The 144,179-nt window shown below is 42.3% G+C and overlaps 2 protein-coding genes across 2 annotated transcripts; one reads left to right on the forward strand and one right to left on the reverse strand.

The window, feature by feature from the left end:
- Window positions 1-34,234: 34,234 nt before the first annotated feature.
- commd5 (COMM domain containing 5) lies at window positions 34,235-65,213 on the forward strand. Its single transcript, XM_056272714.1, has 7 exons — window positions 34,235-34,343; window positions 59,335-59,489; window positions 59,759-59,787; window positions 59,923-59,973; window positions 60,047-60,136; window positions 64,469-64,544; window positions 65,031-65,213. Exons 1-7 carry the CDS (start codon window positions 34,235-34,237, stop codon window positions 65,130-65,132), a joined length of 612 nt encoding a protein of 203 aa, XP_056128689.1. The 3' UTR covers window positions 65,133-65,213.
- Window positions 65,214-80,057: 14,844 nt separating this feature from the next.
- gpr174 (G protein-coupled receptor 174) lies at window positions 80,058-81,328 on the reverse strand. The gene has a single exon (XM_056272715.1). The coding sequence runs from the start codon at window positions 81,134-81,136 to the stop codon at window positions 80,156-80,158; it is 981 nt and encodes a 326-aa protein (XP_056128690.1). The 5' UTR covers window positions 81,137-81,328; the 3' UTR covers window positions 80,058-80,155.
- Between the last annotated feature and the right edge of the window lie 62,851 nt (window positions 81,329-144,179).

Raw genomic sequence — 144,179 nt, forward strand, 5'->3', positions numbered from 1 at the left:
ATCACAATGAAAATGTGTTGGCAAGTTGTGTCTAAACAGGTGAAAAGTGCTTATGGTTTTGCCAAAAGAGTGATTGATTCAATCAGTGGGTTCAGGCAACTGAGCATTTGGTTCAGACAATAGGGTTTAGTGTTTTAGCAGTTGAGAAAAACTGTAAATAAACACTGTTCTCGCAACCGGATTCTTATTTGCCTTCTTCAATCGCGACATATACATCTAAGGCCCATCGTTGCCCTCTGGGTGTCAGAGCTCATTCCACTAGAGGCATGGCCTCTTCGTGGGCCTGGTCCAGTGGGATTTCTCTTCAAGATATCTGTATGGCGGCAGGCTGGGCCTCTCCGTCTACATTTATAAGGTTCTATAACCTGGAAGTTCCCGCTCTTCAAGCTAGATTGTTATCAGTCTAGTTTCTACAATCTGCTCAGTTCTGCCGGACTAAATTTCTAAATATAAATAGTTAAATATAACTTAATTGTTATCATATACTCTCTCTCTCTGTTGGCTGCTCACGGTCACCACTGCAGAATTCTCACAGGATGCTCTTCCTGAGACACACACACACACACACACACACTGACTGTGATTTACACTGATTTACACTGTGATTTACCCTGCTTACACTGTGATTTACACTGTGATTTACACTGTGATTTACACTGTAATTTACACTGTGATTTACACTGTGATTTACACTGTGATTTACACTGTGATTTACACTGTGATTTACACTGCTTACACTGTGATTTACTCTGTGATTTACACTGTGATTTACACTGCTTACACTGTGATTTACTCTGTGATTTACACTGTGATTTACTCTGTGATTTACACTGTGATTTACGCTGTGATTTACACTGTGATTTACACTGTGATTTACGCTGTGATTTACACTGTGATTTACACTGTGATTTACACTGTGATTTACACTGCTTACACTGTGATTTACTCTGTGATTTACACTGTGATTTACTCTGTGATTTACGCTGTGATTTACGCTGTGATTTACACTGTGATTTACTCTGTGATTTACGCTGTGATTTACACTGTGATTTACACTGCTTACACTGTGATTTACACTGTGATTTACACTGCTTACACTGTGATTTACACTGTGATTTACGCTGTGATTTACGCTGTGATTTACACTGTGATTTACACTGTGATTTACACTGCTTACACTGTGATTTACACTGTGATTTACACTGCTTACACTGTGATTTACACTGTGATTTACACTGTGATTTACACTGTGATTTACACTGCTTACACTGTGATTTACACTGATTTACACTGTGATTTACACTGATTTACACTGTGATTTACACTGTGATTTACACTGCTTACACTGTGATTTACACTGTGATTTACACTGATTTACACTGTGATTTACACTGTGATTTACACTGCTTACACTGTGATTTACACTGTGATTTACACTGTGATTTACACTGTGATTTACACTGTGATTTACACTGTGATTTACACTGCTTACACTGTGATTTACACTGTGATTTATGCTGTGATTTACACTGTGATTTACACTGATTTACACTGTGATTTACACTGTGATTTACACTGTGATTTACACTGATTTACACTGATTTACACTGTGATTTACACTGCTTACACTGTGATTTACACTGATTTACACTGTGATTTACACTGTGATTTACACTGATTTACACTGTGATTTACACTGTGATTTACACTGCTTACACTTACACTGTGATTTACACTGTGATTTGAGCCACTGTAGTCACTTGGACTATTTTAACAATGTCTTTACTAACTTTTCTGGGCTGGCAGATATAAATTACCTTGCAGCCTATGAAGGAGTGAGACAGCTCTCAGATTACATCAAAAATATCTTAATTTGTGTTCCGAAGATGAAAGTAAGTCTTACGGGGTTGGAACAACATGAGTGTGAGTAATTACTGACAGAACTTTCATTTTAGGGTGAACTAACTTGTGCTCCTCCAGGGAGAACTCAGGGATGATGAGGATCATCTGCCCCCTAGTGGAGAAACCTGTGGTTGAATTAATTGCATATCTACAAACAAACTATGTGCATATTCACAACAAATGAGAATATACTAATAAAAACTGCATTTTAATTAACAGATGGAAATTGTTACAAACTAGCGTTCAAATACTATAATATTATATGATAATTTAAGAGAACGAAGTAAATGAACCATACCATTTATGTTTGATTAGTTGGCAGACACGAGTGCCACAAATATGCACAGAGCAAATAAAAAAAAAATACAAACGGAGTTGTATATTTTTTTTGCCTGCCTAACAACATCGAAGCAAATTCATCATATGGGGAATAAACAGTATTGTAAACCTTTTTGTGTTGCAGAATCTGTGATTGTGATTCCAGATGCTGAGACAGAATTCAGTGACAGAGACAGTGCTCTCTTCCTGCGGGCCGATATCAGATCGATATCAGGACAGGAGTTAAAAGAAGGAGCAGCTGAAGTGTCAAAGATGCAGCACTTGTTATCTGGCAGTTTGTGCTTATAACGTGCTTCTCCAGAAAACCTCAAACCACATCAATATACAGAGCAGAGCAGAGGGTCTGCAGGGACATGTGGTTCCTGAGTGTGTTTTTAATGACTGATGTGAGGGAGAGGACAGAAGCTGCAGCAGAAGCCAAGGCTTTATTGGCTTTATGCCTGCTGAATCCCTGTATTTCTCAACTTCAGCCCAGAATGCCTTAGTGTTTGTTGTTTCCTCTCATTCCTGAAGTCTAGCGTCTCTCTGAACATGTCATGCGCTGCAGTGTCTCCACATTATCTGAGAGCTCAGGTCACGGTGTAGCTCACACATTCCTCCTCATCGGGAGAGCTTCAGCTGTGTGTGGGAGAAATGCTTCTATTAGCTCTTTAAGAACCAACATTTTTGCCATTGGGTTAATGGGCTTCATTATAAGCCTCATTAATCAGTCAAGCAGCTGTTTCCCATCACTAGGGCTGTCCTCGACTAAACATTCTTCTAGTCGACTAGTAGTCGTTCATTTAAGCCCCTAGTCGACTAATCGCACGCTTATATTCATAAGCCATAAATTATAATAAAAAGCCTTTAATTATCTATATAATATATAGCAATCAGCGCTTAAATGCACGCATAAAGCCCCAGCGCACCGGCAAACCTAATGATTATGAGTGTGTTGTGAAAAAAAAACAGAAGGAGACGGTTTAAACATTTTAATTTATTGATAATGTTTTCTGTGTTTTCGGCTGCAGATATTAAGTCGATGATGCTGACTCGTCATCTCCGCAGTAGTGGACACGCCTATATGCACGTTTCATAATCTGAGAATATTTGTTTTCCATTGGAATTGGTTCATTTAAAAGTAGACATTTCAAGCTTTCTATAGATATATTTCTCATGTCTGTGAGGCAAGTGTACGTTGAGTTTCGGTTCATTATTGTGACACTCAAGTTCACCGAGACCGAGACGGCAGAAAGCGCATCCTGATTGTTTTCATTATTCTACAACACCACAACGTTTTGTTGTTATTGTGAGTTAATAGAAATAAAAGTAGACCCTTTATCTTCTCCGTCAAAAATGTGTAACCGTCCCAGTTACTCTGCACTGGTCAAGCTACAAGAATTCTAAAAGACCTTTGACCTTTTGTGCAAATACTTCAATTAATATAAGTTGAAAGTAGAGAAAATGGGCGTGCCAGATGAAGCCGCGGTTCGAGGCTTGGGTTGTTAACGTGAAAATCACGTGACTAATGACAAACGAGGCCTCGGTTTGTGTGGATACGTCATCGGTTCGGTCTGAGTGTCGCTTCCGGATAAAGGGGGTTCGAAACTCGCGCCGCCTTCTGGGTGTTGCAGGAGTAGAAGCAGGTGTAGTAGTGTCAGAGAGTCAGAGAGTTAGAGAAATCTCATTGGCATTGTCGTTATTGTGTCATATATGTGTTAGGACTGTATATTATCAGGTTAGAATAGTTATAGTATATTGTTATATTAATTATAGCATTACTACAGTTTACTCAACAGTACACTCCATGATGGCGCCAGTGTGTCAGGCATGCCGTCAGCCGTTCCACCTGTTCTATGTGTTTCTGTTGTGTTTTCTGTTTTTAACACTTGTACATACCGTCAACACTCTGTCGTTGTTTGAAACGCTGCTAGACCTGAGAATAACGGCTGGAAATCTGTGCAAATTGTATTATTACGGGGGGGGGAACTGAGCCTCCTTTCCTCTCGGATATCCCGTCATACCTACGCCGCTCTCCTGCTCTTCCGTCTCGACGAAAAAGGTACCGGCGCCGGGGGAAGCGTAGCGGTTGTCTCGTGAGGCTGAGGGCGGTGCTTGTACGTCCCGATCGAGGTGGATATGGAGCCGGTCCACGCCTGTGTGTCGCTCAACGCTCTCTGGACCCTGTTGCTTCCTGTCTGGTTACGGTGGCGGGTTCCGAAGTGGCCTTCCAGCCCTGCGGCCCCTGCTCTCCTTGTCTCCGCTGGCGCGGAGTGAATCTGGAGTATCTGCGGCCTCTGTGTCGTGCTCCTTCGGCAGCTGTTTGCCCTGACCCATCGGCTCCGGCTAGGTTTGGCCTGGTTAATGCCAGGTCACTTGGAAATAAAACATTTATCCTTAAGGATTTCTTTATATCACGGGAACTGGATTTCCTCTTTATCTCCGAGACTTGGCTGAGTGCTGGTGAGTTCAGTGTTTTTACGGAACTTTTACCTGACAAGTGTTTCTATTTTAACTCTCCCCGGACATCTGGCCGAGGAGGAGGTATCGCGACTATTTTTAAGAGTGATTTTAAATGTAAGCAGATATCGCTGTCATCCCCCACCAGCTTTGAACTGAGTCTGTTTGAGCTGGGTCAGTCACACACGGTGTTGTGTGCGGTGGTTTATCGGCCTCCCAAATATAATAAGAACTTTTTAACGGACTTCTCTGTGTTTTTGGCGGATATTATGCCTAAATATGACCGGGTCCTTATTGTTGGTGATTATAATATTCATGTGTGCTGCCCTGAGAATCCATTAGCGAGAGACTTTTTAAACATTATTGACTCTTTTAATTTCGTCCAATCTGTCACTGGGCCGACACATGAACGTGGTCACACACTTGATCTTGTTTTATCCTATGGTTTCCCTGTTTTTAATCTGGAGATTTGTGATGCTTTTTTCTCTGATCACATGCCGGTCCTGTTTGAAGCTACTGTTTGTTGTCAAACAGTTAAACCTTGCGCTGCTGCTCGCACTTGCCGAGTTATTAATCCCTCCACTGCTGCTTACTTCTCGACTGCTTTCAGTCAAAACTGCATCGTGCCTGAAAGTGTGTATAATGATACTGAGGCTTTGAACTCTTGGTTTCTCGACACCTGTCAATCTGCTATTGACATAGTGGCTCCATTAAAAATCAGACGGAAAAAAACTAAGTCAGAGCCCTGGCTGAATGAATCCACCCGTGCTTCTAGACAGCAGTGTCGAAGAGCTGAGAGACAGTGGAAAAAGGATAAATTACAAGTGTCTTTTCAAATATTGAAGGATCGTTGGCACCATTACCAATCTATTGTAAAAGAGGCTAAAAGGAACTATTTTTCGGATATTGTCCTGTTAAATTCCAGCAAGCCTCGTGTTTTGTTTAAAGTTATCAACTCTGCTCTGAATCCACCACAGACTGTAGCAATTGATGCTTCACCGGCGGTGTGTGGAAAATTTCTTAATTTCTTCATTGATAAAGTATTTTCTGCCAGAGCACTTATTTCACCACCTGTTTTCGATCCTTCAGTGTTTGTCCCCTGTGTTGCTGTTCTGGACACTTTTGAGCCTGTGACTCTGCCTTTTATGCAGGAGATTGTTGGTCATTTGAAGCCCTCAGGGTCTCCAGGTGATATTATCCCTCCTCGATTTTTTAAAGAGGTTTTCCCGACTATCGGACCATTGTTCACTACAGTTATTAATAGCAGTCTGTCTACGGGAGTGGTTCCTGTTAATTTTAAACATGCCGTTGTGCAGCCCTTGTTAAAAAAACCTGGGCTGGATCCTACTGTTTTGGATAATTTTAGGCCTATTTCCAAATTGCCTTTCCTTTCTAAAAATTTGGAAAAGATTGTCTATTCCCAGCTCATGGACTTTATAAATGAACATAATATTATTGAGATTTCCCAATCCGGTTTTAAAACACTACATAGCACTGAATCAGCACTTTTAAGAGTTTTTAATGACATCTTTTTAGCTACTGACTCGGGTCATTGTGTTGTCCTTGTACTTTTAGATCTGACTGCTGCTTTTGATACGGTGGAACATGAAATCCTGATTACTCGTTTGGAGCAGTGGGTGGGTATTAGGGGCACAGCGTTAGAATGGTTCAGGTCCTATTTGTCCCAGCGAACTTTCTGTGTTGGCCTTGCTGACTCAGTTTCCTCGACTGCTCCTCTGTCACATGGGGTGCCACAGGGTTCTGTGCTTGGCCCTCTCTTATTTTCCCTCTATTTACTCCCTCTCGGTTCAGTTCTCAGGAAGCATGGTATTTATTTTCAATGCTATGCAGATGACAGTCAGATCTATGTCCCTCTCAGAAAGTCTGACTCTTATTGTGTTAAGCCATTGCTAGAGTGTTTGCATGACATTAAGGCCTGGATGTCTCTTAATTTTTTTAATTTTAATGAAAAAAAGACAGAAGTCATGGTCTTTAGTGGTAGTGGCACTTCTGAGACGCCCCTGGTTGATCTGGGTTCTTTAGCACAGTATCACAAGAAAATCATTACGAATCTGGGGGTAAAGGTGGACACTGACCTTAAGTTTGATACCCAGATTAAAGCCGTAGTAAAGTCTAGCTTTTTTCAGTTAAGGCAGCTGGCAAAAATTAAACCAGTCCTTCAAAGACAGCACTTTGAGACAGTAATTCACGCCTTTGTGACCACTCGGTTGGATTACTGCAATGCACTTTATTCAGGGGCGAGTGCGTCCTCCATTGCCCGTCTTCAACTGGTTCAAAATGCTGCGGCTCGTCTCTTAACTGGCACAAGAAAGTATGAGCACATTTCACCTATTTTAGCTTAGTTTAGTTTAGTTAGTTTAGTTTATTTGTTTAGCACGTTTAGTACAAGTACAGAACAATGCAAGGAGGGAACGAAGCCACTCTAGGCTTGTACAGAGTTCCACTCCTGCTCCTATTAATTCATGAGACATGCAAACTAAACATCAAAAAAGAATAATAAACAAAACTCACAATAAAAAACAAACAAACAAACAACAAACGATACAAAGCAATTCAATACAAACAAACAATGCCTAGAAAAGACTACATAAAGGCGTCAGGCTAGCAATAGTAGTCTCTTCAAATGCTTTTTAAAAGCTGAATAAGAGGACATTGATCGCAACGATGGACTTAAATCACTCCAGAGCTTAGGACCTCTAAAAGAAATATTAAATTGATGTCTTGTAGTTCGTGTGTATGGTAAGACTAAATTATTATTGCTATGTCTAGTTTGGAATGAGTGTATATGTGAAATAGGGATAAACAAACTCTGAAAAGAGTCTGGTAGATCTTGTTTCCTATATATAAACTTATGCATAAGTAAACATGCTTGATAAATACACTCACCGGCCACTTTATTAGGTACCTCATGCTAGTAACGGGTTGGACCCCCTTTTGCCTTCAGAACTGCCTCAATTATTTGTGGCATAGATTCAACAAGGTGCTGGAAGCATTCCTCAGGGAGTTTGGTCCATATTGACATGATGGCATCACACAGTTGCCGCAGATTTGTCGGCTGCACATCCATGATGCGAATCTCCCGTTCCACCACATCCCAAAGATGCTCTATTGGGTTGAGATCTGGTGACTGTGGAGGCCATTTTAGTACAGTGAACTCATTGTCATGTTCAAGAAACCAATTTGAAATGATTAGAGCTTTGTGACATGGTGGAAGTAGCCATCAGAGGATGGGTACATGGTGGCCATAAAGGGATGGACATGGTCAGAAACAATGCTCAGGTAGGCCGTGGCATTTAAACGATGCCCAATTGGCACTAAGGGGCCTAAAGTGTGCCAGGAAAACATCCCCCACACCATTACACCACCACCACCAGCCTGCACAGTGGTAACAAGGCATGATGGTTCCATGTTCTCATTCTGTTTACGCCAAAATCTGACTCTAACATCTGAATGTCTCAACAGAAATCGAGACTCATCAGACCAGGCAACATTTTTCCAGTCTTCAACTGTTCAATTTTGGTGAGCTCTTGCAAATTGTAGCCTCTTTTTCCTATTTGTAGTGGAGATGAGTGGTACCCGGTGGAGTCTTCTGCTGTTGTAGCCCATCCGCCTCAAGGTTGTGCGTGTTGTGGCTTCACAAATGCTTTGCTGCATACCTCGGTTGTAACGAGTGGTTATTTCAGTCACTGTTGCCCTTCTATCAGCTCGAACCAGTCTGGCCCTTCTCCTCTGACCTCTGGCATCAACAAGGCATTTCCGCCCACAGAACTGCCGCTCACTGGATGTTTTTTCTTTTTCGGACCATTCTCTGTAAACCCTAGAGATGGTTGTGTGTGAAAATCCCAGTAGATTAGCAGTTTCTGAAATACTCAGACCAGCCCTTCTGGCACCAACAATCATGCCACGTTCAAAGTCACTCAAATCACCTTTCTTCCCCATACTGATGCTCGGTTTGAACTGCAGGAGATTGTCTTGACCATGTCTACATGCCTAAATGCACTGAGTTGCCGCCATGTGATTGGCTGCTTAGAAATTAAGTGTTAACGAGCAGTTGGACAGGTGTACCTAATAAAGTGGCCGGTGAGTGTATTTACCTTATCAATAGGGAGAACTTTAAATTTATTATAAAGGGGTGCCGAGGGTGCATATCTATTAGAATGAGAAATAAATCTGAGGTATTTCTTTTGTATGACTGTTAATTTCTTCAGGTAGGTGGGATAGGTAGCTGCCCAAACAATATTGCAATAATTAATAAATGGAAACAAAAAACTATAATATAAGGTTAAAAATGCTGAAGAATGAACTAAAGGACAAACCCTCCTCAATATACCAAACATTTTAGCTGACCTCTTAGATACGAAGTTGATATGATTAGACCAATTAAGACCACTATCTATAATGATTTCCAAAAATCTGGTATGCTGAACCAATTCAATTTCAGTATTATTGATAAAGGTCTTAGATAATTCTATAGGGTAATGTTTGTTAATATTACAAAAAATCATAAAGTTGCACTTTTTTATATTAAGCGTAAGTTTGTTCCATTGGAACCATTCCACAATATATGAAAGTTCCTCATTGACCGTTTTTATTAAGATATTGAAGTTTTGGTGAGAAGCTACGAGATTTGTATCATCTGCGAATAGTACTGGGAGGAGTTTGGTACAAGTCGTAGCCATATCATTAATATAAATTAAAAATAAAAGAGGCCCCAAAATTGATCCTTGGGGGACCCCAACCATAATTTGTGACTTCATTGAGGAATACCCCTCCAGGTTAACATATTGCTCTCTATTAGCTAAGTAGCTTCTAAACCATCTCAGGGCAACATCCTCCACTCCGTATCTACTAAGTTTGGCAATTAAAATATTGTGACTGACCGTATCAAATGCCTTACTCAGGTCCAGGAAGACTCCAAGAGCAAATTTTTTATTATCAAGAGCTGAAGAAATATAGTTCACAAGTTGAATAAGGGCATGCTCAGTAGAGTGTCGCTTCCGAAAACCATATTGATGTTTGTATAAAATATTATTGGCATCCAAGTGATTAAATAATCTCGAATAGACGAGTCTTTCTAAGATTTTCGATATACACGGGAGAATTGATATTGGCCTATAATTACCAAATTCCCTGGAGTCACCGGTCTTGAAAATTGGTACCACCCTAGCAACCTTCAAATCCTGAGGGACAATTCCAGTTCTCAGAGACAATGAGAGAATATGAGTAAGAGGTTTAATAATGTAGTCAATTGTCTCTTTAATAAGAACACTTTTAATGGCACTTTTTTAAGGCAGCCAGTGGAGCTTCACTCCACTGGCTGCCTGTTCATTTTAGGATTCATTTTAAACTCCTTTTATTTGCTTTTAAAGCTTTAAATGGCCTTGCCCCACCATACCTCGCTGAGTTACTGCATCCATATATTCCCAGCCGCTCTCTCAGGTCTGCTGACCAGCTGCTCCTGACAGTGCCCAGAACTAGGCTAAAACTTAGAGGAGAACGAGCTTTTGCTGTTGCAGCTCCACAACTTTGGAATGTATTGCCACTGCACATTAGACAAGCCTCCTCACTGTCTCATTTTAAATCTCTGCTTAAAACCCATCTTTTAACTTTGGCTTTTAACAGCAGGTAATCATGATTGATGCGATTCTAATGTGCTGTGTGGCAGAACTTTTTTATTTACTTATTTGATTTGATTTATTTAATTTTATGCTGTTTTATCTTATTTTATTACTTTTATCTTATTGTGCTTATTGTATTGTATTAATTTTATCCTATTGTGTTTTATTGTTGTGGTGTACAGCACTTTGGAAACCTTGTGTTTGTTTAAATTGTGCTATATAAATAAAGTGGATTGGATTGGATTGGTTTATAGTAGCTATATTATAGTCTTGTTATATGCATTAGGTAAGATTATTTGGATTGCTTTGGATGTTTGGATCTGGACTGGACTGCTTTTTGTTTTGGATTGCCCTTTTGGATTTGTTTGCTTTTTGCGACTCTTCCTTTTTCCTGGTAATGGAGCCGCTAGAAAGAGGAGATCCTCCCCCGTCTGGGCTCACCAGAAGCATCAGTATCCTCATTTACATCAGCTGGTGCTGGCATTATTATGTTCCCCTGCATCCTCTGTTCCTCATGAAAGGATCTTTTCCAAGACTGGAGAGGTTTTGTCCAAGAAGAGGAATCGTCTATAACCCAACACACTTGAAAAAATTCTGTTTCTCAATAAAAATCTTATCTATTGTAATCCTTCCTTCACCCACCCCAAACTGCAGTGTTGCAGTTCACTCCTCTATATCCACAGTCCCTTAAGCACAACACTGCACTAAAACCAGTAACAGTTCACGGCACAAAACCCCCAGAAACAATTATTAACTTTTCCACCCCAAACTATTCTGTGCAGTTTACTTTATTACACTCCCTCCATCATAAGCACTGCACTCAGCACAGTGTCATACGGTCACTATACAAACAATTTATAAATAATTAATGAACTGTGTGTGTGCAGTTGTCTCTGCACAAGTAAATTCAGACAAAGAAAGATACATATTTTATTTTATATTCATTACTCGAAGCTTCATTCAGCATTGCTCACTAGTGCTCACTGTGTGGGGTATACGGACATCATAAGTCTGCTCAGGTCATTGGTTCAGAATTAATTAATTCTGCTATTTCTTTGCACAGTAGCTAGGGGTCACTAGTGAGCAATGCTGAATGAAGCTTCGAGTAATAACCCTTTGGGTGAAGCAATGGGCTGAGGTCTCAGTGGTTCAGGAAGCCTCATTTGGCCAGCACTACAAACACTTTCTCAAACAGGACTGGAAGGGTTGCAGACACCCATGGGGCAGTGTCAAACACACCCTAGCCCTTCTTCCTCTTCTTTTGTGTTTTTTTGGCAGTTGGCAAACCAGCTTGAAGTGCATTTCGCCACCCACTGGGATGGCGTGTGAAGCCTCGATGAACGAAAGGAATAATAAAATAAAAAAATAAAATAAAAAAACGCTATAATTTTAACCCTCTGGGGTCTGAGGTGTCTTCTGGGTCCTGAAGGTGTTCTGACATTTGTGTTTATTTCTGTTACTTGTGACATTTTCATGGCTAAAGTCTGATTACACTGTATTCAGCACAAACTCTGCAACAGTAATATGTCAGCAGCATGTATGTAAAAGTATGTAGTTTAGAGAAAATTACGTTTTTGCGTGGTTTGTGAATTTTTTTTTTTTTAAGTCACTGAAATAATTATTGTTTTTAGTTGATTTATTTATAAAGGGACCATGTACAATTTTTAACATAAATGTTTCCATTTCATGCATTGTACCGGATTTAGCCAAAGGCTTCATCTGTAGTCCCCAGGCAGGGCAACACTAACACACAATTACACACACAATACCAATGTGTTCACATACAATAAAAACATACATTAACACACATACTATCAGGGCCACAAAAATTAATAAATAAATTAAACTGATTTATTTATTTATTCAAATCGATTTAAAAAAAAAGATTTTAAATTTAATGTAAAAAGACCAAGAGCTTTACACCCTTTTATATCCTCTGGTTGGGCATTCCACTGATTATAGCTTTCACTGCGACAGACGATAGTCCAAATGCAGAGCGACGAAAGGGAACCAGACAATTACTCGTGAATGATAATCTGGTGGATCTCACAGAGTTTTCAGAGAGAAAATGAACAAAGTCACATAATATAGAAGGATTTAAGCCATTTAAGATTTTATAAATCATACACAAACTTGAAAAAAAGTCTAAAGTTGTCAAAGTTAAAAAAATTATGTTTCTCTATGATCCTACAATAATGAAAATGGTTTGGTTTTGTATCTAAAATATTTAATGTCTGTTTATATAGGGATTTTTGACAGTTTCACCAGCTTGACCCCAACACGTCAGACAGTAAGACTTGTGAGAAAGGATTGTAGCTGGGACGTGCGGTCAGGGTAGGCAGGGTAGGCAGTGCCTCGCCAAAGGAAATGCTGACATTACATTTAATAATAATAATAATTCGTTACATTTATATAGCGCTTTTTCTGGGACCTCAAAGCGCTTCACATATGGACCCGCATTTATTAATCCCAAGAGCTTTATTAATTCACCACATTATTAATTGCATTTATTTTATTCCAAATATTAATTTTTGTAACAAAAAAAAATCAGGAATACTTATATAATACTCCTTTTGCCATAGTTTGCTCCTAAAAACCATTGTTTCATGCAGGAAATTCAAGGCCATGGTCATTGAGGCAGAGGTTCGCAGTGCCTCTTTGGTCCATAGACCGTAGTTTACGGAGGTTTGCGCATGCGCAGTCAGTTCTCATGCTTTTTTGAATTATCAACATTGAGGCAGAGACCGAGACTGCTTCATATCACGTGATCCACTCGCTCTCACTCAATCCGCGATTCTGACTTTGCTCTGTATGCAGGCAGCGATGTGATGATGCCTGATATTAACTTGGGTTGCTAAATTACCTGAATGAATATACAGTGGCTTAACTTTGTTTTAAAAAGTAGGTGGGACAGGTGTATGTGTGTGCGCGTATGTGTGTATAAATGATCCGACAAATTGACGTGAGTCCTTTAATGGTCCAGTGGTAGAACTTTTGCCGAGCATGTCAGAGGTTTGGGGTTCTAATCCGCACTCGTATAGGTTTTTTTTTTTTTTTTTTTATCAAAACCGAATATGTTCATCAGTGGTTGTATTATATTAAGCAGGGACACGTTTGTGTACATTTTTGTTTTGTGATTTCACCGGAACGAACAAAAAGTCTCCGCGCGTGCATGTGAAGACTGCGTGAGCCACGAGATACACTGTAACCGCGCCACCGATCGCAGCGGCAAATTACGCCCCTGTGAATATGCCACATTGATAGGTCACAGCCTACCCATGACAAGACTTCACCGCACGTTACTGGATTGTAGTATGCATAAAGGTCTTAGCTACATCAACAGAGAGACAACATTGTCTAATTTGTATAAAATTTGCCAAGTTATTTTTTATATTCCTCACCAGTTTCTTTACATGTTTTTTACAACTGAGATTTGAGTCCAATATTATGTCAAGATAATTGAACTCATCTTTTCACCATTAATAAAGTGTATTCACCATTATCTTAATTGTAATCAACGTTTCATCAACCAATTGCCTGGATTTAATAAATATCAAGTAAATATAGCAGACAATATAATCAGGGGACAGAAGGACAGAACATCCTTAACCCCTTAAGTGTCAGCCCACTTTTTTGGGGTAGAGCTGAAAAGGGGGTGTCCAGATTCAAATCAATCAGTTTGGAATATTAACCTAATTTTGGGATTGTTTTAGAGAAACCACTTGGAAGTTTCTTGTACAAGTGAAAGCAAAAAAGTTATAGCTATTTGAGTTTGTTGTAATAAAAAAGTAATGCAATATTTATTAATATTTTATTTAAAAAAAGAAATTAAATAATGAATATGAATGTTACATTTTATTTTTAATGTCAAATTAAAAACCTTAAGTCTAAAGAAGTTGTGTTCCAAATTTGACATTGATTTCACAAAGAATGAGGTTTCTGCATGATTTGTAGTCGCTATACCAACAATGTCCACTAGGTACTAGTCATGCTCCTTGTATGATTTGTTATGGACGACTGATTAGATTTACAACTTTTTTTATTCAAAACAGCAATAAAACATTCTAGATAGGCTGTATATGATTTTTTAAAACATAAATATGAAATCTACTGAAACCACTACTACTATTATCACACGATCACTATTACTATAAATAACTATACACATGCATACTTATATTATTACTACATGACATATCTATATATAACTTTTTACAACTCTACATTTGTTGGTGTTACGGGCTGTTCTTGTCATGCCAGTTGTTAAAGCAATCCTGCTCATTAATTCCTGCTCAAGGAAACAGAGAGCACAGGCGGGGCAGAAGACTGGCACATTCTGCTCTTTCTTCTGACCACACGTTCTGATGTAGTGATGTGCTTTGGCTTGTGTCAGGCGTGAAGACTGGCACACTGCTCTTTCTTCTGACCACACGTTCTGATGTAGTGATGTGCTTTGGCTCGTGTCAGGCGTGAAGACTGGCACATTCTGCTCTTTCTTCTGACCGCACGTTCTGATGTAGTGATGTGCTTTGGCTCGTGTCAGGTGTGAAGACTGGCACATTCTGCTCTTTCTTCTGACCGCATGTTCTGATGTAGTGATGTGCTTTGGCTTGTGTCAGGCGTGCTGGGAGACAGGAGGAGCAGGAGCAAGCTGACTGACCAGAGCTTCTCCAAACTCCCTCTGGCTTTGCCTTCTTTTTTTAATTTCAGCCAGCTGCTATTAAATAATGAAGGCGTTTATGACAGCGATGTCCACAAAATGGTAAAAGAGAGACCGGTACCACTTTCTGGTTTATCTAAGGACAGTGTAATATCCAATGAGGGCATCAGACATGTCAACACCTCCCATGTTCCTGTGTGAAAGCAAACATAAACACAAGTCAATATATAAAACCTAAACACTTCTGCACATTTTCTTGCAACACACCAGAGAATGAATTCTACTCACCGGTTGTAGTCGGACACTGCAGTAGGAATGGGGACGTCTCTTCTGCCCATCGCCCATCAGGTGTCTTGACCCTCTTCTGCACCGTCCGGTTTCCGTGAGATGAATGGAAGGAGGAGCACATCATAACTTCTCTTGTGTCCTTCCATTCGAAAAAGAGAAGTTCCCACGTATAGCCAAGCCGTGAATCTGCGAGTACAAAGAGCTTATATCCCCGTCTGGTTGGCGTGTCCATGGGGACTGATCCTTGCTTTGGAAGCCACCATTCTTTCATCCACTGAGATGTTTTGGTCAGGATGAAAGAAGCTCTTGCACTGGTCACGAAGCTGCACATATAAGAGCTTCACCAGCACAGGGGGTCGTAATCAGGAGTTCCTCTTTTCTTGATGTTTTCCGCATCCACCTTTAGATCGATGATGTAGGGGCATTGGAGATTGCCTTGAATCTTCTGCAGGACATGACTGATGCCGGGAAGCTAAACTGGATCCAGGCTTTTCAATTCCAGTAGTCTGGCACTGCTGGTATCTTTACCAGACTCATGTGCAGAACAACTGTAAGGAAACTGAACAAGTCCTTTTAGCACATCTCCTGCTTTAGTCTCCGTGAGCTGTTCTGGTGCTCAGCAGGGTAGACTGATTCTGCCTCCTCTTCCACTGGATGATGTTGGTTCAGCAGTCCAGTCTTCATCATCAGTATTATCTGGACACCTAATATAAGTAAAATGGAAGTATATACAAGTAAAATGTAAGTAAATGTAAGTAGCAATTTACATTTACATGCTGCTCCCTAGCATATGTTATTTATATATAATATTATCAGCATGATGAATAAATTATATTAACTGGAATAAACTGTATACAGAAAGAATTATTTAGCCTTAAAATCTAAATGTTGTGTGACTGAGTGAATAAGGATTGTGTACGTGGTGGGGCGTGTATTTATTTTGCTCTATAAATAGGGCAAAGGTTAGCAGACGTAACTTCCTGACATTTTGACCTTTTCCATCTCCTTCCAGTGTTGTGACCCCGAAGCGCCACAGTGAGGTGTGAGTGTGGCATTTGCTGTAAAATACAGAGACATTTAGTCAGTGGTGGTAGGGGTACTAAAGAATTGTACTTAAAGGGTTAGTTCGCCCATTTAAGACATGAAGTTGTATGCAATCCTTACCAGCACTATAGGTCATACACACTGACCCACTCTGTTGTCACCTCCCTGGTCAGAGTTCTGGCCGCTGGAAGTTTTTCAATAAAGTACTCCCGGTTATTTTCCGGGGCCACAAAACTGTGCGTTTTTACGTGAAAAAATGATTTGCGTTTCAAAGCTTGATTAATTTACCACACAAAAAACACGCCGGTCAAAATTCATACCTCAGTTTTAATCGGCACTATTTTCTATCCATTTCTATCAATCCGCGCTGCTGCTGTAAACGTCAACAGTGCGCACGTTCCGATCAGCAGGATTGTGAATCGCCGACAGGTCCAGATATTTAGCATGCCAAATATCTCACGGGCGTCGGCGACTCGTCGGCGATTCTCTCAGATTGCGTCTTTGCTCATTCACACTGCGTGATTGACACTCGCGTGAACGAGCACCGATTTGCCTGTGATTTCGGGCATTTGTCGGCGATTTCTCAAAACCTGTCAGCGAGCCAAAATCGGGGCTAAAATCGTGCAGTCTGAACTCGGCATAACACTGGGCATTCCACCACGTCCGTGTCGGAGGGATGTGGAGGAACTCAACAGGGTTCGGTTAAGGGAACTCTACTGGAGCAAAATGGCGCACGTATCCAGTCCGTAGGAGGGGAATCCGTCTGTTTTTATAATAATCACAATTAAAGTTGATTGATGATTCAGAGTTCCATGACTCATTGTCAATAAAGGTATGGAGCTTGAAAGTCAAGTCTTCATTCTTCTATCAAGTACTGTCTATTTGAACTTGGGTTGCTGTTATTTCCATGGGTATACAACCCTGGTGGTGTAGTCGGGATCAAGTGTGACCTAACGCCACAGTTACATCTGGTGTAGTCGGCAGGGTTATTTTTTTTGGTTATTTGCTTGTGTAAAATAAGATGTGACTTCCAAGTGTAATAGTTTTTTTCATTATATACATAGCGGTTGGTGTTTTGTGTGTGTTTGTGTGTTTTTGTATTTTTTTGCAAAACAGCAGTGGCCTATAAACACTCAACAGGAAGGTGTTTCGCCAGGAGATTGCTTCTTGTCACGATCACACACAAGACGACAGAAAATCCAAATGCAGGGAAGTTTAATGGGGCAATCCAAAACGTAGTCAGCCAGGCAGGGTTCAAATCCAAATAATCGAAGCAGTCCAAAACAAGACACAGAAACATGAACAGACAAGAAACTAACCAGAAGTGTGAGGACATCAAACAACGACACAAGATCTAACAAGAAACAGCTGGTTACAATGAACGGGGAACAGGTGAGTGCAATAACAGTGATGGGTGCAGACTAGGATTGTGGGGAATGTAGTTCATGAGTTGACACCGTGGGTTGACACCGTGGGGAAGAGGACCTCTAGAGGATACCCGGGGAAACACACCCAGACACTGTGACATAACCCCCCCTCTACGGAGCGGCTACCAGACGCTCCACGACATAGTACAACATACCACAAAACTTCAGGAGGGAGGTGGAACGGTGGAGGATCAGGGGGAGGGATGGTGGGCCAGGTCCATGAAGGGAAACAGGAACAGGGGGTGAGGGTTTAACCGGGAACCAGGGTGAAACAGAAAGTCCATCGGGCGACCAGGGCGAAACAGAGAGTCCATCGAGCAACCAGGGCGAAACGACAGTCCATCGGGCGGCCAGGGCGAAACAGGCAGCCGAAGACCCCTCGGGCGGCCAGGGCGGTGAAGACCCCTCGGGCGGCCAGGGCGCTGAAGACCCCTCCGGCGGCCAGGGCGGTGAAGACCCCTCGGGCGGCCAGGGAGGTGAAGAGCCCTCGGGCGGCCAGGGCGGAGACGGCCCCTCGGGCGGCCAGGGCGGTGGAACAGGAGCAGACACCAGCTCAGGAACTGCAACAGGCACCGGCTCAGGAACTGCAACAGGCACCGGCTCAGGAACTGCAACAGGCACTGGCTCAGGAACTGCAACAGGCACCGGCTCAGGAACTGCAACAGGCACCGGCTCAGGAACTGCAACAGGCACCGGCTCAGGCTCAGGAGCAGCAGACACCGGCTCCGGCTCAGGAGCAGCAGACACCGGCTCCGGCTCAGGAGCAGCAGACACCGGCTCAGGAACAGCAGACAGCAGAACTGTAACAGCCACAAGAACAGACACAAACACAGAAACAAACACTGGCTCTGGCTCTGGAACAGGCACTGGCTCCGGCTCTGGAACAGGCACTGGCTCCGGCTCTGGAACAGGCACTGGCTCCGGCTCTGGAACATGCACTGGCTCCGGCTCTGGAACAGGCACTGGCTCCGGCTCGGGAACAGCAGACACAGGCTCCAGCTCTGGAACAGGCACTGGCTCCAGCTCGGGAACAGCAGACACAGGCTCCAGCTCGGGAACAGCAAACACTGGCATGCCCAGTATCCGAGCCAGACGCTCCAAATAATCCATCATAGCCCTCGCGGCCACGCTAATAGGCATCTCCTGATCTGTCTCAGACCGGGTAGATGTGTCGTGATCCGTCTCTGACTGGGCTAATGGAAAGTGAACAGTCTCTGGCTGGGCAGACGGGACGTGAACAGTCTCTGGCTGGGCAGACGGGACGTGAACAGTCTCTGGCTGGGCAGACGGGACGTGAACAGTCTCTGGCTGGGCAGACGGGACGTGAACAGTCTCTGGCTGGGCAGACGGGACGTGAACATTCTCACGATCACCTCTACCACTGCAACCTCCACGGGTCCCACGAAACTTGACCAATCGGGTCCCCTTGAAAAACTCCCTTCTCTCCCGATCGGTGGCTGGGGAAGAGATGTTATCAAACATACCGCTGGATAAAGTTCGGACGGAGTCGTTCTGTCACGATCACACACAAGACGACAGAAAATCCAAATGCAGGTAAGTTTAATGGGGCAATCCAAAACGTAGTCAGCCAGGCAGGGTTAAAATCCAAATAATCGAAGCAGTCCAAAACAAGACACAGAAACATGAACAGACAAGAAACTAACCAGAAGTTTGAGGACATCAAACAACGACTCCGTAACACATAAAGACACAGACAGGGAATAAATACACAAGATCTAACAAGAAACAGCTGGTTACAATGAACGGGGAACAGGTGAGTGCAATAACAGTGATGGGTACAGACTAGGATTGTGGGGAATGTAGTTCATGAAGGGATGACACCGTGGGGAAGAGGACCTCTAGAGGATACCCGGGGAAACACACCCAGACACTGTGACACTTCTAGTATAGACGACGGAAGGAACTGTGCCTGGTGACCATGGATATGTAGTTGCAAGAGTTGCAGGACTTGGTTCAGCAGCTAAGAACTGATAATCAACGCCTTTTAGAGGCTCAGACTGCTCCTATAAGAACTGAACCCACTAATGTTGTTCCCGATTTTCCCAGGTCTTCAGTTCAGTCTAATAATGGGTTCCATGACTGTTTGGTGTATGTGCCCAGGGAAAGGAAGTGCCCTTTTTTTAGAGGTTCTGTGGGAATCGGAATAGCCAAATGAGTATTTGAGTTCTGCGCAAGTACAAGGTTTAACATCTGTTGATCAAGAGAAAAGGACCCAAGGTCTATGGGACCAAAGAGCAGGACCGGAGCACAGAACGTTTTAATAAATGTATTAGTGCAAAAGGACCAACGTTTCGACGCCCATGCGTCTTCTTCAGAGTCAAACAGTCAATGGCAACACTATACAGAATTTAAAGAGTCAAAATTCCAGGTATTGGCCACAGGCCTAGGTGGGTGTGGTGGTGCAACAATTATCCAATCTTAGACAAGCACTCAAGTCTAACCTCCCCCCCCCCCCCCCCCCAGAAAAAAAAAAAAAAAACCAATTACACAAAAACACACAAATACATAAATTAAATATATATATATAAAAAAAAAAAAATAAAAAAAAATTTTTAAATAAAAATATTAATTATAGAAACCTGAATTATAAAAAACACGAAAGGCTCAGTTCCTCATTCAGGCCATTTGGTTCTACTGTATTAAGAGTAAAGATCCAGAACGCCTCCCGTTGTAATAAGGACTTCACTATGTCACCTCCTCGCTGGGAGGGTAGGATTTTTTCAATACCCCAAAATTTTAAAGACGCATTCGAACCATGATTAGCTTGTATATAGTGCCTCGCAATTGCATAGTCCATATTTCTGTTACGAATAGCGGCTTTGTGTTCTGCAATGCGTAGTTTGAGGGGGTGTTTAGTCTGACCAACGTACAACAATCCACATGGACATTTCAACATATAAATCACGTGAGTGGTGTTACAATTGATGAAAGAATTGATCTTATATTTTTTACCTGAATGGGGGTGGACAAATTGCTTTGTATTATTTGAGTTCGAGCAATGGATGCAGTGCCCACATCTGTAAAAACCAAAGGGAGGTGCCGGTAACCACGTAGGTTTTGGTGGAGGGCTCATGGTCGTGTGAACCAACCTATCTCTCAGTGAGCGAGGACGCTTAAAAGTTATACGTGGCGGTTCTGCGCATATAGTTTTAAGAGCTGGATCCGCCAATATGGGAGAACTCTGTGGAAAAACAGAGTCTTTGCACTGAATCGCGTTTGATTTTAACTAAAAGATGTGGATGTTGCGTCAATCTGGCTCGTTCATAGGCTGCAGAGATATCGCTTACAGCATATCCCCTGTTACGGAAGCGCTCTGTCATTTCTAATGCCCCGCGCTCAAATTCGGCTTCACTGCTACAATTCCTTCTAAGTCGTAAAAATTGGCCAATAGGAATATTCTTAATCAGTTGTTTAGGATGGTGGCTATCAGCTCTGAGAAGGGTATTCCTGCTAAGAGGTTTACGATAAATCGATGTCTCTAAACCTCCTTGAGAATTTTTGTAAATAGTTAGATCCAGAAAGTTAATATTGTTTGTGGAATGATCTACTGTAAATCTCAGAAAAGGTGTTGTAGAGTTAATATAGGCCATAAATTCATCCAATTCAACCGAAGTCCCCATCCAAATGAAAAAACATCATCAATAAACCTCTTCCAAAGCAGAATTAAGGTAAAAAATATAAGATCAATTCTTTCATCAATTGTAACACCACTCACGTGATTTATATGTTGAAATGTCCATGTGGATTGTTGTACGTTGGTCAGACTAAACGCCCCCTCAAACTACGCATTGCAGAACACAAAGCCGCTATTCGTAACAGAAATATGGACTATGCAATTGCGAGGCACTATATACAAGCTAATCATGGTTCGAATGCGTCTTTAAAATTTTGGGGTATTGAAAAAATCCTACCCTCCCAGCGAGGAGGTGACATAGTGAAGTCCTTATTACAACGGGAGGCGTTCTGGATCTTTACTCTTAATACAGTAGAACCAAATGGCCTGAATGAGGAACTGAGCCTTTCGTGTTTTTTATAATTCAGGTTTCTATAATTAATATTTTTATTTAAAATTTTTTTTTTTTTTTTTTTTTTTTTTTATTATACATTTTTTTTTTATATATATATATATATATATATATATTTAATTTATGTATTTGTGTGTTTTTGTGTAATTTTTTTTTTTTTTTTTTTTTTTTTTTTTTTTTTTCTGGGAGGGGGGGGGGGGTTAGACTTGAGTGCTTGTCTAAGATTGGATAATTGTTGCACCACCACACCCACCTAGGCCTGTGGCCAATACCTGGAATTTTGACTCTTTAAATTCTGTATAGTGTTGCCATTGACTGTTTGACTCTGAAGAAGACGCATGGGCGTCGAAAACGTTGGTCCTTTTGCACTAATAAATTTATTAAAACGTTCTGTGCTCCGGTCCTGCTCTTTGGTCCCATAGACCTTGGGTCCTTTTCTCAAGATTGTTGTGTCCTGTTCTGAGAGCACAGGCTAGGCTGAGGCGCAAGTGATTCCTTTTTATCTGTTGATCAAGCTTACTTTATTTATGATCATTTGGAGGGCCCGAGCCCATCCAAGCCATACACTTTTAGATATTTGTAAAGAGGCCATTCTATGAGAGCAGGAGGGTATGTCTGTAGAGGGGCGGGCATGGAGTTATTCTGTGCCTTCATTGTGTGCAACGCATGTATCCACTACATCAAACACTTCTAGTACAGGTAATAAAAATAGAAATAAAAAACTGTTGAAACGACAACAAGAACATTTAAATCAGCTTGGGGAACAGCTTTCCCGTTTACACAATTCTCCTTAACTGCCCCCTGTGCATTATAATCAAGTTGTGTGTAGGAGTTGTCAACAGGCTAGCAATTCTGCTAGCCACTGTGATAATGAACGTGTTGAACCTCAATCACAGCAGCTGTCGAAAAACTAACTCCCTGGCATACAGCTGGCCCCGGGGCCTACGAAGTATGCGTTGTCAGGGAAGACGAGGAGCAGGTCTTGCTCGTTGTGCCGTATTGGCCAAACCGGACCTGGTTCCCCGAACTAGTGCTCCTAGCGTCAGCCCCTCCCTGGCCCATTCCTCTAAGAGAGGACCTGCTCTCTCAGAGACGGGGCACCCTATGGCACCTGCGTCCAGACCTCTGGAAACTCCATCTCTGGTCCCTGGACGGGACCCAGAGGTTCTGGGTGACCTACCCCAGGCGACCCCCTCTACGAGGCGCCTCTATGCGTTGAAGTGGAACCTGTTTGTTTGTTGAGTGGACGTAGTCGACGTGTTGACTGATTGGTATTAAAATGCCACCTAGTGCTGCCACCTTACAGTGCCTAGACAAAGCCTCCAGATCCCCCCGAATTTAGGTGGGGAAGGACAGGGCTTAGCCCAGGGAAGTCACTGATGTTCCTACAGGACCACTGGGAAAGCGTTCCCTGAACATGGAAGGAAGGGACGCTGGGGAGGCCACATTCTGCCCGAAGGGAGGTAACGTGGAGAATACACATATGAACTGGGCGGAGACCAGGCAGTACAACATATGGAAGGTCCCTGGGGTGGCTCCAGCCTATGACACTGCCGAGGGAAGACATGGACTCACCGTAGGGAGCCGTACCGTGGAAGAATACACATATGGGATCACCGTAGGGATTGCAAAATATGGACCCAGCCTAACACAAGTTCCACACTGCTTACGAGTGGTAAGCCTAACACTGGGCATTCCACCACGTCTGTGTTGGAGGGATGTGGAGGAACTCAACAGGGTTCGGTTAAGGGAACTCTACTGGAGCAAAATGTCTCGTTACGTTACTCCGCCCCCTTGTTACCCTCGTCTTGTCATTATTGTCTAGTCAGTTTCACCTGTCCTTGTCTAGTCAGCTTCACCTGTCTTTGTCATTAGTATTCCCCTATTTCATCCCCTTGTGTTTGCTGTCCTGTGCCGGTTCATTGTGTCACACTTTGTGAGGCCCCGTTTACACGAGAACGATTTCGGGTGAAAACGTAAAAATATTTTATCGGATCTGCCTTTCGTTTACACGGCAACGGCGTTTTGGGGGCTTAAAAATGCAAAAAAGTGAAACCACCCTCCAGAGTGGAAATCTTAAAAACGCTCCACCGTCGCGGTCCCGTCTAAACGGTAAAACGCAAATCTGCTCACGGTGGCTCTCGTCGCGTACGCGTATATGTATGCGCCAGTACAGGAAAATAATAACCAACATGTCAGATTATTTCCATACGTCAGACCTTCAAGTTGCCCTAGCAGCTCTGAAAAACATACAAGAGTCTTTTCAGCAGTTGTACAAAATATTCTAAGATATTGGTGTTGTTGTGTGGCAGTGCTTCACATTGCCACCTAGCCGCCTGGAGTGCACACTACATCGAATTTCACACACTTTTGCGTCACCATATGCACGCGGATTTCCCAACCATAAGGCTCGTCTAAACGCAGAATAAAAAGTGATAACGCAACGCCACTTATGCATTTTCTCTTCAGATCGTTTCCGTGTAAACCTAGCCTGAGAGTCTACCTGTGAGTACCTTGTCTTTGTAGAACGTCTTGATCTTGTATTTGCTGTTTGTTAATAGTCTAGTGTTTGTCAAGTGTTATCTAGTTTAGTTATCCCTCGTTTGTATTGCCTCTGTTTTGCCCCCTCGTGGGGTTTTTTGTTTTCTGTTAGTGTCATAATAAACGTTAAGTGTCTGCATACCGTCTGCGCTTGGGTTCATCTGCTATCCTCATAACATCAAATGGATGAATTCCCCCCCAAAAAAGAAAAATGTAAAGAATATACCAATATAAATAAAAATTCTAAAATATAAAACTTGTCTGTGAATCTCTTTCACCATCTGATAATGTTCAATCCCATTATAGCTTTATAGTCCCAAAAGTGAATCTGAACTTTGATGTCAAGAATGTCTAACAGGTGTTTGCCAGCCAAAATAAAACTAAAGAGGCAAATGCTTATTTTTTTCTATATGGAGGGAGGTTAAATTTGCTGAAGTTGACAAGCAACATGATTTATGCAGCAGAAAATGCTCACTTCACCGTTAGAACATACTAAGTTCAGACTTTTTTTAAAAATTTTATGAAAAATAACAGGTTTATAATTTGCAACAATAGGAGAAAAAGAAAATCAGCAATCTAATAAGTGTATCCAAAACCATCTTCACCTTAAATAGTTTGAGATGACTGCATTATAATAACAAACCAGTGTACGTCGTATTTAATATATGTTTTGATCCAATTAGAAATCAGAAAACAAGTGAAGTTTAAATGCCAATTACCACATCCAACATTCTGCCTTTAGATTGCTAGATGTTTTGTCTAGCAGAAGTCCAAAATCCAAAGAACTGAGCCTCCCCAAGCAAGTCGATGACCAACTACAGTCTCGTCTGCTGTAGGTGATCTTACATGAAACAGCGGTCATTACAAACCATCATTGATCGCAGCTTTATTTTGTCTAGCAGCAGTCCAAGAATAAAGTAGCAGTCAACAGAAGTCCAATGCCAGGTCCAGTCTGGTGCAGCTGATTTTACTCATGAGGACCTGCACTTTAGTGGAGAGCTTGTTCCCATCCAATTCCATTAACACTTTCTGAAGAAATTCAAAAGTGTATCGCAGCTCCTTGGGGTAGCTCAAGTTTAAACAGTAGATCAAGCCAAACAGGACTGCAGGTCCATCTGTAACCTCTCTCAGATCTCGCAGCCTTCAATGACGACGCCAGCATCTTCAGGTGGATCTGTAGCATCTGCTCCATCAGGTCGAACAATGTAGACACAGGCCTCTCAAGTTTTAAAGACCGGTAAGAGTGACATTATAAGTTACAGACACTCATGAAAAACTGATGCTAATTATCTGGGAAACATTCTCTAACATCAGGCAAGTTGTCATTGTTTATGTCAAACAAGTTGTGAATTTTTTATAACATTAAAACAGGAGATCATGACTTATCTTGAATCTTACCCAGATACAATAGTGCTTTTTTCTGATTGGCTATTGTGTAAACCCTTTCTTTTTTTTGATTGGCTGATAAGTGGCAGGCTCGACTAAGAACTGCAGGGGAGACACGCTTGATTCCTGCCGGTCCACAGTGATAGCGGCGCGGCCAGAGACATTTTGGGGGCTGCGGCATATTACATATATTATAAATAGTTTTTCAGCGTGAGAAATACAATGTGTGGCAGGAGTGCGTGACAAAAGACCGAAATGTGTGACTTTCATGCTCAATGTGTGACACTTGAGAGCCCTGTAGACACCCACAGCCAGTCTCTCCATTTCCATCATTGCATCAACACCAATGTCCTCAATGCCCTATGACAAAGAAAGAGACCCATTATTAATTATGCATCTATGACACTAAGTAATAAACCCAAAATATGTTAAGTTTACACTTAGAGAACACAATACTCATTCCCAAGAAGTATATTTGCTTATTATTTTATCTGTTTGTTTAAATAAGGCAGATTTTTATTTCTTTAGTATATAACATTTTGTAAAGTTAAGCCAATGTAGAAATTGTTGCCCATTATGTTTTTGGTTGATTAATCCTATTAACCATCTGTTACGAATTGATTTCACCGGAGGCAAGATGTAGCAAACCCAAATGCAACTTTAATAATAAACATAATATCAAACATAAAACAAAGGCTAGAAACTGGAGATCAAACAAAACAAAGGCTAGAAACTGGAGATCAAGCATAAAACAAAGGCTAGAAACTAGAACAACGACAGGAAACATTCACTGGTAACATACAATACTAGACAAAGACACAGGGCAAACAAGAGGGCTTAAATACACTGACTAATTACAAGACAAGGAACACCTGTGAACAATGATCAGACAATTAACAAATGACAAGACACATGGCAGGACCACATGGCAAACAGGGAATCACATGACAGACAAGAACAAGGAACAAGACACAAAACCCACACCGTGACACCATCATATTAAAATGTCTTTGAAAATGTTACATATTGCCAACATTGGCAAAAATCAATATAGCATAACATGCATGTTCTTAGCCTACACAACACATATTTAAATTAAATACAGATGATGAATAATACTTTACCTGGCTCTCGGAAATCAGGGCTGGCCATCTGTTTCTGAACTCTGCTATGAAGGGCATATCTTTAACATGCTTTCCTTTCTTCCTCGAGGCTCTCCTTAGTTTCGCCTGCAGGGTAATCAGGACAATAGTTGACTTCTTTACCTGGTTAGGTCCATGACTCGTGGCACCTCACTTTTCTTTTACAGCGTTGATGCTCAACTCGGGGCAGCCAATGCTCCTTGGTCTGGTGCGGTAGTTTGCCATTTTGTACTTCAAACTAATTTTCCATCCATAAAAGCCAGTGACAGATCCTTCCTCCTTTAAAAAGGGATACTTTGTTGTCAGAGCCTGAGCCACATCACCAAGCTCTGTACTAGAAGGATAAACTTTGTATTTGACGATTTCTGATGCCAAACCATCTAGTATATCGACGTAAGTTTGTCACTTGTCAAGGCTTGATTGGCCTTTTCTAACTGAATATGTACCTCATAACTGAACTGAGGTATTTCCAAGTGTGTGGGCCATGGCTGTGATCTAAGGGAAGTGCCTGAAGATGTAGATTCAGCGGAGGAAAGTATGTCTGTGTCTGATGCTGAGGACAGCAAAAAATCATCTTCTCCTTGCAGGACAGTAGTGTGTAGTGAGTGTGACTGTCTCATCTGGCAAGTTAATCACTTTAACTGTGCTCTTGTCTTTGATTTCTGAAGTTTCCGTTAAAGGGATAGTTCACTTTGAAATAAATTTTTGATATGTTTTAGCTTACTTCAAGGGTATCCAAGATGTAGGTGTCTTTGTTTTCCGCAGTAGTTTCAATTTTGATTTTTTTAAAGGTGCCCTAGAATGTGAAATTGAATTTATTTTGGCATAGTTAAATAACAAGAGTTCAGTACATGGCCATGACATACAGTGAGTCTCAAACACCATTGTTTTCTCCTTCTTACTTAAATCTCGTTTTTGAAAAACACCCCTGAAAAACAGGCGAATCTCCACATAACACCGACTGTGACGCAATAGTCGGGATCATTAATATGTACGACTCCAAATATTTGCATAATGCCAGCCCTCAATGCCAGGCGGAACTGCGCAGCCGAAGCATGGCAGTTGCTCAGTGTGGATGTACACATGAACACAAAAGTATTTTTTATTTCCTTCATCTGAGCCTCTGAAGAAACAATGGGTTAATTTTATTTTCTTTGGAAATTTCCAAACATTTCTGGCCTCGGATCGAGCTACCAAGCAACACTTTCTGATGTGTAATTGTTCAAGTTCAGACAGGTAATCTTTCTCTCAAAATCGTTCAATACTGTTTATGCATCAGTAAGTCAAGTCAGTGACTAAAATATCAGCTTCACATCGTTTCTTTTAGTAGGATGAAAATAAACGTATTTAAATTGTGAATAAATTATATACAGAAAGCGATCAAAGAACAATCTTTCCACACAGCGCGAGTTTATCTGGACACTTGCCAAACTCGTTATGAAATCAATGACGCACGTTACAGCACAACGAAGCTCTTACTGTATTTACATCATCGTGTTTGCATTGGGGAAAGCAGAGAGAGTGCAGAAACTGCTTTGCACTGATAAGATCTTCATTCTCGCGATCAACACACTGTCATCTGCTCAATGCTCATCACGGCAACATTTTATGTGATGGGAATAGATCTAAATACTTTAAAAACATCTCACGATTCGTTAATCTCGATAGCTGTTATAGTAAAAACGTATAATAGCTGTAGTAAAATTATTCGAGAGAGAGTTTCACATGTAATACATAGCTATTTCACATGCAACCATGTCAGCCAATCACAGCAGAGGCCGGTTACACACAGCAGACACGCCCCTTCAAACAGAGCGTTCAAATCAGAGGCTAAAATCAGGCTAAGAAAAATGCCTTTTATTTCTAATTATGACTATTTTTGATCTAAAAAACATACTAACATTATAAGGGCAACCCAGGAAACATTATAAAATAATAATAAAAAAAACATTCTAGGGCACCTTTAAATCCTCACCTGAAAAGAAAGGGTTGTTTTTGTGGTACTCACCGTCCTGAAAAGACGCATACTGGTGTACATTTGCAGAAGAAACTGCATGATTATCAAGAAGCTTATCAACTATATCTTTACGTCCAAGAATTCAGCAAGGGATCGCTCTGAGAGGTTTTGTTGGGCCTTGCCTCTAGTACATACTCAACAGGTTCCTCAACCTTAGTTTTCCTTATAGCACTGTTTACGTTTGAAGGCTGAGGCTAATGGACCACCCTTAGCTATAGCTGTTACCAAAGGATTATTGGTGGAAGATGAGTTCATTAATTATTAACTGATTAACCTGAAGGTTATGCCTATTGTACATGTCCAAAGCTGTAGTGTGTGACACAGGCACTGCAGCAGAGGTAAACATGAAATGCAACTCTTCCAGGAACTCCTCAACTGCAGAGCTTGGTACACGTGACAAAGTCTCTAATTTTAGAAGGACTGATGCCCATTTTTTTAATTATTGTGTCTTGCAAGTTCTCATTTTCTGCCTCAGCTTTAATCCAGTTGTCACAATCTAAATCAGAAGCAATTTCAGCAGTTGCATGCTTTTCAGATAGTTGATGCTCACCATGTGTATCACAGTCCAACGTTCAAGTCTTTTATAGTGCAATGTGCTTCCTACTCTTATAGGCATATATATTGGTTTGAAAATAACAATTTTCAAACACACAAGTTACGGTTTCATAACTCCTCAGATGGTTGTTTACATGAGAAAAGTACTCTACTAGATGCTATTTCACTTCCTGGACACAAAAGGCATGTCAATATTACTTGTTCTGTAGTTAGGGTTGCCACCTTCAATACAAAAAAATAAGGGACGCCTGCCGGCGGCCGCAGCGGGGGCCAAAGCCCTCAGGGCCACAATGACCACAGGCCCGACGGTATGCCAATGGTATCATAACTCAAAACATATTTTTCAGGAAAGTAATAAGATCATACCAATGGACATTATAATAAGCTATCTGCTATTGAAATCATTGTGAATAAATCACTCTCTATCACAAACAACGTTAACAAAGTGTGACAATGAGATTACAAAAAAAATGGCCTTTCGTCGGAGTTGTATGTGAGATGTTAACTTATTAACTTATTAAATTAACAGATCCATAAATTATTCACTATAAATTAAACAAATGTGTTGATATTCAAACAAATACTAAATTTGATTGGAAAAAACTATGACTTTAGCAAAGGATCTTGAACATCAAAAACATCAGTAGACCAGTAGTACTGTGCAGTATTGGACTATAGGCGTTAAGTGTACTTGTCACTCCATGCAGCACCGAGTAGCTGTTTTTTTCAAACATGTAACACCATCCAAACAGTGATACCACACATAAATAACCTATAATCTACAAACATTTCTAAATTTAATTATAACACTATTTTTATTATTGGTAAGAAAATCTATTTATGTATTTATTTATTTATGTATTCAGACCTATTGACCTATTCTCTAGATTTGTTAAGCATAAGTCATTTTCTTCACACATGCACATTTTTATTATTAAATATGTAGGCCTATTAAATATCTCTCTCTCTTATTTAAAAAATGCATGTGTCTGACTACCTTAACTATAATAAACAAATCATACCATAATGTATGGATATAATTCATTTACATTGAAACATTATTTCTTAGCAAATGGGCATAGGGTATGGAGCATATGAAAACGTAATCAATCAGAACATTATTGAGCTGATTAAAAAACTGTCATTACACTATGACTATCTGCTTCGGGAGATCCTTAACGTATGAAGAACTGTGAGACGGTGCTTTGATTTCTCTAAGCTAGCATTGCTATCAACTCTCTGCCAAAAGACCCGCCCTCCTCTGACTCTGATTGGCCCTGAACCTGATGTTATTAAACAAACCAATCAAACCAACAATGGCAGCGAGTATTACCCAATCAAGGGTAGAATAGGACGAGTCTTCACAGAATGCGGGTGTTATGATTTGCATGTGATGATGCATTTAAGACAACTCGGAAATACGGGACAAACCGCGTCCCGTATTGATTCAAGACGGGACGCGCTGTTTATTTCACAAATACGGGACGATTCCGTATTTTAAGGGACGGGTGGCAACCCTATCTGTAGTCCTTAAATGTAAAACATCAACATGACATCGACTCAAATGAGTTCTAAGTGCATTCCATGTTTTGAATGAGCATGGGCATTCGTATGTGCATGGATATCTGGAGTGTCCCTGACCATAATGGCCATGGTTCGATTTATAGTGTTTTAGTAATCGGTACCTTGTAGATTCACTTTCAGAACATGACAGTGTCAATGATACAGAGTCCCTTCCAAATCGCAATTATATTTGAGCCACTGGCTCATCTCATGGGTGATTCCCATCATGAGATACTTGCTGAATACATCTGAAATCTACACAATGTATAGCTTGCCTTAAAAATCATGAAACAAGTGAAATGAGTATCTGAAAGTATACAGTATTTTAGGTTTAAATTGCTACCCTAAAAACATGTATCCAGTAAATGCTATCTTATATTTGTATGTAGTTTAATGTGCTGCACTAAAGCCGAGTTCTGCACGGGTTCTGACTGCAGCTTTCCCACACCCAGAGCACTTCACATACAGTCACAGACAGCAGCGCTAATTCAATACTCTAACGGAGATTAAAAAACACATACTAGTTTAATACTGGAGCCTACTGGAGCTAAAAAACATTCAAAAAGAACATGTGTAGGGATGGGAATTGAAAACCGGTTCCACTCGAGAACCAGTCTAAGTTTCAACCAAACAATCCAAGATCATACCAAATCACCAACAATCAAGTCCAGCTAAGTGAGTTAGCGTTAGCGACGTACGAGCACGGACCCCTGGACTCATGTTTAAGGAGATCTCTTCTGTTGTGGATTACCCGTGTGTATTGCCTCCCGAGGCGAGTTTGAGTTACCCTGTGACACACTCATCTCGAGTGTTGCTGATGTTTTGTTTTCCGTCTGAAGTAAAGAGTGATAGAACTGCGGACCCGAGCCGGGCTGGGCCACGCTCACAGCTCAGTCTACGGTTTACTGTATTATACATCCCTGCTGCCCTCTATAATAACACTAATCAAACAGCAGAAGACAAAGGGAAAGCTCACTCGTTATTTACTGAATCACTTTTGTAACTATATTTGTAATGTATATTTTATTTATTAACTACTGTGTGATTTTACATTTGATTATAGTTTCTGTACCTGAATACTTGAAAATCTTAAAACACTGTTTATTTTATTCATATCTTTGTTCAGTTTTCTCTATTTGTTGTGATTGTTACATTTTTATGTGTGTTTACTTGTCTTTAATAATGCTTGACATGTTTATAGTTATGCTAGTTGTTCTTCTATGGTGTTTATAAACCACAGGCGTTCCTTGAGTAAGAGTTCTTCAGCCTGTTGATTTCGATTATGTCTATGTAATGATGTTTCTGTTGTTTATGTTTATGTGTCGTAACTTTGATGTAAACTCATCTTGGCCAGGACACTCCTGTAAAAGAGATTTTAATCTCAGTGAGTCCTCTTTCCTGGTTAAATAAAGGTTATATTTCTGTCCATGATATTCAGCTACAATTAAATGTTTTGTAAAGACTAAGTGTGATTATACCATGGTCTGGGTGAATACTCGATTCTGATTGGCTGCAGGGTGTCCGTTAAAAAGTGATAGAGGACACCTAAAGGAGTTCTGGTGAAACTGCCTGTGTACCATTCGAAATTAATAAATAAATGCGCTGCCTACAACAGCTGTGAGTAACCATAGCAACAGGCAGTCAAAGTATCCGTTAACAATTTGCTCTATCAAAACAAACATCTGACGTTAGTTAGATATTACACAGCCTACTAATACAACAATGAGCGACTTCGTTATTTCATCTTCAGTCTCTCACGGACTGACGGAGCCCAGTAAGCCCGCAGACTGCTCTCGCACCGATGGCCTGTCACCGACATTATTTGACGGCTCTCCAGTCCAGCATCGGAGAGTCGACCTACAGCGGTGCTTCGGAGGCTGTGGTTAGTGTAGACTAGTGTAACACATAGTGTTTTATGTGTAATAAACAAATAACTATGCCTACCTTTGTGTTTCATGGGAAAAAAATGCATTTTTGAACCTGAAGGGTTCTACAAGCTGAGCGGACTATATATCTCAAGTTGCTAAATAAATTGTCAGGCAAGTTATTATTTGAAAAAACTAAATTTAGCCTAATTAAAATATAAACTAATGTTTTAAAAATGTTTTATTTGGCAAGTGACCATGGTATAAGCGGGTTAATGCCCTCCGAGGTGTCCATTGTCAGGTTTTAATGGACTTCGGCGGAGGCAACCGTCCTCCATTGGCCGGTTCACACCTCGCCGTCGTCCATTAAAACCTGACAATAGACACCTCGGAGGGCATTAACCCTTACATGATATCTAAGTTTTTTTTTTACCTCATTGGAATCGAAATTAGGAATCACTGAATATAACAATCTAAAACGGAGGTGGGAAAATGTCTTTGTTAGTACACGAGTTAAAATATATCGTTTATTGACCCTTTGAAGCTCTTACACACCCAGATGTGTGTGTGTGTGTGTGTGTGTGTGTGTGTGTCCAGCTATGAGTGAATATTGGGTGATAATGGCTTGGATCTGTGAATCTGCATGGCAGCGCTGGGGCTGAGCATTAATGTGTGCCAAGACAGAATATACACACAACACCTTCTTTACACTATATTTTACTAGAAACTAACTTAACAAGATAAATGACAGCATCTTCTAATCTGACGTGGAACAAGTTAATGAATTGTCGAACTAGATGCCAGTAGCACAGGGAGATGGTGTTATAGTTTCACACAGACATTAATAGTATAGCTGCCTAGACTAAGACTGGGACACACGGGATTAAATTCAACTCTGGCATTTATGGGTAAACATAAAAATTGAGTATGCGATGTGTGTGGTGTGTCATGTTCCTTTTATGTGTAGGAAATATATCAAATTGTGATATTATTCTTTTAGTCACTTTAAGAAAGGGAAGGACAGAATGAAGAATGAGGATATTTTAGGAAAAGGTTTGGACAGAAAGCTTTACAGAACACTAATTACATGTCTATAGATTATAATAATCTGAGTGTGGACAGAGCTGAACACGAGGCTCTATGAGGGTGTGTGTGTGTGTGTGTGTGTGTGAACTGGAGAAGGCCGAGAAGGAAACAGATGTTAAACTTCAGACACATGCGAGTTTAATTATTCCGGTACAGTAGGTGGCGATAATGCCGCTAAAGAGTGGATCGCCAGTAAACAAGAGAAGGAGAAGGAGAGCTCGTCTAGGATCCTGCCAGAGAGTGTTCCATCTCCTCATCGGCGTCTCTACAGAAGATGAGCGACTCCGGGAATAAGATGAACGACTCCGTGAGTGTATTCGGGGGCAGAGTTCCTGCTGAGGTGGAGCTGCTCTGTAAACACCTGAGGAATCTCCACAGAGACACTTTCACACAGATACTCGGAGGTGAGTTTCATTTCCAGCTCTGCATTATAAACCCCGAAAGGCGAATCTTTCGGAAACTGCCTGATTAAACCAGGATTATTAAACCCTCGTGATCTCAGTATGACGATCCGCTCACGTGACGAGCAGCGCGAGCGTTCACATATAAACACTGAAGGGTAATAACATCCGCGATCTTTTAAACCGAATGACTTGGTGAATTGAAAAACATTGTCACACACACACACACACACCGGTTATACACACTTGTGAATCCAGCACAACCGTAGGTTAGGTTTCTGTAGAGATATGGTGTTATGGCAGTATGTTTAAAGTCAGCCTGTGGTGAAAATCCATTTTCCATCATTAAAAATGTGTAACTTAGGTGTAAATTCGACAGCATTGCTGAGTATTTTCTCCTTAAAACTGCAGTGAACCAAAGACAGTCTCAAAAACACGGTTTGAAAGCGCTGGGGTTTCTGACGTCACAAACTACCTTAAGGTAACCAATCAGATTAAGACGGGGCGGGGCTTACGCATATCATTAACTGTGCTGTGAAGCAGGGGAGTCTCAAGAGATGCTAGGTTATTATCCTGGGATATTTTTCTCTTGATATAAAAACTCGGGTAGATTTACAGGGCTCTCAAAATCGCTGGTAGCACTTTTCAGATTTTAGATAGCTCTCTTCAGATTTTGGTAGCCCGTAGTGTTGTCAAAATATCGATATTTCGATAAATATCGATACTGAAATATCTGAACGGTACCAATACTAATTTCCCGAAGTATCGATACTAGCCGAGCAGCGAGCAGTCACTAGCCACGTTTCCATTACCCTTCAAATTGCGCAAATTGAAATTGCAAATTAAAAATACGCTCTATGGAAACACGTCAATTTCGCAAAAACTCCCATTTATCGCAAAAAAGTTTTTACGCTCGCATGAGGTGGTTTTTCAGGCAATTCGAAAAAGGAATATTTCGCAAAACTGCAATGGAAACAGTTTTTGCGCAATTACAGTCACCTGACTTAGAAGGCGCGTGTGTTTGGGGTCCGTGTAGGCTATTGCGTCCATTCGTTTTTCCTTTAACTCGTATGAAAAACGAAAAACATGCTTTCTTCTTTATTAGTTTTTAGACTGGTGAAACGTTTCCTTATATAGCCTATTGCTTATTTAATTGAAAATCAAATAGGCCTAATTGACATAGGCCTACAACTTTGCAAAATTTGATTTCTGCATTTCATTTTGACCCGGAACATTTAGATAATATGGAGCGTCTGTGAAAAAATAAAATAGCCTAAATGAAAAAAAATCTGTGGCGACGGTTTTGCAATCCGTCCCCTCAAGTTTATAAACCGTAGGCCTAGCCTACTCACGGTTGAGTGCAAACTGTTCCCTCGATCGGTTTAACAAATCGTGCCCACGGATTAATAAACTGTAGGCCTATACCCATGATATCCTAATCCACGCTCTCAGATTTGTACATATGGGGGGGGGGGGGGGGGAGAAAAAAGCTCAGTAGGCTATAATAGAATAGCAAAAAAAAAAAGACTTCTCATACAAAAAAAGAAATATAACACAAACTCATTTTCCAAAACTGTAAAAGGTTATATAAAAATAATACATTCATCAATTATTTTATGATAAACATATTACTGTCTTAAGTGAAATCATTTATAGTTATAAACGCAAATAATAATAGTTATTATTATTATTATTGCCTATTACATTTATTAAGCTACATTTATTAGGCTACATATTTAGAAGACGCTTTTATCCAAAAAAGGAACAAAGCAATTCGTCAAATGTCATTCATAATACAGGTTAGACAATAATAATACAGGGCTAAGATTATCACAAATAAACACAAGATTTTGACGCATATCCAAGGGTTTGTGCGGAGCGTGCACTGCATAGCACGGAGGCGCGGGCGCGAACACTTGCATTTTCCCGTCAACAGTGGAAACTACTTAAAATACTCTATCATTTATGGTCATACAGAAAATAATAATAATCCGCAACTCCTTTTATTTGTGTAAACTCACAATAACAAGAAAACGTTCTTCTTTTGCAAAATAAAAGAAAACAATCAGGCGCGCTTTCATGGTCTCCGTGAACTGGAACATGTCTCAGAAATGAACTGAAACAAAATATAGCCTATGTAGGCTAAAGTTTGGAATGTCCACTTTTAAACGAACAAATTCAAATCGAAAGCAAATACCTTCTGATTATGTAATCCATATGAAAGGTGCATTTCTCTCTAAAGGCGCATCCGCTTTACAGTGGAGATTAGTGTTGTCACGATACTAGAATTTCTAACTTCGATACGATACCTTGAAAAATATCGATATTCGATACCATTTTCGATACCACGGAGAAAAAGCTGCCACAATATTAAGGGGGTATTTTTTTAATTTAAAGCTAGATATAACAAGTCTAGAACATGACAATGAGGTATATTTTACACGAACAAAAATGTCCTGAGTTCTATTTGTTTATATTTTTTAATTGGACCAGAGCTAACATGATGTATTTTTATTACCTACTGTTATCAAAGATTAAAATATACTGTAACAAAAAAGCACTTAACAGTATCAAATTGGAGGATAGAGAGTCAGTAATGTATAATAATAAGATTAAACATTCAATTTTCAGTTAAAGGCATGTCATTATTGAATTCAGAGATAGCTGTTTAGTTTAATTAATATCCTGGTATCCTGCCTCTCACGGGGATTTCGGATGCCTCAACGCCTGTGATGAGAAGACCAACGCCTGTGAAGAGACGACTCAACGCCTGCGAAGAGACGACTCAACGCCGGCGATATGTTATCCCCTAAATATTACATGATTAACTAAATGTATTTTTTCCAGGTACTTTCTGATATGCACTTACTGTAAAGCTTCTTTAAAACCCTATGATTGTTAGCCAGAGGAGAACTGGCCCCTGACTAGCCTGGGTTCTCCCAAGGTTTTTTTCTCCATCCAATCTGATGGAGTTTTGGTTCCTTGCCACTGTCGCCTTGCTTTTGGCTTGCTTAGTTGGGGATATTTAATATTCAACAATATTATTGAACTGTGTTGTACTACTTTCATGTTATCACTGTGTAAGGATTCAGGGCGGATCTAATCCGTGGGGAATTTGCATAAATTAATTAATAATTGGTAATTAATAATTATTCATACATGTTTGGATTAGATCAATCTTACATTGAATTTACTCTCCCTCTAGGGGAGGATCTATCATTTTACCTGCATGCACACGTGTATCCTTGCATTTTAACTACAAGTTGATTGCATAGATCACGTTTTACAGACAGGTAAAATTTAATTAGCTCAATTGTCAGGATAATATTTGTGGGATCCACAATATCATCTTACTTTATAGGATGTCAGGAAACGCAATTCTCTGGCCAGAAGAATTGGGTTTCCCGCCCATCAACACATAACGTTAACGTTACTCTTTAAAGTATCTGTAATTCGTAAAGCTTGTAGCATTTAGACCTTTGGCACTTAAGTGACTTGAAATTGAGCAAAGAAACAGCACATCAATCTAATGAATATATAATTAATTTAATAGAGGCATGACTACTTATGTATTTACTACGGTTACATGGGATATATGTATTTACAAACACATAGACAACAATGAACAATACAATAAGACATCAGTGAACGAGAAATGCATAAAGTTTGGACAATGGATAACGTACACGCGTGAGCGAGTAAGAGAGAGAGGAAAGGGGATGGGGAGAGAGAGAACAGAGAAATTGGGAGAATTTCATTGGCAGGAAGACATTCACCTCTCTGATAACAACACGAAAACACATTCTTAATGCTCTGAAAACAGGGTAACCCAAATTTACTTGCATGTGGAAGGGTTCTCTCATGTGTTGCTGCGTTCCTTGAGCGGCCTGCATGTTGAACGAAGGTCCTGTCCTGCTTGCGCGCGTCGTGTGGAGCGCGGCTGCAGCGTTTTTTGCACGGCCCGTCCCGGCGCGTGCATGGTTGGCCGCTTGCGCGTGGCGCCTTTGTTCCATGGGGGATCACGTGGCGTTCGTTGGCATTCGGCGCGAGTGTTTGAAAGGCTTAACGTCTTTGAGGTGACGTTACCCGAGGAAATAGTTCGGCAGAGTTCGTTTCACTTCGTAGAACGGAGGAATCACGAGGAGTTAATGTTCCATTTGTGCATGGCTGGCGAAGGAGCGCGTGCTTCGCTCGGTCCGGCGCGTCACGCGGTCACGTGCGCGTGTTTCTCCTTCAAAGCGAGCGCGCGCTCGTTTAAAAGTCCCTTGTAGATGGATTTGCTGAAGAGATATGTCACGGGTTTTCTTTCCAATCGTCGATTGGAATTAAACACAGAGACTTATCTACAACTGAAAAACACAAACTAAACTAGAAACAAATAAAAGAAAGGCGAAGAACTCGCCCGGAGGCGAGACGTTACATCATGACACGAGAACACGGGAGGAAGAGAGCGAGCGAAGGGGAGAGGCGTCATTTATCACTTTCGGAGAAATCCATCCTCTTCCTGTTGGCTTGGCCAATTAGAGGGTTGGAAGTTTACAGGCGGGGCTTTGGGTTTATGATCCTTTGTCTTCAGAGAGAGACATCTGAAACCCTAATCTCGTCGGTTGTTTAAGAGAAGAATCTTCACAATTCTTATAATACTAATGTGTCACAAAGTTCAGCAAAATGTAATGTCAATTAACAAATGGGGAACGAAGATTGGAGTTTATCGAGACCAAACTTGCCACAAATGGATTTGGTTAAACATTAGTTGGCAAAGTTTGAAACATTATTCAATTAAGACTTGTCGAGAAACATAGACCAAACCACCGAAAGGCAACTCATGAAATAGGGAACTTAGATACATCGTTCATACAATTCTCAAGTGGATATATAATAGCATATATATATGAATACAGGATTCATTTCTCCTCCTTGGTTAGAATTCAGAGAGAGAGAGAGAGAGAGACACTTCTCTGACATTCCTGGTGCGGTCGTAAATGCTGTTATCTAAGGCCCCAGGCTCTGACAGTATGTTAAGTTTTGGTTCTTACTGTCCCCAAAAGCTGGTGCACATAGAATCATAACTTTTACTGTAATTTCTTGTATCTGATTAATTCCGCTGGATCATGAGAATTAAAACAAGACCAAGAACAGTATAACAATACTGGGAATAGACAGTTAAATGTAAAAATGCATAATGATAAAATCACAGTTATTCCAATGTGACATGGGCAAATGGACACACATAAAAACACATCAAATATATCTGGTTGAATGTCTTTTAAAGAAAAGAAGTTCCTTTGGGACATTACAAAAATGTCATAAAGTGTCTTAATGTCTTGTAAGCGGACACCACGCTCTGTCCTGAGTGTGGGTGTCAGCTGTGGGGGAGGTGTGTGTGTGTGTGTGTGTGTGTGTGTGTGTTTGTGTGTGTTTTTTCAAGTTCCAGGCCTTTTGGGGCTAAAGGCTTTGGGATTTTAGCACGAAGGTATTTAGTTATTCAGATTCACCCTGGCCCAGTCCTTACAGTCCCCCTTTTTGTCTGATGAAGTCCCTGTGTGGACTTAATCGGACAACAATCATCACAATGGACGGGTGGCAGGTGAATCATGACTCATGCAGCAGGTGGTTATTAGGGCTGAGGATTCAGCTCTATGAGGTTCGAAGCGGCCTCTGGCCTGGTCTCTGACTTGGCACCCCCTTTTTGCGGGTTTCGTCCGAAACCTTTCGTGAGCTTGGCTGAAGATGTTTGTATCTCGTTGAGTCTCCTGTATAGGATGAAGGTCAAGCCCAGTGTCAGGGTGTGTCTGACTACCATAGAGGTACACCGTGCAGTGTCGGCTGCGGTCGCGGACAACAGGTGAGGTAGTCAGAATGGGTAGTAGAGACAAAGCTTGGAGAGCTGTGTCGATAGGAGCAATGTCAATTAGCTGGGATCACCCCCCTTTCGCAAACCACAACTCCCGTTCTGGAGTTAGGGTGAAAGTGTGGTACCTGGAGAAGGATGGGATTTCCAGTTTTAATTTGTACTCTTTGCATGGAAGATGGTACCATGCCAGGTCGCCAAGGTGAGGGATGGCACTTTCCGGTGCTTGGATTCACAGGCTCTAGTGGAGCAAGGTGACACAGGTGTCGGTGTCATTCTGGTCGTAAGTGAGTGCAGCTGTGCGCACAGGAGGGTTAGCGAGCCGCCTGTCACTTACACTCTCTGCTTGGGTCTTGATGCCTTGAGTGCGTAGCTTGGCTTCGGCAGGGCAGCGGTTGTCGCTGATCTGCAGCCCGCAGATTCCGTCAGTGTTGTCTCTGAGGAGAGGCTTGTTAGGGCAGAGATAGTGAATTTCTTTGGTCAATGTGCACACGTACGGGTTCGGAGCTTAGGACGGCTTTGTGTTGCCGTCGTTGCAGTCAACCCCGTCCGGCGTGTGGATCTTGATGTGAATGTTACTTTTCAAAATCTGACCGTGACAATGTTCTTGAGCCGGTAGATTCGGCTTGACTCTATGATGGGCAAGTTCAAGAGAAAACCCCCCAACTTCTCTGCTTGTAGTCGGCGCAGAGAGGGATGGCACTACCCAGAGAGTAGGAAAGGTGTATTTGTACTCGTGGCGTGGTGATGGCGGACGCCAGTACGGTTTTCACGAGGCTTAAGGGTATCAGGTGCGGTGGAATTCTACCCCTGGCGAGGCTGTCGATGGAGGAGTTCACCCCCTGCAGCAGGTTTGTCATCAGGGCTGTTACCAGCTGAGTTTGAGCACAGTCATTCTGGAAGACAGTACACAGCTGTTTCATGGAGTGAGTGTTGGAGTGCATGGGGTTCAACGCTGTGAGTGTTGAAAGTTACCACAGTTCCCTTCAGTGTCTTGTCGATGGTCTGCAGGGATGCACTCTGTTGTGAGTGCTCGTGACAGTCATTTTCTCAAGTTGCTTGAGCATGTGTTCAACCACGGTCTCAGCGTGAGTGCGGGAGTCCTTTGTCCATCGGCACCTACCCAGCTGTATTGTGTTGTTACGCTGGGGTAGTGTGTTCTGTAGGCGTTGTAAGGATCAGGTGGCACATTCACTTTCTGAGTGCGGGTCCGGCAGAAAAGGAGTCCTGGTGCCAGACCTGGTGAGATGTCCGAGTGCGGTTGCCCTCTGGTTGGCTGGAGGCACAGCCGCATCCTGGTAAAAGTGAAAGGGAGAGAGAAAGAGAGAAAGGGAGGAAAAAGTGTCTTGCAAGTGTCTCTGGTGCTGCGGCGTGCAGCGGCATACATTGGCATTACCCCCCTTTTGCACTGTGGCATCACAAGCTGTGGCGCGGTGATGGCATCAGGTGCAGAACGCTGAATGTTGTTTAGTGTACGCAGCATGTGCTTGTCGACGCAGGTTGGCTGAAGGCACCGGTTGTCGGTGGGTGCAGACGGCGGTCGTGGGTGGTTGGAGGGGTAGAGAGGTGGTTGTCTCAAAGTTCATTTGGTTAGTCACAGTCTTTGGTGAGCTGAAAGGTGCAGGGTAGCAAGTTCACATCTCCATTTGGTGCTGAGGCTGTGCCTTTATGGCTGGCTGAGGGAGTTCTTGTGACCTCTGTGACCTGCCAGTTAGGTTCTCTTGACCTGTGTGACTGGAGGGGGAGGGGTTTTTGAACTTGAGCTCAGACGTTCAGTTGTTTAGGGTCTATTAAAGGCTCAAAGCGATTTAACAGAACTTGGCCAATCAGAAGTGGGTGCGTGATCGGTACACTGGGTGAACGGAAGCTACCTGTTTTGAGCCAAATGTTGTTTTGGCTGTAGGATTGCACGTTCAGCTCACATGTTTGGGACTTGAGAGTTCGTTTTGATGCTCAGCTGTAGCACTGAGTCTTTCAGAGAGTTGGGCTGACATTAGCGTGGTGTTCGAGCTAGTGTCTAGCAGGCCTTCAAGGCTCAAATCAATGTCTCTGGTGGTGGTTAGGTAGAGTTTTCGTGCCACCCCCTTTTTGATTAGGCTTTACAGAAGTCTTGGCGTCTGGGCTGGTGTCGTTACTGATGAGCGGTTAGGCAGGGGCTCTGTGGCATTCTGGCACACTTGTTGTGAGTGATTAATGCGTGGCCCTAAAAGTTCAGAACTACTGCTTAATAGGTAAGTTAAGCATTTAGCATAAAGCTAAGTGTCTCTTGTGTCCTTATCTTAGCTGTGACTGTTAGGCTAAGTTTTGTGTGGTTCCGATGGTATTTCCTGGAAAGGACATAGCCGAGATGAAATAAATGACGTAAGGTGGATCTTATGACTAAATTATTTCTCTGGACTTAGAGATGGTTCGACGAAGTGAACTATAATAGAGAAAAGGACAGCTTTCTTATTTAAATTCTGCTTATTGTCAATCCTCAGGACTCTAGTAGTGGTGTTGAAGGGTCACAAAACGAGTGCACTGGTTGAAATTAAGCCAAAATAACAAATAAGGGGGTCTGTTTCCTTTCTAGGCCCTATAGGAGATGGAACCACAGTCGGACAAGAGAGGCAAACAAAAAAAAATTAAATCATATAGATGACCTAATAGACCAGGGAATAGCTGCTTGCTATTATTATCAAGGTCAAAGGAATGAAATAATTAATGAGGAAAATAAAATAAAAATTAAAGCAAAATGGAATAAAATGATCAAACACAGGAATGATCTGAAGTCGAGAATAATCAGTGGCATTAGGGACTAAACTTTGGATTTGCTTTGATCAACACTTTATAGTGGGTTGTAGCGGTTGCATGTTCAAAACCACATCGTGTGTGTCCCTCCAAAGGTTTAGTCAACATGCAGATGAAAATTCCTATGGTTATACAAATTCTTCTGTAGTTAGTTACGCAGCTTACATGTAGTTAAACTCAAGTTTAATTGACAGGGGATCTGCGAAGTTAGTCTTCAACGGTTAGCAAGGAGTATTCCTAAACCAGTGAAGGTGAACTTTAGCTAATAAGAATTGCAAACACGGAAAGTGGATAATTAGAAACCCTAACTGGTGTTGAGGAAAGTATTCTAGAATACTTTGCCCTGTGGAACACAGGCGGTGATCAAGGGTTCAAGTAAATGATGCTAGCTGCTAACTGTGGAAGTTATTTAGCTTAGCCTATGCTGTACGGGAGCTAGGTTAGATTTAGCTTAGCCTAAGTTAGCTGGATGCTAGGTTAGGTTTAGCTTAGCCACCCAGGCTGGTTTGTTTACAAAAGTGACATTACGAGTTAACACTTCCTGTGGCAAGTGGTTGTCATGGGAACCAGAGCATGTCAGAACAATTCAACAGTACTTGAAGAATGTCTGTACATTTTACATGAATCACACACGTTTTAACGGGTTAACGGGAGGCGCCTATACTTTGTTTTTCAAGAACTTGATGTTCCATTTAGTAAACTGCAGATGTGTTTTGGCATTTGCTAATTGTACTAATGGAACTTTGCTCTTTACTTTACATGACTTATTCTATTTGTTTACAAAGTAAGGAAATAGAATTGCTGCAAGTCAACGCTTGTCTAAGCGTATGTAGTTACGTTTCTTCTCGTGCATAAATGCTGATTTTTCAGCACGTGACTTGGTTTGATCGCTTAGTAGCTTTCTGCTTGTAGATGCAGCCAAAATTTAGGTGAATTACATCAATCTAGCAACAAATTTATTTTTCTTTTTTTTTCTGAGGGCCTTTACATCGTAGAAAGGGGAGCATCACCCGGGTCTACATAGATAACACTGTTCTGAGTTTTCTTTGTCAGAAACAGGTTTTAGTCATACCGCGATTTGGATTTCTTTTTAACCAAAGCGGAATGGATATCGGAACAGATTACAAGCTGCTGAGATGATACCTTTTTCACACAGACTTACGCTTTAATGCTGAAGTTACTGATACCAGTTGAGAATCTAAGGCTCTTTTACTTGAAGTAGAGATGTCAATTCCAGCTATTGTTTTATCGGCATTTAGACAAGCCAGCGATCGAAACACGTATTGCACGTTTTGTTTTAGTTGGATCGCGATGATCAAGTGCACGCCCGTGGATTAACGGTAGTTTAGAACTCAGGTGATTTTACTACACTCTGGCGTCAAGGTAACGTATACCCTATTTGGAGCTGGTGTTCTATGTAACTCTTCACTGTCATGGAACCTAATGTTTAGCGGTGCCGATTTACTCAACATCTAGAAACCGTTTGTTTCAAAAGAGTCGTGCATAGTCTGTCGGCCGTTGAGGCTTACATGTCTGTCTAAGATTCCTTTAAATCAGTAAAATTCTAATTTTACAGACGCAGAGTCTTGCAACTCTTTGAGCACACTTTCATCTACTTTTAAAAGTTTTATGTCCGATGTTGATCAAGGACCTTTTAGCTGAGTCTTGCACGGTGTTCGTGCAGTGTGTCTTCTGGTTTTGCAGTTCAGGAATTTGGGGTTTTAGGAATTCTTACTGAGGGGACCTTCACGCATCGTTGAGTGGGCATTGCGTGGGGGCAGGCCGTGCGCTTTCGAGTCTCTTTCAGTTCGGTCTCTGCTCTTTGCAAGAGGCTTCACTTTGTCGGAGTTTCTCGTCGAGTTCCTCTCTGGTTCTTTTCTCTGACTATTCACTTCGGTCTGTGTCGATGAAGGTTAGCCAGGGCGGTTTGAAGTCTTTCCACTTCCTTCTTGTAGCTAGGGGTCGTTGTCATCCTCGGCTTGCATCCTTAGCGTTGCAACTTTGTGCTCAAGGGCGATGCGGCTCCTTTCGTGGAGACGTTCTTGTGTGATGAGCTGGCAAGTGAGGTTGACGTGTCTGACCGGTCTTTGTCGTGGGAGCTTTGGCTTGGGTTGTGCGCCGTCAGCTTGTCCACGTCTGCGATGCTCTTGGCTCGAGGCTCTGAGTCACTAGCGCCCTCGGGCAGGAAGTTAGCCGTCATGGCCGTCAGCCATGTGTCGAGGTTGTCCCAGCGGGTTGTGGGACCGGAACAAACTGGCTTCACTGTGGGCGAGAGGAACACAACACACACAGAGAGACCAATGCAAGTTCGTCTATGTCTAATGAGCTATAATACCGGCTATGCCGTGTATGAAAATTTTGGTTAACTGATGCAGACAGTTAAATCATTCGGTGGGACAATTTAGGTAGTTCAGTATGGGCCTGAATAAAATTTAACAGGGCGGTAGCTTAGTGGTCACCTGTGGATGCTAACGGCTTGGTTTGTCAAACTATTATTCAGCGTTCCTTGTTGTCTCAGATAGGCTCTGTCTTCTAGGTGAACTGAAAGGAACAGAGCATAACAGAAAAGAGCAGTGGCAAGATAGCAAAGTTTGAAGTAACATGCAACCATTAAAGATGGAAAGTTCTGTAATGAAATGGCGTCAATAGTACACAGGAAGTGTTACAAGGGAAGAGGAGGCCTAAGCCTGCGGTTTGTGGCTCGGAGAGGAGAAGGGAGCCACACACTTCAATGACCGGGGGAATTCATAGATTCTGTGGCCAATACTAAGTGGATGGGTTTAATACCTTTTTCTAGTTTGCCTGGGGTGAAATGAGGTCATTCCGCTCGAAGTCAGCATCGTGGTTGGTCCATCTGTCGCCCCAAACACTTGGCAGCAGTGTCCCGGGCCTTTCGGTGCATCTGTACCTAAGTGCGCCCTTTCAAGCAACTTGACCTGGAACACAACCGGCGGTGCCGAATTGGTAATGTCGTGTTGCGGGCCGCACGAAGGGAAAGATACAGGAAAGTCCGAGACCCGTGCTCAGTCAGTGCTGGTGACGCAGATCAGACGAACCACCCGCCGGACCCCGAGCAGAGCTGACTGTCAAATCGCCACAGCCCGAGAGAGATTTCTACCTACAAACACAAAACAGGATGAAGAACAATTGAACCTCAACGTGAATTAAAGCTCTTTTATCTAAATCAAATTGAGTGTCTTTTTTTTTTTTTTTGAAAAATCAAAGGCAACGGCTTTACTAAAATTATGGTAAAAACAAAAGGGAATTATGACAATGTTAATTATCAGAATAACCTAGTCTCCCTTCGGAGGAGAGTTTTAGAGTCGCAGGAAGAGCACAGGAGGAAGCAAGCTGCAGTGGCGTGTTTGGGCCACTTCCTCCTAGTGGTCAATCTGGCTGACAGAGACCTTGATTTAAATTGCATTCAAACTGGTTTAACTACAATTCAAATCAAGCATATGCATAGATGTTAAGTAACTTCTAGAAAGTAAGGATACAGTTGTCACAACGTATCGAATCAAAATTACTAAAAATAATTTGAAAAAGGAAATATAGAAATAAAGCCATAAAACCATTCCCGACAGGAACGGAGACTTCCTTCAAATTAATTTGAAATTTGTTTGTTTCAAACCAAATTTGAATAAGTGTAGGAAATTGAAGGTTGGCATTATATTTGATTAGTCATCAGAAACTGCTAATACCTACTTTTGAATTTTAAATTCAAACGTGGTTTGAACTAAATTCAAAATAAATGTACACAGTCAGTAGTGAATTCATGTTATTAAAACTGGAACTTGCACATGCATTGAAAGTTAGAAACACAATTTCAGGAATTCACTGGAACAATCTGAAATGGTGCTGAGAGAAAATTATTTAGGAAAGGATGACCTTGTTACCATTGTCCACACGATGGCGACATCTCGCTCATGGAGGGTAAAGTCAGGACGTGGAGGCCGTCTGATACTGGGAAACTCAAGGGCGCGCCCTAGCGTTTGGCAGTAGCATTGCAACCCGCCTGCTTTCCCATGTGACTGTCTCAGAGGACGTGCAAAGAATTACACGCCTCAATTGCTGCATCAATCCGAAATAGTGCGGAATTTAAATATCGACGGATTTCTTTCCGGTTCTATATTTCACAAAACGGCGTGGCAGGATTTTTCCTACACACACACATAGGGACAACAGGAATTACACGTCTGTCGTTCGGATACAAATACATTTATCAAATAGCATTTTATGATTTACAATGTTTTTTTAGGTTTTGGATTTTTTCCGATGCTATATTTCACACAAGTGTGTGGCAGGATTTCTTGGCTGCACTACACGTAAATTGTGGACAACAGGAATTAGGCATCTGTTTTTCGGATCCAAATAACATTTATCAAATAGCATATATGATGAAAAATGCTTTCAGTGTTGGATTTTTTTTTTCTCGGTGCTATGTTTTACAAGCACATCTAGCAGGATTCGTCGCTGCGTTGTGCGAGAGAAAACAGGAATTATTCATCTGTTTTCAACTCCAAGCATATATCAAATAGCACTTGTGATAATATGCTTTTCGGTTTTTTACAATTGAGTAGCTAAGTCAATGTTTTAACCAGGAGTTTTTATCGTTAATCTAACGATTATAAAATAAGGCCTTTTTAAGAATAGTGAAAGAGCATCGTTTCACTAAATCTTGTCTTCACCCTGACAGAAGAACATCGTTCGGACAGGGGAGTTTAACATTAAAAATGTCGTCGTTCAAAAGAGGTTTTTTTTCGTCTTTTGTGGGACAAATTTAATACTATGAACTGCAGTTTACTTTTAGTTATTAACAATGGCAAACGGAATGTCAGACATTATTTTGCAGCGGTGAGTTCGCATTGCGTTCGCTCACTCGAGGCGCACGTACAATATTAAATCACAATATAGACATAGATTGAAAACTGATTCTGCTCATAAAACAAGTTTAAAATGTGCCCGCATTCTCCACCATTTTATGTAAGGATTCAGGGCGGATCTAATCCGTGGGGAATTTGCATAAATTAATTAATAATTGGTAATTAATAATTATTCATACATGTTTGGATTAGATCAATCTTACATTGAATTTACTCTCCCTCTAGGGGAGGATCTATCATTTTACCTGCATGCACACGTGTATCCTTGCATTTTAACTACAAGTTGATTGCATAGATCACGTTTTACAGACAGGTAAAATTTAATTAGCTCAATTGTCAGGATAATATTTGTGGGATCCACAATATCATCTTACTTTATAGGATGTCAGGAAACGCAATTCTCTGGCCAGAAGAATTGGGTTTCCCGCCCATCAACACATAACGTTAACGTTACTCTTTAAAGTATCTGTAATTCGTAAAGCTTGTAGCATTTAGACCTTTGGCACTTAAGTGACTTGAAATTGAGCAAAGAAACAGCACATCAATCTAATGAATATATAATTAATTTAATAGAGGCATGACTACTTATGTATTTACTACGGTTACATGGGATATATGTATTTACAAACACATAGACAACAATGAACAATACAATAAGACATCAGTGAACGAGAAATGCATAAAGTTTGGACAATGGATAACGTACACGCGTGAGCGAGTAAGAGAGAGAGGAAAGGGGATGGGGAGAGAGAGAACAGAGAAATTGGGAGAATTTCATTGGCAGGAAGACATTCACCTCTCTGATAACAACACGAAAACACATTCTTAATGCTCTGAAAACAGGGTAACCCAAATTTACTTGCATGTGGAAGGGTTCTCTCATGTGTTGCTGCGTTCCTTGAGCGGCCTGCATGTTGAACGAAGGTCCTGTCCTGCTTGCGCGCGTCGTGTGGAGCGCGGCTGCAGCGTTTTTTGCACGGCCCGTCCCGGCGCGTGCATGGTTGGCCGCTTGCGCGTGGCGCCTTTGTTCCATGGGGGATCACGTGGCGTTCGTTGGCATTCGGCGCGAGTGTTTGAAAGGCTTAACGTCTTTGAGGTGACGTTACCCGAGGAAATAGTTCGGCAGAGTTCGTTTCACTTCGTAGAACGGAGGAATCACGAGGAGTTAATGTTCCATTTGTGCATGGCTGGCGAAGGAGCGCGTGCTTCGCTCGGTCCGGCGCGTCACGCGGTCACGTGCGCGTGTTTCTCCTTCAAAGCGAGCGCGCGCTCGTTTAAAAGTCCCTTGTAGATGGATTTGCTGAAGAGATATGTCACGGGTTTTCTTTCCAATCGTCGATTGGAATTAAACACAGAGACTTATCTACAACTGAAAAACACAAACTAAACTAGAAACAAATAAAAGAAAGGCGAAGAACTCGCCCGGAGGCGAGACGTTACATCATGACACGAGAACACGGGAGGAAGAGAGCGAGCGAAGGGGAGAGGCGTCATTTATCACTTTCGGAGAAATCCATCCTCTTCCTGTTGGCTTGGCCAATTAGAGGGTTGGAAGTTTACAGGCGGGGCTTTGGGTTTATGATCCTTTGTCTTCAGAGAGAGACATCTGAAACCCTAATCTCGTCGGTTGTTTAAGAGAAGAATCTTCACAATTCTTATAATACTAATGTGTCACAAAGTTCAGCAAAATGTAATGTCAATTAACAAATGGGGAACGAAGATTGGAGTTTATCGAGACCAAACTTGCCACAAATGGATTTGGTTAAACATTAGTTGGCAAAGTTTGAAACATTATTCAATTAAGACTTGTCGAGAAACATAGACCAAACCACCGAAAGGCAACTCATGAAATAGGGAACTTAGATACATCGTTCATACAATTCTCAAGTGGATATATAATAGCATATATATATGAATACAGGATTCATTTCTCCTCCTTGGTTAGAATTCAGAGAGAGAGAGAGAGAGAGACACTTCTCTGACATTCCTGGTGCGGTCGTAAATGCTGTTATCTAAGGCCCCAGGCTCTGACAGTATGTTAAGTTTTGGTTCTTACTGTCCCCAAAAGCTGGTGCACATAGAATCATAACTTTTACTGTAATTTCTTGTATCTGATTAATTCCGCTGGATCATGAGAATTAAAACAAGACCAAGAACAGTATAACAATACTGGGAATAGACAGTTAAATGTAAAAATGCATAATGATAAAATCACAGTTATTCCAATGTGACATGGGCAAATGGACACACATAAAAACACATCAAATATATCTGGTTGAATGTCTTTTAAAGAAAAGAAGTTCCTTTGGGACATTACAAAAATGTCATAAAGTGTCTTAATGTCTTGTAAGCGGACACCACGCTCTGTCCTGAGTGTGGGTGTCAGCTGTGGGGGAGGTGTGTGTGTGTGTGTGTGTGTGTGTGTGTGTGTGTGTGTTTGTGTGTGTTTTTTCAAGTTCCAGGCCTTTTGGGGCTAAAGGCTTTGGGATTTTAGCACGAAGGTATTTAGTTATTCAGATTCACCCTGGCCCAGTCCTTACAACTGTGAAGCTGCTTTGATGCAATCTGTATTGTGAAAAGCGCTATATAAATAAATGTGACTTGACTTGACTTGACTTAATATCTGTGTAATCAAATTGATGATAATCGCTAATGAAGGAAAATTGCAGAATTAAATAATAATTTTTGAATAAAGTTAAATAGGCACCAGTTAATTTAAATTTGACCACAGTTACAATATTTACTTGTCTAAGATTCCTCAGTCAGATTATGTTAACTTTAAGAATTAAAACGAGACAACACAGACTCTTATCAACAACAATACTAGGCCATCTTGGTTAATGTTTCAGAAAAGTTCAAATGAGAAGAGTTACAGTGTTTCCTTGCACTTTTTTTTAGCAGTGGGGGCAGGTCTGTCCAAACAACAAACACTACCCTGATGCTGAGCATATGCTGCTAAATAGTAGCCTACCACTGGAGCCTGTTCCTTAAGTCTGTTTTCACCTATACAATAATTTTAAAAAATGAGTGATGTGAGGGATTATTGATAGTCAAACAATCTGTTGGGTGCCCGCAGCCCGCTCGCGTGTCCGAGCTATTCTCCGGACATGCCCGCTCGCGTCCGCACTATTCTCCGACATGCCCGCTCGCGTCCGCACTATTCTCCGGACATGCCCGCTCGCGTCCGCACTATTCTCCGACATGCCCGCTCGCGTCCGCACTATTCTCCGACATGCCCGCTCGCGGTGTGTAGCGCGTGTCCAGAGATGGTCCTCACTGCAGAACATGAAATCCACGGGGAGGAGTCGGATCCAGATCCAACTCCTCCCACCTTACATATACCTAAACCTACCCATCTCCGCCCCCTGATCCCTAAACACACCCCTAATCCCTAAACCCACCCCTAATCCTACCCATCTCCACCCCTCGGATCTTGATCCGACTCCTCCCTGTGGATCTTATGTACTGCATTGAGGTGCTACTGGGTGTCCACGCTATTCTCTGACTCCGACATGCTCGCTCGCGGTGTGTTTTTTACGCGTGTCCGCGCTATTCTCCGACATGCCCGCTCGCGGTGTGTAGCGCGTGTCCACGCTATTCTCCGACTCCGACATGCTCGTTCGCGGTGTGTTTTTTACGCGTGTCCGCACTATTCTCCGACATGCCCGCTCGCGATGTGTAGCGCGTGTCCATGCTATTCTCCGACTCCGACATGCTCGCTCGCGGTGTGTTTTTTACGCGTGTCCGCGCTATTCTCCGACATGCCCGCTCGCGGTGTTCTTTATCAATCAACCAAAGCCGGTCGCGGGGGCGCCGCCCTCGCCATCTTTCCATTCACTTCACTTTTGCTTTTTAACCATTTTTAACCAGAGCGAATGAGACGAGTGCGTCACATGTGGTGTTTGTCAACGCGCCTGAGTATCGATACTTCGGGAAATTAGTATTGGTACCGTTCAGATATTTCAGTATCGATATTTATCGAAATATCGATATTTTTGACAACACTAGTGGAGATGAAAATATGTTTGCAGTCGGCACTAACACTATAGTTTATTAATAAACAATTAAAATGCCTCGTTATTTTTTTCAGACACATTTATTATCATTAGCCTATAATCACCTATAAATCACCTCTCTGTAGGCTATGGTTCCAGATATGGCTCTTCTTATTCAGCACTGCGGGAAAAATATCATCGGGTTCTAATTTGCCCTTAGAAAACCAGGAAAATCAACATTTTTTTTCATATTAATTTGTGAATATTTTAAATGTTTAATAAAGGGGCAAAAAGTCATGAACAAAAATCTGAAAATTCGTCTATATTTGTTTTTTTGCGCAGCATTTGGTGTGTAGTAGGCTACAGTTCAAATTCAAAATTTGTTGTTCAACTTTGGCTTTAAAAATACAACAACCGTTCATTTTTCGTTTTTCAATTAGGCCACGGGTTAAAAAAGGAAAAATAAATGGACGCAAAAGTACACGGACCGTTTGGACAGAATACGAGACAAAGTTCTTTATTAAATTCATAAAAGAAAAAAGAATTGCAGGAATACTGGATTCTAAACCTCAAAGAAATGCCACAATCAAGACCTTGGAGCAGAAATGAGGGAGAAACACACAGAAAACCTCATGTGCCGTTCACAGTATTAGGGTCTTTCCTTACCATTAATGCTTGGATAACACACCACGTCTCCTTCCATTAATAATAATAATGTCTAGTGCGGTGGCTGCACGTCTATTCACATGTGCTATAAACCTACAAACGTCCAAAGTCGCATAACATCAGTTAATGGAAACGCCGTCATTTCGCAATAGTTTTTTATCGATATTTAGAAAAAATCGCAAAAGTTTTGCGCAAGTCTGTATGGAAACGCGGCTACTTTCACTTCTTCCAAAAGGCACGTTGACAAACACCACACGTGACGCACTCGTCTCATTCGCTCTGGTTAAATAGCAAAAGTGAAGTGAATGGAAAGATGGCGAGGGCGGCGCCCCCGCGACCGGCTTTGGTTGATTGATAAAGAACACCGCGAGCGGGCATGTCGGAGTCGGAGAATAGCGTGGACACGCGCTACACACCGCGAGCGGGCATGTCGGAGAATAGAGCGGACACAAGCTAACGTTACACACCGCGAGCGGGCATGTCGAAGAATAGCGCGGACACGAGCTACACACCGCGAGCGGGCATGTCGGAGAATAGCGCGGACACGAGCTACACACCGCGAGCGGGCATGTCGGAGAATAGCGCGGACACGAGCTACACACCGCGAGCGGGCATGTCGGAGAATAGCGCGGACACGAGCTACACACCGCGAGCGGGCATGTCGGAGGATAGCGCGGACACGAGCTACACACCGCGAGCGGGCATGTCGGAGAATAGCGCAGAAACGAGCTACACACCGCGAGCGGGCATGTCGGAGAATAGCGCGGACACGAGCTACACACCGCGAGCGGGCATGTCGGAGAATAGCGCGGACACGAGCTACACACCGCGGGCGGGCATGTCGGAGAATAGCGCGGACACGAGCTACACACCGCGAGTGGGCATGTCGGAGAATAGCGCGGACACGAGCTACACACCGCGGGCGGGCATGTCGGAGAATAGCGTGGACACGCGCTACACACCGCGAGCCGGCATGGCGAGCGGGCATGTCGGAGAATAGCACGGAAACGAGCTACACACCGCGAGCGGGCATGTCGGAGAATAGCGCGGAAACGAGCTACACACCGCGAGCGGGCATGTTGGAGAATAGCGCGGACACGAGCTACACACCGCGAGCGGGCATGTCGGAGAATAGCGCGGACACGAGCTACACACCGCGGGCGGGCATGTCGGAGAATAGCGTGGACACGAGCTACACACCGCGAGCGGGCATGTCGGAGAATAGCGCGGACACGAGCTACACACCGCGAGCGGGCATGTCGGAGAATAGCGCGGACACGAGCTACACACCGCGGGCGGGAATGTCGGAGAATAGCGCGGAAACGAGCTACACACCGCGAGCGGGCATGTCGGAGAATAGCGCGGACACGAGCTACACACCGCGAGCGGGCATGTCGGAGAATAGCGCGGACACGAGCTACACACCGCGAGCGGGCATGTCGGAGAATAGCGCGGACACGAGCTACACACCGCGAGCGGGCATGTCGGAGAATAGCGCGGAAACGAGCTACACACCGCAAGCGGGCATGTCGGAGAATAGCGCGGACACGAGCTACACACCGCGAGCGGGCATGTCGGAGAATAGCGCGGACACGAGCTACACACCTTCACGACACGACACGAGTGTTCTCCTGTGTTCTCCTGTGTTCTCCTGTGTTCACATGTGTTCTCCTGTGTTCTCCTGTGTTCTCCTGTGTTCACATGTGTTCTCCTGTGTTCTCCTGTGTTCTCCTGTGTTCGCCTGTGTTCTCCTGTGTTCACCTGTGTTCTCATGTGTTCTCCTGTGTTCTCCTGTTCTCCTGTGTTCACCTGTGTTCTCCTGTGTTCTCCTGTGTTCGCCTGTGTTCACCTGTGTTCTCATGTGTTCTCATGTGTTCTCATGTGTTCACCTGTGTTCTCCTGTGTTCTCCTGTGTTCTCCTGTGTTCTCCTGTGTTCTCCTTTGTTCTCCTGTGTTCACCTGTGTTCTCCTGTGTTCTCATGTGTTCTCATGTGTTCTCATGTGTTCTCATGTGTTCTCCTGTGTTCACCTGTGTTCTCCTGTTCTCCTTTGTTCTCCTTTGTTCTCCTGTGTTCTCCTGTGTTCTCCTGTGTTCGCCTGTGTTCTCCTTTGTTCTCCTGTGTTCTCCTGTGTTCTCCTGTGTTCTCCTGTTCTCCTTTGTTCTCCTGTGTTCTCCTGTGTTCGCCTGTGTTCTCCTGTTCTCCTTTGTTCTCCTGTGTTCTCCTGTGTTCTCCTGTGTTCTCCTGTTCTCCTTTGTTCTCCTGTGTTCTCCTGTCTGTGTTCTCCTGTGTTCTCCTTTGTTCTCCTGTGTTCTCCTGTTCTCCTGTCTGTTCTCCTGTCTGTGTTCTCCTGTATGTTCTCCTGTATGTTCTCCTGTATGTTCGCCTGTGTTCTCCTGTGTTCTCCTGTGTTCACTTGTGTTCTCCTGTGTTCACCTGTGTTCTCCTGTGTTCTCATGTGTTCACCTGTGTTCTCCTGTGTTCACCTGTTCTCTCCTGTCTGTTCTCCTGTGTTCGTCTGTTCTCCTGTTCTCCTTTGTTCTCCTGTCTGTGTTCTCCTGTCTGTGTTCTCCTTTGTTCTCCTGTGTTCTCCTGTGTTCGCCTGTTCTCCTGTTCTCCTTTGTTCTCCTGTCTGTGTTCTCCTGTCTGTGTTCTCCTGTGTTCTCCTGTTCTCCTTTGTTCTCTTGTGTTCTCCTGTTCTCCTGTCTGTTCTCCTGTGTTCGCCTGTGTTTTCCTGTTCTCCTGTGTTCACCTGTGTTCTCCTGTCTGTGTTCTCCTGTGTTCTCCTGTGTTCTCCTGTATGTTCTCCTGTGTGTTCACCTGTGTTCTCCTGTATGTTCTCCTGTATGTTCGCCTGTGTTTTCATGTGTTCTCCTGTGTTCACCTGTGTTCACCTGTGTTCACCTGTGTTCTCCTGTGTTCTCCTGTATGTTCTCCTGTATGTTCTCCTGTGTTCACCTGTGTTTTCATGTGTTCTCCTGTGTTCTCCTGTTCTCCTTTGTTCTCCTGTGTTCTCCTGTGTTCACCTGTGTTCTCCTGTGTTCACCTGTGTTCTCATGTGTTCTCATGTGTTCTCCTGTGTTCACCTGTGTTCTCCTGTGTTCTCCTGTGTTCTCCTGTTCTCCTGTGTTCTCCTGTGTTCTCCTGTGTTCGCCTGTGTTCTCCTGTTCTCCTTTGTTCTCCTGTGTTCACCTGTTCTCCTTTGTTCTCTTGTGTTCTCCTGTTCTCCTGTGTTCTCCTGTCTGTTCGCCTGTGTTCTCCTGTCTGTGTTCTCATGTGTTCTCATGTGTTCTCATGTGTTCTCATGTGTTCTCCTGTGTTCTCCTGTGTTCACCTGTTCTCCTTTGTTCTCTTGTGTTCTCCTGTGTTCTCCTGTCTGTTCGCCTGTGTTCTCCTGTCTGTGTTCTCCTGTGTTCTCCTGTGTTCACCTGTGTTCGCCTGTGTTCTCCTGTGTTCTCCTGTTCGCCTGTGTTCTCCTGTGTTCTCCTGTTCTCCTGTGTTCTCCTGTCTGTGTTCTCCTGTGTTCTCCTGTTCTCCTTTGTTCTCTTGTGTTCTCCTGTCTGTTCGCCTGTGTTCTCCTGTCTGTTCGCCTGTGTTCTCCTGTCTGTGTTCTCCTGTGTTCTCCTGTGTTCTCCTGTGTTCTCATGTGTTCTCCTGTGTTCTCCTGTTCTCCTGTGTTCTCCTGTCTGTGTTCTCCTGTCTGTGTTCTCCTGTCTGTGTTCTCCTGTGTTCTCCTGTTCTCCTTTGTTCTCTTGTGTTCTCCTGTCTGTTCGCCTGTGTTCTCCTGTCTGTTCGCCTGTGTTTTCCTGTCTGTGTTCTCCTTTGTTCTCTTGTGTTCTCCTGTCTGTTCGCCTGTGTTCTCCTGTCTGTTCTCCTGTGTTCTCCTGTCTGTGTTCTCCTGTCTGTTCGCCTGTGTTCTCCTGTCTGTGTTCTCCTGTGTTCTCCTGTTCTCCTTTGTTCTCTTGTGTTCTCCTGTCTGTTCGCCTGTGTTCTCCTGTCTGTGTTCTCCTGTCTGTTCGCCAGTGTTCTCCTGTCTGTGTTCTCCTGTGTTCTCTTGTTCTCCTTTGTTCTCTTGTGTTCTCCTGTCTGTTCGCCTGTGTTCTCCTGTCTGTTCGCCTGTGTTCTCCTGTCTGTGTTCTCCTGTGTTCTCCTGTGTTCACCTGTGTTCACCTGTTCTCCTTTGTTCTCTTGTGTTCTCCTGTTCACCTGTGTTCTCATGTGTTCTCCTGTGTTCTCCTGTGTTCACCTGTGTTCGCCTGTGTTCTCCTGTGTTCTCCTGTTCTCCTGTGTTCTCCTGTCTGTGTTCTCCTGTCTGTGTTCTCCTGTCTGTGTTCTCCTGTCTGTGTTCTCCTGTCTGTGTTCTCCTGTGTTCTCCTGTTCTCCTTTGTTCTCTTGTGTTCTCCTGTCTGTTCGCCTGTGTTCTCCTGTCTGTTCGCCTGTGTTCTCCTGTCTGTGTTCTCCTGTGTTCTCCTGTGTTCTCCTGTGTTCACCTGTGTTCTCCTGTATGTTCTCCTGTATGTTCTCCTGTATGTTCGCCTGTGTTCTCCTGTGTTCTCCTGTGTTCACCTGTGTTCTCATGTGTTCTCATGTGTTCTCCTGTGTTCACCTGTGTTCTCCTGTGTTCACCTGTTCTCCTGACTTCTCCTGTCTGTTCTCCTGTGTTCTCCTGTGTTCGCCTGTTCTCCTGTGTTCGCCTGTTCTCCTGTTCTCCTGTGTTCTCCTTTGTTCTCCTGTCTGTGTTCTCCTGTCTGTGTTCTCCTGTGTTTTCCTGTTCTCCTTTGTTCTCCTGTGTTCTCCTGTTCTCCTTTGTTCTCTTGTGTTCTCCTGTTCTCCTGTCTGTTCTCCTGTGTTCGCCTGTGTTTTCCTGTTCTCCTGTATGTGTTCTCCTGTGTTCTCCTGTGTTCACCTGTTCACCTGTGTTCTCCTGTATGTTCTCCTGTATGTTCGCCTGTGTTCTCCTGTATGTTCTCCTGTATGTTCTCCTGTATGTTCTCCTGTATGTTCTCCTGTATGTTCGCCTGTGTTCACCTGTGTTCACCTGTGTTCACCTGTGTTCTCCTGTGTTCTCCTGTGTTCACCTGTCTGTGTTCTCCTGTGTTCTCCTGTGTTCACCTGTGTTCACCTGTGTTCTCCTGTGTTCTCCTGTGTTCACCTGTGTTCTCCTGTGTTCTCATGTGTTCACCTGTGTTCTCATGTGTTCACCTGTGTTCTCCTGTGTTCTCCTGTGTTCACCTGTGTTCTCATGTGTTCTCCTGTGTTCTCCTGTGTTCTCCTGTGTTCACCTGTGTTCTCCTGTGCTCTCCTGTGTTCTCCTGTGTTCTCCTGTGTTCTCCTGTGTTCTCATGTGTTCACCTGTGTTCTCCTGTGTTCACCTGTGTTATGTGCTCTCCTGTGTTCTCCTGTGTTCACCTGTGTTCACCTGTGTTCTCCTGTGTTCACCTGTGTTCTCCTGTGTTCACCTGTGTTCACCTGTGTTCTCCTGTGTTCTCCTGTGTTCTCATGTGTTCACCTGTGTTCTCATGTGTTCACCTGTGTTCACCTGTGTTCTCATGTGTTCTCCTGTGTTCTCCTGTGTTCACCTGTGTTCTCCTGTGTTCACCTGTGTTCACCTGTGTTCTCCTGTGCTCTCCTGTGTTCTCCTGTGTTCACCTGTGTTCTCCTGTGTTCACCTGTGTTCACCTGTGTTCACCTGTGTTCACCTGTGTTCTCCTGTGCTCTCCTGTGTTCTCCTGTGTTCACCTGTGTTCTCATGTGTTCTCCTGTGTTCTCCTGTGTTCTCCTGTGTTCACCTGTGTTCTCCTGTGCTCTCATGTGTTCTCCTGTGTTCTCCTGTGTTCTCCTGTGTTCACCTGTGTTCTGTGCTCTCCTGTGTTCACCTGTGTTCTCCTGTGTTCTCCTGTGTTCACCTGTGTTCTGTGCTCTCATGTGTTCTCCTGTGTTCTCCTGTGTTCTCATGTGTTCACCTGTGTTCTCCTGTGTTCTCCTGTGTTCTCCTGTGTTCACCTGTGTTCTCCTGTGTTCACCTGTGTTCTCCTGTGTTCACCTGTGTTCTCATGTGTTCACCTGTGTTCTCATGTGTTCACCTGTGTTCACCTGTGTTCTCCTGTGCTCTCCTGTGTTCACCTGTGTTCACCTGTGTTCTCCTGTGTTCACCTGTGTTCTCATGTGTTCACCTGTGTTCACCTGTGTTCACCTGTGTTCTCCTGTGTTCTCCTGTGTTCTCCTGTGTTCACCTGTGTTCACCTGTGTTCACCTGTGCTCTCCTGTGTTCACCTGTGTTCTCCTGTGTTCACCTGTGTTCACCTGTGTTCTCCTGTTCACCTGTGTTCTCCTGTGTTCACCTGTGTTCTCCTGTGTTCTCATGTGTTCACCTGTGTTCTCATGTGTTCTCCTGTGTTCACCTGTGTTCTCCTGTGTTCTCCTGTGTTCACCTGTGTTCTCCTGTGTTCACCTGTGTTCTCATGTGTTCTCCTGTGTTCTCCTGTGTTCACCTGTGTTCTCCTGTGTTCACCTGTGTTCTCATGTGTTCACCTGTGTTCTCATGTGTTCACCTGTGTTCTCCTGTGTTCTCCTGTGTTCGCCTGTGTTCTCCTGTGTTCACCTGTGTTCTCATGTGTTCTCCTGTGTTCTCCTGTGTTCTCATGTGTTCTCATGTGTTCACCTGTGTTCTCATGTGTTCTCATGTGTTCACCTGTGTTCTCCTGTGTTCACCTGTGTTCTCCTGTGTTCTCCTGTGCTCTCCTGTGTTCTCCTGTGTTCTCCTGTGTTCTCCTGTGTTCACCTGTGCTCTCCTCTCCTGCGGTGTTCCAGCGGTGGTGAAGGCCATGCAGGGCCAGGACTGCTGTGAGTGTGTGCAGAGGATCTCCGAGAGCGGACTCATCTCAGAGGAGAGCCTGAACCGCGTGATGGCAGGACTATACGCTCTTCTGAAGGAGGCTCTACGTATGCCTACGCTCAGACAGGAGGTTTGAGGACACTCCTAACTCTGTGTGTGTGTGTGTGTGTGTGTGTGTGTGTGTGTCCCTCTACTGTGCTCACTGGAGTGTTTGTCTTCACTGACGCTGCTACAGCAAACCCACAGTGCTTTATAGATTAATCCGTTCAGAGCTTGATTACAAAATGTAAAATTGTTTAAATTGTTTAAATTTTTCTATAATAGTGTGTAGAACTACTGAATACTGTGATAACTGTGATAACGCATACATTTAATCAAAATGAATTGTCTTTGTTTCAGGTTTTCATTGAGGATCTCAGAGCTCTTCGGTAAGAGATGTCTTGTACAGTCAAATTAATTATTTATGCTAGTAAAATTCAAATAAAAAGTAAATTATTCCCTTTTCCGTCTGTATCTGCTGTGTTGAAGTGACGTGTGCAGCTGTGTTTATCTGTTCATCACAGGATTTCTGAAGAGTTCCTCTCAGACGTGTCCAGTGTGGTCTTCGGGAACAGGTCAGAGCACAACATATATGATCTGACTGTATTATCCTGAGCGGTTCTTGAGGAAGCGGTCCTTCTCTTCCAGGCTAACCTCAGCGAGTGTTCGACCGCAGGAGCCGCGTCTGGCCAAGCTGGAGGAGTTCAAGTGGAGAGTTGATGTTGCCATTTCAACCAGGTACAGTAGTAATGATTGTTAACAGGTAAACATACGAAACTGCTGAAATAACCACAACATTCACAACACTGAAATAAGAGCGCTCGGTTTATCTATCAATCAGATGCGCATTGAAGTTGCGTTCGTTACTATAGCAACAGTAGACACCCGGCGCATGCGTTCGTTACTATAGCAACAGTAGATCCCCAGCACAGCCGTTCGTTACTATAGCAACAGTAGACCCCCAGCGCAGGCGTTCGTTACTATAGCAACAGTAGACCCCCAGCACAGGCGTTCGTTACTATAGCAACAGTAGACACCCGGTGCATGCGTTCCTTACTATAGCAACAGTAGACCCCCAGCACAGGCGCTCGTTACTATAGCAACAGTAGACCCCCAGCGCAGGCGTTCGTTACTATAGCAACAGTAGATCCCCAGCACAGCCGTTCGTTACTATAGCAACAGTAGACCCCCAGCGCAGGCGTTCGTTACTATAGCAACAGTAGACCCCCAGCACAGGCGTTCGTTACTATAGCAACAGTAGACACCCGGTGCATGCGTTCCTTACTATAGCAACAGTAGACCCCCAGCACAGGCGCTCGTTACTATAGCAACAGTAGACCCCCAGCGCAGGCGTTCGTTACTATAGCAACAGTAGACCCCCAGCGCAGGCGTTCGTTACTATAGCAACAGTAGACCCCCAGCACAGGCGTTCGTTACTATAGCAACAGTAGACCCCCAGCGCAGGCGTTCGTTACTATAGCAACAGTAGACCCCCAGCACAGGCGCTCGTTACTATAGCAACAGTAGACCCCGGCGCATGCGTTCGTTACTATAGCAACAGTAGACCCCCAGCGCAGGCGTTCGTTACTATAGCAACAGTAGACCCCGGCGCATGCGTTCGTTACTATAGCAACAGTAGACCCCCAGCGCAGGCGTTCGTTACTATAGCAACAGTAGACCCCCAGCACAGGCGCTCGTTACTATAGCAACAGTAGACCCCCAGCGCAGGCGTTCGTTACTATAGCAACAGTAGACCCCCAGCGCAGGCGTTCGTTACTATAGCAACAGTAGACCCCCAGCGCAGGCGTTCGTTACTATAGCAACAGTAGACCCCCAGCACAGGCGCTCGTTACTATAGCAACAGTAGACCCCCAGCACAGGCGTTCGTTACTATAGCAACAGTAGACCCCCAGCGCAGGCGTTCGTTACTATAGCAACAGTAGACCCCCGGCACAGGCGTTCGTTACTATAGCAACAGTAGACCCCCAGCGCAGGCGTTCGTTACTATAGCAACAGTAGACCCCCGGCACATGCGTTCGTTACTATAGCAACAGTAGACCCCCGGCACAGGCGTTCGTTACTATAGCAACAGTAGACCCCCGGCACAGGCGTTCGTTAGTATAGCAACAGTAGACCCCCGGCATATGCGTTCGTTACTATAGCAACAGTAGACCCCCGGCGCATGCGTTCGTTACTATAGCAACAGTATACACCCGGCGCATGCGTTAGTTACTATAGCAACAGTAGACACTCGGCGCATGCGTTCGTTACTATAGCAACAGTAGACCCCCGGCACAGGCGTTCGTTACTATAGCAACAGTAGACACTCGGCGCATGCGTTCGTTACTATAGCAACAGTATACACCCGGCGCATGTGTTAGTTACTATAGCAACAGTAGACACTTGGCGCATGCGTTCGTTACTATAGCAACAGCATAGGTGTTCGTTACTATTACATCACCTTGGGGAGAGAATTACCAAAGCCCGCCTTGAGTTTATTGAGAGTGACTGAGAGACGAGTAGTAGACGAGAGTATTCAGATAGCGCAGATTATAGATAAATAGATAGATTTCCATTACACGAGAGTAGATGTTAAAACTTCATGCTGATTTGTCCTCGGCTTTCGCCAAGATAAGAACTAAGACGTAGCTTTACAGTAAACTATGCTTCTCCATCCATTTACGCTTCTTTCCATATGGTGGTGTGACTCCCCTTCTGTCCGGCGTTAACGGCAGCAGTGTACTTGGCGCGTCAGCACACGCGACGGCTGCAATTTTCCAGATCATAATGACCAGATCATTTTTGGTGCCGCGATATATTGCAACTGATAATTTGTTTTATTATTAAAAATAATAATTAGATTTATTTTTATATTACAATGAATGTCACCAACATTTTAGTTGATCGCGCTGCCTCGGTCATCTTGTCTGCACTCTGAGTCGGAGGCGGGGCTCAGGCAGCGTGTCCACACACACACACACACACACACACACAGAGAGAGACACCGTCAGGTAAAGAGAAGGCGTGAACCAAGTGTTCTGTTTCGTGACATCTACAGCGAGCCAGTTACACGGTGTAGGCAACACCGATTTTTGTCGTTGTTCTCTGTACTGACAGCACTCCAAATTTACCCCAAAAAATGAGCTCAATGTTAAAATTGACCGGAGTTCTCCTTTAAGCCCCACAACGTAAACATGTTGGTGTTCCTTTCTCGGAATCTGCCTAACAATTAAAAAACTAATCTGACAGCAGAAATGTCCTGTTGATGCATCTGTGCCTTTGTGTGAGACACTTTAAAAGTTGAAATTGACATACTACTTTTTGATCTAGTTCTTTATACCTTGCACTTTTTTTGTTAACGAAAGTGTATTTATTTACTTGTTTTATTTATTTGTGATATATATTTTTTCACATTTCACAATGTCTAAATATTGAATAGAATAAGAATAAAATGTTCTTTAAAACAGTGTACTTGCATTATTATGCTATTATATTGTCATTATGTAATCAGTGGCATAAAATGGTCTGAAAATTACAATAATATCGTTTATCGCAATTAATGTTGGTGCAATATATCGCACAACAAAAAGTAGATATCGTGACAGCTCTAGTTAGCATAGATAGCTAGATAGATAAATGGATAGAAATATATAGCAGGTAGATTGAGAATGGTGAGGCAGGTCACATCTGGTCGCGGGGTGAGCTCCTCGACCAGAGACCGAAACGCACTCGCTTCCCTACAGCACAAGCTCTCCAACGCAGTCTCCATGGGAGCGCCCACACGAGCACCGGCCAAACACAGCGACAGACGCGCGCCGGCTACGTTTGCAACAACATTTTCACCGGAGGAAGAGATAAACACTTAGAAACGCCCATATAGCTAGCATGATGCCTTCTATTTCTAGATGACAAAGACAAAGTTTACCAGTACTACGACACTATGACAAAGGTTACCGGTACTTATCTGAACTAACGTCATGATCACTGCCACTAGATATAAAGAAAACGTAGATTTTTCACTCGGTGCTATTCAATGACCGTAAAAAAAAAAGAAAAAAAAAGTGTGGTTATTGTGCACTGCTGCTCGTAGACTAGCTCCAGTGCTCATCGCTGCGGTGCTAAATGATTAGCAACTCACCAGGACACTTCACCAACTCTCCACTCATTCTCCTCGGACCATCCATTTAATTGGCTTCGACGGCCATCAGTTCTTGGCAGTTCCTCATTTGCCCTCTCCCGTCTGGCAGGTTCGAAATTATACATGTTGGCTCTTGCCACCTCTTCCTCATCCCAGTCAGTCGCCATAGCTCTAATACTAGGCTGAGACCCTTTCCTCCACTCTCCCCAACGTGACGACGTCATCACCGTCATTTTGAACGAATCTTTAATATGACTCGGGACTCCCGAGCTTCTCAGAGAGTGATTCGTTCATTTTGTGTTGACCGCGCATGCGCAACATATGGGTTCTGGATCTGTACTGGAAACAGAAATGATTAGTTCATCTCTCGAGTCTCAGGTCTTCGGGTTCGGCCGGGTCCGAGTCCTTCGTTCTTCCTGTCAGTCCCATAGAGACTGTGCTAGTTCGTAAGTACTAGATGTGTTGGGATATTTAACATGCCATTTTAATTATATTATGCTGAAATGACTCGAAAAAAGATTTTGCTAAACCAGACTCAAAGATCCGAGTCAGTAAAATGATCCGAACTTCCCACTACTAATATACATATCTTGAGTGATTTATGTACCCATTAATCGACAGTGGTGGTTAACCTTTCAGAAGGGCTTCACACTTACACTTGCTCTTCCACACACTCGGACCTCCGGCTCACGAGCTTTCGGTTCTAGTGTTTCGCTCTTTACAGCTCGTCTTTTAACTCTCTGTTTTTGTGGTTTAATGTTTGTTCTGGACTGGTTTTACTGTTTAATGTCATTGCTCTTTTGGATATTGTAAGGTGTGCTTGAGTGCCATGAAAGACGCCTATAAATGAAACGTAGAATAATAATGTTGGATGTGAACCGATGCAGATATGATTGATAACGTGTGTGTGTGTGTGTGTGTGTGTGTGTCAGTTCTCTGGCTCGAGCTCTTCAGCCCTCGATCCTCATGCAGATCAAGCTCTCCGATGGACACGTGCATCGCTTCCAGGTCATTATTATTATCATTATATTATTCATTTCTCTGAGATTTACTAATGCATCAAAAACAGAAGCCCACACATGTCAGCAGCTTCATTTTTATTTTCATATTTTCTGACGAGTAACAACAAGAGTCGACTTTAGTAGGTCTACTTATCTTCTGGAGACTGTACTGAAAATACAGAACAAAAGATTTTAAGTATACAAATATGGCTCTTATAATATAATCATTACAGGTGTTTTGCTGGATCAACATGAATACGTCGGTTGATTAATACGACCCCTCTTGGCAATATTGCATTCCCACCCATTAAACACGATCATACGAGCTTCCGGACGCAGCTGAGCTCAGAACTCCTGCAATTAATACAATCATATCTTAAATATAGCCTAAAACAATTGTGTGCGTTATTCCAAGTGTTCTCAGCTCAGGTGATTTCTCTGTAGAAAACTGTGTGTGTGTGTGTGTGATTTATTTTCTCTCTCTCTTTTCTAGGTTCCAGTGGTCAAGTTCCAGGAACTACGGTACAACGTTTCTCTAATTTTAAAGGAGATGAATGATATAGAGAAGAGAAGTATTCTGAAAATACAAGACTGATCGATCATTTGGATCAATAATTAAACTATTGCAAGACACGATATCAGGTGTTTTGTTGAACGTGTGTTAAAGATGACACTGGGGAATGTCTGCGAACACCTGATGATGAACACCTTCCGGATCCGTCTTTTCTAATATTTGGTAAAATCTATGTAATTATGTAATATTTTGTATTTTTATGAAAAGTATGTGTGAATTATATTTTGTACTTGGTCAGCAAAGCTTAATTGTGTTAAAATGATTCTTGTTTGTCAGTGTTTGGACAAGAAACACAGTTTAACACATTCTGTTGATCTGTAAAAATAAAGACATCTTTGTCTCCAGATCTGAGTTAGATTCTGTGTGTGTGTCCGTGTGTTCAGCGCGCGTGTGTGTCCGTGTTCAGCGTGTGTGTTCAGCGTGTGTGTGTGTCCGTGTGTTCAGCGCGCGTGTGTCCGTGTTCAGCGTGTGTGTTCAGCGTGCGTGTGTGTCCGTGTTCAGCGCGCGTGTGTGTCCGTGTTCAGCGTGTGTGTTCAGCGCGCGTGTGTGTCCGTGTTCAGCGTGTGTGTTCAGCGTGCGTGTGTGTCCGTGTTCAGCGCGCGTGTGTGTCCGTGTTCAGCGTGTGTGTTCAGCGTGCGTGTGTGTCCGTGTTCAGCGCGCGTGTGTGTCCGTGTTCAGCGTGTGTGTTCAGCGCGTTTGTGTCCGTGTTCAGCGTGTGTGTTCAGCGCGCGTGTGTGTCCGTGTTCAGCGTGTGTGTTCAGCGTGCGTGTGTGTCCGTGTTCAGCGTGTGTGTGTGTCCGTGTTCAGCGTGTGTGTTCAGCGTGTGTGTTCAGCGCGTGTGTGTGTCCGTGTGTTCAGCGCGTGTGTGTGTCCGTGTTCAGCGTGTGTGTTCAGCGCGTGTGTGTGTCCGTGTGTTCAGCGTGTGTGTGTGTCCGTGTTCAGCGTGTGTGTTCAGCGCGTGTGTGTGTCCGTGTGTTCAGCGCGTGTGTGTGTCCGTGTTCAGCGTGTGTGTTCAGCGCGTGTGTGTGTCCGTGTGTTCAGCGCGTGTGTGTGTGTGTGTCCGTGTTCAGCATGTGTGTGTGTTCAGCGTGTGTGTGTGTGTGTGTGTGTGTGTCCGTGTTCAGCATGTGTGTGTGTTCAGCGTGTGTGTGTGTGTGTGTGTGTGTGTCCGTGTTCAGCATGTGTGTGTGTCCGTGTTCAGCGTGTGTGTTCAGCGCGTGTGTGTGTCCGTGTGTTCAGCGCGTGTGTGTGTCCGTGTTCAGCGCGTGTGTGTGTCCGTGTTCAGCGTGTGTGTTCAGCGCGTGTGTGTGTCCGTGTGTTCAGCGCGTGTGTGTGTGTGTGTCCGTGTTCAGCATGTGTGTGTGTTCAGCGTGTGTGTGTGTGTGTGTGTGTGTCCGTGTTCAGCATGTGTGTGTGTTCAGCGTGTGTGTGTGTGTGTGTGTGTGTCCGTGTTCAGCATGTGTGTGTGTTCAGTGTGTGTGTTTTGATGGCAGAGCTTATAGATTCCCCTATCCTAGAGAGAGTGAAGTGCTAATGTGGGTTTCTGTCTAGATATGTAAAAACATTTTGCAAAAGAAAACCTCAAAAAGGTAATTATAAATAAAGACGGAAACACACTGCTGTTCTAGAAGAGGAAGCCGCTCAACTGCATCTGTGAGGAAATCCAGCCGAGAGATCTCATGAAGCCAAGTGTCTCGCAATCATAACAGACAGATGTGCATTTGAATGCACTAGATTTGGTATTTGTTCAAAGGTTACATGCAATTTGTAGGATGGTTTGTATTTATTTGTGAAATATTATATATGCTCATTAATTTATATTTGCAAAACACAATACATATGTGTTACTCCACTGCATTTTTGCTCAAATTGACCTTTGTATTTGCACATTGCTCTGTTTGTTTGCCAGTCGAGTTTGTTTGCAAAATGCTGGATTTGTGTTGGTAACACTTTATTTCGATAGTCCACTTTAGACATTATACTAACTATAAGTATCTTAGCAGCTACATGTCAACTAACTGTCATTAGAGGATTAGTAGACTGTCTGCTTAATATCTGCTAACACTTTATTTTGTTGGTCCCCCAACAGACACTCTACTAACTATAAGTAACTTAGCAACTACAAGTCAACTTGTTCTTCTAACCCGAACCCTAACACCTAACCATAACCTACCAGTCTACTGACAGTCTACTACAGGCTACTAATACTCTAATGACAGGTAGTTGACATGTTGTTGAAAAGTTACTTATAGTTAGTAGAATGTCTAAAGTGACTATCGAAATAAAGTGTAACCTTTGTGTTTAATTATGGCACAATATTAACTCCATAAAGATCTCACACCTAATTCATGTAAGACTAATATTCATATTTCATCAAATTAACAATTACTTCAAATAAAATTCATAAGAATGATTAAAATGTTCAGCTATTAGTAAGCTCAGCAGTCAAGGGTAAACATGGATATGGTTTCTAAATTAAACAAATAATAATAACATGGAATTTGTAATAAATAAATACTGTAAACACTTGTAGAACCTACGAAAACAACGTGTATGAAAGAGATTTAGGGCGTTTTCACACCTGAAAGTCCACACCAAGGTCCGAACCAAAGTTCACGTTTTGATACATTTTATACTTTCAGAAAGTTTTGGTTTGGTTTCACACTGCAAGTATGCGAGCGCACTAGAGAACTTTACGTGACACACTTGCGCTGTCGTCATCATCTATGTGGGCTGCATCTCGACATCGATTGGTTTGTAAGTGGACGTGCGTCTGACGTCAGCGTGTTGTCAACTCGGCGGGTAGACAACATGATGAACAGACGCATATCGTTGCAACTATATTGTTATTTGTATGGTATAATTACCTGCAGCACCAACTATACACAAGGCTAGATCAAATTCGCCAAATGAACGTCCTCGTCGTGCGAACATTTTATCGTCGCCGGCAGGAAAGGAGGAGAAGACTGCAAGTTGACTTTTTATTATGTTATCAGACCATAGGCCTACTTCGATTAAAAGCCTCGCCTCCTCCTCTCCCCATGTGCCACGGCTCATTTTTCCTGCCAGCTTCTGTTTTTCGGCTATGCGGGAACCACCGGAGCGTCCTGTAAAAGGTCCGAAAGTCCGAACCATACAGAAATGCTTTCACACTAGAAACGAACCAAACCTTTGTTCAGTTTGATCCGGACCGAGACTACCTCTTTTCGTCGGACCAAATCTGATCTGTTTGGTCCGGACCGTGGTCCGGGGGAGGTTTCACACCTGTCATTTTGATTCGGACCAAACTGAAAAGTCCGAAAGTCCGGACCAAACAAGGTAGGTGTGAAAGGGCCCTTACATTCCTCAATATTTAAGTAAGAACAGCAACATTTTGAATAAATACTTTTTTGCCAAAACACCATTTTGTACAGTGTTCGTTATACATGTATAACATTTCTATAGTGTTCGTACTGTGTACATTATATGAGAACTGAACTGAGCTGGACGATGACATCACGGTTTTCTCCAGAGCGGCGATATATATATATATATATACACTACCGTTCAAAAGTTTGGGGTCAGTGAGAATTTTATTTTTATTTTTTGGAGGACAGAAAAGACATTTATAATGTTACAAAAGATTCTACAAATGCTGTTCTTTTGAACTTCCTATTCATCAAAGAATCCTAAAAAAAAAAAAAACTGTACAACTGACAGACCAACAACTGTTTGATAATAATAATAAATGTTTCTTGAGCATCAAATCCTCATATTATACTGATTTGTGAAGGATCATTTGACACTGAAGACACTGACACTGGTGATGCTGAAAATTCAGCTTTGATCACAGGAATAAATTACACTTTACTATATATTCACACAGAAAACAGCTGATTTACACTGGAATAATATTTAATACTATAACTGATTTTTGTTGTATTTTTAATCAAATAAGCGCAGCCATGGTTAGCAGAAGAGAATTCTTTTTAAAGTATTTAAAATCGTACCGACCCCAAACTTTTGAACAGTAGTGTATATATAAATGAACTGAATTAATTACTTTACAACAGAAATGAACCATCACTGAACTTACTGAAGCTGCACTGTGACGCTATTCTCTTCTGGAAACAAACTGTGTTGCATTATTGTCCTGTTATCTCTGTAAAGCGGCGTTGAAACAATAGGTTACTATCGTAACCCCGGTTCTCTGAAACATCGAGTGGAGAGATCTACCTATGGGAAGGGCATCCGTACCTGACCTCTGCAGAAGCATCCAATTGCACCAAGTCTGGCTAACAGACAGAGGCGCGCAGCCAATGCCCGGTGAGGCCCCGCCCCCTACCTGAGGGCATATATGCCTGCAAGCGCTGCTATTCTCCAGTAAGTATATTCGCTTCTCGTGTGGCAAGCGGGGCAAAGCTGGTGGATCTCTCCACTCGATGTTTCAGAGAACCGGGGTTACGATAGTAACCTATTGTTCTCTTTCATCATCTCGTGTTCGAGATCCACCTATGGGAGAGCAATGTCCATGGCCAGCCGGCCCATTCACTCCTTATTTGTACTTCCAACGGGGTTGCAGGGAAGGGCTAAGAAGACCCCACCCCTAAAACTGAATGTGCTACCGAGATTCTGGTGACATCCAGCCGGTAGTAACGCACAAACGTATGAGGAGAAGCCCCACTGGCAGCGGAGCAGATGTCCTGCAGTGACACTCCCCTAAACAGAGCCCAAGAGGCGGCTAAGCCCCTCGTGGAATGAGCTCTGATGGGGGCTGCCCGGCCGCGTGTGGTGCTCTCATCGCCGCTAAGGACCTGCACTCATTCTGCGAGGTCTGCTTGGGCCTCAAACACGCTCAAGAAGCCTTGGAGAACCCGGAGAATTGCAGTCATTGTCTTATGCTGCCCAAGAAGCTTTTACGACGCCGTCTCAAAGTTGCCGCGACCCAGTGTGCCGAGCTCGGCTTTTCTGTTTCGGATGGGGGACACGGTGACGACGACGACGCACTACTGGGGGACTCCCGGGCTGACCAGCCCAATCCTGCTTTCCCCGAAGAGGACATCTTCGCGGGCAACCAGCGTTGTTTTTGGCAGCCCTTTTAGTTTGAGTCTTAGTCTTTTGGACGAAAATGCGTTTTAGTTTTAGTCACATTTTAGTCACTTAAAAACGTAATAGTTTTAGTCAAGTTTTGGTCGACGAAAACAAAAAAAGGCACGCTGGAACCAGACGTGCAGACGTGAAGTGCTCGTAGATCCAGCAGCGTGAGGAACTGGAGTACGCTTCATCACCCGGGGACACGAGCACACTGAGGAACCAGACGTGCAGACGTGAAGTGCTCGTAGACCCAGCAGCGTGAGGAGCTGGAGTACGCTTCATCACCCGGGGACACGAGCACACTGAGGAACCAGACGTGCAGACGTGAAGTGCTCGTAGACCCAGCAGCGTGAGGAGCTGGAGTACGCTTCATCACCCGGGGACACGAGCACGCTGAGGAACCAGACGTGCAGACGTGAAGTGCTCGTAGACCCAGCAGCGTGAGGAACTGGAGTACGCTTCATCACCCGGGGACACGAGCACGCTGAGGAACCAGACGTGCAGACGTGAAGTGCTCGTAGACCCAGCAGCGTGAGGAACTGGAGTACGCTTCATCACCCGGGGACACGAGCACGCTGAGGAACCAGACGTGCAGACGTGAAGTGCTCGTAGACCCAGCAGCGTGAGGAGCTGGAGTACGCTTCATCACCCGGGGACACGAGCACACTGAGGAACCAGACGTGCAGACGTGAAGTGCTCGTAGACCCAGCAGCGTGAGGAGCTGGAGTACGCTTCATCACCCGGGGACACGAGCACACTGAGGAACCAGACGTGCAGACGTGAAGTGCTCGTAGATCCAGCAGCGTGAGGAGCTGGAGTACGCTTCATCACCCGGGGACACGAGCACGCTGAGGAACCAGACGTGCAGACGTGAAGTGCTCGTAGATCCAGCAGCGTGAGGAACTGGAGTACGCTTCATCACCCGGGGACACGAGCACACTGAGGAACCAGACGTGCAGACGTGAAGTGCTCGTAGACCCAGCAGCGTGAGGAACTGGAGTACGCTTCATCACCCGGGGACACGAGCACACTGAGGAACCAGACGTGCAGACGTGAAGTGCTCGTAGACCCAGCAGCGTGAGGAGCTGGAGTACGCTTCATCACCCGGGGACACGAGCACGCTGAGGAACCAGACGTGCAGACGTGAAGTGCTCGTAGACCCAGCAGCGTGAGGAACTGGAGTACGCTTCATCACCCGGGGACACGAGCACACTGAGGAACCAGACGTGCAGACGTGAAGTGCTCGTAGACCCAGCAGCGTGAGGAGCTGGAGTACGCTTCATCACCCGGGGACACGAGCACACTGAGGAACCAGACGTGCAGACGTGAAGTGCTCGTAGACCCAGCAGCGTGAGGAGCTGGAGTACGCTTCATCACCCGGGGACACGAGCACACTGAGGAACCAGACGTGAAGTGCTCGTAGACCCAGCAGCGTGAGGAGCTGAAGTATGCTTCATCACCCGGGGACACGAGCACACTGAGGAACCAGACGTGAAGTGCTCGTAGATCCAGCAGCGTGAGGAGCTGGAGTTTGTTTATTAAGCGTGCAGGGCAACCACCCAGTAGAGCATTACAGTAATCTAGCCTTGAGGTCATGAACGCATGAACTAACTGTTCCGCATTTCCCAATGAGTGCATATGTCATAATTTAGATATATTGTTAAGATGGAAGAATGCGGTGACTTCACGTGACTTTCAAATGAAAGATTGGTATCAAAGAGCACACCCAGGTTCCTGACCGACGACGAGGACTTGACAAAGCAGCCATCAAGTGTTAGACAGTATTCTAGGTTATTACATGAGGAAGTTTGGCCAATAATTAGAATCTCATTTATATACGGTAGCGCTTTCAAATGTACTAATGTACACCCAAAGCGCTTTACAATCATATCAGGGGGTCTCTCCTCAACCAGCACCAGTGTGCAGCATCCACTTGGATGATACGACGGCAGCCACAGTACAACGGTGCCAGTGCGCTCACCACACACTAGATACAGGTAGAGAGGAGAGAGGGAGTGATAGAGCCAATTCAGAGGATGGAGATTATTAGGAGGCCATGATTGGCAAGGGCCAATGGGTGGAATGTGGCCAGGACACCGGGGTTACACCCCTACTCTTTACCAGAAGTGCCATGGGATTTTTAATGACCACGGAGAGTCAGGACCTCGGTTTTACGTATCATCCGAAGGATGGTGCTCTTTGACAGTATATTTTGCGGACAACACTTCGACAGCCAGCCATTGAGTGAGGACAGTCTACTAACTGTCTCATCACTCCTGCGAACAGGAAGGGGGCCAGAGCAAATTTCAGTGCCTGAGATCGTACTTGCGAGTTCACACACCTCTTTAACATTAATTTTAGTGATCTCCGACTGGCGAAGTCGAACATCATTTGTGCCGACGTGAATAATAATCTTAGAGAATTTACGATTAGCATTAGCCAGCACTTTTTCAAAATTTGCTTTGATGTCAGGCGCTCTGGCTCCCGGCAAACATGTGACTATGGTGACTGGTGTCTCTATTTTCATGAGTGGGGAGAACCGGTTTAATGTTGTAATCAGAGCGGAAGAGCGGTGTTTTGTCCTGCGACTACAGCGCCTCACGGTCACCCAGTTGCCCTGCTGCACAGGCTCTACTTCAGCCGGAACCCAACAATGTACAGAGTTCACTAAGCTAGTCGCATCCAAAGCAGTATCTAAAGCGGTATCTAAACCCCTTGCACTCTTACTATCCTCAATTAAAGTTTGGATGCGTGTCTCTAGTTCTGAAATCTTCTCCGTCAGATATACTATACATGTGACATGAAGTGCAAGTGACAATAACAGGAGAAGACATTACTCACCGTGTTTTAGTGGTGTAACGATGATACACGTATTCGTATTGAACCGTTCGGTTAGAGGCTTTCGGTTCGGTACACATTTCAAACCGAATGATTCGTTGGACCATTTTTCTTGCTGACCAAAATTTTGTTATTATTCGCGCTGGCGCGACCAGCACAGTGTTGCCCAACATCAAATGGCAAACATGATGGAAGCGGAACGGAACCTGACTTCCTAAGTAAGATCAAAACTACAACGCTCAAAACTGAAGTCATCCTTTTCACAATGGATGTAGTTAGCCTTTACACTAACATAGAGATCGTATTAGGACTCAAAGCGGTTAGGGAAGCCTTCGGGAAATTTAAAGACGCCGCTAGACCGGACAATGCAATTCTAGAATTGTTGGAAATTAGTTTAACTCGTAATGATTTTGAATTCGCGGGACAGAACTTTCTCCAAATCAACGGTACAGCAATGGGCAAAAAATTCGCCCCGTCCTATGCTAACATCTACATGGCAAATTGGGAAGAGACTATCCTTCCTAAATGTACTAGACTACCAACCACATACTTCCGATATCTAGACGATATATGGGGTACTTGGGAACACGGGGAGGACAGCTTTCAGGAATTCATAGGGATTCTGAATGACCATCATAAATTAATTAAAGTCAAAGCAACCACCAACAGGACTGCAGTAAACTTCCTGGACACTACAGTCTTTAAAGGCCCAGACTTCGACACCACTCACATACTAGATACAAAAGTCTATTTCAAAGAGACGGATACACATGCCTTACTGCATCACAAAAGTTTCCACCCCAAACACACTTTCGAGGGCATAGTACGAGCACAACTCACCAGATTTTCTAGAATCTGCTACAGGAAGGGAGACTTCGAAGAAACTAAAAGAACATTATTTAGGGCACTCAAACAAAGAGGCTACTCCAAAACAAAACTGAGAGGAATAGTGTTGTCAAAATATTCGGTACTTCGGTACCAAGTCGGTACTAAAAAAAATGAAACGTCACGGTACCAAGTACCGGTGGTACCGAGTACCCTGTCAAACCCGGTTCTGGATGCGCATGCATGCACGAAGGGCGTGAAGTTGCGTCCTCTTCATGAAAGCGCTGAGACATGGCGACCGGCGGCGCTGCTGATGTGCTGTCTGTGTATATTAAACTGCAAAAAGACTATTTAAATATTAACCCTTACCTCACACACACACTGAAGCACGAGTGACGCTCGCGCTGTTTTCAGTCTCTGCTGCCTCACGATATGATGACATGATTCATGATTCAATTAATCTCCGAGAGTCACTTCATGAGCATTTTACCATTTCATTTGAGAAAAATTATTGTCATATCATACACGCACAGAAACTCAAAGGTCTTCACGGCAACCCGTCAAAATAAAAGTTCAGTTTAACTTAATGAAATTGACAGAACTAATTATATTAGGCCACTGTACAATAGATTTAACTACGTCTCCATTAATTAAAATACTACTACTAATAATAATAATAATAATGTGTGCATAGAAGGTTGCTTATTTTTCACTTGATTTTTTTTATAAGCAATATTTCTCAATATCATCAATATTTTCGTTTAATCATGTAGCCTTCAATGCTTTCAAAAATTTACCGTCATAAATAATAAAGTCATTGAATTGAATTGAATATTTTTTTTTCAAATAGTTAAATTGGAAAAATAGTTCAAACTGATTTTGCTGTGGTACCGAAATTGGTACCGAGAACCGTAAAATTTAAATGGTATCGGTACCGACTACTGGAATTTTGGTACCGTGACATCCCTAGAGAGGAATATATCGGAAATTTACCGAGAAACAAACCAGTCCGGTACCACAACAAAACACGGAGAATCAAATAATAGTCCCCGCCATTTTACTTATTCACCATTATCGGTCAAACTCAACCAAAAGATCAAAAATAACTTCGCCAGAACTTTTGGAGACGAACAGAACATCTCCATAATCACGGCATATAAAAGAAATCCCAACCTCAAGGACATCCTGGTCAAGAGCAAACTCCCTTCCAGAGCTCCCACACGTTTAATCCACAGACACGGGATAATAAGACAAACGGGGCAGGTCAAAGCGTTCTCCATACCCAAAATACCCCTCAAGAACACTAACTGCGTATACCTAATAACTTGCAACAGGTGTAAACTACAATATGTGGGGCAAACAAAAAACTCAATTAGTAGTAGACTATACCAACATAAATACAATATCCGCAAATCCCTCAAAAACAACAGGAACCAAACTTTAATTAAACACTTCCTGAGACAAGGGGTATCAAATGTACGAATACAGGGTATAGAACATAACCCCCAATGGTCGGAACAACAAAGGAGGAAAGCGGAATGGCAGTGGATCAAAAAGTTAGACACCAAATTCCCAAAAGGACTAAATGAACGACAGGAACTCAAAAGATTTACAAATTAGAACCCCGAAATAGAAATCACCTAGTATAAAACACCCACCAAGTCCCCTCCAAATCAGGGGCTTTCGGTTCACAAAACATATATCACACCGCCTCATTCTTTGTTTGCATGGTATGTCTCCCTTGCCGGGTCTCTCTTCCCTCGGGTCTCTCTTCCCCTTGGACCTTTGGGGGAGGAGGAGACCGGGCTGAGGGAATGGACCAAATGCCCAGACAGGCAGGAAAGTGGGTGGCCCAGACAGGTCTAACACTTTCTGGTCCATAAAAGCATATCCTGTAAAGACTAAAAAAAAAAACCTAACCCTAAAATAATAACCTTAGATAACGAATTCGTCACTAATCATTATATATCTCGCCCTTAGGACATACCAAATCGGCATTATGACTTCGGATGAGAATTTCAAGAGATTAGTGAGGGATTTCTACGCATACCTCAGGGCCTTCCACCATGAAAAGACCCTGAGGGAAGGCGAAGCTAACGACGTTAGACCTCGTCGTCTCCAGTACATCACAAATGGGCTAAACGCGGCCATCAAACCAGCGCTTCTGAGCATGAATCAGGGCACAGAAGATTTGATTTATGGTAACGCCCAGAACTGGCTCCAGATAGGGATGGAGATCCTTAAGAAACACTACTCTGAGTGTCTGGTTCTTGCCCAGGACAAAATCACCCACATGAAAAGACCCTGAGGGAAGGCGAAGCTAACGACGTTAGACCTCGTCGTCTCCAGTACATCACAAATGGGCTAAACGCGGCCATCAAACCAGCGCTTCTGAGCATGAATCAGGGCACAGAAGATTTGATTTATGGTAACGCCCAGAACTGGCTCCAGATAGGGATGGAGATCCTTAAGAAACACTACTCTGAGTGTCTGGTTCTTGCCCAGGACAAAATCACCCACACTACAATGAGCAGATGGGAAGAGGCTTGGAATGTCGCAATTAAATGGGGGAGAAAAAACCTGAAAACTTTAAGGGACAGCACCATACAACAGGCTTCCCAAGCGGTCCGAAACTTCATAAACCCCATAAACCCGACCGAAGCCACTACATCCGACACCACTGCACCCAAATCTATCAACGAGGGGGGTACCCGTCGGAAATTGGCGGATGAAATAACAGAAATTAGGGAAGACCCCGCCCCGAAGAAAAGGAAACCGGTGGAAGAAAATATAAAGCCCAATGCGGTAGCCACAGGAGATGTAGAAGAGGAGGAGGTATTCTACCCCACCGAAGAATCCGCTAACACATCGACCACTAACTTAAAAGAAAAAACAACCACTACAACAGTACAGACCAGCATAGAAGAGGCCCAGACTCGGAGTGGCTCAACAGCGATTTTAGAACCACATTGTCCCAAACCCCAGACTAGGTCGGAATCCCAGTCATATGGCATCTTTGAGCGACATGTCTGTAAACAAGATAAATACGCTAACTGGTCCCTAATACCCAAGAGACCCATCCTCTTATTGGGGGACTCAAACCTTTCCCGTTTTCCCCGGATCAACATTGACCAAATTCAAACTGTTTGTTACCCGGGAGCTAAGCTGGCGCATGCTTACTACATTATCCAATCCGGATACCCAATTGATTCTAATGAACTTTGGCCTCAACGACAGAGAACAGGGCAATCCCACGATACTGGCAAAAACCATCGAGAGACTGCAGGGGGCAATCAAAACCACATTCCCGTCGGCCAATGTTTATTTTCAATTAATCAATTATAATAGAGGTCTACCCACAAGGATTCAGGAGAACATTGACTTCCTCAATAACATCCTGACAGAAAAACCCAGCACATCCCAATACTACCATCAAGTCAGTTCAGAACGCTTGAAGACAAAATAGACTGGACACCCGAAACAGCAGAAGCCATGTTGAAACACTGGTTGAAATTTTTGAAAATTGAAAGAACACAGCACCAAAAGAAGTAAAAACAAAAAGACGAAATCAAGCAAGTTCTTGGTTAAAACAACAAATCCCAACAGAAAAAGTGATACAAAAATACAACAACAACAGGAATAATAACATAAAAAAAAAAAAAAAAAAAAAAGGTTGATTCCATAAAACCAAGTTAGGGATTCCTAAAAGATCATACGTTATGATGTTAGTTTTAATAAATACATAACAATTTAAAAATCAAGGAAACTTCTCTGGCATTTCTTTCTTATTGCTGTATCGAAAACATACCGAACCGTGTCGCCACTGTCTCGTATCGAACCGAACCGTGAATTATGTGAACCGTTACACCCCTAGCGTGTTTGTTGACTGATCTTATACTTACCACAGTTATTTGATGGATTGTTAAAGGCACGATAATAAATAAAGACTGTAGGCACGGATGATGGCTAGAGAAAAAATAAATAAAGACGACAGGCACAGATAGCACGTTAACAGGCTAGTTACTAGCGTGTTGTGCAGGCTAGCGAAATTACTAGCGTGTTGTGCTAGTTATAACTATTTAGATAGAAGCTAGCGATGTCAGATTAATGTGTGGTGATGAATAAGATATAATTAGCAATATAAACAACAAAAAATGATAGTAAATAAAGATTCAAAACAGAAAGCAATACGCAGCTAACAGACGCAAACCACTCAGCAGCAGGCAGACAGGAGCAATACATCTTTAGTCTATAAACTTTTTGTATTTTGTGTACATAGAAAGTGTTTAAACTCAGCACAGAGAAACTCACACAAGGAGTGCCCGAAGTGGGCCGGTACGCACTTCTCACATGTTGCCAGTACAGGGGCATCACGAGGCCCTTTTTCTACTCAGCACCTCGAAATATTGTGATTGTCTGTTCAGTTTGTGAACATAAGCTGATGTGACAAAAAAAAGAGAAAAGTTGTGATAAATCATGAAAACAGTTTTTTACAGTGTAGTGACAGACAGCACTGATTTAAACTGCTGATCTGAGACAGAGAAACATCACAAGTTATTTCATCCAACTATAATGACCCAGCAGTGATTGTGACGTTTATAGTATTGCAGGTTTTGTTGTTTTTTGATGTCCCTTGAATTGGTAAATTGATAGATTAATTTTCTTTTAACAAAAAAAAAAAAGAAGGAAAAAAAGGAATGGTTTAATATAGGGCAGATTAAACATATTGCCAATCTAGACAATTACAGCAATATAATGTTTGTCTATATTCTAAATTAATTTGAATTAATATGATCTGTTTAGTTTAAATGATTTGATTTGATTTGATTTAAAAAGAAATATTCAGGGATTGACTTGATAGGTAGTGCAGGACCTATTGTATGTATTATTGCCTACCCTAGTATACAAATATGGAAGCTTGTTTACGCCACTGAATAAAAAAAAATATATAAAAAATTGCGACTTTTTATCTCACAATTGCGAGATATGAAGTCAGAATTGTGAGAAATAAAGTCGCAATTCTGAGAAATAAAGTCGCAATTGCGACAGAAAAAAAGACAGAATTCTGACTTTTTTTCTCACAATTGCGAGTTTACATCTCGCAATTCTGACTATATAACACATAATTGCGAGTTTATATCTCAAAATTCTGACATCTTTTCTCATTGCGAGTTATCAGGCCAATTCTAAGGGGGAAAAAAGACTAACTTTTTTCCCCTCAGAATAGTTTATATCTCACAATTCTGACTTTACAACACGCAATTTCGACTTTATATCAATCAATTCTGACTTTATATCTCGCAATTCTGACTTTACAACACGCAATTGCGACTTTATATCACGCAATTCTGACTTTATAACCTGCAATTGCGACTTTATATCACGCAATTCTGACTTTACAACACGCAATTGCGACTTTATATCACGCAATTCTGACTTTATAACCTGCAATTGCGATTTTATATCACACAATTCTGACTTTATATCTCGCAATTGTGAGAAAAAAAGTCAGAATTGTGAGATAAAAAGTCGCAATTACCTTTTTTATTTTTCATTCTGTGGCGGAAAAAAGCTTGCATATACAAACAAGTTATGAAATGTGTGTTTTTTTATCATCAACTTGATTGTTTATTTACAACAGTTTTTTAACCAGATTCTCAGTAAAAATATTTGAAAGTTATATTTTTATTCCGCAAGAATGCATTAAAGGGATCAAATGTAATAGTAAAGACTTTTACATTGTTACACACGCCCACACATAATGCATTTCAAATAAATTATGTTATTTTAAACGTTCTACTTATCAAAGAATCCTGAAATGTTTTTATCAGTTTCTACAAAAATATGATTTACACCAAATCAGCTTGTCATCATAGGAATAGAACACATTTTAAAATATATTCAAATATATTTATTTATTTATTTGAGCAGTAACCATTCTGCTCAAAAGGAGTGAGCCGAAGCAAAGGAGCTTATAAGCGCCCACCCCCAAAATGTAATACAAGAAAAATTCTCATTTCGCAATAGTACAAGGGAACATAGTGCAAAAGCAACAATACAACAACAAAGAGACAACAAAGTATCTGATCATTACAGTTTTACTGCAACTTCAAGAGCAGAACAAGATTTATTTGTGAAATTTTCATGGCTCATGTCAATAAAAATCACAGCTGAGTTTCATAAAGATTCTGTAGTTCGAATTGTTCACATTTTTCAACAAGATTGTTAAGAGTTCATCAATTGTACATTCAGAAAGTTGTTGTTTTTGATTTAAGAGCGATGTCCCTGTGCCGTCTCTGGTGGAGAGCTCAGACATCACGGTTTGTGGAGCAAGAACCTCTGAGGTGTAACTGCAGGCTTTCTTGTAACTCCGGCCTGGACAGACGGCGCTTGAACTCATCGGTGGTGAAGTAGTACATCACTGGGTCCAGACAGCAGTTCAGACTCGCTAAACACAAGGTGACCGGATGAACATGGAGGACTGCGACCTTAAAGGCAGAACTAACGCTACCGTTGGATTTGGCCAGAAAGTCCAACGGGAAAGTTATGTGATAGGGCACAAAGCAGACCAGGAACACACCAGCACAACTCAACACCATCTTGAACGCCTTGTGCTTTTCCCCAGTGTCCTGCAGCACGCAGGTTTTCTCTCGCAGACTCGCGGCGGTCAGGCACGTGCAGGTGATCACGACAGCCAGCGGGAGAAGGAACCCCGTGAGTTCTGCCACGGTCACGAGGGACACTCCTAGTTCTTTGCTGAGTTGCATCATGGGTAGCTCAGAGAAGCAGCAATACACATTCTCATAGTCTCTTCGTAGAAGAGGGAACGGCAGACACCCCAAACCCACCACGAGCCAGCCGAATAAACACCAGCTGCGGTCCCGGTGTCTCTTCGTGCCGCTGTATCGCAGCGGCTGGATGATGAGTCGGCAGCGTCTCAAACTGATGCAGGCCAGGAAGAAGATGCTGGCATACATGTTGACGTACTTCACATAGAAACAGACCATGCAAGCAAACTTGCCAAAAGGCCATGAATTGTTCAAATAGTAGTAAACGCGCAGAGGTAGAGATAACACTTGCAGCAGATCAGCGACGGCCAGGTTGATCATGAATATCACAGCCTTCTTCGTCTCCTTTATGTAGGCATAAAACACCCAGAGAGCAAGAACATTGCCGATCAGTCCAGGAACAAGAATCACTGTGTAGAAGACTGCATAAATTTGATGCTGATAATCTCGTATTGGTATTGTTTGGTTCTCAGTATTGCAAGTGAATGTGTCGCCACTCATCTTTTCATCTCATTTATCTGCAATCTTTTATTGAGTTCTGCTTGGCATGGCACTGTAGTTTGGGGATGGCACACGTTGTTAGACAACTCTCAGCATCCAATAGTCCAAAACAGCATCCAGTAAACACTAAAATACCTGATCAAAATGCGCTTATTTAAAAAATCCCAGAAATAGTCTTCTGACATTGTTACTTCCACACGAGAGTTGTCCAGTTCTGAAACACAGCAGACGGCTCAAGTTAGATACAATAAACATTCCTCTAGTCTAACATTAGAAGGAAAACTATGGGATGAAGTTAGTCTCAAAATTATTAACAAATACATGTACACAGTTATCCATGAACTTCACTAATGTTGCAAATGTATCCTACTGTCCACAACCAAAATTCGCTCAACGTTTGTCTGCGAAATTCAGAATTAAATCAATGTGAATAGATTTGTACAAATGGAGCTATGCAAAACGTTTTCTTTAGTGTTAATGTTTTATAATTTCTGCATGCAATAAGATGTGAATGTATGCATCAGGTAACATGCGTGTGTTCACTGAAGGCTTTTCTGAATCCATCCTATTTGGACTTTCATTCCATGTCTTTCAGTTTAGTTATAATTACTGGTGTGTGGCACAATTCTTTTCAATTTAAGAACCTTGTCCTGTGGTTTACATGGTCATGGCTGTTTCCAGCTAGCTTCACCAGAGCCTTTAATGTTCCTATATCATATAAAGCAGCAGTCAGGAACCTACGGCTCTCGAGTCACACCTCTTTGACATAAATCATCCCCTTCAATCATTAATCTCTCCTCTTCAAGGAGCTTTTCAACTAGAATGTAGTGTCATTATAAAATAACATTCTTTAATTTCCTTCTAACCAGTAACCTCAGGAACTCAGAACGAACCAAAATGAAAAAAACATTTGTTTTTGATGGATCCCGCTGAGGTGAAGTTAACTCTAGGGCAGTAACCTGCCATTCATAAACTACAATCATGAGAGTTAACATGTAATCATTGACTTGACATGAGTGATAGAAAACGCCTTGATTACGACTGTAACCTCGGTTCCCTGAAGAGGGAATGAGACACTGCGTCGATTGATGCTGTGGGAATGCTCTGCGTGATTGCGTCGTGAAGCACGAGTGAAATCAGTCCAATGGTGTGACGCGCCGTCAGAGGCGGGTGATGTCACCAACCAGGAAAGCCTTCCCAAACAGTGTAACGCTACCTTCTAATAGGCTAAAGCAAGTCGCTAACAGGCATGCAGGAGGTATGTCAGGGCGACACAGCGTCTCGTTCCCGCCTCAGGGATCCTAGCTTACAGTCGTAACCGAGGCGTTCCCTTTCAAGGGTTATGGTCAATTGACGCTGTGGGAACATCTATACCCATGAGAGTACGAAAGAAAAATGGTCACAAAGGAGATAAAGAAATTGAATTACAAGTTCAGGGACATTTAATTCAAGATAAGCATTAAATTGCTAGTGTATTTAATTATTTTTTTATTGTGTCACGATCTCAGCCTGTGTTCCTGTCTTATGTGAGGACTTGTGTTATTTCCTGTCTTCTGCCACGTTTTGTAGTTTTTCATGTCGATTAGTCCAGGTGTGTCTTGTTAGTTCCCTTGGTTACCCTCGTGTGTTCCCATGCCAATCAACCACACCCCCTTGTTGCCTTGTTAGCCTGTGTATAAATTGCCCTTGTGTTTCTCTTGTGGTTTGTCAGGCGTTGTTTGTTGTACAATGCTCCTGTCCTTTGTTCTTTGTTTGCCCTGGATTACCTGTTATTGCTATTAAAGTAGTGCTTGCATTACACTGTGCAGATTAGATTTAGGGCTCATCATTCTACAGAAACAGCAAACTATTACTTTATTGAACAAATTAAATCCAAACTTGATAGAGGAGGGGTTATTGGTGATGTCTTGCTTGATTTTAAGAAGGCTTTTGATACTGTCAATCATAATGTACTTTTATCTAAATTGTCTAAAAAGTAAAACTTTTCTATTAATACAATAACATGGATGCAATCATATCTAAATCTAAGGAAAAAATGTACCAAAATGAAGGATTTATGCTCATCCTTTCTTGATTGCTCTATTGGAGTCCCACAGGGATCGATTCTTGGACCAACTTTTATTTAGTTTATATATTAAAGATCTACCTATGGTATGTCCAGAGGTCCAGATGTACGCAGATGACACAGTTATCTATGCTAAAGCAAAAGAACAAGCTGCTATCAAACTTACTCCTTAGACTGGTTAACTCACTCTTGTCTTACTATTAATATAAATACAACTGTGGGAATGTATTTTTCTGTTAAAAGAACAATGGTGTCATTGAGTATCAACCAGACATTTTATTTAAAGGAGAAGCAATAAATATTGTTGAGCATTTTAAATACATGGGTTTGATTATAGATGCAAACTTAAATTTTAAGAAACATAAAAAAGGTTTCTAGAGGTGCAAGGCATCATGTTTGTATTAGGCACCAGCTAAACTCTTAATGCACACATAGATTCTTTCACATTTATCCTATTGTGCTACAAGCTGGACTCAAGCAAGTGTAACAACATTAAAACCATTATATACTCTTTATAAACAAGCTGTGAAAATTCTACATAAAAAAAACAAGGAGCTTTCATCATTGCATTATTATCAAAAATTATAAATTGTTGACAGTTTTTTTTTATTTTTTGCAGATATGTGTTTGATGTATAAATGAATCCATGATCGTGCGCCTCCACCTCTTAAACAATGTGTGACTCTCTGAGAGGACCAGGGCATCCGTTAGAGGCGACTGTTCTTTAAGAAAACAGCTTTGGCATTTAGAGCAGCGGAAAGATGGAGTTCAGTGCCTGTTCATATTAGAAAGTGCACATCATTTAATAGTTTTAAAACGGCACTAAAATTATGGCTTAAGAAAAATCAAATACGTGATCATTAATTTGTGCGATTTGATATTGCGATATTGTAATTAGTTATATTGTGATGTGATATTATTATTATTTTCTTATGTTTTCTGGATTGTAATGGAGTGCTGTAATTGTGTGTAACATCATCCTGGCCAGGGACCACAGATCCACACGAGCTAGCTAACTGTGCATGGCCCCTGTCAAATCAATTAAATAAACTAAACAATAACTATAATTCTCCAATCCAAGTTTTTTTCTACTACCATGTCCCTTTAGGGTCTCCGTAAAATCTAGATTAAACACTCTAAAAAAATGCTGAGTTGTTTCAACCCAGATTTGGGTCAAATATGGATAAACCTAACCGTTGGGTTATTTTTTTTTTAAATAAAATGTTTAATCCAACGGTGGGGTTTGTCCATATTTGACCCAAATTTGGGTTGAAACAACCCAGCTTTTTTTTTTAGAGTAAAGACACATCATCACACATTTCGAAAATAATAAATTATCATCATTTGTGTAAAATCCTGAGTTTCAGCTGAACCACTAATACTTACAGACACATAAAGAAGCCCAAACGAATGAAGTACTGGTAAAATAGCTCTGGCTTAGAGAACACTTTTGTCAAAGATTTGTTTGGCAAACAGCAACCATCTGTTCTGTGTCTTACATTATGATGCAAGTTTGATCAAATATGAATAAATATGAACTGAATTTGCCATGGTGCTGAACAGATGAGACAGATCTAGAGTTAAAGTATTTCTGTAATATGGCCACCAAAACAACGTAAATCATTTATAAAGTATTAGTTTGAATTCACAAATATGCCTGTTTTTGTCAAAATGCAGCACATTTGTGTAGAGCTGAATTGTGCAGACACAGTTGGTCAGATTAGTGTGTGTGTAGCACTGCAGACTGGATGTTTCAGGGAGATGTGTAGAGGATTGGGCAGAGGACTGGGGCTTATGCATTCATAGCCGTTTGTGTGTGGGTTTGAAATGGCAAAAATGAATCAAACAGGATGAAATTTAGAAAAGACGTCACTGAATGCACACGTCACCTGATCCACTAATGCACATCTTACTTGTTGCATGCACAAATTATGATACACCAAGACTAAATCAATAATTTGTGTTAACAAACATGGATCCGTTTGTGCAAGTCATTGCACACTCATTGTGAAATATGCAGATACAAGTTGTGGATGGTTAGACACATTTGCAACATTTCTCGAACTCATGAATAACTGTCACGTACACTCTGAACACATCATTTGCATTCCTGACCACCTGATTCAAAGGGTTTATAGAGGTATGTGTGTTTTCAGAGAGTGTTGTTTTTCATATTTCAATATTAGGCAAAACTGTGCAGTGCATCCGACCTCTGCACACGAGCAGACGCACACACACCCCTCAGGGAAACACAAGTTTTGCTTTGTTTTTCTTTTGGTCACAAGTATGCAGGATGATAATTCAGAAAGCCTTTTTCCTCTTCGAGATCTGTGTGTGCCGGTTGTGGGTGATGTGTGAATGAGCCTGTCATTTGTCTCTGTATGGGACTTTCCACATTCATAGTGTGCACTATATCACTGCACTAGATCACTAAGCTTCACAGAAACATCCCACTTCACCGCTTATTCCAATCAATACTGAAGTCATCATTTCTGCCAGTGATTATGATGACACTTTACAATAAGGTTCACTAGTAAACATTAGTTAACTACATTAGTTAGCATGAACTGCACTTACTCTCAGATGGCAGAACAATGTTAAAAACTGTTGAAATCCTACAAACACACACAACCAAACCAGCTGGATCTATAACATCTAAATATGCTGACGAGTAAGAGATGTATGATGATTATGCTTAAACATTTTGGAAAATGAAACATAAGCTTTGGAACGGTACACGATGGATTAAAATAGTATTGTTGTGAACAGTGTGTTGAAATGGCTGTCCATGTGATAGGGCATAAAGGTTAACAGGGCAAACGTTACACTGAGAAAGAGCAAATTCACAGTTGAACTGTTACTGAAAACACACATTTCCTTCCTCCGTTCATTGTAAAGTAATGGACAGAATAAATCTAGTAGGTTTCAGTGAACAATCAAAGCGGATTCCCAGAATCTCATCAGAACTCATCTGAGATGCGAGATCTGTGTTAGCCTCAGGATGCTGCTATTGAGACACATTTGGCTAAATCAACTGAAAACTATTATTTAAGTTAATCTTTTGTAGATGTATATTATCATTAGTAGTAGTGGTCGTAGTGATATTATTCAACGTCTTCAGGTTTGGCTTCTCGAGTACTGTTCTCAAAGGAGAGCGAGTGAGTGTGTGTAAGATGTAGGATGGAGATCAGTCTTATTGAGGTATAATGGGCTGATGATGATCTACACCCCGTACAGAAGAGTATAAAGAGTGCCTTACCTTGTTAAGTGAACCTGAATGTTCTCTCTGAACGATGTGATGTCAGCCGAAAGCTTCAGCAGAGCAACTCCCCGTTTCTCAATGTCTTCATCACAGCTTCTCGCCAATGAACACACTTCACCTTTGAAACACTTCCCCCCGCTGTATTTAAATATATATTGTATTACCCCGACTGTTGTACTTTCTGTTTCTGTGTAGCACTGACAGTTGTGTGTGTGTGTGTGTGTGTGTGTGTGTGTGGTTTCCTGTGGGGGAGTGAACAGCACTTATACTCATACTTCTGCTATTTCTCTCTCAGTCTTGCCTGATCTGGGGAAAACACTTCATTCTCCTGAGATGTGTTGTTTCTGCTTCGCCTTACTGTTGTTTTAAGGCATTCATAAAAAACAAAACAATTCTACATTAGATTGAGACTTTTTGACAACAGACATATTGCCTGGAAACTACTCCAGCATTGCACACTAGTGTTGTGTACTTGAGACCATCTTTAAAGTCTCGGTCTCAGACTGAGAGGACTCTGGATTTATCTCAAGACTGTTCACGACCACAACTGTGAGGATATCACTAAATTGCTGGTGCATTGTCTGATTTATTTGTTAACGTGATTTGATGTAAAACGTACTTCATACATTTCAGTCAATATCTTCTAATGTGATTTCTTTTGTTACTGTTGTGCCGGGCTCAAAATCAATGCAGGATTGTCTCAAAAATTATACAAATGCCCAAAACCTCAAGATATGATTACAAAAAAGTACTTGTATGAGATCTTGTTTTTTTATATTATAACAAAGGATATAATTAAGCAATATCACAAGAGCAAGAGAGCTGTGTTCACGAATATGAGCATGATTGCAAACGCCATATTGATTTTATACAAACGTTGAATAAACAAGAAGTTAATATTAAGTAACTTACATTTTAGACACAATTCTAGACACAAGTTTTTGCTATTTTGGCAACGACAATAGTTCCTAAGGAATCCTCAGCAGAACTGCAGTGTGTTCCCGAGGAACACTCGCTGTTTCCAATGAATCGCTGCTTTCAACAAATCGTATTCATTGTCGCCGCCTACTAGTGGTTTCAGTTTCATAATTGAAAGTAGGCCTATCATTTAAAAAAAAAATCATATTTCTATATTCAAAGTGTTATTTTTAAAACATTAATCTGTAAGGCTGGAATAACTGGAAGAGCAAAAATGTGAAAAACAGGATGATATGAGGAGAAAGGGAACGTTTTGATTGGCCAGAATTATACCTCAGCTCATCTGCTACAAAGCAGACTTGCTCTTGATTACAAATAATTAAGAGGCGAGAAGCTTAAATATGGAAACGATACACAGAACGATGGTGTTCATAGGTAAACCCACTCAGAGAACACAAGAGCTGTTTAGCCTCACCACAGGATTCAGTAACTCTGAACTTTGAACAAAAGGAATAAATGTTGTTACGTTTGAAGACATTCTGAATTACTCTGCAATTATTTTCCCAAGTAGATTAAAAGGATTCGTATGTTACCGCAATTTTTTCTTCAGATTAGTGACGACTAATATTCGGCACTAATTCAAGTGTACTTGTTTTGCAGAGACGAGTTATTTCCGTTTAGCAAACGCGCCGCTTGACCAACCTAAATCTGGGTGCGTCTGTTTAATTTTAATGTTACTTTAGATGAGTGTTAAATAAGTGGGAAACCACGCTTGGCCAATCCAAGCTATTATAAGAGAAGTAAAGTTGGTTAGCTTATGTCTGTAGTAGTGGCCATACCTCTACTGAAGTAAACATTTAAATTAAATTCAAGGGGGCTTTATAAAAGTATCTTTGATTGTGTAAGGGTGAATCCGACCGTCTAAGATGTTAGCCAATTACCTCTGTTTGGGGACCGAAACTGGCGAGATCGTGACCGTGAGACCCGCGTTTAAACAGAATGGCGTGAGGATCTCACAGCGACATTATAATCTGAACGGGAAAATAGTGTAAAGAGTTAAATAGAATAATCAAATGTTAAAATTGCCATTTTGCCTTCATATAGTCTAGTCTTTAAAGAGACTGCATGAAAATATAGGCATTTGAAATCTAAAACGAGAAACAGCGAATGTGCATCTCATCAGCCCTGAGCCAATAAAACCTGTTCATATTCAAATGTATTGACATGAGAAGAGCGTAGATTTGACCATTGGGCGTTAACAACAACAACAGATAATAAAATAAAATAATCATCTTTTGCAAAACAAACACTTGACAAATAAGTTGTTCCAGCAGACTGATCTCATGAAATGGCGTATGTATGACACGCCAATTCGTATTTCCATTTTTGGCGTGCTATCAACACGCATAATCGATTTTTAAGCGTGTTTATCAACCCCGTTGACTTAACGTTTTCATTACCGTATATATCAATATATGACCTACCCCAACCCCGTCCCTAAACCTACCCGTCACTGGGGTTAATACCATTTACGAGTCTTCCCCTACCATCCTAGGAAAAAAAATATCGCTCCCCAGATGTAGATCTACATTTTGCTTTGTTTCGCTCGGACATTTAACGGCGTAGACATACACGCAAAAGATGACGGTTCGTTTCGGCGTGGACACACACGCGGATAGCTCAAAATGCGCATAGATAACACACCACTTGACTTGAAAGTGGCGTGTATGTTTACGCAAAGTCGTGATGCCATGTTGGTTCCAGAGACTCTTCAGAGACCAGAAACAATATTATTCCATTTATATTATTTTAATATAATATAATTGTATTATAACTCACATTATAATATACATTATATTGTAATCGCCAAGCAGGGCATTAATTGGAGAAGTGTGACATTAATCCTTACAATTCAATTTCATTGGTCCGCTACCCAGTGCCTTTACAAAAACACAATTAGAAGAGAAGTGTGGCACAGGTAATAGCAAACGATATCATCCTTGACTGCGGTGCACCAACTAAAGTAAATTTACAAGGAGGGTGTGAAATGCTAAACATCAGGCAGAAGCACCACAGCCTTTTGCAGGTCACAAGAGATCCGCACTAACCAAATGTGTGAACGACACCGCAAAACAGCAAATGCTAAGCAGGCAACAGCGAGAACCAGTGAACTAACTTCTGCCCACAGATCTGGCTGTAAAGAGAGCAACTTGAAGTAAAGCCATGAGCATCGACCCATTTGATCTCATGACAAAATGAAAGCACATCACTGAATACGTATGGCCTCCCAGTATAGAACTGGAACAAAATTTACAACACAATTATTATAGATTAGATATTACCCATCTCCTAGACATGAACACTGAACACACTCCTCCATTACTACACCCTCACATCATCATCACCTGGAATAGATCAAGTCTATCCAGGCTGAACACTACACATCATGAGAAGATGAAGATGACAGAGTCCAAAAGTGTCACTTCACTAAAGATCTATTGTCCATCTTCACACTAACAGATCCAGTGACAAAGCAGTGTGGAACCGAGGAGAACCCCTTCATCCACTGAGGTCTGAGGTCTGCCCAGACAACCGCGCCGCTGGAGGTGACAGGATCGGTCAAGGAGGGTCAGATTATCATCATGGGGAAGGTGACAGGGAAGCAGAAGGTTCTCCATGAAGGAATGACACGTCAACTGAACAAGTCACAAAGGTCCAGATTGACTCTATGAACTTTGCTCACACCACAGGACCACAGGAAGAAACCTGAACGCACTCATCCACCTGCTGAACCCAAGCCACATACACCTGGTGAGACCGGGTGTTCTGCAGGTGAACACAGCCCTCTGAGCTTCTACAGATGCTACATCTCAAAGACAACAACAAACAACTAACAGTGACTCCGCAGGGACTCGCCTGAATTTGACCCATGGACTCAAGGAGGGATCTGTAAGGCTGGAAAAACTGGACGAGAGGGCTATTCTCTGAGAAAACACAGGAAATTAACATTTGAATGTTCTCTTGTGAAGTTCTCACCACCATTCGAGACGCAAGTCTCACCTAAGCAGTCCTAATCTACATCTGTTTCCCTTGACCCCCCATTCCCCGTTCCCTCTTTCCCTCATGCTGAGATCACCACAATTCACCCAATAATCTATATAGTTTAATGTGAATAATTATCATACAGTTTACACGTTTGGTATCATTTGAAATGTCTCAGTGTGACTGGTAAAAATGTCTCATTCCCAAAGAGGTAAACCAAAGGTAATAAGTTATTAAGAGTTTCAGGGATAACCTGTACACAGAGGAGGGGTGTCTTCCAGGCGAATGGCACTCTCCCCAAAGAGGTGTAAACTCTGAATGTAGATTCCTATTGTTAGCAAATGTTTCTGTCTATATAATGAAGTGAAGTAAGAGGCTCGGGGCGATTTGTAACTCAGATTATCTCGTGATGTTGAAGGACATCAGGGCTTCAGCATTATGTACCCCCCGTCCCTCGGATGAGACGTTAAACCGAGGTCCTGACTCTCTGTGGTCATTAAAAATCCCATGGCACTTCTGGTAAAGAGTAGGGGTGTAACCCCGGTGTCCTGGCCACATTCCACCCATTGGCCCCTGCCAATCATGGCCTCCTAATAATCCCCATCCACTGAATTGTCTCTATCACTCTCTCTCCTCTCCAACTATAGCTGGTGTGTGTGAGTGCCCTGGTGCCGTTGTACTGTGGCTGCCGTCGCATCATCCCAGTGGATGCTGCACACTGGTGCTGGTTGAGGAGAGAACCCCTGATATGATTGTAAAGCGCTTTGGGTGTACAGTAGTACATATGAAAGTGCTATATAAATGCCTCATTCATTCATTCATGTATTTTTCTAAATGTCGGGTTTAACCTACATCTTTTACTCATTTGATATTATTGTATTGATTATCTTTGAACTGATTATGACCTCATTTGCATTAGTTTGAGACCTTTTTATCTACCTAGAGACCATGGGAACATCTTTATATGTTCGGTATATATCCCGCCCAGTGGGAAAGCATCCAAAGCAGCTTCACGTGTAGCAGACTGCATCCACCAGCAGCTAAAGGACAAGCCTGATTCCCCTACATTTGTTCTCGGAGACTTCAACCATTATAAACTGGAGCTGGCTCTTCCCGGATTCCAGCAATATGTTAAAGATAGCACACGTAAGAATAGGACACTGGATAAATGCTATGGCAACATTAAAGATGCATATGCTGCCAGAATTACCCCCCCCCCCCTCTCAAACTCGGATCATAATACCATCCATCTGATCTCCACCTTTAAGTGTGCCATAAAAAACAGCAAACCTGTCTCAAAAACTGTCAGTGTGTGGCAGGATGAGAGCAAGGAGACGCTGATTGGCTGCTTTCTGGACACAGATTGGGATGTCTTCTACCAGGACAACAATATTGACAATATTGTGTAAACGATAACAGGGTATATTCATTTCTGTGTCGATACTGTTGTGCCAAAAAAGAAGATCACTATATATCCAAACAATAAAGACTACATCACACCTGAAATTAAACATCCGATCAGGAGGAAAAAGCAAGCATTCTGGAACAATGATTTAATGGAGCTGAGATCAATTCAAAAAGATCTGAGGGGGAAACTAATGAAGGCTCAGGAGGAACACAGTACACGTGTGAGGGAAGCTTTTTCAACGAATAACTCGAAAAGACTTTGGGACACTGAAAGAAATGACTAACATGAACTCTGGACAGAAGGAATTAAATGTGTGGAATGATTTAGACGAGGCTAATGATCTCAACATTTTCTACAAACGTTTTGACCTGGATTATGAAACAAATGTGACCTGCTGCAAAGACTTGTCTATGTCAATGTGACCCAATACAGGACAGAATAATAATTAACCCTAATGCTGTCACTACAGTTTTTAAAAAGCTTAACAGAAATAAGGCCAGTGGGCCTGATGGTATTTCATCTTTCATTCTGAAAACATTTTTGGATGAGCTAACTCCTGCTTGGAGCCCTCTATTCCAACTCTCTGTAGACACATGTACCATCCCTAATATCTGGAAGACATCTGTTGTTATTCCGGTGCCTTAAAAACCCTGCCCACAGCATTATGTTGATTATAGACCAGTAGCGCTGACATCAATAGTGATGAAATCATTAGAACGTATAATGGTTGGTAATTTAAGGAGTGAGGTACAGCATCTCTTGGACCCTTACCAATTTGCCTATTATAATGGCAGAGGTACTGACGATGCCTTCATTACAACGGTACACTCTATCTTAAAGCACCTTGAAAATCCATCAGGTTATGTTCGATTATTATTTATGGACTTCAGCTCTGCATTTAATTGTTTCTTCCTCAGACAACAGATGGAAGTGGAACCCTTCATTATTAGATGGTATGGTTTTTTGTTGACAGACAGGTGAGAGTCAACTCTACTCTTCTGATACTCTGAACACAAGTACAGGTGCCCCTCAAGGCTGTGTAAGCTCTCCTTTACTTTTTATAATATACAAAAATGATTGCAGAAATATCAATAGAAATAACCACATTATTACATTTTCAGATGATACGGCCATACTTAGTCTACTTACAAAAAATTCAGACATTGCTATCTATAAACAGGAGATAGAGGAGGTAGTGAAGTGGTGCAACAGGCATAACTTGCCCCTTAATGTAAATAAAACCAAAGAAATTATTTTTGACCACAGGTCTATAGGAGATCATAGCACACTTCAAATTGAAGGTGTACTCGTTGAGCAGGTAACAACATATAAGTATTTAGGTATACAATTAGATTGTCAGTTGCAGTTGTCCCATCAAGTGGAGTATGTTTGCTCAAAGATATGTTAGCGCCTATATTTCTTAAGACGACTCACAGTTCATGGAGTGGACAAGGATATCAGGTTACTGTTTTGCAAGGCAGCCATTGAATCTATTGTTCGGTATGGTATTGTGGCTTTGTTCGGTAACATGTCCGTTAAATTAAAATCACAGCTCCAAAAATTGATAAAAATGGCTGGGAAAATAATTGGCCAAATGCCACCTATTACTCTTCAGGAGCTCTTCGAGGAGGCGGTGAGGAAACAGGGTTTCAAAATCACCAACGACCCAAATCACGCCCAGTATAGTGAGTATGAGCTGATTACTTCAGGCAGAAGGTACAGGTTACCAAACTGCAAGCTTAACAGGTATAAATTCTCATTTGTACCGCTTTCAATCAAATGAATGAATAATACATTTTCTTCGGGGTCTGTCACAAGAGCATCGCAGAGCATCGCGCTGGATGGAAGATCCTGTGCAGATAAAGATGGCCTTGATCAACGCGAGGTCTGTGGTAAATAAGACTTTTATTCTCAGAGACTTCTTCACTGCTCGATCATTAGACTTTCTATTTATCACTGAACATGGCTTTCAAATGGAGATTTAGTTCAGTTTTCGGAGCTGTTACCACCCAAGTGTAAATATTTTAATTCCCCCCACTCTGTGAAAAGGGGGTGTGGGGTGGCTTGGCTACAATTTTTAAAGACTGTTTTCAATGTCGGACTGTACAAAGAACTAAATACAACAGCTTCGAATTGCAGTTGTTTGTGCTGGACTTTGATAGTCCACTAGCTGTTGCTGTGGTCTATAGGCCTCCAAAATCTCATAAAGACTTCATAATGGTATTCTCAGACTTTCTGGGGGGTAGTATGCCCAATTTTGAGAGATTTTTAATTGTGAGGGATTTTAATATTCACATGTGTTGCCCCCTAAACTCATTTTCTAAAGATTTTATTAACTTAAAGATTTTGACTTAGTGCAGCTGGTTGCAAGACCTACACACATAAAAGGGCACACTCTTGATCTTATTCTGTCCCATGGGATATTGTTGGGTGATATTGAGATATGTGACCATAGTTTTTTGGATCATAATCCTATTATCTTTAATATGCCGCTAGTACTAAATACTATAAATCTCCATAAAACTGCCCTTACGACGAGGAGAATAACTGCTGCTACCTCTGCCACTTTTTCTGCAGCGTTTGAGGAGCTTTCTCGCTATCCTGAACTTGCTTCACCAGAACTCAGCCCAGATGAACTACTTCATAATTTTAATTCTATCTGCGGTACAATCTTAGATGATGTCGCTCCAGTGAAAACAAAACATCAAAAAGCAATCCCTGAGCCATGGATGAATAATACTACTAGGACTCTGAAACAGGCATGTAGAAGGGCTGAGAGGAAATGGAAAAAGGACAAACTACAGATCTCCTATGAGATGCTGAAAGACTCCCTTTTTAAGTATCAGAATGAGTTGAGAGTGGCCAAATCAGATTATTTCTCTTCCCTTATAGACAAGAATCACAATAACCCTAGAATCCTTTTTAATGTTATTAATGCTGTGCTGAACCCTGTTGTGTCTATTTACCCGACTGAGTCAGTGGCTATGTGTGAACGGTTCTGCCAGTTTTTCATAGATAAGATAGCTGGAATTAGACACAATATTCAATTGACCACTGGTGATCCTGCAGGTCAGTTAAACCACAACGGCTTGCTCAGTAAGTTTACAGCTATCTCAATAACCTTTTTAAATGACACTGTGAAGCAACTAAACCCTACAGGTTCACCACTAGATACTATCCCGGCACGATTAATTAAACAAGTGTTTAATGCAATGGGTCCGACACTTTTAAATTTGATAAACAAATGCCTTGAGGTAGGAGTTGTTCCTGAGTATTTGAAACATGCATCAGTGCAACCCAGCAGTAAGAGGCCAGACTTGGATTCCTCCAATTTATCTAATTTTCGACCTATTTCTAATCTCCCATTCTTAACAACATTTTTTGACAAAGTAGTCCTGTGTCAGCTTCAAACATTTTTGGTTGACAACAAAATTTGTGATATATTCCAATCTGGGTTTAGAAAATTTCACTCTACTGAAACGGCTCTTGTTAAAGTGCTGAATGACATTTTCTTGGCCACTGACTCTGGAGACTCAGTAGCATTGGTACTTCTGGACTTAAGTGCTGCATTCGACACGGTAGACCATAATGTCCTGCTGTCTCGTTTAGAACACATAGTGGGCATCAGAGGCCCAGCCTTACATTGGTTTCAGTCCTATCTATCAAACAGGAGTTTTTCAGTTAACATTGGTTAACTATCGATCTTCTTCCGTAAAGCTGACGTGTGGGATTCCTCAAGGCTCCACACTGGCCCCTATGTTGTTTTCTTTATACATGCTTCCCCTTGGTACTCTTTTTAGAAAATATGACTTAAGTTATCACTGTTCTGCAGGTGACACACAAATATATTTTCCTCTTAAACATAAAAACAGTTTAGAACAGATGGCTGCCTGCCTTGAGGGTGTTAAAGCATGGAAGTAGTATTAACATAAACCATGTGTCAAAAAAGGTGTTTTATGACTTTGATTTATGGTTCTGAGGTTCCCCTGTCTCTGATTTATGATGGGTCGCTGACAGGCTCCGGTATGTCTAGGCTGCGCGACGCCATGTGACATCCTCCGTGCCGATGTCCGGGTACTTTTAAAAAACAAACAAACAGATCAAACAGATGTTAAATTTTTGACTGGTTTTTACGACTGGGTTAATGAACTCACACCTCGCAACTTGCCATTGTAGTTTTTTATGGTATGAGGTGTGCCTTTTTCACAACTACGTCACTACCTACGTCTTTTGTTGCAGTTTTAAATAAGGTTAGGGGTTACACTGTTGAACACAGAAGACATTCTACGACTTTCCTGATACAATGGCTACTCCGAGAACTCCTAAAACCCCTAGAAAGGTTATGTGTATTTCGCCGACAAGAGGACCTGTTGAAATGAGAGAAGATCTAACTTTTGCTCCAAGGAAAAAGCTAAATGTTAGCTTGACAAGATTTCTTCATGAAGACAGTGCTCTTGTGAAACAGGATTTCTCAATGTCTGGTGGTCGTGTGGTGAGGTATGTGTTTGACAAGGTGATGCGTACTGTGAAACTCTACACAGGAGATGTTGAAGACGATTTTACATCACAGACCCCATGTGTGATTTTCCACAAGAAGGACTGGTTTCTGTTTTTCAACTACGTTTGGAGAGATTTGAACGACTGTGGTGATGATCCGTTGTACGTAGCCGAGTGGGATGGCTCAATTCCTGACACAAGATTTCGGGTGGTCGGGGACCATAGTAAAAAGTTACCAGACGATTGTGTTTATATTTTCTGCTGCAACGACAAGACAAAGCTCTGCGAACGTGCGTGGCCTGTTCGTGAATCTGAGCATCACTTGTGCTACGACATGAAATTTTTGTTTCAGTGGAAAGATGTTCGTACGCTTGACAAAGTATTTACATGCGTTGACAAGATGTTTAGATGGTGCGACATGTATGACCGTTACAGTTCTGTAAAGATTAAATTGTTTCACCCTGAGCAGGGCGTTACCAACGCTGAAGACCGCCTCTTAACCCCACCCACGTATTACAGCCATTAAAAACGCCTGCAGATCGGTACAATTGCTACATTCATTCACCATGTCTCAAGAATCTACAACAGTCTACTGCTACACCAACAACCCTGAGGCTCCCCCAGCGATGCCTGATGACAATGCTACGCCGCTGGAGCCCCACCCACAAACTTGCGACAACAGTTGGTTGGATAAATTTTGCATGGATCTTGGATATCACAACATGACCTTCCTTACAACACCATACGGCAACACTGGTGCAATAGCTGGAGCTGCGGCCCTTGCTGGAATCGACAACACAGACAGTTGTATCCGCTCGGACGGATTCAAAATCATAAAAGCGACTGTTGTGGTCCTTCTGGAACACGTCATCAACAAAAAGCTGAAAGAAATCTGTTTGGGTTGTGAAGTGGATCACCCCAGTCAGATTAGACATTCCTGCCTGTTTGAACCGGGTCCCTATTTCTTTGACGCCTACTTTGAGGAACTGACACGTAATCTGGTGAAACCGGACCTTAAGCACATCGTTGCTCAAGCATTGATCCGTTGTGGTTTAAGGGTTCACCCCCAGAGGATTCAAGGTTCAGTGGAGGCTATTTTACATGAACTGCGTGACGAAGTTTTCATTGTGGAAAAGCTTCGTGAAGTCAGAGAGAAAGTTGTGGACGTCAGCAGCGAACAAATTGTCTATGACGCTGTGGACAGCTGGAAAGGTATTGTCCAAGTTGAGTGACTGTAACACCGACATGGGGAATACGTGTTTTGCAACAGGTCTGGCAAAGTGTCTACTTAAACAACGTATTAGATGTGAGATGACCGGCTTGTTGTATAAGATTATTAATGAATGTGCCAATGTATCTGTTACTGTAAACAGATGTGCTGTAGATACCAATCGTTTTACAAACCTCATGAAACAAATGTCTGTTGTAAGAACTGTGTCAAATGAAAGGACAGATTTGATGCGTTTATGCGTTAATGCTGGTGAACCAATTTGTGTGACTATCAGAAAGATTTTAGACCTGATGACTGAATGCGGCAGCTGTATTAGAATAGCTGATATATTGTGCTTGTGTACATATGTGACTGATCTATGTGTAGACATATTGACAAGAAACAATCAGGCTGATGTTTGTGAAATTATTGAAACCCTGGTTGATTACATTCTTGAAAAAAACATTGTGATGTGTATAAATTTTTTACACTACATTGATGCTGTATGATACCTTTGTTTCCTTTTACTGTTTAAGAAATAAAAACCCAAATTACTTAAACCATCTGTGTTATTCTTTTTGTGGAGCGTGAAGTGGAAACATGTCAGAAGAAATGAAAAAGACTTATTACACACCTTCTAACCCTGGTTCTTTAGGGGGGAAAAAAACGCTTAAAAGAAGCTGTTTTAAAAGAAACGGGTGTTCGTTTAACCGATAAAGAGGTTTCAGACTGGCTCGCTGGCGAGGATGCATATACACTACACAGAACGGCCCCACTAAAATACAAAAGGAATCGGGTTTTTGTCTACGGTATCGACATGGAGTTCCAGGCCGATCTAGTCGATATGTCTGCATATGCCCCGGTAAATGACAACAACCATTTTTTGCTGACATGCATCGATCTCTTTAGTAAATATGCATGGACAAGGGCTTTAAAAAACAAGAGTGGTGTAGAGGTCTCTAAAGCTTTTGAATCCATACTGAAAGAGGGGCGCGTACCACAGAAATTACAGACAGATAAAGGAAAGGAGTTTTTTAACAAACATTTTCAAAATGTAACAAAAAAGTACAATATAGCCCATTTCGCAACAGCCACAGAATTAAAGGCATGTGTTGTCGAGCGGTTTAATAGAACCTTAAAAGGTAGAATGTGGAGATATTTAACTGCTACAAACTCCAAACGTTACATCGACATACTTCAAGACATTACACAAGGATATAATGCGAGCCATCACAGAAGCATCAAGATGAGGCCGATTGATGTGGGGAAAGAAAACGAGTCTGTGGTGCTGCATAACCTATATGGTGATACCAGACCTCATAGTGTTAACCCCGTATTTAAATACAAGATTGGTGACGTGGTTCGAATTTCTAAAGTCAGAGGACCGTTTGCAAAAGGGTATGAGGAAAACTACACACAAGAGTATTTTACTATATCAGCGTGTATCCCACGAGAACCCCCTGTTTACAGATTGAGTGATTACGACGGGGATGTTATCGACGGCGTTTTTTATGCGGAAGAATTGCAAAAAATATTTGTTAGTAAAAACAAGACATTTAAAGTTGAAAAATTTTTAGATAAGAAGACGAAGGGTCGCAAAACATTAGTGCTGGTGCAGTGGCTCGGATGGCCAGCGAAGTTTGCGTCATGGATCGACCAGAAAGAATTAGTTGATGTACAGAAGCCATAAATACAAACCACACACACAGGATGCATACAGTTGTATAAAAACCAGACATGGCTGAGGGTGGATTTTATGTCACACTACCCTGCAACGCTTCGCAGTCTGTATACCCTGATAATAAAATCTCTAATTATAGAACAAGACTGGCTACCACTATAAATATAAAAGGAGAATGGGAGGTGGGGCTTGTTCAAATTGAATATCCTAGAAGCTGGTACACCTTTAACAGCAATGACGCCGTTTTCGAGATAAACATTGGACCCACCACGACCGATGGTGAAAAGTACACTAACAGCTTACGCCATGGTGTAGATGTGAAGAAGACCAGCTTATCGAAACTACGCATACCAATAAAAACAGGGTATTACGACAATGTCCCATCTCTAGTTAGTGTAATAAATGATTTAGTAGCGCCTCATGGGGAACTCGGTTATGACCGCGTAAAAAACAAAGTATTTCTGAAAGCAAAACCTAACATTTCAATGACCTTCCATGGAAAACTAGCCATTATTTTAGGATTGAAACCAGGCGTCCCTATAGGAGATTCTATTCTGCAAAAAACAAACCCTGAAAAAACTAATTATGAAAAGGATATTGTAACATATGCAATGCATCAGTCGGACATACACGGTGGTTTCTATACTCTTTATATCTACACGGACATTATCCGTTACCAATCAGTGGGTGATGCTTTTGTACCGCTCCTGGAGTGTGTGCAAATAACAGGGGACAACAATAGCACAGTCAGTGTTCGATACGACAAACCTCACTACGCGTCTATCAACAAATCAGTCATCACAGATATTGTTATAGAAGTGAAGGACGATCAGAACCAGCACGTCCCATTTTCTTACGGGAAAGTGTGCATCAAACTTCACTTCAGGCCTGTAAAACACTTTGTTTAAAATGGCATATTTCAACAATCACAATGTTGACCCTATGCGTTACGTTGCCTATTACCAGAATCAGGCAGGCAGCGGGCTCCCCGGGTATGCAGGAGGTGGAGTCATGTATGGGGCTGGTTTGGGGGGGATTTTTCGGGGGCTCTTTAGAATGGCTATACCCCTACTAAGACGAGGATTTAGCATAGCCAAGCCGCATCTTAAATCAGCTGCAAAAAACATACTAAGTGACGTTGTTAGTAATACGTTATCAAGATCTTTTAACAACAACTATGATGCTCAAGACGGATCCGGACTAATGGTAATGGCTCGCAAAAGAGCATCTAGGCCGCCAGGGGTGCGGAGGAGTGGCCAGAAGCAGAAGAAAACAAAACAACCTCCCAAGAAAACATCAGTTGTAAAACGCAAGCGCAAGGAGACAGCTAAGCGTACTACTTCAAAAAGATCAAGGAGCTCTGTTAAAACAATATTTTAAATCATGGCGTTACTACACAACATGTCAGAAGAGTGTTTAAAGACTGAACTGGATCTGTTTACTGTACCACTAACTCAAACAGCAATTGAAAAAAACACTTATATAGAAGTTCCACCACTATCAGCGATATCCGACACATCTCCGCTGGAATTTTTTATTGCGGGGAATGGGGAGGATTACATAGATCTAAACAGCACATTACTTTTTTTGCGCCTCAAAATCACTAATGCTGATGGGACGGATATTGCAGACGGAGATCCCGTAGGTCTTGTGAACTATCCTGGATCTACGATTTTTTCACAAGTGGATGTGTCGCTTGGAGATCGGCTTATATCACAGAGTTCTAGCACATACCCATACCGCTGTATGATAGAATGTCTTACCAATTATGGTAAAGACGCCCTTGAAACGCTTTTCTCAGCAGGGCTCTTTTACCTGGACACTGCGGGCCATATGGATGTGGCTGACCCGGCTGGGGGAAATCGCGGGCTGACAAAGAGAGCAGCCTTCACCAACGCTAGTAATGTGGTCGAACTACTCGCGCCTGTTCACAGTGATATCTTCTTTCAGGAAAAACTATTACTTAATGGATTAGATCTTAAAATTAGAATGACTAGAGGTAAGGATGAATTCTGCCTGATGAGGAGCAACGCTACAGCCTATAAACTAAACATCCTGTCTGCGTCGCTATTTGTGAAAAAAGTGTCTGTGTCGCCAGCTGTGAGACTGGGGCATGCACAAGCTCTACTCTCAACCACAGCCAAATACCCCATCGACAGAGTGTGTCTGAAAAACTTCTCAATACCTGCAGGCTCACGTGTCTGCAATCAAGAAAACTTGTTCTTAGGAACTCTGCCAAAATCTCTGGTTCTAGCTATGGTTGATAATGATGCATTTGTGGGTGCCTATAATAAAAACCCATTTGCGTTTAAAAACTATGATTTAGAATTTCTGGCCATTTATCTGGATGGGCAACAGTACCCAGCGAAGCCCCTGCAACCTGAATATGAAAATGGTTCTGCAGTGCGGGAGTTTTACCAGCCAGCGCTGGCTTCTGGAAGGCATCTTAAAAACCAACCTCTATGTATCGATAGAGAGGATTTTCTGCACGGCTATACACTCTATGCGTTCAATTTCACACCGGATCAGGAGTGTAGCCAGCACGTATCGCTTATCAAAAGTGGCAATATTAGACTAGAAGCCCGTTTTAGACAGCCGCTACCACGTACGATTAACTTAATTGTTTATGCATTGTTTGATAGTTTGATTGAAGTGTCAAATCGCCGACAGGTCCTGGTTGATTACTACTAATACATTCAAATGAACACTATACAGCTTACGGCTGTCATGGATAAGGTTTCATGCGATACTTATTTTCTCGGAGTTCTACCATGTGACTACCTACCAAAAACCCCTTTAAGAAAACTACCAGCAATGGTTTTGATCAATACACATCCTTCAGGACTCCCAGGGGAACACTGGTTGGCTATCTACATAAATGAGGATGGTGTAGGATGTTTTTTCGACAGCTTCGGTAATAAACCAGATTATCATGGTTTTCCGCCGATTATCAAAAACTTTTTAAAGCTCAACTCTAGTCAAGTACTACATTCAACTGTGCAAGTCCAAGATTTTTCATCAGATACATGTGGACAACATTGTGTGTTCTTTCTCTACCACATGGCAAAGGGATTTGATTATGATTATGTGATGAAATTGTATACCAACGATTTTATTAAAAATGACAAAAAGGTGTCAGCATTTGTGAGAAAACTAAAACAAGCACCATGTGGTGAAAATGTTTTCAAATGTGTTCAGTGTGTACAAATGGGTGAAATGTTCATGTCTCATGCTTAATATTTTAATAAAAACAACTAAAGAACGGAATTTTGTTTCTTTATCCCCACTTTTATTACACATACATCACATCATAAGTTCTCAAAAAAAAAAAAGAGAGAAATTGAGAACACAATACATACAACCTGTTAGTTTAAAAACTTAACCACCGACTAGGGTCTTTCTGTTTCTTACTCCTCTTAGATGATCCTGTTATAGACGTGGTCGATTTGGTTTTGAAAGAGTTAATTGCATGTCTGACATTGTGGTTTGGTACCACAGAGTATGGCAAATTTAAACTAGCAAAAGCCTCCAGAAATTCACGCCACCCGCCAGGTCTCCGCTCGTCAACAATCTTTTGTGGAGCCGTGACGCTTTTAACTAAGTCAAGCATGTGTGAACCAGGGATTGTTCTGCCTTTAAACACAAACTCTCCCGACTCAGTCCATGAAGTAACATCTTTAGTTTTAGACATTTTATCTAAAATGTAACGAACATTTTTCACACTCCTCTGTGGAATATTTTTTAAAATCTCATCTGCAAAATCACCTAAATCGTCATGGGCACGCACATGGCCTGGTGCGGGTGGGTCTTCTTTTTCAACATTACTAGGCTGTGGTAGCCTTAATGTTAATGTACCGGATTCTCTATCCCCTTGTCTAGTGAGTGTTAAAAACCGCTGCAAAACACCTGTGTACATCTTAGCTTTTTCATGGTGATCCAGATCAGACCTGTGCAAAATATTTCTTATAGTCATGTCCAGGTCATTCTCCACAACCTGTTGTATAGACTCACGGGTGTTAGAGGATTTCAGCTTATCCAACTGGTGTTGCGGTACTAAAAACATCTTCTCGGCATACTCCATCACCAAACTTATTTAGATGTAACCAAACTGGTTATAAACGGGATTGCCGCACTTAGCAAAGGTAGTAGAAATCCTCCTTGTTGGTTGATTAACCGTCTTTTACGTCTAACTCCAACCTTTTTATCTGCAACAATTTTGATCTCACTTCTTCTTCTCTTCAGTTTCTGATATTGCTGTGGTGTTAGCGGAATATTACCGTGGACTACGTTAAGAGCTACTTCACACAATGTCACAATGAGTTCGTCTGCAGCCGCCTCTAAAATAACGCGTCTTTGTTTAGGCGTGGCTTTTAATAACAATTTTAAAAGAGGTAGGTTTCTTAAAAGTCTTGCAGACATTTTCAAATCTCTCTGTCAATGTTTTCTTTTCTGAATGTACACAACTGAATGTTGTGACAGAATATCTGTTCTGAGACGGTACTGTTCTGGTGTTTTCGCTTTAAAGTCAATCAATAGATACCCGAAAGGGGTGCTGGTAGCATTTTCATAACACTCCATAAAGTATTTTGTGTTCCTGGGGTACATCTGCCGCGCTAAGACATTAATTTGGGTATTGTCTCTAGGGTTTTTAAACAATACCAAATAATTAGTGTTCAAACTGATAGTCCTACTGGATTTACCTTGAAAAAATAAGTTTTGTACGATATATATTGCACTCAAGCTTCTATGGTGCACATAGTTGGTAAACAAACGTTCAACTTCTGAATTGCTGCTAGCATCTTTCATAACATCATCCAATATCACAAAATTGGTCTTGTTGGTGGGAAACAAGCGATCATCATTCAGAGTCTGCGGTATACCTTCAATAAATTTAATATCATACAGTTTCAACAATTCATCATACATAGGTTGCCAGCAGTCATAAATGTACACAATGTTTTCAATTTTTCTAGAAATTACACTTTTAGCATTTTCCAACAACTTTTTTACAAAAAATGTTTTTCCTGAGCTAGAAGGACCGCTTAACACACATGAAAAAGGATGTTGTAATCTAAAATCAAAACCATCCGGGTCTACCACACCCCGGTGCCCAAAAACGCTGTCAGTAGCCATATGGTAGCGTAGTTAGGTCGGGTAGCAGTACACGCTTGTTGTATACGACTTTAAATTTTTTCACAACTGACTTGTTGTGCAATGTGAACTGCTTTTTGTTCCTCACTATACTGTCGGTGTACGCGAGAATGTGATTACTGTCACCCCGCCCCCTCACATATTGATCGACAAGCCCAATTAATGTGTCTAACCTAATGGTCTCGGAGTTTACAGCATTCAGTGTGATGCCTTTGGCCTTCATACAGACCTTACCCTTAGCAGTTCTGTACCCGTAACTTTTCGGACCACTTGCCGAAAATTCCACAATATGGTCTCCATCCCCAACTTCATCAGTAAGGTCACCAAGATATGGCCCCAGTGGGGGCTCATATTCACCCTCTTTAGACGTGAACACAACACTATCTACATTTACATTTACATTTAGTCATTTAGCAGACGCTTTTATCCAAAGCGACTTACAACTGAGGACTATCTGTGTCGCAATAAAGCAGTCTATCACCCAACCTGTCCATAAGATCATAAAGTTCTAACCGCGCGTGGGCCGTTGTAAAAGCCCCGAGAAAGACGTTAATGTCACGAGTCTGGGTCCCTTTCCCATTTGCGTAAGCCCACTGAACGATTGCAACAGTGTCTGACACAAATGAGAAATGCTTGAGGTCATACTCAGTGCCAAAAATGTATCGGGCAAACTGTTCGGGGTCTGTTAGTATTTCGGTTGTCGGTAACTCCTCGCACATACTGAACCTCCCCCACAAAGAGTTAAGCAGTAGCTTCATGATGGATCTACGTGCAGCATTAAACTCAATCTTGTCCAGATTCAGCTTAATCCCTTCTTTCTCAAAGTAATCTCTAACATACGATTCTTTGTCGGCGTCGGTCACAACGTCTTTTGGAAAACCTGAACTTTCCTGTTTGAACTGTAAAAATGTTTTAACATAATCACAAAACAATGTTTCAGAGCGTTGGGGAAAATGGCAGACCTCATCGATTTTTGTCACTACATAACCCTTCTCAACGGCTTTTAACAGTTCAATGCTAACCCAGCACCCATGAATTGATCTTTCCTCATTAGTATGCACACACGGGTGTGTCTGGTTCTGCTGTTCAGCACACGTGCTGCAAAGCGGGAACATTAACTTACCCCCGGTCCTATAAGGCAGTACGGGGTGAAGCAACTTCCGTGGCGGAAGGACTGTTGCCTTGACGAGTCCGTAATAATCTTCAAGGTTTTGAAAATCCTTGTGTATTATTTCCGGATGCCCAATTGGGTAACATTTTCGAGCCTGACAGTAGGGATATAGTGATGTAAAGTCAACATACCTAATCCGCTCGCCCTCCGCAACTTTGTGATACAGTTTTAATGCGTTAGTTCGGCCGCCGAATAGAGCTTCACGGGGTTTCAATCTTTCAGTGTGTTTGTAAGTGGACATGAAATCCATAACTGCAACATCACTCTGTTTAGCGCGCATCCATGCACATTCCCAAATCACCTCGACCTGAAGACCGTACGCACGCTCCAAAATTTCAATCTTGTCGTCGCATTGTCTTCTCAAAACGCCATAAGGCACTTTTGATAAAGGGTTTAGGTCGTTGGGGTTATAACATCGTTCACAATCATGAAAGAAACACCCGAGAAATTCGAATGCTTTTTTCACGTAGCCATCGTCGTAGAAACCATCCACATAGTATTTCCCAAATGACGCCTCACCGGTGTTTAAAGCATGTTGAATTTCTATGCCCCGTGATTTTCGGATGAATTCGAGCCATTCATTTGAAATGTTCGAATATGTTTTGTTCTGGTTGGTGTACGCATTGTTACGTGTCAGAGCTATTGTGTCTTTTGGGATGTAGTGTGTTTTATATGTGGCCATACATGTTGCTGCCAAAGTGGTGTAATTAAATGGATCAAGGCCTGTACACAAAATGAATTCGTCGCGGTACTTCATGCATGCCTCCCTCAGCAAAACGACATCGTTTTTACCATAAAGCGCGAGTTCTTTTTTAAAATCGAACACTTTGTCAGATATGGTATTGTACCAATCATCAAACGCAGCCCTGTCTTGGTTCGACATTGTCGCATACCCGTAAAATTTCTTGTCAGGGTACGGGCCTATGTAGTTGTCATTTTCAACACGGTTAAAGTGGTGCGGAAAATACCCCTTCTCTGCATTAGTCAGATTAAATGCAACGGGTGTCTTGGCCAAACGCATGGGTATGAAGGAATATGTATCAATAAAACGTTGCTTGAAAGCTGTGTCATACATTAAGATTAGCCTGCAACCTTGCATTGTGATTTTAGGAGCAATCCCCATCTTAGTAAAGAATTCCAAAATTATGAAATTGTCAAATCCTGCTGCATTGTGCGCAAGCCATGTGTAATTAAGGTAACGTGGCTGTCTGAATTTTTTAACGAGACGATCCACACAATCGGTCCCTTCAGCCACGAATTCCTCGCCATTAAACGTGATAGCACATACAAAATTGGCAACGTGTTTACCATTTTCATAACGGGTCTCAAAATCGTAGAAAATGTAACGATCGTTCGGCATCTCCGGCTTAACTGGTTGGATAAAACACTGATGCATACCATCGGTGACCAAACTCTCACCACAGTGCACACAACGATCTGCAGGGCATTTATGGGGTTTGGGTTTAGTACCGCTGACATGGTAACGTCTATTACATTTACCGCAATATTTAGTCACGTCGCACTGCGCGTATTGCATACCCCGAGGTGGTTTTTTATGCATCTCGAAACAATAGTCAGACTTACAGTAGCGCAGGCAGTCGCCGCAATGTTTTGGCTTTTTGGGGTGTTTATGACATTCCGGGTCATTACAGACATCGCAGATGTACCGACATCTGTGATCTCTCCTACAGGTGAATCCTCGGTGGCAGAACTCACACACGTATGGGGTGCCAATAAATGCACGTAGATTTTTAATCATAAAATAATGATTGTCATGCAGGTACAAAAATACTGTTTTAGGATGCGGATCGTCTGTGTTTGTATACTTCTCCAAAACACCCGTATCAGACCGATAGAAGACAACTATTTTAACGCTCAGCATCTGTTCAAACCGTCTGATGTCATTAAACGCTATCTTGTATTGATCACCATAGCCAGCTGACTTCTGTATTGAAGATGCTACAGACTCAAGCTCTACGTGTGGTTTCTGTGGATTTAGGAAATGTGCCAGACAGATTGCAAAACAAAGATTGTTTGAAATGTTCGTGGGACAGAACAGATTAAGTCTGTTTTTGGTAATCACTTCATTGTGGGCAAGATCACGGATCTTTTGATAAACACCGCCGTGTTTACTTCTCGCTATCGACAGTCTTAAATTCAATCTCTCATCAAACTGTACGTCAGAGTTGCTCTGCATTATTTTTTCAAGGTCGTTTATAAATAGATCTACACTATAACCATTGCTACCCGTCAAAAGTGTACTAACATCTGATGTCAAACTCGATCCCCTCAACGTGATGCTGATTAAACACCCGTCTCCGCCTAACAGTTTGGAAAACTCCACAATTTCAGAAAGTGTGTCATGTAAAAACACTGTGTAGGCTGCTAAATCTGTCGAAGATATCTCTCGCAAATTTATAAGCCTGTGGACTTCCAGACCATTGAACCGTGCTCGTGGCAGTACCGTGTACCCACTAACATCACCACCTACTGTTACAAGTGATTCTATATCTCTATCTGTGAGACCCATATTGGGCGCTTCAGGGTTGAGTGTGCGATGTGTCTGTGTACCTGGGCCCTCGCCTGACTGGTGAAAAGACACAAGATGATCAAATGCAGAATTTGGTTCTGGACGAGGTTCTAACACCTCTCCTGCTTGTTGGGTATTTACAACATGTTCAAAATCATTATTTGGGTCAGGATCCTCATCGGACATTGATCTCACGATGTTTAATAATTCTACCAACGTATCAGTTGAAGACTCAGACCTATTCATATCCTCCACAGTCATGTGTCCATACAGTAAAAAAGATAGAATGAAAAACTGTGACAAATGTTGAAGAAAAAAAAACAAAACAAAAAAAACATAGTATGCAAAATATATATATATATAAAACGTTGTCAACTCACCCAAGTTTCTTTTTAAGCATGAGCACCAGTTGCTTTAACAATTCTGTAGTCAGGCCTTGTTCTCTGGCTACTTTTTGAACAGTACCACTATGCAACCGTTGCGCTGCTATGCATTGTTTAAGCCAAATTCCCTGTTGTTGTTGTGTTGACTCATAAGCATCTAAACGTCTCTCAATGGCATTAAGGCGTTTGTCAAAACGTACCTCGAAGGCATTCAATGCGGTCTTGACAGAGTCCTGTATCAGTCCGGCTATGTGCTGATTGTCTATAACGGGTTGTGATTCCTGTTTGTAAGCCTCCCGATTTGAAGGCAGCTGTTCAGGGTCGGATTCTTCCACGACCACGACCCGTTCGCTGGATGGAACAGACTGCGGTGTTTCTTTAGGGTCGTTTGTAAATACACAGCCGTCCCACGATTGTATCAGACCCTCACTCCAGCTCTGAACATCATTTATATCGGGAACTACGACCACCTCTGTTAAGAAGTAGAAAAGGGTGCAAACAAAAAAAAGTTAGTACAAATGTGTGTTAATATTATAATGATAACAGTAATATTAATATTAACTATATTTTCTAAGACTAAAAATAAAATAAAAATCAGTCTGGTACTAATGTAACATTAAAAAACAATACGTAGTGTCAAATTCTCTCTCTCTCTCTCTCTCTCTCTCTCTCTCTATATATATATATATATATATATATATATATAAACAAACAATCAAACAAGACCATGCTAATATGGAATGGCGCAGCAGCCTAAAATCATCATGTCTACACTTTTTTTTTTACACACAGTTCTCCAATGGTGTCACCTAAAATTATAAATAATCACCTACTCTAAGAGATATGCAGGTTTTGTGTTTTATGTTTTTTTCCAACAATTAATGCTAATGTATGATAACAACAGTTCTAAACTAGCGTATTGGCACATTATACATCCACAAACACATTCGACCTCTCACTATCACATTCAAATAAACAATATTTATCTTTCTGATTTAGTGTGAACAGAAAACAATCCATCAGCTTTTGTTCATTACTTACTTTTAACAGCTGATCGTCTTGGCTTTTTTGGGACAGATGTCTGTGGTACGTCTCTCGATGACCCATCAGCAGAAGCTTTTGCGTCCGCATGGGATACCACTGCAGCTTTACGTTTCAACTTATTTTTCGGTTTCGCCACTATGCCCTTCAAACTAGCCTTATCCGGGTCATTCGCACATTCAGACACACCGACATTGCTCACAACGTTTGATAAACCATCTGTAAATACATGTGTTAAAGTTTTAAAACAAAATCAACAAACCATAGCAGCATAACATTGTTTGATAAAGCCAAATTACAATGCACTTACCCAGGGGAATAACTCCAACGTTAGCAGACTCGCTGCTTCGCTGTGGTCCGTGTACTAAGGCCTTGATAGTTACGCGTTTCGGCCCTGGTAAAAACAAAAAAACCCAGAGAAGATAAGATATTTTCACACAGCCACAACACTGTTTAAACACGGGTGTAACAACATTTAACAATACCTGGCACAAGTGCTTCCGTGATCGCTCGTGAAGAGGCAACAGCGTTGTGCGTTGCAGCCATAGACAGTAAAAGAAATGGACAGAGCGATCTCATTGGAACTCAGTTGAGACAGTTGAAGCCCACTTTTAGCGATTTTTGAGAACTTCCGTTCCTGACGCGCAGACTCAGACCGACTCAAACTAAGCTTGATGACGTGAGCAACCTGTCTGACAGACGTTACTCTTCTAGTAGCTGTGCGTGAAAACTGCCAACGTTAATCTTGCAGAGACGGGGAACTTGAGCAAAGAGTTCTTTGGCGTGAGTGAGCAGGAGTAAGTATTCCGTTGCTTTTATGGACTCATTATCTATGGGCTTCTCCCTTGACGGGACGTCCCCCCGATTGCCTGCGAGCTTCTCCTCCTGTCTGTACGGTCATTTCTGTACAGCGCGACAGAGAGTCGAGTGGTTATGACGCAATCGTTAGCATATTTTTACTAAAGCTGTTTCTACGGGGCCATAGTGTAACATAGAAGGTAATGGAGCCCTTTATACATTGTCGTGTTTCTTTAGAAATAAATAATGTACAAATGGAGTCTTTAAACGCCTCAGATGTAAAGTTATTCGCTGTCAAAGTGACGCCAAAATGAATGGGATTCAATGGAAATGCTAACGCAAGTGAAGTTCTGCTACAACATGGCGGCACCCGGCCGGCTTCAACTTCCGGTCGATGGATTACCCCCTTGGTTGCAGCAGCTGTGCTAGGTCTAGCCACGCCTCCTGGCGAAAACAAAACAAAAACATCATCCGTCACACACACGCACACAAACACACACACACACACACACACACACACACACACACACACACACACACACACAACGTATGCAACATTTAAACATAATTATACGTACCGCCGGCTTGATTTAGGAAATTAATCTCCTCAACAAGATCGAAGAGACTCAAACTATCACCATCTGAAGCGGGCAGATAAAACCTTAAGTAACGCAATAGAACAGCGACACTCATATAAATAAATAATCATCCTTAACAATGTTACTAAATAATAAAAAATACTTACTGTTAAGACTGGATTCCATCTTCTTGCACTCGCGATTCCAACAACACAATATGGCTTGGAAAATAGTTTGAGAACGAGAATAAACAGCGGTGATGCTTGACACGAGACACGAGACACTAGTACGCTTCAGTGACTGTGCTCGCGTTCAACACACATTTATACACGCAGGTTTTGGCGAAGTGTGAAAACGGGCCTCCCCAGCAGACAGAATACACAACGACATAACACCTATCTCGCGCAGGTAGACGGCCAATAAACCCCGGAAGGCCAAGGGCCAGACACCTTTCTTTTACACCTCTGACCCAGGATGTCAACGCAGGAGGATGTCACATGGCGTCGCGCAGCCTAGACATACCGGAGCCTGTCAGCGACCCATCATAAATCAGAGACAGGGGAACCTCAGAACCATAAATCAAAGTCATAAAACACCTTTTTTGACACATGGTTTATGTTAATACTACTCATGGATGTCGCTGAATTTTTTAAGTTTGAATGAGAGTAAAACTGAGGTTATGGTGTTTACATCTTCTAGTGTACATAACACAACAAATGTAAATCTTGGTGCCCTGGCACCTTATGTTAAGCCATATGTTAAAAACTTGGGTGTGGTATTGGATAGTGCCCTAAAGCTTGATAGACAGGTAAATCAAGTTGTGAAGGCAAGCTTCTACCAGCTTCGAACCCTGGTAAAAATTAAGTATTTTCTTTCATTCTCAAACTTTGAAAAAGTTATACATGGTTTTATCACTACAAGGCTGGATTATTGCAATTCGCTTTATTTGGGGATCAGTCAATCTTCCATAAACCGCCTTCAGATAGTCCAGAATGCTGCTGCCAGAGTTTAGACAGGAGTCCGTAAACGGGAACATATAATTGCCGTCCTTCAGTCACTTCACTGGCTGCCGGTGTGTCACAGAATTAATTAAAAAATTCTGATATTAGTTTTTAAATCATTAAATAGGTTAGCTCCGTCTTACCTTTCTGATCTGCTGACAGTCCATCAACCTACAAGAGCTCTTAGGTCTGTGAACTTAGGCCTCTTAGTGGTTCCGAGATGGACACTTAAAACAGTGTGAGGAGCAGTGGTGGAGGAAGTACTGAATCTCAGTACTTAAGTAAAAGTACAAATAACCAGAGACATATTTACTTTAGTAAAAGTAGAAGTACCACAATGACAACCCTACTTAAGTAAAAAGTAAAAAGTACCTGATTTTAAATGTACTTTAAGTATTAAAAGTAAAAGTACTTGCATAACAATTTATTCTCTTAATGTCTATATTCTAATGATTAATAAAACAGTTAATTCTAACTCATTCAACCTAATACTCATATAATGATGTTCAATATGATGGAAAAGCAGTTATGTTTTAAGTTTTTGTCACCATTTCTGAACAAGCTTGCAATTAGGCAATATACACATCAAGCTTACTATATACCCTATATACGGTATATAGATATATATATATATAAATACACATATTATGTTAAAACGCCGTATATGACGGCGTTTGGCTGTAAACGCGATTCATTTATGGCGTAATTCTGAACCTCTTGGCTTGCCATACTAATCCTAACCAAACGTATAATACACACGCACCCCACATCACTGCGTGCTATAGAGACGCATTTAGTGTGACCGGGTTGATATATCTATGGCAACCAAACTTCACTGGTGTGACAGAAACGTACGATGAACGGACGGTCAGGATGACGTTTTGGCAGGGGAAAAACTGATCAGAAAATTTAACGAAAATGTAACAGAACGTTGTAGAAATGTAGTGGAGTAGAAAGTATAATAATTGCTGCAAAATGTAATGAAGTAAAAGTAAAAAGTATGCACTATTGATTCTACTTAAGTAAAGTACAGATACGTGAAAAATGTACTTAAGTAAAGTAACGAAGTATTTGTACTTCGTTACATTCCACCACTGGTGAGGAGATAGAGCATTTTCTATTGCTGCTCCAAGACTTTGGCACAATCTCCCTCTTGAATTTAGAACTGCACCCACCCTGTCCGTTTTTAAAGTGAGGTTAAAGACTTTTTTATTTGATCTGTCTTATACAGAATGAAAGTTGATGCGGTTGTCCCGTTTGGCCTTGTCTTTATCTTGGTTTTTTATTTTTTTACTTTTGCACTCTGTACAGCACATTGGTCAACAGAAGTTGTGTTTAATTGTGCTTTATAAATAAAGTAGGGCTGTTTTCGACTAAGGATTTTCATAGTCGAATCTGATTCGTTAGATTTTGCCGTAGTCGACTGGTAGTCGAACCTTTTTTTTTTTTTTTTTTTAGATAGCAGCCAGACGTTCGGTTGAATAACTGTTCGTCTGTTATAGGACAACTCGCTCTACGTTTGTTTAAAATGAACAGCAAGACAACTAGAAGTGAATGTGCTTTCCATTAAATGAATCCTTAACAAAAAAAAAAAAAAAGTTGCAATGAACGTGCTTTGTTTTAAATAAATCACACACAGTAAACAAAACCTTAACAAAACAACTTTGCAATGAACTTTGCAATTTAGACGCGCAAACTGCGTGCCGGTGCGGTGAGAGTAGCCTATATGCTCGGGCAGATTCGGCTTGAAGTCGTTCATCCTCGGATGCGGCGTCACGCGCGCTGTTACAAAAAAAGCCGTGCACACAGCCAAGCGAAATGGGTCTTGCGCACCCAACGTGTCATTTTGCCGCGCGCACCTTCGCGCTCGTGCGGACGCGTCGAGTATAAACAAGGCTTTACTCCGTGTCAGCGCGCGCTCTGATCGGTACAGACCTCTCCCGAATCATCTCCAGCACTCAGCCTCTGAAGCACCACTAACTCCGCCCCCGTTTCCCTCGTAAGACGATATATTAGTATTTAAACATTCTCTATGATAAAAAATGTTTGTAAAAAATATTTTAATAGCACGGTTTTGGCGGGAGTTCTAATGACGGTGTTCAACTATAACCGTCGGTCTCACGGTTAGCCTATATAATAACGTCACACCCCTATTGGTTACATAACACTTCCCTACTATTCGACTATGAGGTTCATAGTCGAATCAGACCTCTCCGAATCGAATCGTCGAATCCTCGACTATTAGAAATAAAGTGATTGATTGAATGAATAACGGATTTATTTATTTGTTTATTTGACAGGGACATTGCACAACAAATGTGTTACACAAGACTCAAGACAGAGATAGCTTCAAGCTAATTTTCATCTGTAGTCCCTGGTGTCACGACTATGGAGGACCAACTCTACCATATTTAAAAATAAATACAGAAATAAATAAATGCTCAATAAATAAATAAGCATACAATTAATTGCCCCAAAAAATACAATAAAAAAATAAATGTAGGTAGAAATTAAATTATACAGTGAGACATAAATGTATATATCTCTTTTAATTAGCTTCTTTATTTATTCACCTTTGTAATAATTACCTTATTTATTTCCTTATTATGCTATTTATTTCTGCCTGTCGTATCTACATTTCTGTATGCATTTCTGCCTCATTATGCAAATGAGGAGGGGCTGAACTTCTGCCTATAGAGAGCCTAAGCCCCTCCCCTCCGCTTCCGGCTCATGGATGGGACCTTATTTCGGAAAAAAATATGTATGGTAGTCAATGGCGAGAGACAACTTATCTTCTTATTCCGTCTGAACTGTGCCCTGAATTACACATATGATGTTTGTCAATTTAAAAGATAATTATGAAAGTCAAGAAAGTCGCAGTTTGTCATAAAACAGAAGAGTAACATTTAGTTTTATGTGAAAATCGCTCAATGAACTACATCTCCCGGGAAGTGAAACAACGAGCGAGATCCGCTGCTCGTGTGTGTGCAGTCTGGTACAAAACACTCCGGCATGATGGCGTAACGTTACGATTATAACGTAAGACTATAGAACAAATGACAGACGTTAGCTTCAGTAAAGTTAGCTTCATTCATTGAGAGAAAATGTGCGCCTTTTGGGTTTGTAGTCTTTTTAATTACGTATTTTCACAGTCTTATACCTCAACAGTTTTACATCAAACTGCGACTTTCTTGACTTTAAAATGTATCTTTTAAATTGACAATCAGGGATGAGTTCCCTAATGAATATTAATGAGTCTTCCCCTACCACCCTGCAAAAAAAAAAAAAAATCGCGGCCGGTGGCATGTAGGCCCTGTCCCAAATGGAACCCTAAGCACTCACGGTCTTCCTCTGAGTCCGCACTTTCGCGACGTAACGCCGCTTTGAATGTCGGGAAGAAGTTTGCTGTGGAGTCCGCATCAGCGCGGGCTCGGCAAAAGTGCGCATCAAGGACGCAAATCGACCGCAGAGGGGGCGCTCGCGAGCACCCTTCTAAGATCTAAAAATGACAAATGGGACACACTGCGGTCTCACGGACTTAACGGACACACGCACGCGGCAGCCATTGTAAGTCCACAAGACCGAAAGTGCACATGAAGTGTGCCATTTGGGATTGGGCCATTGATTCGACCGATGCAGTAAAATGCTAACCAACCAATGGGCAGAAGTTGACCCCTTAAGACACAGCCCCTCCTCATTTGCATAATGAGGCAGAAATGCATACAGAAATGTAAAAACGACAGGCAGAAATATATAGCATTGAAGAAATAAATAGGGTAAAAAAATACAAAGGAAGAATAAAACAAAAATATTATAACATGCACATAAATAAATACTTAAAAAAATAAGTAATTAATAAATAAAGTTGAAGATTATAACGGACAATAAATAAATAAGGTAATTATTACAAAGGTAAATAAATAAAGAAGCTAATTATAAGAGGTATATACATTTATGTCTCACTGTATAATTTACTTTCTACCTACATTTATTTGTTTATTGTATTTTTTGGGGCAATTAATTGTATGCTTATTTATTTATTGAGCATTTATTTATTTATGTATTTATTTTTAAATATGGTAGAGTTGGTCCTCCATACACGACCGGCTCAAAGCCGTGGCAAATGAAATGGAGGACACAGTGATTGGATTGCAAAAAATTAACATTTATTAACATAAATGTTAAAACATAAAAACAAGAAAACATGGTCATCTGTAATGTCTGTCAGGTGCATGGATGTAAATGTATCAGCCACAGAAAACAAAATACTAAACCAAATAACAAAAGCCCAACACAAAGTAACCCGAAGAAAGACCTCTCCTCTACACTAGCCAGCCTAAACTTTTATAGAGGGATGAACAGGTAGACATCGTTCCCTTGATGAGTCTCCTAGCCACACCCACTAGCCCGCCATAGCAAGATGAGTATTGCGACTCGTCACACTGGGCAGAGGCAAAATGACAGCAGGGCCCGTATTCATAAAGATTCTAAGAATCCTCTTAGAAAACTCTTAATTTAGCTTAAAACCTTTTACGTAGGAGTCTTAGCTTAAGAGCGATTCGGGACCGATCTGAGAACAACTCTGAGTAAGGAAAAGACAACAACTCTCATCTTAGTGAGGAGGCGGGGCTGACCCTGTTGCTATTGCTGCGTCCCAATTCGCCTACTTATACTACGCCCTAAAAGTATGTACTCTTTTTGTGAAGAAAAAGTACATACTTTTGAGTGTGTAGCAAAAGAGTAGGCAAGCTTTGGGACATACTACTTCGTCATCTTTAACGGACAGATCTGTCGCGTGCATCCTATCACCGTAAACTGCCCTGCATGTCAATCATCTCGTCACAGTTAAAATCCTCCATTCAATCTTATATAACTTCTTACCATTTCGCCGATTTCGGAGAGAAATGTTGTGGCACGTTCATCTGCCAGTCGTGGGTGCTGCTGCAGATGCAATATAATGTGGACAACATTGAATAAATACATTTTCGTCAGGTTAGATACTGTTAATTAATCACTCAAACCCCTTTATCTAAAACTCATAACCGTCGGACTCGCGCGTCCTCCATGTCTGTAGTTTTTGAACACTTTTCACTCGTGTTTGTAGTTCTAACCGAATCCTCATCCAGCGCGCGATGGGTTGTGGGCAATATCAGCCGTTAGAGTGCGCATCGATCTGCACTTCGGATTCTGACCGGATATAGTAGACCATCCGGGTCTCTTTGGGACACTCATTTCAACATACTACGATTTGGGACGTACTAATTCTATTTTCGAATACTATTTAGGACGGATAGTATGCGAATTGGGACGCAGCATATGTGTGACACAATCTTTTGAAGACTGTGATTGGTTGGTTGTCCAAGAAGGAAAAAAAGAGCAATTTTAAGTATAGAGCTTACTCTCTCTCACACACACACACGCACATTATATATATGTATATAAATCCTTTTTTTTTTTTACCATGCTGTTAATTTCCTAAGGTGATTGGCTTAGAATGATAAAAATTGTTCCACTCTTTCCAACACTGATTGCTGTCTATTTAAGTGGTGGTTTGAATGTTGGTTTTAATATAGCAAGCATGGATTAAAAAACAAGAAAGATGAGAAAGCCCTACTAACCAGAAGAACCGTGTTTACTGTTAGCCCAGTTAGTGGATGAACACTAGGCCATCATTAAAGGAAAATTCGGGCCGGGTGTCACAGCACGGAGCGAGAAGCAGATGTGGGAGCTTATAGCGCACATGATTAACGGTTCATTCCCCTGCTTGTGCGCACCAGGGAAGCCTGCTATTCATAACTGCAGTTTTTTGAGCCTGCACACATCCCTGCAGCTTTCACAGAGAAGCAATTCTGTCCAAAGGTAGAGGACCTAAAGTTGACATAACAATCTCCTCTAGAGGAGGCTCGCGTTGTTCTAAGTCCTGCCTCTTCACAAGATTTCACAAACATTCTCAGGGGCTGAGGGGCCAGATCATGAAGAATTTTACATACTAAATTGACATTTGAAAACAAAACAAAATATTCAAAAGCTAATAATTTATATTTCTTCACAATATTAGAGTAGTGATATGAAACAGGTTTTTTATCTAAAATTTTAAGTGGCTGTTTATACAAGCTTTGAAGTGGCTGTAACACAGAGTTGGTTGATAGAGACCAAGTTGTGATGCAGTATGTAAAATGTGAAGATATCATCGCATGCATATAAAGCTTGGCTGCATCTGTGCTCATTTGGGGGCGAATACATCTGAACTGCGATAAATAAAATTTTACGTTTGTTATCAATTTTGAAACATGCTTTTTAAACGACAGTGTCCTATCCAAAACTACTCCTAAATACTTGACAGACTCTGCTTCTTGAATCATTTTTCCTTTTACACTAATTTCCGGTGCAGCGTTGGAAGTATTCCTTATTGAAACACACATGCTGACAGTTTTGCTAAAATTTAATGTCAATCGTGATTGTACTATCCAATCTGAGATTTTTTCCATCGCTCCCTGGAGCACAGCTGCTGCTTTCTGACTTGATTTCGCATGGACATATATCACAGCATCATCAGCGTACATTTGTACTTGAACTTCTGGACAAATATCTGGAAGATCATTTATAAATACACTGAACAAGAGAGGGCCCAAGACGGAGCCTTGTGGCACCCCAACTGAGCAGTCCAAAAAGTAAGATATAATGCTCTTAATTCTTGTGCAGTGTTTCCTATTCTCTAAATATGATTTAAACCATCGTAATGTCTCATCAGAAGTATTGTGGGCGGACAATTTGGATAACAGGATGTCATGGTTTACCATTGCGAAAGCTCTTTTCAGGTCTAAAAATAAAAACTGGTTTGGTTAAATCTACATATTTCATTTCCCTTATTCTGTTACCAAAAACAGCAACCAAATCATTAATAGAATCTTTAAAACTATTAAAAGCACTAGCTACCTTTGATTCTTCTTGGGTTAAAACGTTGTTTATTTTAATTTCATAACATTTATGAGATGTTTTTTCCGAGAAATAGTATTAATGTGCTTCCAAGTGATTATTTCCTTTAGCTTGTGTTATCAAATCAATAAAAAAGTTTGCTTTAGAAATCCTTAGTTCTTTCACTACTTTATTCCGATAATCCTTGAACAAACGGATAAGGTGTGTGTGTGTGTGTGTGTCTGTGTGTGTATTAGCTGCAGTCAAGTATGTGTGTATTGGTATGTGTGACAAATACTACTAAATAAGCTTCTGGTACTAACATTATGGTTACAGGATGTGTAATGATAGGGCACTGGTGCAATATTTTGTATGTGTGTATGTGTATATACATGTGGGTATTTGTGTGTATATGGATATATACCGAATATATATATATATATATATATATATTAGGGGTGGAACGGTACATGTATTTGTATCGAACCGAAACGGTACGGGCGTCACGGTTCGGTGCACGAATTTGCACGGAGAATACACGGTACAAAAAAAACCTCTTAAATAGCGATAAATTTTGCTTTATTCGCTTTGCAGCAATGAACAGGCTGCGATCAAGATTGCAATGCTGGAGTGTGTGTGTGTGTGTGCGAGAGAGAGAGAGAGAGAGAGAGAGAGAGAGAGAGAGAGAGAGAGAGAGAGAGAGAGAGAGAGAGAGAGAGAGAGAGAGAGAGAGAGAGAGAGAGAGAGAGGCGCGATTAACAGAATGTGTGTGTGTGTGTGTGTGCGCGCGTGTGCGAGAGAGAGAGAGAGAGGCGCGGGCGCGAATCGCGCGATCGAACAGTGTGTGTGTGTGTGTGTGTGCGCGCGCGCGTGCGAGAGAGAGAATGATCTCTCCTGCGCGATCGAACAGTGGAAACATAAAAACATAGCCTACTCCATTTTTTTTATACAGGACATCATTAAAACTGCAAATTGTTACTTATTTTTGTGTACACTCGCAATAAAACACTACATTGTGCTTTTGTCAGACTCTAAACTCTTGTCGAACTGTAACCTACAACTGTTAACAAAAGTTTTGAATGGTAGTATTATTTTATACGGAAATCAACTATTTATAATTCAGATGAGAATAAAGTTAGGGTTAACTAAAATGAAGGAAAACAAATATATTGATCTGAAATAGCAAATTAATTTTAAATTCATTCAGGTACAATTACCAAACATATCTCAAGGTCTTTTCATCTTTTTAATAATTTAATTAATAAACATTATATAAAACTAGTTTCAGTGCACTACAAATAAACTGGTTCTATGCCTTTATTAATCAAACTTATTTAAAAAATACAAGGCTTAAGACATTTATAAAAATGTCTTCTGCATTTTTGTTTTGCTTTTCACTCCATTGTACCGAAATCATACCGAACCGTGACGTCTGAACCGAGGTATGAACCGAACCGTAACTTCTGTGTACCGTTCCACCCCTAATATATATATATGTCACGGCCAAGCCGGAGGTGTGAAGGCACCGCCTAACACCCCTGAACTACCACACCACCTTGAGGAGCTACCCCGCACCAGAGAAAAAGGCGGACAACAAGGATTTGAAAGTTAGCACGTTTATTTACTTGTTTAAAATGAGTGTCTCTAAAAACAGTGCAAGCTTCCTCCACCAAGGTTGGGTGACTGTGTGTGGGCTCTGGTTCCCTTCCTCCAACGCAGACACCAGAAAGGTGAGTATAGCTCGGGTTCAGTGGCTCTGCAAGGCTTCAGCACAGACTGGTAAGAGTGGATGGGTCAGTGGTGGCTCAGTTCTTTCTGTCACAGGGTTCAACGATGGAAACATACTGGACAGCGGCGGATAACTCACTTCAATGGCTCTACGGGGCTTCAGCACTGAACTCAGGCAGAGAGAATGGAGGTAGTGTACTTCACAGCTTTAGTAGGCTCTCCACAGCTTTAGCAAGCTCTTCATTCACAGCTTTAGTAGGCTCTCCACAGCTTTAGCAAGCTCTTCATTCACAGCTTTAACAGGCTCTTCGCTGGACTCAGACAGAGAGAATGGAGGTGAGTGTACTTCACAGCTTTAGCGGCTCTTCACTGGACTCAGACAGAGAGAATGGAGGTGAGTGTACTTCACAGCTTCAAATGCAAAGGTGCAGATTATTCAGTCACAAAGGAACTAAGGCAGACTGCCGACAACAGGAAAAAGGGGATGCAGATCTGGAGCAAAACACAGGTATCAAAGAAAGGAGAAAGTCTTCAGTTACTGGCAGACGTCTTGTGCTCGCAGTGGAAAGGCAGCAATGAGCAAATCAGCTCCAGTCAATACATACAGCACCACAGAGGAGACTGGACAGAAAACAGGTGAGACCAACACGACAATACAGATCCGACCAGACAAGACAAGGCAAACGGCTTCTAGAAAAGGTTGTAGAACAGACGAGAGATGTGAACATGAGCCAGAAGAATTCAACAATAATCTGGCAAAGAAGCCGACAACAGGGAGGCACTAAATAGAACGAAAGACGAACACAAAGAGGAACAGGTGCGGTCTCAATCAGAGACCGCGCTAATTGTGATAGCAAACAAGTGGGAAGGAATCTGAGGAATGGAGTGGGAAGAGCGAGAGAGAGAGTCAAACCTAACTCATGACAGACACTTCAGGACTGCGTTGTCGTCGCGTCCAGACGCAGGTCCTTCATCAGATCTGGATACGGCCTGGATACAGTGGACTGCGATAAACCTCGGGATAAACAAAGAGACTAATATTAGCGTAGATGCCATTCTTCTTATGATGTAACGAGTACATCAGGATTTATGGGAAGTGTTCCCGGTTCCGGCATTGAATTATAGAGGTCTATAATGTATTATGTGTATGCTAGGTCAAAGAGATGTGTTTTTAGTCTAGCTTTGAACTGCCAGAGTGTGTAGGAAGACTGTTCCAAAGTTTTGGTGCTAAATAGGAAAAGGATCTACCGCCTGCAGTCGATTTAGATATTCTAGGTATTATCAACTGGACGGAATTTTGAGATCCCAATAGACGTGAAGGACTATAATGCTTTAAAAGTTTTGAGATCCCAATAGACATGAAGGACTATAATGCGTTAAGAGCTCGCTCAAGTACTGGGGAGCTAAACCATTTAGTGCTTTGTAAGTAATCAACAATATTTTAAAATTTATACGATTTAATGGGGAGCCAATGCAGTGTTGACAGAACCGGGCTAATATGGTCATACTTCCTGGTTCTGGTAAGAACTCGAGCTGCTGCGTTTTGAACTAGCTGTAGTTTGTATATTAAGCGTGCAGGGCAACCACCCAGTAGAGCATTACAATAATCTAGCCTTGATGTCATGAACGCATGAACTAATTGTTCGGCATTCGTCAATGAGAGCAAATGGAGTAAATTAGATTTAGAAGTCACGTGACTTTCAAATGAAAAATTGCTATCAAAGAGCACACACACACACACACACACACACACACACACACACACACACACACACACACACAGGTTTCTAACCGACGACGACTTGACAGAGCAGCCATCAAGTGTTAGTCAGTATTCTAGGTTATTACGTGAGGACGTTTTTGTTCAATAATTAGAATCTCTGTTTTTTCAGAATTCAGTAGTAGGAAATTACTAGTCATCCAATTTTTTTATATCGGCTATGCATTCCGTTAATTTTGTGAATTGGTAAGTTTCGTCAGGGCGTTGAAGAACTATAGAGCTGAGCATCATCAGCATAACAGTGAAAACGAATGCCATGTTTCCTAATGATATCTCTTAAGGGTAGCATGTACAGTGTGTGTGTGTGTGTGTGTGTGTGTGTGTGTGTGTGTGTGTGTGTGTAGCATGTACAGAGTGAACAGCAGCGGTCCTAGTACTGAGCCTTGTCGTACGCCATGCTGAACTTGTGATCGATAAGACATCTCTTCATTTACTGCTACAAACTGATAACGGTCAGATAAGTATGATTCTAGTGCATTCAAAGGTATCTCTATTAAAGAGTACGGGACATCTTCTGAGCCATGGTTTCCAGTTGATTGTGCTTACCAACACTGGCACATTTGATAGCGCTTTGCCAGAGTCTTTGCAATATTCTGGTAATTGTAAACAATTGATGAAAGGCGTTTAAAGTACAGGTGTTTGGCCTCATACCCGAGACACTAATGTGCTCTCAGTGGGCCGTGCTTTTTGTTAATCAAGGATAGAGAACCAGAAACGGGGTTGCCAGATGCCAATTTTTTTTGGCTTGTTTTCTCGTTTAAACACATTGAAATCATGAACAAGCTTTAAAATTACCCATTGCTCGGTGTACTTTTGCTTCCATTCGTTTTCACTTTTTTAACCCGTTATTGAAAAATGAACGGTTGTTGTATTTTTAAAACGCAAAGTTGAACACCAAAATTTGAATTTGAACTGTAGGCCTATATCTACACCAAATGCTGCGCAAAAATATATATAATATATATATATATATATATATATATATATATATATATATATATATATATATATATATATTTGTATAGATTATATATTGACATATTTTTCAGATTTTTGTTTATGACTTTTTGCCCCTTTATTAAACTTTAAATATTCACAAATTAATATGGACAAAATGTCGATTTGACTGGTTTTCTAAGGCCAAACACTATATTTCTAAGGCTATAGATGATTTATAGGATATAAATAATAAATGTTTCTGAAAAAAGTAACGAGGCATTTTTTTATTGTTTATTAATAAACTAGTAGCCTATTTTCTAAATCGGCTGGAAACATACCCCCATCTCCGCTGTAGGCCTAAAGCGGATGCGCCTTTAGATAAGAAATTCATATTCATATTATCAGACTGTATTTGCTTTCGATTCGAATTTGTTCGTTTAAAAGTGGACATTTCAAGCTTTAGCCTATATAGGCTATATTTGGTTTCAGTTCATTTTTGAGACGCGATCCAGTTCACGGAGACCATAAAAGAGCGCGACTGATTGTTTTATTTTATTTTACAAAAGCCCAACGTTTTCTTGTTATTGTGAGTTTACACAAATAAAAGTTGCGAATGATGTTTTTTTTATTGTCTATGATCAGAAATGATAGAGTATTTTAAGTTGTTTCCACTGTTGATAGAAAAACACAAGTGTTCGCGCCCGCGCCTCCGTGCAGCAAGCGCGCTCCACACTCCGCAGAAACCCTTACTTGTATATGCGTCAAAACTTGTGTTCATTTGTAATAATATTAGCCCTGTATTATTATCGTCTAACCAGTAGGCTATTATGACTGACATTTGACAAATTGCTTTGTTCCTTTTTTGGATAAAAGGGTCTTCTAGCCAAAATGTAGGCTAATAATAATAATGACAATTATTATTTGCGTTTATAACTATAAATGAGTTCACTTAAGACAGTAATATGTTTATCATAAAATAATTTATTAATGTTTTATTTTTATATAACCTAACATTTAAAGTTTTTGAATTGTTTTTGTTTTAGGCTAGAAGTCTTTTATTGCTTATATTATAGGCTACTGAGCTTTTTCCTTTTAAAAAAATGACTTTAAAAATACAAGTAAATGTCGTTTTTTAGAAAATTCAAGAAATGATCAATTTTGAAAAATAAAGTTTAAACACAATGGTATCCGTGCAGCCTAAACAGCTGGCCTGGTTGAATCAGCCGGCACAGACAAATCCACGAGTAGCTACATTTTACAGCCTATACGGTTTATAAACTAAGGAGACGAATTGTTTTTTTTTGTTTGTTTTTTTTCACAGGTGACTTCCCGGGCTCAGTAGGCAATTATCTATATGTTCCAAGTCAACGCAAATAAAATTGAGAATTGAGTTTTATGTCACTTGTTTGATTTTCAGTTAAATATCCAAGCATTGTATATAAGGAAAATAAGTCTGTGTGTGAATATTGTTTCACCAGTCTAAAAACGAATAAAGAAGAAAGCATGTTTTTAGTTAAAAAAGGAATTAGGAATGGACGCAAAAGTACACCGAAGGTAGTGGGAGGGAGTGTCTATTGTGAGCTTAGAGGGCACGTCAGCCAGAGCTGTAGTGTGTGTGTGTGTGTGTGTGTGTGAGTGAGTGAGAATACTGCCTGCTGAACGGGGGGTCGCCGAAAGAAGAATCTGAAGTGCCGGTGTTCCGGCTACAAAAACCCGCCGAACCGATCCAAAACCAGCCCAATTTTTATCCACCCGCCCAAACCCATTTTTGCCCACAAAATAGATTGCAAAACCAGATGGGAAACCACCCAATCTGGCAACACTGACCAGCACTTCAAGAGTCAGTTTCAACACTTCACTTGAAACTGACTCTTTCAAGTGAAGTTGTCACTCTTCAGAAATTCTGTTTCACGAGTTCACACTTACAAATCAGTCGGATAGATTAAATTGGTAAACGTATTTGGCGTGCTGTCCGGGGAGAGGGCTCTGATCTTGGTAATTGGCCCGAACGCAGAGTATTTCTCTGCAATAGCTGGGTTTCAGTCACGTGATTATGATGACGTTTATGATGACGCGGGAAGGCGGGGCGATTTCAGATGGAGGGCAGGAAGTAAACATGGAGAATACGTCTATGGACGAAACCGTTGCGGAGAGTCCGTATTGAGTCTAATTTACCTTGATCATTTAATGTCCCATTCCCACTGATCCCCTGAATGACAACCTAATGCTATATAAACACCGACACAAAAAAACACGTTGGCTAGCTAACACACCGCCGCTGCAGAGACACGGCATTAACAGACTCTGCTCCTCCCAAACCGCAGACGTAACGTTACATTAAAAATCCACTTTTTACGGCGTTGTTCTGTGAGCTTTTTACATTTCTCACCTTTATGAATGGCAATCTTTGGTACTCTATAAAAACCCTTTCCCCTTTCTCGATTAGAACGATTGGAACAGCCGTAAACTACACAATACATTGATGGCAGATCCTCAGCTATTTCACTTCCTGCCCTCCATCTGAATTTTCGCGCTCTCGCGATGCAGCAGCGTGACGTCACGTGAAACCAACCTATTGAATACATTAATGGAGGGACTGGAAGAGGGAAATATTGGATGGAGTAAGGTAGATTTCTGGGAACACAAAAGGCAGAAGGACAATTCAAATCATTGATAGTAAATATACACATATTCAAGAAAGTATCCTTGAATGCCCTCTTTTGCCTTGACTGTTGTTTAACCATCTTCCCAGCCCAATTTATTGATGATGCCAGCTCATTGGTCAGTGCACAGGAAAGCATGTGACGGACACTCATTTCCAGTGAGATTCCTCCAATTATGCTGAAGTGTCTCACCTGCCATACAATGTGTACACAAAGCAAATGTCAAATGTCCCAAAAATGGTCTACATAGAAGCACTAACCATAATTTGCCTTGCTTTACTGGATTGTAAAATCTCCTCTGCACTCTGAAGCTCATCAGTGTTGTGCAGAGGGACTGAGACAGGGAACGCGAGCAGAGGTTGCTTTGAAGGCAAGGACTCTCTGAAGAATTCCTGACATTCCTCCCGGAGTTCCTTGACTTCTTTTACAAGTTCTGTGACAGTTCCAATCAACTTTTGTAAAGCAACATCTTGTGGAGAATAAAAACATTACAGTTCAAAACATATTTAACATGCATACTGTATATGGAAAGTGGAAAAACTTTCATTAACTGTAGAATCCCTTGCATCTGCGACAGGAAAAAAATACTGCTAGTGAACAGACTCGCACTTTAGCATCCAACATATATTTTAAGATAAAGTAACAGTATTGTATTTTGTTGTAAACTGCCTGGAATTTGGAAGCTGGAAATTCCAGGCAAAGCAATTATTGGTCTGTTTGCAAAACTGCCAAAGCACTTCTGGGATTTATACCCTGTTGATCCCTGGAAGATGGTTCCTGGCAGGGGTACAGGTCAGGCAGGGCTGATGAGTCGCTGGACTCAGTCAGGTATGGAGAACTGCTGCACATCTGGTCAGAGGACTCCGAGGGATGGCAGGCAGAATTTTGATAGAAGGCTGGACAGAGGTCTGGACTCTGGAAGCTGATTGTAGTCTCCAACAAAATCCAGGCTCCTGTTCAGTGAAACAGATTTTACACGTATACCATTTGCAAAAGTGCATTTTGGGACGTCCACATACATGGAACAATTGCATATACTGTGTCTTTGCCACTCAGTCTTGGTTACATACACATCACTGTTATACCTGGAAATAGAAGTCTAGGAGCTGGGCAGAGATTTCTTTTTTTAACTTCGTCTTCTGTATCAGATGTTCTGTTGTAAATGGGATTGGGTCTAATAGAAAAAGAAAACTTCGGATACATCTAGGAATTTTATTTTATTTTAGTGATTGTTCTTTGCCGTAGCCATTTACAATTTTTTCCCTTCTGAAAATAATGCAAAGAAATTTCAGTTGTTACCTGGATTTTCTTTTTTCAAACCTCTCTGTTTCTTCGTCAGACTGAATGTCAGTTTTCAAAACTCTTCTCAGCTTCTTCATTTGTGGCTGCAAGTTAAATTTTGTCAGTGTAATAACTGTAAAGTACACAATCATTCCACCTTATACTTAATTTACGCTTAATTTGAATTTATACACTTACCTCAATTTCCAAGGTGTCTAACAGGTTCATAGGACAACCATTCCTCAGTAAGCAGCTCTTATATTTTTTACCTGTAGCCGTACCTTGGCTGTGTCTTTGAGTGGATATGGTGGCCATAGAAGCTTCTTTTCAATCAGCCAGCTGTGTGGCACAATCTCTGTGTGGCACAATCTCTGTGTGGCACAATCTCTGTGTGGCACAATCTCTGTGCCACCATTTTGAAATTGAACGATGCCTCACTGCTTCATTTTTTAAAACAAAATAACTCCCCTACAATACAAGAATACTAATTTAAACTTTCACTTGCGATATAGAAAAAAACTGAAAAAGCAGCAACTAATTATGTTAAGTACAAGCTTATCTTACAACAGTAAAAGCATGTTGTAATCTACAAACAATTCATTATGTCATATGGATGAGTGGCATGGCAATGAAGACATTCTTGTCAGGACAGAGGAAATATTTCAGCTTAATATCTTGGAGCCTGGCCATATCTAGATTGTCATGCAACTCCCACACTTTATAACAGCTTATGCTGGTTGACTCAAACGGGTAGGAGAAGAATGACTCCTGATGATGAAACTTTTGAAATAGGACAAAAATCCCTACCCCATCTACCTTAATGATATTTCTTAAGATAGCAATGTGGCCAACTATTGGCACAGATTATCTCCTTGCACTATAGACAGAGTGTACTTTTCATTGACAGCTTTTCTGAACTGTTTGCCAAGACTGTTTGCTATGGAGCACTGGACCATCAAAATGTGATGGACCTCAGTTGCACTTGTGAGGCTTTGGTGACTCTGGATTTGGCATTCCAGATAACCTTTTCACAACTTGCTGTAAGGGTAAGTGAGGCTTGCGCAAAAGATGTGTTATTTGTCCTAAATAATTCTCAAAAGGAAATGCTGACACATTATCCAAAGGTCCAACGAGACGGTACTCTTCAGCCAGATGAGTCAGTTGGTGTATATTGTAGACTATTTCATGTCTACCATACAGTTGTCCAAAGTGGCATACAAAAGAGACAAGCAATTCATGAGCACAATCCATCATCGCCTCTGGGGTTCCAGAGGATAAAAGCAAATGCATAGCAACAGAAAACAACATAAAGTTCTCATACATCTGCATTGGAATGCGATTCTGAAGCACAACAGGGCCTGTGTACAACATAAATGAGCGCAGCTCAGTCGCTTTCCAGCGGTCAATTTCTGATAACCCTCTTGGTTTCCGGCTAAACTCAACAGGCGTGTAGGGACTCAGCAGCTTTAACTTTTCAGAAATTTCAGCTACAGTTTGAGTGGACAACCTAGTGATATGTGCTTTACCTCTGATCCATAAGGTCAAAAGTTTCCTAGTGACGCCTAGACAACATAAGTGCATATAATCTTATGGAAACATGGTAACCATTTTTACCAAGCCAGCTAAAGGAGAAAGTTTTTGGTTCAAGTGGTGGTCTTCATCAACCGTATCATTAAAATCAGAATCAGTCCTCAACTTCGCATCAGTTTCTGGGAATGTCATTTTATTTTGCCACTCACCCACTTGAACACATTGGTCACAGCCTCGGTAGCCATTGTGAGATTTTGTGTTTTTAACAAAGGCTCTGGAAGGAGCATCACACACAAAAGAGCATACTTGAACCAATACGTTTCGACCATTGTAAACAATACCACGCATAAGAACATCAGCTAAATCAGCAATAATTGGCTTTAAGAATTCAAATATGCACTTGGGCTTTTTCATACCACAGTAAAGGCCAACGAGGAAGGGATGTTTGGTATAGTCACAATTGACAATGGCAAGAATTGTCCAGAACTGAAGTGTACAGCTTTTGAAATGTGGAAGCCCATATAAATTGAACTGTAATTTAACTGTGCAATTCAGGATTAAGCTTTTCAAACGTGACACTATCCCCATTTGCCAAGCCAAAAGGATAATACTCCCCACCTTCTATCATTATGGTAGATACATGGGTTTGGGTCTTAAGAACTGTCCTGGCATCTGTAGGCAATTCTGGATGAAACATTCGCAAAATACTTAAAAGTGCAGTGAGTGCAAGTGAGACTGAGAAGGAGAACCGAGAACCTCATCAGACACCCCACACTCATCTGTGACTACCTGAACCAGACTCTAGAACAACTTCAGGGTACTCAACATAATCTTTTACTGCTTCCACATGGCTTTCTTGTGACACAGAATTGTGTGCACTGGTTTCATTAAATTGTTGTAGTATTTCTGACTCTGTGGACTTAATGAAGTCATTATTGCTACAACAGTTCAAGTTTTTAAAAACTGGCTCATTGTATGTCAGGCTGTGCCTCTTTTGGGTTCTCTGAAAAAGCAAGCATGATATCGCTTAAAAGCAAGTCAATTAAATTATCATACATTCCTGTACATACATCTATGATGGACAGATGCACTTTTATGATGGATAGATGCACTTTTATGATGGACAGATGCACTTTTATGATGGACAGATGCACTTTTATGATGGATAGATGCACTTTTATGATGGATAGATGCACATTTATGATGGACAGATGCACTTTTATGATGGACAGATGCACTTTTATGATGGACAGATGCACTTTTATGATGACAAATGCACTTTTTTGATGGACAGATGCACTTTTATGATGGATAGATGCACATTTATGATGGACAGATGCACTTTTATGATGGATAGATGCACTTTTATGATGGACAGATGCACTTTTATGATGACAGATGCACTTTTTTGATGGACAGATGCACTTTTATGATGGATAGATGCACATTTATGATGGACAGATGCACTTTTATGATGGATAGATGCACTTTTATGATGGACAGATGCACTTTTATGATGACAGATGCACTTTTTTGATGGACAGATGCACTTTTATGATGGATAGATGCACATTTATGATGGACAGATGCACTTTTATGATGGACAGATGCACTTTTATGATGGATAGATGCACTTTTATGATGGACAGATGCACTTTTATGATGGATAGATGCACTTTTATGATGGACAGATGCACTTTTATGATGGATAGATGCACTTTTATGATGGATAGATGCACTTTTATGATGGACAGATGCACATTTATGATGGACAGATGCACTTTTATGATGGACAGATGCACTTTTATGATGGATAGATGCACTTTTATGATGGACAGATGCACTTTTATGATGGACAGATGCACTTTTATGATGGACAGATGCACTTTTATGATGGACAGATGCACTTTTATGATGGATAGATGCACTTTTATGATGGACAGATGCACATTTATGATGGACAGATGCACTTTTATGATGGACAGATGCACTTTTATGGACTTCCAAAGACATACAGCCATTCACTGAAATTATAAAGGAAGAGCCAGGACATGTTTTAATATAACTCTGATTGTATTCGTCTGAAAGAAGAGTGTCATACACACCTAGGATGACTTGAGGGAGAGTAAATTATGGGGTAATTTTCATTTTTGGGTGAACTGTCCCTTTAAGTGATAGCACATGCTAGTGATGGGACGGTTGATTCCGTGGCGCTGATGCTGCGACGCGGTTTTCGAAGCACTACTGTATCACACACTGTAACGATGCTTGTATTGAATAACAATACCACGTGATTGATGACGTTTGAAGCTTCGAATGGTCGGGACAGCTGGTTTGAAGAAAATTGGCGCTTCGCAACCTCATATGATGCAAAAAAAGGAAATGATTTTCGGGGAGGCATTATTTAAATCAACACTACAATTCCCTATAACATAATTTATATATTTTTTTAAACAGAAGACCCAAAATATGTTTTCAATTACAAAAAATATAATTATGATCAATTTTCTTGTATACTTTATATTATTGCTCAATATGTGTATCCGTTGACCAGGCTACACATGACACGAGTTGTGGACTTCATTTAGATGAGATTAGATAGAACTGTACTGGTCCCACTCTTGTGTCACAGACGTCTGAAGCTTTGTTTGGTTGTGCTTTTTCTTCTCTGTGGTGATTTATTAGATATGGTGTAGAAAACCAGTCTGACCACCAGATGTCACTAATGCACATTGTGTTAAAAGCTTCGAGTAATGAACTGTAAGACTGAAAAAACTGGTTGAAGAGACCTCACCACTGGTCTATGAGACGAAGGACCTTGCTGCAAATTAACATTTGAACATCTCACACACTTCTTCCCCGCATCCCCCACTCTTGCAGAGATCACCCAAACTCACACAAGAATCTATATGGTTTTAATTTGAACAACTATCATACCGTTTTATACATGTGTTTATGAAAAGGAGTAAGGGGATAGCAAGGTAGCTAGCTTGAAGCCAATGGGGCTGTCGGTAAGAACAGGTCCAGTCTAGTCACTCAGGTATCAAATTCTTTATTTCTTTTTGTGTGCGTGTGGTTTCTACAAAGGAACATAGGAATACAGCATTTAAGGTTACAATAAACAATACATATGAGGCATCTACTCATACTATAAAGATCATCAAATATACATCTAAATAACTAAAGATAATGCCTAAACAGGAAATATAGCAAACATAAATAAGCACCTTTAAAGACAAAGTTCAAGAAATACAGAACGATACTAAGTATCAAACAATAGGCACTTACATGGTCAATTACGCACACGCAGGAAAACGCAAAGGAGAGAAACTCAGTCCTCTGCACGGTACATCCATGTGCTACAAACAGAATTAACATGCTGTGGGCACAGGTGCAGTTAATAAAGCCAGATATAGAGTCCTGATTGGCTAAGAAATTAGGTGGGTGGAGCTAGAGTTAAAATGAAAATTAACAGGCTAAGAGGGGTGTGGCACATGCTTTGCACCTTGTGGATTAAGGGACACAAAACTTCTCAACAGCCGCCCCCAAATTTGTATAGCAAATTTGATCAATCAGGGAATATCAGGTAGGGCTGGAAGAGGGATGAGGCGGGCAACGGGCCTTGTATATGTCCTGTCCTTGACTTGTACATCAGCAACCCTACAACGACCATCCTTGCTAGGATGAAGGGCGATGACCTTACCCACTGACCATTGTGATCTGGGAAGTTGAGGATCTAGAATCAGAACAACAGTATTAGGTTGCAGGTTAGGATGGTCTGTGCGCCACGTTTGTCTGGACTGAAGAGAGGGAAGATAATTTCTAAGGAAATGGGCCCAAAAATGATCAGAAAGGATCTGACTGTGACGCCATTGACGGCGACTGTGCAGCTCAGAGTCTGGATATGTAACTAAAGGAAGGGAAGCATCATGCCGCCCCATAAGCAGCAAGTTAGGGGTCACAGGGTCAGGATCAGCAACGTCAGATGACACATAGCCTATGGGCTTGGAATTTAAGATGCCTTCAATTTCAACCATGACTGTGCGTAGTACCTCCTCACTGACAATTTGAGCACCTAGGGTAGTCTCCAGAGCAATTTTGATGGAGCGTATTTCACGCTCCCAGCTTCCACCAAAGTGAGGTGCGTGTGGAGGATTGAATTTGAAGGAAATCCTTTGCCTGGCCAGAGTTTCCTGAAGGTCAGGGGTTAGGGATTGATAGGCGTCTAGTAGCTCTCTCTTGCCTCCAATGAAGTTGGTACCTCTGTCAGAGAGCAGCTCAAATGGTTTACCTCTGCGAGCAATAAAACGCCTGAGCGCCATCAAGAAGGAATCTGTGTTCATGTGACTGAGTAGATCAAGATGCACGCACCTAGTCGTCAGACATTTGAAAATGATTCCCCACCTTTTTTCAGCTCGTCTACCAATCTTGACCGTGTAGGGCCCAAAACAATCCATCCCAGTAGAATAAAACGGAGGTTCGTGCAAGCGAAGGCGAGCGGGAGGGAGATCTGCCATTCGGGGAATAATGGGATGTGCTCGGAATTGTTGGCATTTCGGGCACCTATGCTGATATTTTCTGACTGCCTCACGACCCCTTAGGATCCAGTACCGCCTCCTTAACTCCGCAAAAAGCCTTTCTGGCCCAGGATGTTGTAGGTGATCATCACAATCCTTAATTATAAGCGTTGTGATTGGATGGGCAGGGTCCAGGACTACTGGATGAACGGCATCAGGGGGTAGATCACTGCTTTGCCGTAACCTTCCGCCTACTCGAATGAGCCCTGATGCGGGGTCTAACTCTGGGGCAAGGGAGAGTAAACGACTTGAAGATAGAAGGGGCTTTTGGCTTTGAAGGCAGGCTAAATCATCCCTGAAGGAATCCACCTGGGCTTGTCTTAGCATGGCGGTCTCTGAATCATGGTAGTTTTCGGCTGATGGAGGCTTTGCCGCCCCATGAAGGGATGCAGCCATGCAGTCAAGGAGATCTTGGAGGGTGGCAAATTGACTGGGGTCAGGGATGGAGGGGTATGGACTGAGGGATACAGCACCACAGAAGCTGGGCTTATGCCGCTCTTCAGCATCATCAGATGGATCTATTGCAGGGCTAGTGGGCCACAGTTCAGAGGATTGAAAAAGAAAGGCAGGTCCTTGGTTCCATCTGCAGGGCCTACTAAGTTCGGCTAGTAGCTTTCCTCTAGTTAGGTCATCTGCTGGGTTGTTCTGAGAATCCACATAACACCACTCCTGGCCTTTAGTGAGCTCCTGAATCTCAGCTACCCTGGTTCCAACGAAAACTTTGTAACGGCAAGAGTCAGACTTGAGCCAATGGAGTACAGTGGTAGAGTCAGTCCATAGAATAGTCCTTCTGATATGGAGGGTGAGCTCTGTTTGGAGGAGACCAAATAGCTGGGCTCCTATGAGAGCAGCACATAATTCAAGTCTCGGAATGGATAGTTGTTTTTTGGGAGCGACGCGGGACCTCGCCATGAGGAAGGACACATACCCTTGTTGCTGGCCATCTTCTGTGCGCATGTAGGAAACTGCACCATAGGACTTTTCTGATGCATCACAGAAGATGTGAAGGTCCCGAGTGGCTAAGGAGATGTCTCCTGAAGGAGGGGTGAGACAGCGAGGCTTCTAAGAGATCATGAGGGAGATTTGGATCATCCCATTCTCGTGCTTTTCCCCATAAGTGCTGAACGATGATTTTGGCCCTTGTTGTGTAAGGGAGGATATAGCCAAGAGGATCGTACTGGCTAGCAAGAACTCTGTAAATATGGTGCATAGTTGGAATGGTAGGTTCAATGACTCTGTGCCTGTATCTGAGGGTATCTGTATGACAGTTCCAGAGGAGGCCTAGTGTGGACTCTGAGGGATCAAGGAAAGGATGGTGTGATAACCAGAGCTCCGTTTGTTCTGACCTGGCTTCAGGAGGTAGGTCATAGATGACCTGAGGATCATTACTAGCCCATTGTCTGATTTCGAAGCCACCAGAGGAGAGGGTAGAGCGCAGGCTATAAAGGAGATCTCTGGCTTCCTCTGGGGTCGTGAGACTCTGTAAACAGTTATCCACGTAGAAGTTATTGTGTATGGAATGGTGAATGCACTCATCTGCCTGAGCATCTTTGATGATCCTCTGGAGGATGTAAATGACACCGCAAGGGCTTGAGGTTGTGCCGAAGGGGAGAACTTGCCATTCATACACTGTTGGAGGAGCTTCACTGTCCAGGTCACGCCAGAGGAATCGCAGGAGAGGTTTATCCTGGGGTAATAGGCGCACCTGGTGAAACATTGATTTAATGTCTCCACTGATAGCAGTCTTGTGCTGCCTGAAACGGAGTAGAACTCCAAGGAGTGAAGGCCCAAGGATTGGTCCAGGAAGTAACTGTGAATTCAGACACTGATTTTGGTAGGAAAAGGAACAATCAAACACAATGCGATCTTTACCATTGTGATGCACAATGTGGTGGGGTATGAACCAGGACTCAGGGGCATCTTCTATTTCAGAGGATGACAACTTCTTGACATACCCAGCATTAACCAATTTCTGGATCTCCTTGGTATAGGTCCCTGCCTGTTGTGGGTTTTGAAGGAGTCGCCTTTCACAGCCGCGGAGACGGGACATTACTGCCTTCTGGTGGGCCTTCAGAGGGGGCCAGGGGTCTACACGGAGGAGAGGTGCTGCATATCGAAGGGTGCCATCAATAGGTATTCTGATGGTTTGGGTCTCAAGCTGGTGCATTGCCTCTTGATCCTGTTTGGAACGAACCACATCTTTCATGCTTCTCTGAGGTAATGCATCAATCTGCCACAGCTTCTGGACATTATGGTGAATGTCATCAGGTGGGCATTTAAAGGAGATATAGTGAGAACAAGTAGCAGGAAAGCTAGACAGATCTCTTGCAGGACCCTGCAGTGTCCAGCCGAGCCGGGTCTTGATTGCTACAGGGGTTCCAGGAGGGCCTAATTTGACAGGTTGTGTTGGGATGATAAGATGTGTATGATCAGCCCCCAGAAGGAGAAGGGGTCTTACTTTATTAAGCTGTTTGAGAGGGAGCTGACGGAGGTGTGAGTAGCGCTGCTGGAGGAATTTCACTGGGTGAGAATGTTCTGACAAGGATAACTGGTCAGCAGTGAAGGCTTGACTGATGACATAAGACTTGTTAGGATGTGCTTTAGGAATAAGGGTGAAGGATACAGAAGCTCCATTAAGAGTCTGGACATCCTGTCTCACAGTTCTCAGCTGTAGATTCTCAGATTTTCCTTTTAACTGAAGTGTTTGGGCAGCAGGGTGAAGGAGGATTGTTCTTTCGGACCCATCATCCAGTATGGCATAAGTGTCTAAGGATCTGTTGCCATTGCGCAGGGTCACTTCAACTACCTTCAGTAGTACTTCATTGCAGTCACTAGGGTGGTCAAGATATAGATTTTGCACTAATGTTGCATAGGATGTGTAGGTGTTTCCCGTTACACTGGCTGCAGCGTCCCTTCAGGTCACATTGGGTTGCAAAGTGATCTCGTAAACACCGCCAACAACGTCTCTGTTCCTTGATCCAGTTAGTTCTCTGGTCTTTGGTGAGCTGGAGGAAACCACCACATTTACTGACATGATGTTCGGTAGAATCACAGTAAGCGCATACTGGATAGCATTCAGCTATGCTGTTAGGAGGAGGCTGAACAACTTTAGGTGAGGGAACTTGGGCTCTGGAGGAAGTCCTATGAGGGGAGGTTTTGATACCATGGAGTATGGTTGTACCCCTTAATGGGTGAGGAGGTGGAGGCCTCTGCCGGACTGGCTGACCGATAGGTTGAGATGTTCTTTCTCTCCTGGGCTGGCAGCGGGCTTCTTGTTGTAGCCAGTTGGAAAAATCCAGGAGGTTATAGGAAAGGGGACCTGGTCTACTCAAACTCATACATCTCTTAAACTGGCAGAACTGTTCATGGGGAAGCTTCTCTAGTAGTCGCTCAACATGTGAGCCACAGGTAAGCTCAGAGAGACCTTCAGGGCCCATGGACTGAAGGAGGCCCACTAATGCCTGCACTCTGAGGGAAAATTGGTCTAAGCCTCTACCATCACCTGCACGAATAACAGGCATCTCCATTATGGTTCGGAGCTCCTTCAAAGCAAGTTGTCTAGGTTGACCATAACGCTCATCTAGGGCTCGTACAGCTTGAGTGTAAGGATCTGGGGCATAAGCATAAGCCAAAGCAAGTCTCCTTGCCTGGTCTACCTTCAGATGATCCAACAGGACGTGGTATTTATATTGCTCTGATTCTCTTGGATCTAACAAGTTGGATAGGGACATCTTTAACATCATGTACTGGCATTCGTCCTCCCTTGTGAGATCAGGGAAAGAAGTGCCTTCTACCCTCCTATGGTTGAACTGCTGGAGGCCAACAGGAGGAACTAGTTGGTTTAGAGGGGGAGACGATGTCAGGTGTGGCTGCACATTGAGAGGCTGGTATGCTGGCTGGACAGAATAGGGTAAAACAGCAGGCAAAGGTTGATTAGGCAGTGTATAGGCTGGGTGCATGGGGTTATACGAGGCTGGTGCTTGATATCTGGCAGGAAACTGACCACAGCCAGGAGGATGCATGCTCTGCAAGGACTGTGGCATAGGCTGGGTAAGAGGGGCATGGCTTACAGGAGGAGGAGATGGAAGCTGTGACTGAAGTGGAAAAGGGGGCCTATGGTCCTCCAAAGTCTGATGGGCTTGTGGTGATTGAAGGTTAGAATTATCAGGGCAAGGGGGTGACAAGCGGGACCGTGAGGAGTGAGTGCTGCTCCTCAGCATGTACTGCTGGATTAATCTACCCTGATTTCTTAATTCTTCTACCATTTGCTGTAGGAGTGCAGTCTGAGTATCAGGCATGGGAGCTACAGGAGAGGTATGTGGGTGTTCAACATCAGGGGTTTGCATTCTCTCAGATAGGACAGGTGAGTAAGGGTGTGGAATATCCTCCTGAATGTCTCCCTCCATGGGCAATTCCAACTCCTCTGGCTCTTCCTCAGACTCGTCCGCTTTCCAGGGTTGATAATGAGGACCAGTACCAGAACTATCTGCAGGATGAAGCAGTTGTTGTTCTGGTGGTTCTGCTGTAGGTTGTGACCTCTGATGATGTTGCAGGATGAAATCATCATAACGTGCAGGGAGCTGGGCTTGGCGACGTGGGCGTTCAGACTGAGACAATGAGGGCAGGGAGTGACTAGACATGTCCACCGATCATCAATGGGCTCCGGCTCGAAGGACCATGAAAAGGAGTAAGGGGATAGCAAGGTAGCTAGCTTGAAGCCAATGGGGCTGTCGGTAAGAACAGGTCCAGTCTAGTCACTCAGGTATCAAATTCTTTATTTCTTTTTGTGTGCGTGTGGTTTCTACAAAGGAACATAGGAATACAGCATTTAAGGTTACAATAAACAATACATATGAGGCATCTACTCATACTATAAAGATCATCAAATATACATCTAAATAACTAAAGATAATGCCTAAACAGGAAATATAGCAAACATAAATAAGCACCTTTAAAGACAAAGTTCAAGAAATACAGAACGATACTAAGTATCAAACAATAGGCACTTACATGGTCAATTACGCACACGCAGGAAAACGCAAAGGAGAGAAACTCAGTCCTCTGCACGGTACATCCATGTGCTACAAACAGAATTAACATGCTGTGGGCACAGGTGCAGTTAATAAAGCCAGATATAGAGTCCTGATTGGCTAAGAAATTAGGTGGGTGGAGCTAGAGTTAATATGAAAATTAACAGGCTAAGAGGGGTGTGGCACATGCTTTGCACCTTGTGGATTAAGGGACACAAAACTTCTCAACAGTTTAGTATTATTTGAAATGTCTACAAGTGCGACTGGTACAAGTGTCCTGTTTCCAAATAAGTAAAACAAAAGGTAATAAGGTTTTTAAGAGTTTTTAGATAACATACACACAAAGGAGGGTGGATGGGTAAACCCTCCTGCTCTCAGAAGGTGTGAACTCAATGCTAATTTCCACTGTTTGCAAATGGCACCATGTAAATCAACTTCTGCCCCCAGTACGTCTGCCCGTGAATGCTGAGGGTCGCCGAGACTCAGCATTCATGTGTTTCACAATGTCGGGTAAAAGATTATCCTCTTTGTTCTAGAACATTTGATGGTTTGCATTGATTATCTTTCAATTGATTAAGAAATTGTAATAATACATTTACCTGACATAATAAATTGTTATGTTTGATTATTCTAACAGACTTTGACTTTATTTTCTAAGGAATAGTCAAACATTCACGTAGATTTAATGATGCACAGATATCATTGAAAAACCTCTTCATTTATGGAGTCAGATGAAATAACGAGTTAATACATAAGATAAAATGTATTGCATTTAATTAAAAATCCCTTTGCCATGAGAAAAGACGGAACACGCGTGACACCTTTACTTCTAATCGAGTACCATAAACACAAAACACCACAGGACAGGGAACCGACTGAAACTGAAGGCTTAAATACATGGGGCAAACAAAGGAACCGAGGAGTTGATTAATGAGGAGAACGCTGACTATAATGACTAATTAACTAGACACAGGTGAAACGGGATTAAAGAATCAAACACGTGGGAAAATCTGGACCAGGAAAAACAGATATTGAACAATAACTCAGACAAGACATAACATAACTCTGACAGCTATATCTATATCGAGGTATGTAAACTAGGATAATGTAATGATATAATGTAAAGGTCTCAAGTGAAGACAGTGATTTATTGCATCCTTTATTAAAGGTGCACCATGCAGGATCTTTGAGAAAAAAATTAAGTATAGATATTTTAGGTATAGTATATTTTTGTTGTACAAAAATAATGCCTCTTACTTTTGGTCCACTACAAGTCTGTGGTGTTTCTGACTACAGAGACATCGTCCTGTACCTGTAATTCTTATCCGTCTGCTATTGCAGTGCTCGGCATGTTTCTGGGCTGCAATCTTCGGTCAGCGGGTGTGCTGGCCCAGCCAATCACAGCGCAGGTGAGGGCGGGACTTCATCGTCTGTTTCTGAAGCTCCATTATGTTGTCGTATCTCGACACAATAACAATTCACTAACGTTGCCATTGCCTATTATCTTTAACTCGAGTCAGATTTTTAGGTACGCAATTATGTTCTTATGAAAACTTATTAGCGAGCTACTGAAGATGGCCAAAACTTGCTCACAAATTACATCCAGTCATCTAACTATTGGCGTAACTGTTCTTTCATTAACATTAAAAAATATATTAATTCATGAAACACAATATTTACAAAATAGCTCATCGCATTTCTTCCTGCTGGTATTCTCTTGAGTCGGTTGAGCAGCGTGTGCTGATGTCATATCGGGACGGGGGGCGTGGCTTCTGGTGGTGCTCCGCCCATGGGGAGGGGCCAAGTCTGAACACAGTGTTTACACAGTAGTAGTGCACCTTTAACTATTAAAATCCCAGACACATCCCACTACCTCAACAACATACCGCAACTCCCATGAAAATTACAATTCTGTAATTAATTACCCTTTTTTTTTCTGTGGAACACAAAGGGAAATGTTTTGGTGAAGGCTCATGTTGTTCTTTTCCATACAAGAAGTGAACAAGAAACTAATTCACTACACAGATACAACAAATTCATTTCAGGGCATTTATAAGTAAATGAGGGAGAAACACATCATCAATTATTTAAACAATTTTCAAATTTATTTTACATTTAACTGCATTACAATTAAACACCATTAAACATCTAATTTATTAAACATTAACATATTGAACATTTAATCTCATCTATTCTAGGTACAATACAATACTGCATAAAGCAATAGGTAAACAACGACACATGAAGAGTGTGAAAGCAATATCTCAGTTCCCTTTCGTTGTCACTCCGAGTTCCGTCGGATGACGACGAATGGGGTTTCGCTTAGAAAGCCTATCGACTTTGAGTATACAAAACGAGCCAATGGCAAAGAAATGCCATGGGTCTGCGGAATTTGCCTAGCGTAACTCCGCCTCACCTCGTGGGTATAAAGGAGGACGCCGGCAATATGCAGATATGTTTTCGCTTCGGAGCCAAGAGTATCACTTCACTCCACAGCCATTTCTGACTTCACTCTACGAGACGAGCCACTCTCTCCGGTGTTGGTGTGACGGCGATCTGCAGCGAGTTCACATTGCCTGCTGATCTGTGCAGTGATCTGCCAATGAGTGTGTTTCTCCCTGCTCGCTTCAACATCGCTGAGTTTTTTCTCCTCTCACAAAAGAGCTTGCTCGCGGCACGTCTTTTTAAAGACGGCTCGCCCGTGCATTTCTGGTTGCGGTCGACTCATTTTGATGGGCACATTCTCTGCTCTGCGTGCTTGGGCTTGATCACGCTAGAGCAGCGTTTGTGGATGACTCACGTTCTCCCCGCGGGAACGTGACCATCGCGTCATTACGGTCGAGACTCAATGATCTCGTTAGAGAGAGAGTCCCCTCATCCACACCCCAATCTAACGCTCTCCACGTGAGGTGCTACTTCGGCTGGTGGCCAGGGTGACCTGAGGGTGTGAGTGTGGAACAAATCCGCCGACTGTTGTCCGTGGACCACGCCCCCCTCTTCAGTGACGCAACCCGCGAGTGTTCAGGGGATTCCCCGGGTCTATTTTCGGATGCCCCGCGGGTTTCCCTTGACGCTCCAGAATCGGATCTGTTGTCCATCGCAGCATCACATGGCGGGCTAGAATCTTCAGGAAGTGAAGATTCGACAGTGCTGCCACTTTCGGGTGTGCTTATGGCATTTGTCGAGTCAGATCCTGAGATGACGGCCATGCTTTCCCGGGCCGCTGCGAGCATCGGACTAGAGTGGAACCTTTCACCCTGTCCTGAGCGCTCGCTGCTGGACGATTGGTTTTTGGGTATGGCCGCTGACTCCTGTCAGCGTCCACTCCAATACCTTTTTTCCCAGATGTGCATCAGGAGATCTCAATATCCTCGAAGACCCCCATGTCTTCCAGCGATCCCTCGTTGATCTCCTCCGCCCTTCCTTCCCTCGACGGGGCCGCTGCCCATGGGTACACTGGGGTCCCCCCGGTTGAACGCTCTGTTGCGATGCTACTGTGTCCTCAGAGCACTTCTTCTCGGCGCGATCCTAAGCACCCGTCCGAAGCCTGTAGTTTTTCCTCTACACTTGTGGTTAATTCCTATAGCGCTACAGGACAGGCAGCCGCCTCACTGCATGCCATGGCTATTCTGCTAGTCTACCAGACCCAGATGCTCACGGACATGCACGAGGGCGGGACTGACGCAGGGCTCTTCAATGAGCTCTGGAAGCCGCAGGGGGACGCCACAGCCCTCTCCAGCCCCGCCCCCCGCTATACGCCGGGTTAAGCGGCACTCTTGAGATGGGCTGCTCAGAGATGGGACTCAGTTCTTTCCAGGAGCTGGTAGCAGGGCCGCTCCTTTCCCTGGTGGAGGGCCGGGGGAGAATCCTTATTCTCAGAGAGAACTGACTCTCCCGTCTCTGAGCACACAGAGTTCTCGGACGACACGTTGCGCCGCCTCCGAGCCGAGCACCCCTCGTCCTCCTCTGTCCCAGAGCCGGATGACAGTGCGCGCCGTCCCCAGAGCGTGCTGCTCTCATCCTCCTCTGTCGCCAGCCCCCTGGCAGAGCAGACCCCCGTGGAACGTTCGTCCTTCCCTGGTCTCCTCTGTCAGGGTGCGGACAATGACTGTGCCCCCACACCGGGCCGCTAAGCCGTCCACGTCTGGGCCAGTCATTCCGCCTCGCTGCACCACCGATGGGAAGTCTGTGGTTCGTATGACCCCGCTGGTACAGTCATTGGGAGCCTGGCTAGAGCTTCCCAACCTGTCCCGCTGGGTCGCTCGGACGATCAGGCTCGGCTACGCGATTCAGTTCGTGCAGTCTTCTCCCCGCTTCAGGGGAGTCCGCTCCACTATGGTCGGTGGCAATGCCCCTATCATGAGAGCAGAGGTTGCTACCCTATGAGGTCCAGCTTCTACAGCCCGTACTTCATTGTCCCGAAGAAGACCAGTGGGTTACGGCCAATCCTGGACCTGCGCGTTCTGAACCGCTCCCTTCACAGGCTGCCGTTCAAGATGCTCACCGCCAAACGCATTTTCGAATGTGTGCGGCCGCAGGATTGGTTTGCAGCTATCGACCTCAAGGACGCCTACTTCCACGTCTCCATTCTCCCTCGACTCAGACCGTTCCTACGGTTTGCTTTCGAGGGGCAGGCATATCAGTACGCGGTTCTCCCATTCGGGCTAGCCCTGTCTCCTCGCGTCTTCACGAAGGTCGTCGAGGCAGCCCTTGTTCCCCTACGGGAACACGGGGTTCGCATCCTGAACTATCTCGACGACTGGCTGATCCTAGCTCACTCTCGAAACCAGGTTTGCGAACACAGGGACCTAGTGTTCCGGCACTTAGCTTGTCTGGGGCTTCGGGGTCAACTGGGAAAAGAGCAAACTTTGCCCCGTGCAGACTATCTCTTTTCTCGGTATGGACATAGACTTGGTCGCCATGTCCGCGCAGCTTACGAGCGCGCACGCGCAGTCACTGCTGACTTGCCTGAGACAGTTCGAGGGCAAGAGTGCGGTTCCACTGGACACCCCAGTGTTCTCCATATGCATTCCTTCGGGTCATATGTGTATTCTCTAAGTCCCCCCCCCCACTCTGGGTTGGCATTAATTGCATATTCTCTGACATATGAGATATGCTCCCCAGTGTACCTTGGTATTCCTGTGCTAAATAGGAGTCCTTCGTCCATGCTAGTCTCACGACGGGGATCTCAGATTTACGCAGGGCACTGGAAGACAGCTGTGAAGGTGGCGTGATTAGATTGGTAACCCCATTCGTCGTCATCCGACGGAACTCGGAGTGACAACGAAAGGGAACCTTCCGTCTTCCTGCCACTTTCCGCTGTACTGCGGGGATCGCCTGTATACCCACAAGGTAAGGTGGAGATAGGCTATGCAAATTCCGCAGACCCATGGCATTTCTTTGCCATTGGCTCGTTTTGTATACTCAAAGTCGATAGGCTTTCTAAGCGAAACCCCATTCGTCGTCATCCGACAGAACGTCTCTGTTCCCTACTCAGGGAACGAGGGTTACATCCGTAACCGAGACGTTATCTTATGTCCATAGATCGATGAATATGCGGTATTTTTTCTATTGTTTTTTAATATTATTCTATTATTTTTTAAATTTCATCAAATAACCAGGGCCCGTATTCATAAAGAATTTTAATGCAAAGAGTAGCTCCTAGTGACAAAATTCTAAGAAAATTCTTAGAAATGTGGGCGTTTACTCTTAAAATTAAAGAAAAAATCCTAGTAAAGAAAAAAGTAATTCAGAAAGCATCTTAACCCTTAAAAGAGGTCTTAAGGTCAAAATTGTTAGGAGTACGGATGAGGATTTTTAAGAGGCTTAAGAGTTTCTTTAGCAGAGGCGAGATGGCAGAAAGA

This window comes from Rhinichthys klamathensis, unplaced genomic scaffold, assembly GCF_029890125.1.
Source record: "Rhinichthys klamathensis goyatoka isolate OS25496 unplaced genomic scaffold, OSU_Roscu_1.1 h1tg000347l_1, whole genome shotgun sequence".
Classification (NCBI taxonomy): Eukaryota; Metazoa; Chordata; class Actinopteri; order Cypriniformes; family Leuciscidae; genus Rhinichthys; species Rhinichthys klamathensis.

What these genes read in the sequence shown, in the direction of transcription:
- commd5 (XM_056272714.1), top strand. Translation starts at nt 34,235, where the DNA reads ATGAACGACTCCGTGAGTGTATTCGGGGGCAGAGTTCCTGCTGAGGTG. An exon ending in TTTCACACAGATACTCGGAG is followed by an intron (nt 34,344 to 59,334) that starts GTGAGTTTCATT and finishes GCGGTGTTCCAG; the next exon opens with CGGTGGTGAAGGCCATGCAG. An exon ending in GATGTTGCCATTTCAACCAG is followed by an intron (nt 60,137 to 64,468) that starts GTACAGTAGTAA and finishes TGTGTGTGTCAG; the next exon opens with TTCTCTGGCTCGAGCTCTTC.
- gpr174 (XM_056272715.1), bottom strand. Translation starts at nt 81,136, where the DNA reads ATGAGTGGCGACACATTCACTTGCAATACTGAGAACCAAACAATACCA.